This window comes from Oryctolagus cuniculus, chromosome 11 (genome assembly GCF_964237555.1).
Source record: "Oryctolagus cuniculus chromosome 11, mOryCun1.1, whole genome shotgun sequence".
Taxonomy (NCBI): Eukaryota; Metazoa; Chordata; class Mammalia; order Lagomorpha; family Leporidae; genus Oryctolagus; species Oryctolagus cuniculus.
The window spans coordinates 3,362,199-3,501,327 of NC_091442.1; the positions used below are offsets into that span (position 1 = coordinate 3,362,199).

The 139,129-nt window shown below is 57.3% G+C and overlaps 2 protein-coding genes and 2 long non-coding RNA genes across 15 annotated transcripts; 2 read left to right on the top strand and 2 right to left on the bottom strand.

The window, feature by feature from the left end:
* Positions 1-17,973: 17,973 nt before the first annotated feature.
* On the bottom strand, positions 17,974-77,867 carry GNAS (GNAS complex locus). 12 transcript variants are annotated; one of them, XM_051835061.2, is made up of 13 exons: positions 77,736-77,867; positions 31,001-31,073; positions 28,114-28,158; positions 24,035-24,089; positions 23,828-23,947; positions 22,416-22,513; positions 19,645-19,699; positions 19,471-19,544; positions 19,323-19,381; positions 19,101-19,221; positions 18,875-19,005; positions 18,674-18,741; positions 17,974-18,463 (listed from the first exon to the last, which is right to left on the bottom strand). In XM_051835061.2, the coding sequence occupies exons 1-13, from the start codon at positions 77,776-77,778 to the stop codon at positions 18,317-18,319; spliced, it is 1,089 nt and encodes a 362-aa protein (XP_051691021.1). In that variant the 5' UTR covers positions 77,779-77,867; the 3' UTR covers positions 17,974-18,316. The 12 variants fall into 12 exon arrangements, with proteins under 12 accessions (XP_051691021.1, XP_002721850.3, XP_069907751.1 ...); XM_002721804.4 differs by lacking the exon at positions 77,736-77,867 and adding an exon at positions 65,054-66,956; XM_070051650.1 differs by lacking the exon at positions 77,736-77,867 and adding an exon at positions 65,054-66,956 and having other exon boundaries at positions 24,035-24,092.
* Positions 26,682-78,494, bottom strand: LOC100346323 (neuroendocrine secretory protein 55). Its single transcript, XM_002721803.5, has 3 exons — positions 77,736-78,494; positions 31,001-31,073; positions 26,682-27,153 (listed from the first exon to the last, which is right to left on the bottom strand). Exon 1 carries the CDS (start codon positions 78,492-78,494, stop codon positions 77,778-77,780), a length of 717 nt encoding a protein of 238 aa, XP_002721849.2. The 3' UTR covers positions 26,682-27,153; positions 31,001-31,073; positions 77,736-77,777.
* On the top strand, positions 56,283-63,455 carry LOC127487929 (uncharacterized). The gene is made up of 4 exons (XR_007915227.2): positions 56,283-56,482; positions 58,593-58,694; positions 62,369-62,518; positions 63,250-63,455. It is a non-coding gene; the product is annotated as an uncharacterized lncRNA (long non-coding RNA).
* Positions 68,495-85,802, top strand: LOC108175622 (uncharacterized). The gene is made up of 3 exons (XR_001792311.3): positions 68,495-69,409; positions 70,706-70,866; positions 84,531-85,802. It is a non-coding gene; the product is annotated as an uncharacterized lncRNA (long non-coding RNA).
* Positions 85,803-139,129: the final 53,327 nt, after the last annotated feature.

The window sequence follows — 139,129 nt, forward strand, 5'->3', positions numbered from 1 at the left end:
CCTGGGAAGGCAGCAGAGGACGGCCCAAGTGCCGGGGCCCCTGCACCCACAGCTGGGACTTGTATGGAGCACCTGACTTCAGCCTGGCCCAGACCTGGATGTTGCAGTCATTTGGGCAGTGAATAAAAAATATCTCTCACACACTCTGTTTCTCTTACTCTGCCTTTCAGATAAATAAACAGATGTTTAAAAAATAGAAAAAAGGCCGGCACCGCGGCTCACTAGGCTAATCCTCTGCCTGCGGCGCCGGCACCCTGGGTTCTAGTCCCGGTCGGGGCGCCGGATTCTGTCTCCGCTGCTCCTCTTCTAGTCCAGCTCTCTGCTGTGGCCCAGGAGTGCAGTGGAGGATGGCCCAAGTGCTTGGGTCCTGCACCCCATGGGAGACCAGGAGAAGCACCTGGCTCCTGGCTTCGGATCAGCACGGTGCACCGGCCTCAGCGTGCTGACCACAGCGGCCACTGGAGGGTGAACCAACGGAAAAAAGAAGACCTTTCTGTCTCTCTCTCTCTCTAACTCTGTCAAAAAAAAAAAAAAAAAAAAAAAAAAAAAAACTATGGAATAAGAAAATAAAAATGGCATTTTTGCAAAACTGTACCATGTGTTTCTATGGGGGTGCAAACTGTTGAAATCCTTACTTAATGCATACTAAACTGATCCTCTGTAAAAAAAAAAAAAAAAAAAAAAAAAAAGAAATTATCAATTCCCAACTTGACTCTCACTGGGATTAAACATGACAATAGGTCTGCTCTGATTTCATCATCATTTAAAAAAAATCATCTATTATTTTTCACTTTATGTTTCTGTGTGGGAGCAAACTGTTGAAATCCATACTTAATGTATACTAAGCTGATCTTCTGTATATTAAGATAATCGAAAATGAATCTTGATGTGAATGGAAGGGGAGAGGGAGTGGGAAAGGGGAGGGTTGTGGGTGGGAGGGACGGTATGGGGGGGAAGCCATTGTAATCCATAAATCGTACTTTGGAAATTTATATGCATTAAATAAAAGTCTAAAAAAAAAAAACAAAAAAAAACTATGGAATAAGAAAATAAAAATGGCATTTTTGCAAAACTGTACCATGTATTTGCATCCTAAGTGTTACCATATGAGTAAAAAAGTTAAAAATCTTATGACATAAAAGTGTTGCGGTTAACTAGGGTTAATTTATTATTATTTTTATTTATTTATTTGAAAGTCAGAGTTACAGACAATAAGAAGGGGAGAGAGAGAGAGAGAGAGAGAGAGAGAGAGAGAGGTCTTCCATCTGCTGGTTCACTCCCCAGCTGGCCACAACATCCGGAGCTGTGCCGATCCGAAGCCAGGAGCCAGGAGCTTCTTCCAGGTCTCCCACACGGCTGCAGGGGCCCAAGCACGTGGGCCATCTTCTACTGCTTTCCCAGGCCACAGCAGCAGAGAGCTGGATCAGAAGTGGAGCAGCCGGGACTCGAACCAGTGTCCATATGGGATGCTGGCACTGCAGGCGGCAGCTTTACCCACTACGCCACAGTGCCAGCCCCAGGTTAATTTATTATTAAAGGAAGAAAAAACATGCAATAAATGTGGTGCCGCCCGAGTGTGCGGTATTTATGGCCTGTAGCCATGCACGGTCATGGCCAAGTCCTCACGCTCCCTCATCGCTCACCCACGGCTCGTCCAGCCCTGCAAACTCTAGCCGTGTGTCTATATAGGTGCACCATTTCTTGTGTTTTATTTCCTTTTTAAAACTTTTTAATGAAAATTTATTTATTTATTTGAAATGCAGAGTTAGAGAGAGAGAGAATCTTCCACCTGCTGGTTCACTCCCCAAATGGCTGCAAGGACCAGGGCTGGGCCAGGCAAAGCCAGGGGCCAGGAGCTTCCTCCAGGTCTTTCACGTGGGTGCAGGGGCCTAAGCAATTGGGCCTGTTCTGCTGCTTTTTCCAGGCCATTAGCAGGGAGCTGGATCAGAAGAGGAGCAGCCGGGACTCGAACCAGCACCCACATGGGATGCCACGGTCGCAGGTGGAGGCTTAACCTGCTTTGCCACATACCAGCCACTATTTCCTTATTTTCACTCTACCGTTTCTATGTTTTGAAATGTTTTCTGGGAGCCAGCACTGTGGCAGAGCAGATCAAGCTGCTGTCTGTAGTGCTGGCGTCCCACATGGGCGCCGGTTTGAGGGCCGCTGCTCCACTTCTGATCCAGCTCCCTGCTAGTACATCTGGGAAAGCCACAGCGGATGGCCCAAGTCCTTGGGCCCCTGCACCCGTGTGGGAGACCCGGAAGAGGCTCCTGGCTTTGGCCTGGCCCAGCCCTGGTCATTGCAGCCATTTGGGAAGTGAATCCGCAGAGGGACAATCTCTCTCTCCCTCTCCCTCTCCCTCTCCCTCTCCCTCTCCCTCTCCCTCTCCCTCTCCCTCTCCCTCTCCCTCTCTCCTGCTGTGTCTCTCTATCTGTAACAAAGAAATAAATCTTAAGAGAGAGAAATGTTTGTATCTGTAACACCATGTGTGCACACCTGCGACACAGTGCAGCCAGGTGCTCATGGTCTGCAGCCCCCGGCCACCAGCGAGGCCACACAGCCTGGTGCGCAGGGAGCTACGTCACCCAGTGTTCCCGACTGCATTCTAGAATGTCCCACAATGGACCTGCCTGTGACACACTCTCAGAGCACTGTCCTCTCATTAAGTGATGCGGGACTGCACAGAGCAGAGTAATTCACTATGATACACAGATAGTGGATTATAGAGCAGTGTGCATTACGTACAATTAAATAAGCAATATAGCACATCTGTGCCATTATGATATCAACTGTGACGGAATCATGCATGGCAACGTTAATAACATGTATTATGTACAACTTAGGAGGTAACAGACCACGTCTATGTAATTATAATATGAACTCTGCTGTAGAATAACGTGCAGTGATACATTGTTGATAATCTATGATCTCACATAACGGAAGCAGGATTTAGAGCCTCTTACAGTTGCCGTGAGTAGGAAAGTATTTTGACAGGGCCCGGCACATCATAACCACTCGGTGTAAATGTTATTGTTATGGTTGTGTAGGCAATGTACACTGGGGTGCTTGGAACGGTTCTCGGCCCGCGGGAAATTCTCTTCTCCGCCAGCGCTGACTTTCACTGTTTCGTTAGGTGGTGCGTGACTCCTGCAGGAACCCAGAACCCTGCCTGGCGCCAGCGAGCGCCAAGGTTCACTGTCGCAGGACGCGGAGTTCATCTTCTCCCGGGGTCTCCCCCAGCTATGCGACCTTGACCGGCGTCCTGATGCCAGTCTCACTATCTGCTCGCATGTTTTTAACTTCTTTTTTTTTTTTCCTAATTAATTTCTAGAACAACGTTAGCCGTGGTGGGAACGCACACTGTTTTGCTGTCCTTGACTCAAGGGGATGAAGAACACTGCAGCACACACCCAGGACGGTAGCAGGGGGCGGGCATCAGCTCTGGGTCCAGGCCTCTTGGGTGCCTGTATCCCGTGTCAGAGGGCCTGGCTTTGAGTCCTGACCGTGTTTCCGACCGAGCTTCCTACTGGTGCACGCCCTGGGAGGCAGCAGGGGATGGGTCCCTGCCACCCACGGGGGAGACCTGGACGGAGCTCCAGACCCCTGGCTTTGGCCTGGCCTAGCCCTGGCTTTGCAGGCAGTTAGAGAGTAAACCAGCAGGTGAAAGATCTCTCTGCTCTTCAAAGCAAAACAACAACGTAACTAAAAGTCTAAAAACATAGGAGGTAAGCATCCTTTTATTACGATTTTGCCCCAGGCTTTAAAAACAAAACCAGAAAGGGAGCTGATGATCTGTGAAGCCCTTTCAACCCCTAGCAGGCTGCCGCTGTCTTCGTGGGCTCTCTTGGCCCTTAGGATGGACGGTCACGCTGGTGGATTTCGCGTGACTCCCCTGTGGCACATGGTGAAAGCCCCAATCTCCGGCCCTGGCTGTTTAATTCGTCTCCACCTTGTGCAGAAGTGTGTCAAGCATCCCGTGGTGGGAAGGAGCTCCAGGGTCAGCATCGGGCCGGAAGAACCCGAGGGGCACGCACGTAGCGAACCCGGCGCAGCCTCGCTCTTCCAGGCACTGCTGAGCTGCAGGGCCGGCTTGAACGAGTGCCGAGCTGCCCTGAAGTACGAGGGCCGCGGCAGAGACCGACTCTCCCGGCTTAGCCGAGTTAGGCTCTTACAGCGAGGGCTTGAGTGCCCGGAGACTCTGCCCCCGAGTTTTTGCTGGGAAAACCTCTCCTCCTTCAGCCGAGGAGATGGGCGAATTCCGTGTCCGAATGGGAGACTCCTGACGAGAAAGCAAGTCGTGCATTAGTGTTTTTACTCGTGGTGTTCAGGTGTGAAACAAGCCCTGTTTGTGTGTTTATTTTAAAGGACCTTCCATCTAGTGGTTCACTCCTGGAATGTCCACAGCAGCTGGGAGGGGTCAGGCCGTGCCAGGGGCCCGGAGCTCCACCCAGGTGGCCACGTGGCATTTGAGCTGTCACCTGCTGCTTCCAGGCTGCGCGCACAGCGGCAGGAGCTGGGACTGGCAGGAGAGCCAGGTCTTGGACCCAGGCTCCAACACATGGGACGCAGGCCTCTGAAGCTGTCTTGGCCAGTGCCCCAGAGGCTCACCGGGCTTGTGCTTCGACACGTAGACTTCCTGTCTTGGAGGAAACCTGCTTCACGGAGACGAACAGAAGTCAGGTGAACTCGCGTTGTCACAGGCACACCCCAGAGACTCCGGTGCTCGCTCTACTGTTACTGTTTAATAAAAATAAAAGCCTTAAGGCGAGTGATAAGCTTCTATTACGACTTCAAGTTATTGCTGAAACTATTATAAGAATGTTTGAACCTCTATAGTAAGATAATGGGAATGCTTATAGCTGTAGATGGAAGCAGTTATAGAATTCCATATGGGGTAATTTCTCAATTGCTTGTACAGTGAGCTATAATTCTGTGGGTGAAGGCGTAATGATTTGTTATGCACTATCTGACTCTTTGCATTTTACCTGTATCACCTGCGATGTTTAGGTCTCCAGTTACTAATTAAGGGAAGGCCTCTTCTCTTCTGTGAGGTTGAGTCATTTCTGCATTTGATTCTTGTTCCTAGAGACCGATAAGAATTATTCTAACTATTCCACGGATACTAATTCTCTTCTTTGAGAGATGAGTAACTAGAATCCTTCCCTAAAACTGCATTCCAGCAGTCTGCTCTCTCTCTCTCTCTCTGATTTATTTATTTATTTTGAAAGTCAGAGTTGCAGAGAGAGAGAAAGAGAGAGAGAGAGAGAGAGAGAGAGAGAGAGAGAGAGAGATTTTCCGTCTGCTGGTCCACTCTCTAGATGGTTGCCAAAGGCTAGCGCTGGACCAGGAGCTTTGTCCGAGCTTCATGAGTGGCAGGGGTACAAGTACTTGGGCCATCTCTTCCGCTGCTTTTCCTGGGCCATTAGCGAAGACCTGGATCGGACGTGGAGCAGCCAGGACAGGAACCAACACCCACAGGAGTTGCAGGCGGCTTTGCCTGCTGTGCCACAGTGCCAGCCCTGGTTTGGTTTCTCTTACCTCTTAGGTTTTTCTTTAGGAACCTCTGTCTTTGATGAGTGACTTCTCAAGGCTAAGGAAGTTTTCAGTCCAGAACTGAGGAGAAAAGTTTAGTTTCAAGTTAACTGAAGGAAACTAGACTGGAGGGTTCCTCAAACTTTGGGAGGCTAAGGCATTTTGGTCTTAAAATCTGGCAGGGTTCTTGCCGGCGCCATGGTTCAATAGGCTAATCCTCCGCCTGCGGCGCCAGCATACCGGGTTCTAGTCCCGGTCGGGGCGCCGGATTCTGTCCCGGTTGCCCCTCTTCCAGGCAAGCTTTCTGCTGTGGCCCGGGAGTGCAGTGGAGGATGGCCCAAGTGCTTGGGCCCTGCACCTGCATGGGAGACCAGGAGAAGCACCTGGCTCCTGCCATCGGATCAGTGCGGCTTTTAACGGCCCTTCAGGTGCTGGTGAAGCGCTGTGAGATGATAGAATGCCGTCCTGGCTGAGGATGCCCCTGGTCGCTACAGTGTTCAGATTCTGTTTGCTAATGATCCATAAAGCCCCGAGGGCAGCGCCCATCAGCTGAACCTTCACCTTCGCCCTCGGGTTGCTTGGTGATCCCAGCCCCGCACTGCACTTCCCTTTCTCAAAGTCCTTCTTCCCCAGCGCAGCCGACCCCAGCCGGCCGCCGCCTGGGAGGCTCCCTGACCCTGGGGCACGGGACGCCGTGTTTTTTCTTTCTTTCGCACCTCTCTGAAAGCGAAGAACCAATTCCTGTCTCTGGTTCATGGATCCTACCTTCTGGCGGATGATTTCAACTGTTCTCAGACTTGGCATTTTTCTCTGAAGCAGAAAAGTGTGTGTGTGTGTGTGTGTGTGTGTGTATTTTCATGTGCATAGGCAAGCATGTGTGTGTACATATGTGCACATACATACTTGTGTCTGTAATATGTGTGTATATATACATGCACACACACTATGTTACTGCGCATGTGTGTATATGTGCACACGTGAATGTACACATACATGTGCATGTGTGTGTGTGTGTGTGTGTAGATTGCTGTAGGAAGACAGGGCCCTGGCTTCACAGTGACTGAGAGCCACGTGGCCGAGTTCATCAGTTTCGAGAGAAGGGACTGGGACGTCCTCCCTGCTCCCTGGCTGGTTCCTTGCACCCCTCTTGCCTGGCTGTTGACTTTGTGGCAGGCACTGCTCTGGGGAGACAGTAGCACCGTTCATTCCAGACCTGGCCTCTGAGCCTGGGCTTCTCCACTCCCTCCCCACCTCCAGCCTCAAGTCCTAATGCTGCCCGGGCACACGCGTCTCTAACCTTGAAGGAAGGACTCTGCAAAGCAAGGCTGGAGCTCTCTAAGCAGCAAGATAGAGAAGTCCTTAATGGGAGCATGCCTGTGTGTGCAAACATGAGCTGTAGCATGCGGGGTATACCCTGCACCCTGTAGTATGTGGGTGCACCCTGTAGTATGTGGGTGCACCCTGTAGTATGTGGGGTACACCCTGTAGTATGTGGGGTGTACCCTGTAGCATGTGGGTACACCCTGTAGTATGTGGGTGCACCCTGTAGTATGTGGGTGCACCCTGTAGTATGTGGGGTACACCCTGTAGTATGTGGGTGCACCCTGTAGTATATGGGTGCACCCTGTAGTTTGTTTGGTATACCCTGTAGCATGTGGGGTGCACCCTGTAGAATGTGGGGTGCACCCTGTAGCATGTGGGGTGCACCACCTGGAGCTCCTGCCTCAGACCCTCCGACTCCCAGTGCACAAGTCACCTCCTACATAAATCCAGAACTAATCCCAAACCAGCCCACTCATGCTGGACACAGGCACCAAGAGAACACAGTGGGGGAGAAGAGGCGGCCTCTTCCATGCGTGGTGCTGGCAACACTGGATATCCACAGACGGCATGAAGCTAGACCTTCCCAACCTCTCCTGTGGATCAAGGATCCAAAGGTGAGACTCAAAACAACAAAACCACCAGAAGAAAACATAGAGGAACCATGTCAAGACGTTGGGACCAAGATTTTTGAGATCTGACCTTGAACGTGCAGGTGACGAAAGCAAAAATGGATAGATGGGATGGCGCAAAACTACTGAGCAGAGCCAAGTGACGACTCCAGGATGGCAGGGAGTAGCCCCGCACCGTGCATCTGACGGGGTTAATGGCCGGAATGCGTAAGCAGCTCAAACAGCACCAAAAAACAAGTCCCAACAAGCAAACGAAAGATCCAATTAAAAAACGAGCAAATCATCGGAATAGATTCTTCCCAAAAGAAGTACAAATGATAATAAGTAAATGAAGAAATGCCGACGTCACTAGTCACCAAAGAAATGCGAACCAAAGCCACTGAGGTATGAACTCTCCCCGGTTAGCGTGGCCACTACCAAAGAGACGTAAACATAACAGACGCTGGCATGCACATTGTAACACGGCAGGTTAAGCTGCACTTGGGTTGTCTCGTCTCCTATCAGAGTCCCGCCTCTGCCTTCTGATTCAGCTCCCTGCTAACGCGCTTAGGAGGCAGCAGACGATGGCTCCTGGGCTTAGATTCCCGCTACCCTCATGGGAAACTCAGATGCAGTTCCTGGCTCCTGGCTACAGTCTGCCTTAGCCCTAGCTGTGGGTATTTGGAGAGTGAATTAGTAGATAGAATATTTCTCCCTCCCTCTCTCTCTCTCTCTCTCTCTCTCTCTGTGTGTGTGTGTGTGTGTGTGTGTATGTGTCTGCCCCTCTTTCTTCTGAATAAATGAATAAATAAGCATTAAACAAATAAATTCCAGGACCAGTGTTATGGCGTAGCAGGGTGCTGCCTGCAACACTGGCACCCTTTATCAGCGTTGGTTTGTGTCCTGGCTGCTCCACTTCTGATCCAGCTCCTTGCTGGTGACTTGGGAAGGCAGCAGAGGATAGCCCAGGTGTTTGGGCCCCTACAACCCACAAGGGAGACCTGGATGAGGCTCCTGGCTCCTGACTGACCCAGCCCTGGCCATTGCAGCAATTTGGGGAGTGAGCCAGTGGATGGAAGACCTCTTTGTCTCTCCCTCTCTCTGTAGCCCTTTCAAATTAATTTAACACACACACACACACACACATTATATACACATATATACATGTATATAATGTATTATATACACATGTATATAAACATATACACATGTATACACATTATACACATGTGTATGTAATGTGTGTGTGTGTGTATATATATATATATATTCTGGTGAGGATATAGAGAAAGGGGAATTTGTATATGTTGTTGGCAGGAATGTAAACTAATACAGAGCTACAAACAGTATGGAGGTTCCTTAAAGAACTAAAAGAAAGGGGGCAGCATTGTGGTTCCTTGGGCAGGTAAACCTGTCGTCTGCAATGCCGGCTGGTTCGTGTCCCGGCTGCTCCACTTCCGATCCAGCTCTCCGCTATGGCCTGGGGAAGCAGTAGAAGATGACCCAAGTGCTTGGGCCCCTGCACCCATGTGGGAGACCTGGAGGAAACTCCTGGCTTCTGGCTTTGGATTGGCGCAGCCCTGGCCGTCACGGCCGTTTGTGGAATGAACAAGCAGATGGAAGACCTCTCTCTTTCTCTCTTTCTCTCTCTCTCTCTCTCTCTCTCCCCCCCCCCACCTTTCCCTAACTCTGCCTTTCAAATAAATTAAATAAATCTTGAAAACAAATAGTCTGTTCTATGACAAAGGGTGCAAACATTTGTTCTTAAAACATGGAACGTGACGTCTAATGGATTTATGCAAAGAAGGTACCAGAAAACCGGGATGGAGCAAGGTGAACTCGGGAGTGTGTGCCCGTCGGCCCCCTCCTGCTTCCCCAGCCCCACAGAGTGGATTCCTGTTGGGCAGGCGGGGGACTTGCCTCCCAGAGGAGGGCTCCCTTCGGCAGCCCAGGTGGCCCTCAGCGCTGAGCACTGGAGAGGAGACCCTCGGCGAACTCGGGATCGGGAAGGAACATCTCGACGGGTGCCAGTGTCCCGGGGTCAGCGACATCCCCGAGTTGGTTTGCAATCACAGAGTTTTGGTCCATTTTCTTTTCTTTTTATTTTTTAAGATTTACTTATTTGAAAGGCGGAGTTACAGAGAGGCAGAGGCAGAGAGAGACAGAGAGAGAGAGAGAGGTCTTCCACCTGCTGGTTCACTCTCCAGATGGCCACAACGGCTGGAGCTGAGCCGATCTGAAGCCAGGGGCCAGGAGCTTCTTCCCAGTCTCCCATGCGGGTGCTGGGTCCCAAGGACTTGGGCCGTCTTCCACTGCTTTCCCAGGTCATAGCAGAGAGCTGGATCAGAAGTGGAGCAGCCAGGACTCGAACTGGTGCCCATATGGGATGCTGCCGCTGCAGGCAGAGGCTTAGCCCACTGTGCCACAGCGCCAGCCCCAGGTTATGTGATCTTAAACCGAGGAAGTGGTCCAGTGCTGCGCTCCTCGACTTCACAGATGGTGAAATGAGAATAGTGAGAATCCGGGCCATGAGTTATTTCCTGAAAAGCCCTCGGTCCAAGGCCAGGCAGGCAGCGGGGTCTCAATAAGGCAGTTGCTCCGACGTTGTCATCTTAGTTTGCCATGACACTCAGGAACTACCACTGTGATGACATTTCTCCATGGGATGGTGTGCAATGGTGTCCTTAACCCTGGGAGGTTTTCAAAAGTTAACCTTGGCAGTGGCGCTGTGGCCCAGGAAGGTAAGCTGCTGCTAGCAGTGTTGGCACCCCACCTCGGAGCACCAGTTCAAGTCCCGGCTGCTCCGCTTCTGAGTCGGCTCCCTGCTATTGCGCCCGGGAAGGTGGTGGAGGATGGCCCAAGGACTTGGACCCCTGCCACCCACCTGGGAGCCCCAGAGGGAGTCTTTGGGCTCCTGGCTTCAGCTTGGCCCAGCTCCGGTTGTTGTGGAGACTTGGGGAAGGAACCAGCGGATGGAGGATCCCTGCCTGCCTCTGTCTCCCTCTCTTTGCCACTCTGCCTTTCAAACAAAGAAATCTTAATAAATAAATACAAATTCAATCTTGAAATTTTAAGACTTTTCTGTCCTTTTCGATTTTAAGCTTTTGATTAAAATGTCAAAGCTACGCAAAAACAGAATAGAAGATGAGCCCCGTGCGCCCGTCTTCCTCTGAAACAGGCACGACTCACGGATGCGCCTTTCCCACCTCTCGCCCCCACCGGTGCTGCGCCAGCCCCGCTGGCGCTGTCCATCTCCCCACCCCACGTTCAGTGACTTACTGCTGGGGTGTCGAGGTCAGCCACGGCGGGAGTATTTACACCTTGGAGAGTGGTGAGCACTGCCCAGCAAGGCCTGCCCACCTGCTGGAGGGCTGGTTATTAAACATTTGTTGCTGGGGGCCAGTGCTGGGGCGCAGCAGGTAAAGCCGACGCCTGCAGTGTCGGCATCCCACAGGGGCACCGGTTTGAGTCCCAGCTGCTCCACATCTGATCCAGCTCTCTGCTATGACCTGGGAAAGCAGTGGAAGATGGCCCGAGTCCTTGGGCCCCTGCACCCACATGGGAGACCTGGAAGAAGCTCCTGGCCCCTGGCTTCAGATCGGCTCAGCTCCAGCCGTTGTGGCCATCTGAGGAGTGAACCAGCAGATGGAGGACCTCTCTCTCTGTCTCTCCCTCTCTGTGTCTATAAATCTACCTCTCAAATAAATAAATAAAATATTTTAAAACATGTTGAATTTTGAGTTTTAAATAATATAAACTATACTAAGTATATTATATAGAGATATATGTATATAACACATGAATTTATGTAGTTATTAGATTAGGAAAGTATCCATTAATATTTTATTGAATTTTTAAAATATAAATGAGTAGTAAGTTTAGGAAATGTTACTGTATTTGCTGATATTGAACCAACCTTGAATTCCTAGAATGACTCTTACTTGGGCACAGTGTATTATTTTTCTTAATGTAATACGGGATACTATTTGCTTATATTTTAAGATATTTACATTGATAGTCATAAGTGAGATTACTCTATAATTTTATTTTTGCTGTAATATTTTGCATTATAATTTATGTTGTAATTAATAAAAATTTGAAATTTTCTTTTCCCTCTCCTCTGGAATGGGCCAAGGGGTTTGGGATCGCTTGACTTGTTAGCAGGTCTCTCCCCGAAACTGTCTGGGCCTGCTGGCTTTTCCTTCATCTCATTAGAAACACAACACTCAGCCTGAGCAGTGTGCGGCTCTCAGTGCGTTTCCCCGGCTGGAACACGTCTGTTTAGCCAGCCCTGGAGCAAGGCGCACGCTTGCTAGCACCTGGAACGCTGCTCATTTCCTGCTGCCCACGAGCCCCTACCGCACTCGGAGCCTGGAGCCTGTTGGCCACAGAGCTGTAATATGTCCTACATTTTTCCTATGGGAAGCGATTTGCTTAGATTTTTTATGTCTCTTCTGATAAATGGTATTTTTCTAGAAATTATTTCATCTTGGCTTTAAATTATTTAAATAGAACTGCTCATCAGTCTTTTATGAGTTGAACATTTGTTTTTCTTTTTAACCTGTTGCCCTTCCTAAGTCTTAAAACACTGGATACATTTTTCCTAATGTTCCAGCAAGGTGTAGGTCACAGGAAATTGTAAACTGTGGGTGTGTGAGTGTGTGTGAGAGTGTATGTGTGCTACTGTTACTGCAAACACAATCATCTGTCTATCGTCTGTCCGTCTAGCTGTCTACCTGCTCACGTGGGCGTGTATGTGTGTCTCCCAGAGTGAGGAGCGAATGGAAGGTTCTCTACCAAAGAGAGGTCCGGCCGCGCTGTTTCTTCTCTCCCCTCTGCTCGTGCCTATGATGTGACACCATCTTCAGCCATGAAAAGAGAAGTCAAGAGAATTCCGGAAGGGTCAGCCCTGCCACTGCAAGCTGCTGCATCGGCAGCAGGAATCACTGACCTCCAGAGGCCCTGCGAGGGAGACATCGACGTGGGTTCCTGCCGCTCCAACTCGGGCGTCTGCTATTTGCGGATGAACACATTCCTAACAGGTGCAGTGACCAGATAGGTGAAACAGAAAAGTCTAGTTGTTTGTAGTACGTGAGTGTTTAAATGCAGGAAAATTGGGGCTAGTGCTGTGGCACAGTGGATTAAAGCCCTGGCCTACAGTGCTGGCATCCCATATGGGTGTCAGTTCTAATCCCAGTTGCTCCTCTTCTGATCCAGCTCTCTGCTCTGACCTGGGAAAGCAGTAGAAGATGGCCCAAGTCCTTGGGCCCCTGGACCCGTGTGGGACACTAGGAAGAAGCTCCTGGCTCCTGGCTTCGGATTGGCGCAGCTCCAGCCGTTGCGGCCATTTTGGGAGTGAACAAGTGGATGGAAGACCCCTCTCTCTGTCTCTACCTCTCTCTGTAACTCTGTCTTTCAAATAAATAAAAATAAATCTTAAAAAAAAAAAATAAATGCAGGAAAATCATCCTAGACACAAAGTTTCTCAACTCTTTTTTTTTTTTTTTTTTTTGACAGGCAGAGTGGACAGTGAGAGAGACAGAGAGAAAGGTCTTCCTTTTCCCTTGGTTCACCCCCAATGGCCGCTGCAGCCGGCGCACCACACTGATCCGAAACCAGGAGCCAGGTGCCTCTCCTGGTCTCCCATGCGGGTGCAGGGCCCAAGCACTTGGGCCATCCTCCACTGCACTCCCTGGCCACAGCAGAGAGCTGGCCTGGAAGAGGAGCAACCGGGACAGAATCCGGTGCCCCAACCGGGACTAGAACTTGGGGTTCCGGCGCCGCAGGCAGAGGATTAGCCAAGTGAGCCACGGCACCTGCGAATTAGTGCTTATTGCAATGGCATTTTTAGGGTAACCCTTAATGAAAAGCATAACTGGCATACATTATTTGCAAGGGTTTAGACACGATTTGCCTTTTTCATATTTGAACTAATGTCTGCACGATGGGAAAGGGCCTGCTAGGCAAGTGGTGGGGTATGTCCTCCCAGGGCAAGACAGCATTAAATGAGGTAAGCCATCTACAGCAGCTAGGACAGTGCCTGGAACATGGTACAGGGTCCCCAAGTGCCAGCTATGTTTTAATAATCAACAGTCAGAAATAATGGTGTTGGGGCCGGCACTGTGGTGTAGTGGGTAAAGCTGCCGCCTGCAGTGCTGGCATCCCATATGGGTGCTGGTTTGAGTCCCGGCTGCTCCACTTCCGATCCAGCTCTCTGCTGTGGCCTGGGAAAGCAGTGGAAGATGCCCAAGTCCTTGGGCCCCTGCATCTGTGTAGGGGATGAGGAAGAAGCTCCTGGCTCCTGGCTTCAGGTTGGCTCAGCTCCGGCCACTGAGACCAGTTGGGGAGTGAACCAGCGTTTGGAAGCTCGCTCTCTTTCTCTCTCTCTCTGCCTCTCCTTCTCTCTCTGTGTAACTTTGACATTCAAATAAATAAATAAATAAATCTTTTTTTTTAAAGAAGTAATATTAGCACTTGGCTGGCTCGTTCTGTGTCACTCTGTATACTTATTTATTTTTATTATTTTTGAAAGATTTACTTACTTTGAAAGGCAGAGTTACACAGAGAGGGAGAGACAGAGAGAGATCCTCCACATGCTGGCTTACTCCCCAGACAGCTGCAAGGGCTGGGGCTGGGCCTGGTGGAAGTCAGGAGCCCAGAGCTCCACCTTGGTCTCCCATGCCGATGGCAGGGGCTCAAGCACCTGGGCCATCTTCCATTGCTGTCCCAGGTGTGTTAGCAGGAGCTGGCTGGGAAGTGCAGCAGCCGGGACTTGAACCAGCACCCGTATGGGATGCCAGTGTCGCGGGTGGCTTAACCCTGTGCCACAATGCTCCCCCACCGAATTCTGTGAAACAGTTTGGGGAGGCTTTGACTCAGCAGGAGAGATGATGTTTGGGATGCCCACAGCCCCTGGGGGAGTGTCTGGGTTCAGGCCCCAGCTCTGCTTCCAATTCCAGCTTCCTGCTAGCGCGCACCCTGGGAGGCAGCAGGCGAGGGCTCAGTTCCCTGAGTCCCTGCCACCTGCGTGGAAGACACGGCGGGGGAGGGGGGACTCCTGGCTTTGGCCTGGCCTAGCCCTGGCTGTTGCCATGGAGGTGCCCCCTCCCACGTCTCTCTGACTCCCCCAACCATAAAACTCATAAAGCAAAAACTGTCCTCAGGGAGGCCTGGCCCAGCGACTCCACGCAAGGTGGAATTCCTCCCAAACGCCTCCGGGTCCCCAATCCCCACCCCATCCCTGCTGTCTCAGAGACCTCGTCCCCTTCGTAATTCTTCTGATTGTCTGCTTGGTAAACATCTGTGTTCTCACTTGAACATGAACCGCGGGAGAGCGAAGTCCCACTGGCTGGCACTGATTCTAGACTGTATTTGTTGGATGAATGATGGTAAAAACCATCCAAAAAACATTGTACGAGAACACCATTGGCATCGGCAGGTATGCTGAGGCGGCCGTTTCTTTTGGTATAATTTTGCTTCGATTTAAATAAAAGTGGAGGTGGATTACAAATTCTGCTTGATTCTAGCCCCTGATACTGTGAGGGGCTGGGCCTGGTGATTTAAAATTATTATTATTTTTTAGTCCCAAGAAGGTCAATTTATGTCGTATTTGGCTTACATCTTTATAAAATGTGGCACAAATTGTACCTTTAGAAAAATGTGTTGTTTTGCATTTGAATAGACTTAAAATTCAGCTTAAAATTGTTTAAACAAGCGCTTTGTAATCAGAGATTTAGGTGAAACTCTTCATAATCCTTTTTGCTTTCTGAAGATCCTAGAATTTATTTTTTTAAGATTTATTTATTTATGTGAAAGGCAGAGTTACAGAGAAGGAGGGAGAGAGAGAGAGAGAGAGAGAGATCTTCCATCCGCTGGTTCACTCTCCAGATGGCTGCAATGGCCGGAGCTGTGCCAATCAGGAGCCAGGAGCCAGGAGCTTCTTCTGGGTCTCCCATGTGGGTGCAGGGGCCCAAGGACTTGGACCATCTTCTACTGCTTTCCCAGGCCACAGCAGAGAGCCAGATCGGAAGTGGAGCAGTCGGTCTTGAACCAGCACCCATAAGGGATGCCGGTGCTGCAGGTGGCGGCTTTACCCACCACGCCACAGCACCGCCCCCAGAAATTAAATTTTAAAATAGCACCATAAAAGTTACATTTCATACCAGGGTCCCAGGGAAAATGGAACAAAAATGTTAGAAAGAGAAGAGTCAATCTAAGGCTGCCCGCAGGTCTCAAACACTGCTGCAGGACCCAGGGCCTCTGAGGGGCACCGCCACACACGCTCCAAGGCGTGGACTCTCACAGAAACCCTGCAGCAGCTCCCCAAGGCCCCAGGCCGGGGGCTCCTGCCAACGGGAGCCGCAGAATGCCATGAGACCCCTCCTGCTTCCCCCCATGTCTTCCAGGATAACAGGGTCACACAGTGGTCCAGCAGTGGGCCTTGGCCATCTGAGTCTGCAGCCTGTCCCATGACTCACTGGCAGGATGGTGGTGACAGCTGAACCTCTCTCCCTGGACACATGGGTACCTGGTGAACTGTGACGTCAGCTGTCCTCCTAGAAAACCCCACAGAGATCGCTGTCAGTGAGGACCCACGAGGTGGGATTCTGGGGTGTGCTCTCCCTTGCATAACCGCTCCTCAGCCTGGGAATGTGGCTTCCACTTTTGATGGATATGTGGCCGGTGCTGTGCCAGCCTTTATAGATGATCTGGACGGGGGTCCAGGATTTCTGGGGGAGGGGCAGGCAAGTGGCCATCTGGGCAGAGGGCCGGGCACAGGGCTCAGTCTTGGTTTTCTGCTGGACACAGCATTGCTTGGAAGGGGATTTGCGTGGGGCACAGGGCTTCCAGGTACAGCTATCTGCTGCCTGGAGTGCAGCCTGGGCCTTGGAGGATCATGGGAACCACTGGGGGCTTCTGGCTGTATTTGCACAGTAAACCTCAACTCTTGCCTGGGTTGTGTCTATTTGGGGAGCCTTGGACGATTGTGGCTACAGCTCCTTAGCAAACCCTGATTTTTGCTTGGATTGTGTGTTTATTTGAGAGGACTTGAAGGATTATGGGAACTGGTAGGGGGCTTCTGGCAGTATTTGCATAGCAAACCTCAACTTTTCCTTGGACTGTGTCTATCTGGAGGGCCTTGGAGGATTATGGGCATTTGTGGGGAGTCTTCCGGCTATGGCTCTATAGCAAACCCTGATTTTTGCTTGTATTGTATTTACTTGGGGGGGCCTTGGAGGATTACGGGTATTTGTGGGGGGTCTCTGGCTACGGCTCTATAGCAAACCCTGATTTTTACTTAGACGGGGTTCATTTGGGGCATTTGAGGGCTGCCTCACACTTAAATCTGCACAGCCAACGGCTGCCACATGCAGTGTTTTACTGATGCCTTTGGAGAGTGTGCGGAGATGGGGGCACCCGCCCGCTCCGGTTGCCTGCTCACCTCCGGTGAGTTCTACGGGATGAGTGAATCGCTCTGTAAGTTGAATAAGAAGTGGATTTGGGACCTGGATTACAGAACGATCCCGATCGACCCCCTCTTGGCCACCTTCAGAGGCTGCAGGGCTGGACGCTGTGAGGGTGGGCAGTGCTGACCGCTTCCTCCCACCCTTCCAGGGAGCCAGCACAGGGGACCGGAGTGAGCAGGACACACTGGGGGTGAGCCCGTGTGGAGGTCAGGGCCGAGCCACACTCCCGCCGGGCTCTGTGGTGCTGGAGTGCGTCACCACCCCACCGCCATCTGCTCCTTCTCCAGTGTTGGCCCACATTTCCCACTGTTTACTCGTTATTCATCTTTTTATGAAGAGGGTTGTATGTTCTTGTCCTCTGCCCGATTTTCTGATGGCTTTGCTTATTGAATCCTTAAGAACTCTTTACTTACTGAGGAACCTGCCTTGTTACGGTGTCACCAATGCCCTCCCCCATCCCTTCCACCAGAGGTTGACTGTTGCGTAGGCGCTGCCCCCACCCCCGTTATGGCTTGGGGGTCTTGGTCAAGGTTAGAGATCTGCAAGTGAGGGCCTCAGTTGTGAAGCCACCTCTATGTTCTAAGTGTCCTTAGACAGTCACATTCCGTTGCCCCCAGTGTGCAGAATGAGGTAGGGATCCAGTGTTTCGGTTCCTTGAATCACCCGGTCTGTCCCACCACTGCCTTCCTAACCCCCACCCCAGTTTAGTCTGTATTTTCTCATAAAAACCTAACACTCGGGGTGGGGGAAGAAGTAAACGGACACACTGTGTGACTGCATCGCCACCTGGGTCGTAAGAGCATGTCAGACATGACACACCCTTGATGGGACTTTCTGTATCATCTACCATGTGTTTAAGAAACCCAAGATCAGGTCACCCCCCAAAGACACCCGGTGTCAAGGTTTTATACCCCTCTAACCAGCCTTCAGGCCCGGGCCTCAGCACGGACCTCCCAGGTTCTTGGTGCCAGGACCAAGGGGACCGTGGCGGAGGGGAACTGTCCCCTGGGAACCCCAGACAGCTCACAGGAGTCGCATCATCCTTTGCTCAATTTAATTTTTATTTTGATTTTTTAATGCTGCACGATACAATATTCATTTCATTTGCTTCATTTGCTTCATTTAATTCTTTATTTCTGCTGCTATTAATTTTTTTAATGAAAGAGAGGGAACTTTTGTGGCCTTTTTTTCTGCAGGCCGCCTTAAGCTTTCTAAATTTGGAATATCTGAGCAAGCGGAAGGGAAGGGGGTTTTCAGAATCACTCGGGGGAAAGGAAAGGCTGCGTTGTTAATCATGCCCTATGGTGGGTGATTAACTGCTGTACAACTACATTTAATTTTTAATAATTGTGCTTAAGGCTGTGTTAAATCTGGGGTTCCCTCTTAGAGCAGCTCGTACTGACGCAGGTGCATGCGCTGGATGATGTCACGGCAGTCGTTGAACACGCGGCGGATGTTCTCCGTGTCCACAGCGCAGGTGAAGTGAGGGTAGCAGTAGTGGCGCCCATCTCCACTAGCGGTGCTGATTCTCTGTGGGCGCAGACACGGGCTGTCAGCCGCACCTGCTCGGGAGCGCCCCCCACCCCCACCCCATCGGGCCCCCGGGGCCAAGCGCCAAGGCTGGGTGCTGGCCGGCTCCACCGCAAGGCCGGGGTGCGAGAGCCCCAGTGAGAGACAAAGTGGAGGCACTGGATGGTTTAATCCCCGCAGCCGGAAGTGCTCCGGACAGCTGCCACTCACCAGGAACTCGTCGCGGATGAAGTACTTGGCCCGGGTCACGCGTGGGTCCTCTCCGGGCTCGGGAGTAGCTGCAAAGACAGACAGACATTTTCTCACTTGAGGAGATGCGAGGGCAGAGCGGAGGGAGGCACAGACCTGCTCGGAGCTCAGTCCTCCCGCCCGGTCCCCTGGGCCCTCTGCGTCCGCCGGACCCGCACGCACCATCCTCAGGAGTAGTGTAGCGAGCGAATTCTGGAAAGTAGTCCTCAATCTTGGATTTCCCAGCCAGCACCTTCTCAGCCAGCAGGTCTTGCTTGTTGAGGAACAGAATCACGGAGATGGTGCGCAGCCATCTGGGGAGGGGACGCAGGTGTGAGGCCGGCGAGAACGCGCGCTGCCCGCGGGGGCGCCGGCCCGGAGCCCCCCAGAGCAGCGGCCGCACACCCACCTGTTGTTCCAGATGCTCTTGAAGAGGTTCAGCGCCTCCTGCAGACGGTTGGTCTGGTTGTCCTCGCGGATGACCATGTTGTAGCTGCTGCTGGCCACCACGAAGATGATGGCAGTCACGTCTTCCCCGCGAGAAGGCAAAGGCAGGAGTCAGACACGGGAAGGGGCCCGGGCGTGAGCAAAGCCGGCGCCCCCACCCAGGCCGCACAGCCCCCCCGCCTACCGTTGAAGCACTGGATCCACTTGCGGCGCTCGTCGCGCTGGCCGCCCACATCGAACATGCTGCAGGGGCGGGGACAGAGGGCCACCCGGTCACGCCACAGCCCCCCGCGGCCTCGGGCTGCCCTCCCCAGGGCGGACCGCTCACTTACTGGAAGTTGACTTTGTCCACCTGGAACTTGGTCTCAAAGATTCCAGAGGTCAGGACACGGCAGCGCAGCAGGTCCTGAAACAAAACGCGGGTCAGGGGGTGGCCCAGCATGGCCCCCCACCACGGGGACAGCCCGCCCGAGGCCGGCTCTCAGGCCCGGGGCCTCTGCGCCTACCTGGTCGCTGGGCACGTAGTCGGCCTGCTTGATGACATCAATCTTGTCCAGGAAGCTGGGAGAGGAGAGACACAGGGCAGTGTTCACGGGCTCCCAGCCGGGTCTGTCTCCCTTACATCGACTCAAGGGCGCTGGGGCCCGGGTCGCTACGGCAAAGCTTAGGCCTTACAGAGGCTGGCGCGCGCACAGTGTAAGACCAGTGCCTTCCAGGGGCCAGGGGGCTAGAAATGTGTCTAGTGGCACCACGGGCGCTACGACGCAGCACAGGACAGTGGTGGGCCTCGGCTCTTGTGACGTGTGCAAGCCGCAGAGCCACAGACCCCCCCCCCCCCACCAGGCCCGCCGCAGGCTTTGCCATGTGAGCACGGCTGACCCAAAGCTTACACCAGACTACAACACGGCAGAGGTCTGCAACGCGAGGCTGCGGCTCTCCGTCCAGGCGCCTGAACTCACAACCTGCCTCGCTTCCTTTCCACTTTTTAAGAATCCCATTGATCACAAAGAACAAAGGCGGCTGGCACAGAGGAGGCCCCTTCTGCCCGGGCTGCGCAGCACAGGAAACACACGCAAACTTCCCTTCCGTTCTGCTTGCTCCCGAGACAGAGCGCCGGCCGCGCACTCCGCTTCTCGGTTTAAAGGGCGGCTTGCTTGAGCTACTTGACCAGACTGAACTTGCGAGAAAATGGGGGGGGGGGGCTGTCGTTAATATGCAAAAAAAATAATGTGCAGATCGGGTTTTGTTTGTTGTTTGTTTATTTCCTTTTGGGGAGGGGCTGGGGACGGTTTTAAGGTGGGCTAATCCCAAAGATCACACGGGGAGAGAAGCCTGTGTCAAGCAGCCCGGTAAGACGGCCCCTTCCCTGCCTACCAGGTAGGAGTGCGTCTGGACTGGAGGAGGCACTGCCTTGCCCAATCAATCTTACATCACAGCGCGAGGCCAGGAATAGCTCCCCAGCCACCCTGGCCGCCAGCACGTTGCCATGGCAACAGAACCACAGTTCTATAAATAGATCCTCAGCACCAAATCTTGTGAGAGAGACCTGGGGGGGGGGGGAGGCCACTCCAGCTCAACAAATAAAAATAGGCAGCTTAAGAAACAGGCACGGCACCAGTGTCTCCCCTGGAACCAAACGGCGGTGCAGCCAGAGCCGCGCTGGCCGCCACAAACTCGGGGCTGTGTAACCCATCCGGGGAGGAAGACGCCGAGAGTTCTGAGCTGCTTGCTTCTCTTTTTTTTTTTTTTTTTTTTCTGAGTTTCCTTAAAACTTTTCACCATCTGTGTCAGTGGCGCTGTTTGCAGATAAGTTTCAAGCGCCGTGGCAATCTGGCTTAAGAAAAAAAAAACTACCACACTTTTTAAAGCAGTATGACAACGCCAAGGGCACCTGGAGAAACTTTGTTAATTACGAAATGGCCGCGGCGCCCCGCCCAGCGCTCACAACCACGAAGGCTAAGCCCTCCTCATCTGGTACCTGTACTTGACTTCTGACTTGGTTCCAAAACACAAATTGCAAACAATTCCAGGATTTCCATTTGTTTTGCGTTACTATAATTAGCGCTTCCAGCTTTCAGTTCAAACTTTTGAGAAAAATCAGGGACTTTGCTGGAGCTGGGGTGGGGGTGGGGGTCACAGGCGCTGGAGGAGATGGACTTGAGAAACAGACACATTTGCTTGTGTGTTCAGATACGTGGGGGAGAGCTTGCGACGGGACAGAGGGAACAGCTCCTGGAGACCCTGACGTGAGCGCATGTGTGATCTGCAGGTGGGAGCCCCACAGTGCATCCCTCCTTGGCCAAGGCAGTCGCCAGGGCTTCCTAGGACCTGCACGGCGACTGCTTTGTGCAGCATCAGCAAGTGAAACCTCTCTCGCTTCTTGTAGGACCCGGACGACCATATGCTTGCCACACTGTGTGTATGGGACGCGGGAAGCCATAAGCTATTTAAAAGGCAACCTCTCAGACGTGCAGGCAAGGTGACAGGGACAGAGCGCAGCTCCTGGAGGGGAAGGTGGGTTGGGTCTATGGCCGCAGGTCAAGGCCGTGTCACTGTCACTGTCACCGCTGGGTTGCATACTGGTGTGCATGGTGACTTTGCAGGACGCCTGTTGCTACCCTCCCTTCACCTGTCACCCTCCCCGGTCATTCCCACCACTGTGCTGTGCTGCGGAGGTGCACGGCTTGGGGTTGGAAACCCACGACCACTACGACCACTTACCATCCTCGAACCAAGACCCGACGGGAAGGGATAGAGAACAACATGAAACAGAGCTCAGAAGTCAAGGTTAACACAACACTCGGCTCTACCTAGGTGAAGGGGACGTAACACGAGGGCCACGGCCACTGCTGCTGGCACTCACCTGGCGGTAGGTGCAGCCACGCAATTAAGGACCAACAAGGAACAGGGGAAGCGCGCCGGCCCCCACCGTTCCCGTTAGGGCTTTGAATCGCAGCCATAAAACAGCGTCTTTCCTTTCTCCAAAGTGCGAGAGCTGCCCCCCTTCCCTAACGCTTGGAAGTGCTTTCCATTAATTACCTCGAGCTAATTAACTGCAAACATCCCGTTACTGCAAGCAGTAATCACTGTGTGTATGCAAAATAATGTCACTGCGCTAAAAAGTACAATGGAGGGCATTGTAAAACCAGCGAATGGGACTAGAACTTTCCACCTGCCGGTGGCACACGGGTGGGCTTCTGGGATGAGAACCCCCCCGGTCGATGACTCTAAAGGCAGGCGCGCGGGTTGTGTGTGTGGACTGGTGGGTGGGACTTACTACTGGGCGCAGTCAATCAGCTGGTACTCGTTGGAGCGCTCGTAGCAGGCCCGCACTCCTTCGTCCTCCCACAGAGCCTTGGCGTGCTCGTAGAACTCCTGCAAGCAAACACAGGGGCTTAGAGACGAAGGGCGAGGCCGGGCCGGGGCTGGGGCTGCTGCTCGGACCATGGGCCCACCGCCCACCGGGACCCAGGCTCGGGAGGAGCGGCCCGTTCCTCGAACGGCCGAGTTTAATTCCAAGTGTTAAACACCTCTGGAGCTGCCCGATGACCTCCCGCGCGTCTCCTGACGGTGGAATACTGGTTGTGGGCCATGTCCCCCATGGGGAGGGGCAGAATCAGCCACTGAATAATTTTTTCTTGACAAAAACTTCATTTGTAAGATGTGCTGGGGCTTAAGTGTCCTTCCAGGATGATGTGAATTTGATAAAAAATAAATAAGTAAAACAGCTTCAGATGGGGGACGGTTAGCAGGAACAGGAAGGTCCGGTATCAGCGGGAGGACAGAAGGTTACTGTTGCGATGCATGTGTAACCGGCTGAGGTTGTAAAATTAGAATCTGGAGAAAGCCAGCGGTGTGTATGGTACACGCTGCAGTTACTGCCTGGATTGTTTGTTCAAGTGAATGTTATTTTCAAAACTTTACCCACCCATCCTAATTCATACGACTTCCCTGGTAGTGGAAGTCTGCGGTGAAACCCATCGAAAACACGCAGATTCCCACGAAGGCTCAACAAAAGCCAACAATAACTCATTGTCCTCAGGGCAGACAAGTGTCTTCCTTCTGGGCCCCATAAACTTGTCCATCTTTCCATCTGGTTTCCGTCCCCCTCACAGCGTCCTGAGCTGTCACGGACCCCTCGAAATAGACCTCTGCCAACGGCGCCGAGCGCCAAGGCCCGCGGGAAGGCGGCAGAGGATCTTTTTTCTCTGTTACGGTTTTGCTCTGATAACGTGGGAGGGTTTTGTTACTTGCCACGTGGCAAGGACAGATTTTTTTTTTTTAATAAAAACCTTACTAAATGCTAAAAGGCAATCTGCTTACAACGAGAGCATCTCGCACCTGGCACTTCGCTTCTACACCGCGCAGCGCCCGGAGGCGCTAACCGGCCAGTGGCGTTGGTGTGCCATATTGAGTGTCCACTTCTGTTTGTGCCGAGACGCAGACAAGGGAATAACTAAGGCTGCCTTGACCCAGGGTTCTTTCCCCCATAAAAATGTGCAGTCTACTAAAATGAGGATTGTAGGACTCAAGGCTGCGGTTTGTCCGCGGGGCCCCAAGACCCGGGGTCTCTAGGGGCAGATCCTGCCCATGGATCACGGCCCCAACGACGCCCAGTGTTCTCAGAGTGAGGGGCTGCGAGGCAGGAGCCCTGTGCTAAGTCCCGAGGGGTGGCGGGACGCGGCTTACGGGAGGGAAATCAAAGTCGGGCACGTTCATCACGCTCAGAATGTAGTCCACTCTGAACTGGTTCTCAGGGTTGGCCAGCTCCACCGGAGGCACCAGGTTGCTCATGGCGGCCACGATGGTCTGCAAAGGATTTAGCAAAGTGGTCAGGGGCACGGCCTGCCTGAGGGCGGGGCCAGAGGACAAAGGGCAACGGGAGTGGGCACGTACTTCGATGGCCTCCTTCAGGTTGTTTTTGATGTCCTGCACCTTCGTTGCCTTCTCACTACAGTGGGATTGAAAGAGAGAGACAATCATATTGCGCAATGTCGACGAAGCGCGCTGCTTCGAGTCTAAAAAGCATAGTATTCTGTTCTTCAAGGAGGTGTGGGTTCAGATCCGAGCAAAGATCGGGGGAGCCTGAGTAGAAGTGCTTTGAAGTTATGAGCTCCTGACCGTGTGCTCAGGACACGCCCAGAGGGAGCAGATTAGCAAAGTGGCATCGAGGTCACGAGAGGCTACTGTACCAGAAGTCGCACTTGCTCTCTTACTAGGCCCATGCGTTCCGCAGGCCGGGACACCCTCCCCCCACAGCATGCACGGGGGGTGGGGAGCGACAGACATGACGGGGACAGGATTTGGGGTTCACCAGCTGCCAGATTCACACACCCAGAAGCCAGGGTGCGTGTGGTGACGATGCTGGTTAATTACAGACCCCAGGGCATTGTGGGCCATCATTCACTGAGTGGCCCCTGTGAGTTCTGGGCACTGCAGCTAGTGGGGATCACCCGTCGTGCCCACTACGATGCTTCACACCTGGGCCCTCAATGCGAGCAGAAGGAAGGGGGTGAAGACGGTGCATGCCGGGGTGGGGCGGGCAGGGGGCAGGGGGCAGGACCCTCTGTTACGAGGGTTTGGTTGCTTTTCATTTTAATGTGTGGGATGGCCCGGGTGGTCTCTGTGGAACAATCTATACCAGTCCTCAGGCCCACAGGTAAAGGTCACCCCCTTTGGCCTATGGGGTCCTGACAAGTGTGGAGCTTCATACGAGGCCGTGCCCACCCTGGTGCTATGCATCCTTGGAGAGTGGCTTCCAGCAGAGGCTTAGCCACGCAGCTCCTGGGTTGCTTTTTTTTGGGGGGGGAGGGAGGACAGGGACAGACATCTCACTGGGGGTCTCTCTCGCCATGTCGTGGCCCAAATCTTGCCTTCTCCATTTCAGTGGGGGGTTTACAGGTGCAGCACCTTTCTAAGGCCTCAGACAGGACAGCGCTCTCACCCCACCCCCACCAGTGGGGAAACTGAGGGAAAGGCCCAGCCATGGAGGCAGGTCGGGAGGGGCAATTTCTCTGGCTCTCGAGGTAAAAACCTCTTTCCAGAGATTCCCATTTGTTGAAGCTCTGACTTGCTGATTGGCAGCAGTCACAGAAGGGAGACAGGAATTAAACAAATCCCGCCCCCCACCCCCCACCAGGACAGAACTCAGGAGGGGCACATGCCGGGGGCTCAGAGTTGCTGCAGGGAGTGCGGGAGGGGCGAGGCAGGGGGGGTCTCAGGGTGCAGGCAGGGGGAGGGGCGTCATGGGCTTGGCTGCCACCAGGGCCCCTGGCCGTGAACCCAGCCTCCCCCTCTTCACAGAATTCTAACAGCTAATATTTCATGCTTCGGAATGCGTATGTGACTCTGCTATTTATCTGAGGAGTGGGTCTCATTTTCCACTGCACCCTTTCCTACCATCGAGCCTCCTCAGGCAGGTCTTCGAGACACTGCTCCCTACGTCAGGGCCAGAGTCCTCGGCAGTGGGGATGTGTGTGCTGGGGGTGGGGGTGGAGTACCAGCAGCCCCTGGGACCATTCAGGTGCCCCCCAGAGAGAAGTAGGACCTGAGGAGCCGCAGGCCCAGCATGGAACTGGTGCCCAAACCCAAGCCTCACTCTGGCCCCTGGAGCCTTCTGGAAGGAGCTGGAGCCCTGCGGGCCTGCAGGACCACCCTCCGCTCTGTACCTGCCGGATCGAGGTGGATTTCTGAACGATGCGCCGCCAGGCCTGGGGTCGGTGTCCAGTCGGCTACTTTCAAGTTGGAGATGGAAAGGGAGTGTGTTGGATGGGCCCTGACACTAGCCACTCCCTAGCCCAGGTCCAATCCAACCCCGTTCATCAGAAACTGGCTCCACTTCACGGGCAAGGAAAGCCATTAGCCTCTGGTTCCGCGGCACCACGGCAGTCAAGGCAGACCCGTGAGGGCACTGAACACCCAAGTCTGCACAGAGCCAGAGCAGAGTATTTCTAGAAACGAGATTCCTTCATTCAGTTTGATATTTTGGTCTAAGTTGTAGTATGATAATTGGAAAACTTCCAGTCTTAAAATACGGATATTTTGAGAACGTGTTCAGCAGTCATCTACGTATGTGAATAGGTGTGGGAGTATATCAAGTATAAAACAGCTAAAATAGAAATCTAAAATCTAATTCGGGTGTGTAATACTCAAACATAAAATTCTTCCATTGAAGCAATTACTATGTAGATGGAGATATTACACTGGAGGTTGGCAGGTGTATCATCATTTTTACTGTCGCTTAATGAATTTAACGTTCTGAAATTCTGAAAAAATCCCTCGGATGTCACTGAACTACTTAACAAAGGCAAACGTATGCCAGTTGCTAGAATTCTGATTGACGGGAAAATGGGGGCTGGAAGATTCACCTTAGGGCTGCCCCTCCCCACCCCCGCACAGGGTGGCCTGGCGGGGAAGGTCAGCTTTTCAGGGCTCCTCGCCCACCCCCTCCACCTAAGCTGAGCAGCGGGGAAGGGGCCAAGGTGTCCCACACCTCTTGTAGGAAAGACAGGCAAAAGAAGACAGACAGCAGACAGACGCAAGATACAGGGATTGCTGAGACATGCAGAGAGTTTTATTTATCACGAATGTTAATACTGGTGTTCGCTTGAGAAGAGTCGCAGAGGGGCGTGCAGGCAGGCTATTAGTAGGCTCGGGGGTTAGCGGGTCTAGAACACAGGAGTTGCTCAAGAAGGACTTATCACGCTTCTCAAATGCCAACTTTTGGTACAGCAGATTGTCAGTCACTGAGAGATGCCAGTCTGGGCTGTCGCACACTACACTTTGGCCAATCAGGAATTGCACTCCACTTTTTGGTGGTGGTGGTGGTTTCAGGAATCTTGAAAGGACAGGTGGTGGGGCCCCCTCCCTTCCCCCCTCCCCCTCCCCCTCCCTGCAGGCAACAGAATAGTATTCTTATTAGAAGTTCCTAAGGACGAGCAATTGCAGCATGCAAATGTGATAGGACATGGCCGGGAGGATGAGAGACTGTAGCCACCATCTAGGGATAATACATTCTAAAAGAAACAGATGAACAAACATGTGTCAGTTACTTTGTCCCCAACCCCGGATCCTTTGCCCCGCCCCTCCATCACAGAAGCCAGCTCGTTGAAGCACCCTAGGCTAAGTCGATCGGCTCTGTGTGTCGTCCTAAGACTCGGCTGCTCCCCCACTGCATGGCCAGCACGCAGAGCTGGAGCCGGGTGCCTGGCACGCGTGTGTGTGCGCGTGTCTGTGCGTGTGATGGGTGTGCGGATGTAGGAAGCAAAAGAAAACCATTTGCAGTGATGGATGGAAAAAAACTGGAAGCCATCATGGACTTCCTGATCCGCTAGCTCACGTGAAGCACCTTGGATAAAAATAAATTTGATCATTTTCTAACAGGCCAGAGGCTTCCCGAGGCGACTATGACCAAGGCAGGCCGCAAGTGGCCAAGGCGCTTTTCAAAATTACGGCCGGTCCGGCACTGGGGATTTCAGGAAGACAGCCAGCTTCCCCCCACTACCCTGCCCTGCTTTTTTTGAAATGTAAAAAAATCAGACAAAATTCAGACCAACCACTGGGTGGATGGAATTTAGTAGATACTTCTAAAAACAAGTAGCCGATTCAAATGGAGAACTGGGGGAAAGATAGAAACCATATGGAAAAACATCATTCCCCAAATCCTAACCTGATTGTTTAAAAGCTGAAATCTATAACTTTCCCCCAGCTGGCTCTAATTATACTTTAGGCACGGCCAAAAAAATGATGTTTTGCGCTTCAATTGCTCGAAGACATTGAATTGTTTGTGTGTCATCTGCAACTGTCCACCAAGATGGCTGATGGCCCACGGATGGTTTGTAGCTCCTTCCCGGTGTGTGTGTCCTGGGTTCCCCGTATGTTCTCCGTGTCTGGCGTGTGCGTGTGTGTGCGCTTGTGTGTGTGTGTGTGTGGTGTGTGTGTGAGTGACAACATTTTCTGGTTTTGCATGTGCCTACCCATCGCTGTTGCTCCTGGCAGCCTGCGCGTCCTCTTCGCCGCCCCTTTTAAAGAGAGATTGAGAGCTCACCTAATCTGCAAGGCACGGCAATTTCACACAAACCCCACACAGCCTCTGCACATTCCAACACAACCGGCCAAGAGCAAATGCAACACTCGGCGCCATCCTCCCCCTCGTGCCCCGGTGCCTCCGGCTGCGCCGCCGGCAGTCTGCTGAGACGCCGGCCGTCGGGGAGCGCCCGGCCTCGGTGCGAACGCGGCTCTCTGGAGGCTGCGGTCGGGCACAGGAGGGCCGGATAATTATTTTCTTGTGCTCTCACTAAATGCACATGCACTAGGGAGCTAAAGCAGCGAATTCTTTGGAGACTAGGGCAGCGCGTACGCCTTCCTGGGTCCGAATCTTCACGGCCTGGACACACACAAAGGCGTCACATGGGCCAAGAGTTCCTGGTGCAAAATTAACGGGCTGCTTCTTGCACCGGGGAAAAGTGACTGGAAGATGCTTTAATATACGGGCACTCATTTCCCCTAACTCCTCATCAGCTGCAACCGTGTCTGGACCGTGAGGCAGCAAAAGAAAACATTTAAAAGACCAAAACCCCACTAACGCTCACCCCACCCCCACTCCACCCCCAAAACACCACAAAACCTTGAAACCCAATCTTCATAAACAGAAATTGCTCCTTGTAGGTGGCAGGGCAGGGTGGCTGAGCCTGGGTGGTGGTGGTGGGGGTGTTTGTGATTGATTAGCTTAGCCAATGTTAATGGTGCTTTTTTTTCCCCCTGGCACTAAATATAAGGAAGAAAGTTAGCCTGGAGTTAGGAAAACGGACGTTCGACCTCTGTATCTATGAAGGTCAAATTTTATGTTACTGTTAAAAATGTAATCACAAGGCAGCCTGCGGACAGCTGCGGGAGATTTTCACAGTTGAGCCAGGCCCCAAGGAAGAGCGGCGGCCGGGGGGAGGGCCGGCCCCACATCCTGCCCGCAGCCCACTCCGGGCCTGGATGTCACGGTCACAGAAGAGAATTCCCAGCGCCGGGAGCCAGGCGGCTTTCTCTGCAACACTGCAGTGAGGGAAAGGAGAGCGAGGAGGCGCAGCAGACCCCCAGGAAGGAGACCCCCGTGTCCTGTCACGGGCTAAATTTAACTCACAGGAGACACTACCTAGGGCCGCGGCTGCCCAGGCGGCCAACTGGGCAAAGAGAAAATAGGAAAGAGGAGCTCCAACTTGAATAAAAGGAAGGAAAATCCTCTTGGTAACAATTTCAGAACCTGATGGCGGTCGGCGGAGTAATAATTTTTTCCGAGGGTGACTTATCTTCCATCCGACTCGGGCTAACGTAAACAGTGGCTGCTACATCTTTTTAAAAACGCTAGCCATGTCCAGTTTTAATCAAAAATATTTATCCAGAGGGTGCACGGTCAAATTTTTATTTCTGCTTAACCAGCTTCATAAAGAAGCCCACCCTGGGAGGTGGGGGGGGGGGCTTTTATTCGAGATTTTCCTTTAAATGACAAGTTCAGGGCCCTAGCCCGTTTCCTGCCAGGGTGGCCACCTCTGTTGGCTGGGCGTCCCTTGAGCAGGAGTTCAGGATTTCAGAATTTTTCAATCTGTGGCAATTCAAAGTGCCTCAGTAGCACCTACGTGCACACCGATGACTCACAGGGTCACCTAAATAGGGTTAAATCAGCCGGTCCTTCGAAACTCAAGATTAAAACATAAACCTGAAACGGCCACTTGTATGGGTGATGTCATCCTTTTCTATTTGATTATTTATTTGATCTAACCAATTCTAGAATTTTCCAGAGCTGCCCTGGGTGCTCTGAAAGGCAATAAAATGCACTTTGTCTCCCCGGTGCTTAGTAGGGCGACAATGGAGCCATCTGTGCAGTTCAGAGTTGGAGCGAGCCATCCTGATTTAATCTCCTTTTCTGGAATGGAGGTAACTGCAACTTAGGGGCCGAGTTTTCCACTGAACTCGGGTTTAGGCGCAGGCGGGGGCTGCTAAGCAGCTGGCGAACACAGACCCGGGCCTTCAGCTGCCCGTGTCCAGCAAGGCTGACCCTCGCGAAGACGTGGACTTCTGCAGGGAGGAAAAGCGAATTTCCTGACCGACTGCCCCTCCCCATTGTCCGCATTCTTTATGACAAGCGGGGGCCCTGACATATGTGCGCTCCCTCGAAAACCTTTCTTCTCACTGCAGCATTGTGCTATCCCGCTGGAGGCCTGCGATTTTCAAAGGCAAAAATGCCCCTTGACCCCCAGGCTTTCCATCATTTAAAAGCTTCATTTTTTCAGGTACAAGTATTGATTTTTAACAAAGGCAAACAACGATTTGCCCTTAATGTTCAAAAGTAGGCAAAAAAAAAAAAAAAAAAAATGAGGACCTGTTAACAAGGCTGCCACTTCCAAGTTGAGGTGCACACATTCCTGCAACCATGTTCCCAATATCCTGGTGCACCATGCTGCAATCCGCTGGGGGGGGGGGGCACTGCAGTGGTCAGCAGGGTGGGAAAGGGGGCGGCCAAGGCGGGTGCCAGCCACCCTGGGGACCGCGCAGAAGACCTGGCCTCTGCGGCGCTGTCTCGGGGCCAAGTGCTGTTAGCAGCCCTCTGCGACCAGGCATTATTTTCCTGGGGCGGGGAGAGGTTTTCAGTGGAAAGGGGCACCTTACTATTATTTTTATTTGTCGCACCAATGATTCAAGGTGAGGGTGGTGGTGGGGAGATGCCCTAAGGAGCTCCCCCAGGATCTTCTAACATGTACAGGCTAAGGTTAAGTGCAAACTGGCTGCCTAGCACCTCACGCCCACCTATACTTCCTCAAGGTCAGTAACAAACGTGTTTAACTCTTAGAGCCCTGGCACAGATTCGACACTTACTCTCCATTAAACCCATTAACATGCAGGATCCTCATCTGCTTCACGATGGTGCTTTTACCAGACTCTCCAGCACCTGGAAAATCAAAGTAAGCCTCAGGTTACGGGGGAGGCCAGCAGCGCTCTGGCCGGGACAGGCCGCCGCCGCTGCCGCCGCCGCCGCTTGTTTTCTCCATAGAAGCAACACGCACAAAAAAATACATAAATTACAGAACAACAGACTTGCCATTTTCCTTGACATTTCGACGCAGAGAAAGTGATTTAATGTCCACCTGCAGTATTTCACCATCAGAGTAACAAACAAGAATTAAAGCTGCTGCTGCTTTCGCGTGATTGTGGCTGTTTTTTCTTTTTCTTTTGGTTGTTTTAAAAATTGTGGGGTGGCAGAGAGAAGGAATGACGCAATTCTGTCATGGGGGGGGGGACTGAAGACTGAAGCAGATTCCTTGAAATATAAGTATTTACCGGCAAAATGTGTACATGGGTGTAGACAGCCACCTAATTCATTGTTTGTCAGATGTTTCATGGTCAAAATACCCAGGATTTACAAACAATGCCCCACACCGCAGGCTCCCGCACACACGCAGCTGGGCAGGTTTCCCACCCCTTGGGCCACTGGAAAACCCACCCCTAAAGCCACAGTAATGCATTTTTATTCACTTATCACCCCCCTCCCTGCTCCCCCCACCCCCCACCATCTCTCTAAAGTCAAGTTCTCTCTGGATACAACCATGTTGCAGAGAAAAATGGAAGACCATCAATTATCTGTCATTTTCTCCACAAAGCCCCAAACGCATTAGCGTGAAACCCGGGGCTGGAGACCGCATCAGCACAGGCAAGCTGCCGCAGCGCCACTCAGCTGGGTGGACGAGGCGCCCCTCGCAAGGAAGAACATTCCTGAAGCTCTCCGCACCTCAGCATCCCAGCCCTGCCCCCCGGAGCAGGGCACACGCTCCCATCTCAAACCACCTTTAGCTTGTTGAGAAAATACCACGTTTGAAGGAAAAACACACATTTCCATGAAGCTAGACGGAGGGCTGCTGCTATCCTGCATTTTGATTTTTGCAAATGTACACAAATAATCCTCCTGGAGATCTTGCGTGTGTGTGCGCGCGCGCGCCCGTCCCCTTGGCTCCTCCCATTCCATTTTCTTACTTTTTACTTCTAATTGTTTTAATTGTTTTGTTTCATGCCCACATAGCAAGGCATTCCTCCTCTCTTGCATTTCCATAGCTCTATGACCAGGTTTGTAAAAGTTAAAAATTAGTTCCTTCAGAAATACTGACTTCAAAGCACACTCTTAATGAGCCTAAGTCACAAATCAAAATATAAGAAGCACCGTTAGGAGATTCTACAGAGAACACATATCGATCAGGATCTCCCACTTTTTAATTTCAGAAGAGCTCAAACCTGCGACCCCGATCATGTGCGGGCACGAGCACCCGTGCCTCAGTTTCCACACTGATGACGCTAAGAGGCGAAGTGTTGACTGGGAGAGCTCTTGTGGTTCTGTAATTCATTTAATTTTTACATCATTAAATTAACATGGGCCAAAAAGAGGATCTGGGGCATCACCACGTTTTCTCTTTTTTTTTTTTTTTTTTTGGGGGGGGGGAGGCATTATTTGGGCAACATTGGCCACTTAAAAATGCAAAGTGGTGTGTCACTGGCCTGGGCTGCAGATTCCTGTGCCAGAGGCTATCAATAAATGGTGATACAATGCAGCCATGGAGGCCGGGCACTTCAGGAAGGTGAGTCCATCAGCCCGCAGTGATGCGACTGTGTCTGAGACACACAGAAGGGCTGGCACCCTTAGGCATCACCAGCGTCTCACCTCAATTAGTATGCAGATAACGTGCAGAGTCTAGACTTTTCCACGTTAATACTTTGAAGTCAAATCATACGCACATTAATATTCACATAGCACAATCCCACCTTCAGAAATCTGACCTCAACATATGCACCATTTAGTGGCCGAAATTGCAAATGCACACACGCTGCAGAGACTGCTTTGCACTTAATGAATAATTTCCTGCTTCCATCAACCTGGACCCAGGAGAACAAAGACGTGACCCATCCGAAAAGAACGGAGCTCAGGGAGAGAGCAGCTTTGCACGCTTCCTCTTTCTAATCAAGCTGCCCTGTGGAAAAGGGACCATGAACTAGGTGTTCTGGCAAATTCACGAATTCATCCAGACAGCTAAATCACCTAGGAAGTGGAAAACTTCCATGTTAATGAAGGTCGTGTGATTTTTCTGGTCATTTCAACCTTTTTTTTTTATACTTCTTTTGCACCCCTCCCACCTCCCTGCAAAGCAGCGTTATAGGAGGAAAAGCCGTCTCCTTAGCTAAGCACCTTTCTTTTTCATTTTTTTTTTAAATTTTGCCAAAGAGGAAAACCCGCAATCAGAAGAAAAGCCCAAAACCAACCAGCCAAATGTCACTTGACAAACAACCAATTAACGTCTCTCCTCTCCTCCCACCTGAGGAGAGTGGGCTCCTGAGCGCTCGGCCCCCTCCCCTTGAAAAGGACAATTTACAAAAACAACAACAGAAAAACCACGCCATTTCCAGACCCAGAAGCCATTTACAGACAAATGTCATTTTCCAGCGTTATCTGATTTGTGAACGTCTTTTTTTTTTTTTTTCTTCCTTTTTCACAAAGCACTCCCAAGGTGCTCCACTAACAGGGAAATGAGTGCGTTTTTAATGGTTTATGGCGGGGGGGGGGGGAGCAGCTGCTACAATTAATTCTCTTCTTTGCTTTTTCAAAAAGCCTGCAAGTCTGGAAGGGGAAAAAAAGGTCATACTGTAAAATGACGTGTCATCTGGCTTCAGTGGGCACTGCGCGCACTGCCGCGATGGGGGGGGGGGGTCTCGCGCCCGGCCCCGCGCGCCCCGCACGGCGGCGCGCCCTCCTCTCCCACGGCGCCGCGGCACCCCCCCCGCCCCGCCGCGCCGCGCCGCGCCCCACACCACCTTCGCGTTCCACGCCACGGCGAAGAGCTGATGTCACCGCCCCCCGCCCCGCGGCCCCTTCGCCCGGCAAAAGACACCCCCGGCGGAGGCGGGTCCCCCCCCCCGCGCCGCCCGCCACCCCATTTCCTGTCCCCGAAACCCTCTTTCTGCCGCAGTCCCGGGAGCCCCGCGGGCCTCCCCCTCCCCCTCCGCAGCACGCACCCAAGCCCCTGGCGTCGTGTAGGCCGCGCGGACAGGGAGAGCGAGCGGGCGAGCGCGCGCGAGCCGGACAGACGGACTTCGGGGCGGGCGCGCCGGCCGGGGAGGGCCCCCGCGCGCTCGCGGCCGCGCCCGGGGGGTCCCCGCGCCGGCCTCGGCCCGCGAGGGTCCGCGCGCCCGGGGCGGGGGGCGGGCTCGGCGCGCGCGGCCTGCGGGGCGCCCCTGGGCCCCGGGCCCGGCCGGCGCCCCCGCCCCGCCCTTACCCAGCAGCAGCAGGCGGTGCGTGGCCCGGTAGACCTGCTTGTCCTTCTGCAGCTGCTTCTCGATCTTCTTGTTGGCCTCGCGCTGCGCCTTCTCCTCGTTGCGCTGGTCCTCGGTCTTACTGTTCCCGAGACAGCCCATGGCGGCGGCGGGGCGCGGCCGGGCTGCGGCGGCGGCGGCGGCGGCGGCGGCGGGGCAGCGCCGGGCGGGCGGGCCGGGCGCGGACTCGGCTCCGTGCAGGAGCGCGCGGGGCGGACTGCGGGGCGCGGGCCGCGGGGCGCGCGGAGGGAAGGGCAGCGAGACGTCGGCCGGACCGAGGGGCGCGCGCTGCTCCCCGCCCCTCTAGCCGGAGCTGAGGGGTGATGGCCGCCGCCGAGGCGAGGCGGAGCAGAGCAGGAGCTGCGGGAGCTGCTGCCGCCGCTGCCGCCGCCGCCGTTCTTATTGCCTCGGCCGGGGCCCCGCGCCGCCCCGACCCAAAAGCGCCGCGGCGGGCGGGGGGAGGCGGGGGGAGGAGGAGGAGGCGGCGGCGGCGGCGAGGGGGGTGGAAGGAGGAGGAGGAGGAGGAGGAGGAGGAGGAGGGGGGATGAGGAGCGGCGGCGGGGAGGGCGGGCGCCGGCGGAGGGAGGTGGCCCCGGGAATCCGGGCAGGGGGGTCCCTCCGCCCGCGTCCGGCCGGGCCTCTGCGGGCCGGGGAGCCGCCCCCCACCCCCGGGCCGGGGCCCCATGCGGGCCGGGCCGAGGCGGGGAGAGGGGGCGTCTCCGCGCCAGGGACGACCCCTCGCACGACGCCAGCGCTCCACCCCCCGGGCCGCCGCTCCCCCCCGCTCCCGCGGGCGCCGCCGAGGGGCCGGGGTGGGCGGAAGGGGAGGGAGCGAGAGCCCGAGCCCGGACTTAGGAAAATTTTCGAAAAGAGAGAGAGCGAGCGAGCGAGAGAGCCCGAGAGCAGGGAGTGTGGAAAAAAAGCGAGGCGGGCACGAAGCGAAGGACAGGGCAACCGAAAAGGAAAATGTGTCCACACACACACACGACATACAGCGGTGATGGAAACCCACGCTGCGCACGCTGGGGGGGCTGGCGGCAGCGGGGCAGGGGCTGGCTAGATGAGCCGCTCCTCGCGCCCCCGGCGCCGGGCGCCCTGGCCGGGGCCGAAGACGCCCCCGGCCCCCGCGCGCCCGCGGCCCCTGCGCCTGGCGCGGCCGCCCAAGTAGGAGAAGAAGGCGCAGCCCAGGAACACTCGGAAGCAGCAGGTCGCCCCGAACACGAAGCCGCAGCCGCGGCCCTGCTCGGTGCGCCTCTGCAGCAGGAAGTTGAGCACCCACGAGGGGCTGCGCACCGAGAACACCAGGAACACCACCAGGGGCAGGTGGGCGCTCAGCGCCCCGGCCTTGAGCGGCCCGGGCCGCCACACGACGCCCCCGACACGCGGCGCCGCGTAGTAGGCGTCGTCCTCGCCGCCCGAGTCCGCGTCCCACTCGGCCCAGGCCCTACTCGTGCCCCCGCCGGCGGCGCCCTCGCCGCCCCCGGCGACGCCCCGCGCGGCGCCCTCGTCGCCGTCGCCGTCGCCGTCGGCGGCGCCCACCTCGGGGCCTCTGGCCGCCTCCGGGGCTTCGGGCGCCGCCTGCTGCTGCTGCTGCTTCGCCAGCATCTTCTGCAGCCTCTTCGTCTCCTTCGCCCTCCTCTTCTCCTGCTTCTTCATCTGCTCCAGCAGCTTCTTCTCCACCTTCCTGCGCGCCTTTTCGCGCGGGAGCTTCTCCGAAGGCGCCTCGCGCGCCGGGCTCTTCGGGGGCTTCTCGGCGTCCCCGCTCCCGCGCGGCTCTCTCGGCTCGGCCAGCGCCGCAGCCGCCGCCGCAGCTTCGGCAGCCACCTCTGCAGCCGCCGCGGCCGTCTTGCTCTGCCTCTCCGCCGCGCGGGCTTTCAGCTTCAGGGCCATCTTCAGCATGGTCGCTCGGCCAGCTCGGCTCGCGCCTGGCCCGAGCGCCCCGCTTGCCCCCGGCCTCGGGCTGTCCGGCCCCCGTGCGCCCCGTGTCGGGGCCGGGTACGGGGGGTTGCTCCGCCGCCGCTGCGGTCTTCGCCGCGCTGTCCCGGGGCTTCGGGCTGCTGGGCTGGCTGCCTAAGAGTTAGCGCCAAAAACTGGATGAGCAAACGAAAAAGGGGGGCGAGAACAAACCAAAAAGCACCCAACAACAGCGAGAAACCAAAAAGCACCAAGAGATGTCAAACAACTCAAAAAAAGGAGAGCGCGAAGGCGCGATGGCACCAGTTGCTGTTACCCTCAGGCGCTCCTGGGTTTGGCTCTTGGGCACGCCAATGGAGAAGAGAAAAGAGAAAAGAGAGAGAATTGGGGGGTGCCCGGGAGGCGCGGGGCAGGACAGCGGCGCCCGGCGCCCCTGCCCTGTCCCGGCCCCGGCGGCTGGCTGGTGCCCGCGCCGGGCGACTCGCACTTCCGCGGGAGGCCCCTGCGCTCCCCGACTTACATGTGAGTGAGGTGCACTCACACGCAAGGCAGCGCCTGCCGGCCGCCCGCCGCTGCCCCACGCCGGGACGGGGTCGCTCCAGCCGCGGTGCCGCAGCCCGAGCCGGAGAGCGGGCGAACGCGCGAGCGAACGCCGGAGAACGAGCGCGCCGCGCCGGGCCAGCCACCTGACGCAGCCCGCTCCGCGGTGCCGACGCGACTGAGTGTCCCCGCCGGGGCCGGGGTTTTCTACCCGGGCCCGATGACGCCCCAGCCTCTTCAGAGGACCGACCCATAGCGGTGGCCCCTATAAAGCGAAGGGGAAGCGCGAAAAATAGGCCCACCGAGGACGCGCCCAAACGGGCCGCAGCGCACCCCGGGGGTGCAGGCCGGAGCGGGGGGGTGGCGCGGGTGTAAGTGGGGGGCGCCGGCGGTGCGAGGGCGGGGGGCACGGGCGCCCCCAAGGCGGTGGGCGCCCGACCCCGCCTCCCAGACCTGCCTCCCAATTTTCGGTGAGTGGTGTAGCCCTGGGCGGCGTGCAAAGTGTGCGACGCGCGGCGGCGGCAGCGGCGGCGCTTACCCCTGCTGCGCGCCTCCTCACCTCCTGCTTCCCGGTTAGCGCGCGCGGGAGCAGCCCAGTGCCGCCCGCCCGCCCGCCTGCCCGCCTGCCCGCGGCGCGCGCCCGCCGAGGTGGGCGCCCGCAAGCCCAGTGCGTGGCGACGCCCGCACGAGGCTTCTTCGGCTCTTGGCGTGAAGCTGGCGGAGCTGCTGGCGGAAGCTGGCAGGGGCCGAGCGGCCGAGGCAGTTGGTGCAGCCCGCGTGCTCCCAGGCGGCCCTGGAACAAAGGGAGAAGTCGATTAGTGAACTTGAACTTGTGTCAAAGCTCTCCCAAGTGCCCCGTTTCCAATCACTGGGCCCCTGCCCACTCATCCTGGGACCTTGGTTGGGCCACCTGCTGCCAAGATGTCTGCTTGGGTGCCGGTGCCGTTCATTCATTCATTCACTCGATAAACGTGTGGTCCACATGCCCGCTGTGTGTCCGGGGCATGGCCTCCGGCTACACGCCTGCCGCCGACGGGGCCCAGGCCTCCAGGCGGCTAACCTAGACCTGCAAGGAAGTCTTGACCTCTCCTTCCAACTTTCTCAGACACCCAAAAAAAAAAAAAAAAAAAAAAAAAGGAAGTCCCCCTAGAACTGGAAACGCAGCTAGGAGTGAGGGGCGACTGGCGGAAGCTTCCAGAAGCCCCGGCCAGTTTGTCTCACAGGACCACCGAAGCCCCCCTCCCACCCTCTACCCAACTCAAAAGCAAGAAACAGATGCCTGGGGCCAGGCCGCTAGGTCCCGGCAGCCACCATGCTGCAAGGCCTCCTTTTTTAGTCTGAGTGGACAACAGAGGGCAGTTCAGAGTCACCATAGAACTTTCTGGAATTAAGAGCAGGAGACAGAGCTTGGCTGCCTGGGCGGCCCTCCCCAGCCCTACTGCGGATCCCAGCTCAGCCTCTGCCGAAAAGCGGCTTCCTGCACCCCAAGCACAGGGTGCAGGACCCACTACTCTAGGCGATGCCTTTCTGGATAAAAACATCGGGCCAGCACTCCCGAGTGTGCTTAGGTGAGGATTCCACGGCCAGGCCCTGTGACAATTTCCAAGGCTGCCGGAAGCGATCGGGACTGTCTCCTTCCCCACCGAGATTACAGCTTCCTTGAAGATAGGGCCTAATTTCTATATCTCTAGATATTAAAAAAAATTTCTTGGATGACATCTGGTTCATCAATTATCATTTTTAAAAAATGGGTCCAAGACTTCAAAGAGGGAAGAACAGGCCAGAAATTTTTGTTTCGCTCCATTTGTTCAAAATCTCCCTTCCTGTTTGTACTGTAGCAAAGCACAAATACATTGTATTTTGGAGGTATAGGGTAAACAGTAGCCGCACAACCTCGATCCTTATGCTAGTCACTGCACAGTTATGAAGATAATGAAGTCCCTTATTTGCAAATCCCAGTCCTTACTACTTTCCCCTTTTAGAGAACTGAGCCTAGGAGGAGGGACACTGTCCCACGTCTTACACTGACCACGTTCTAGCTGCAGGCAAGGCACAATCGAGACTTTTGTCCTAGAAAGAAGTGGAACAAGTGCAGGTTTTACTCCTCAACCCGAACCTAGCAAAGCCATCCTTGGAAAAAAGTGTCTTCAGTGTAGGGTTCACTTGCATTTTATGATGACTGACCCCTGATGGACAAAGCACGGACTTTGTAAATAAATGGCAGCAGGTGCAATCCAGGGTTTACAGGTAAGCAACTGGCTCAGGAGCTCTGAAACTCAGGCGGTGTGTGGTCTGGTCGCTTTCTGTTTTCATTGGATACAAAGTAGAAGAAGAGACTTTTACTTAATTCCCCTGGGGAGAGAGCTAACACCATCTACAGTTTCCTGCTCAGCAATGGACCTACCCCCGGGCCCTAAAACTTATCTTTGTAAGAGATTTTCACATTGGGAGGCCACTAGATGTGCCCTTCTCATGTGAGTTGTTAATTTATTTTAACAGATCATTACCGTTTTAAGTACCTAGGGTATGCTCTGAACGTAGAGCAATCCGTTAGCATAATTCTTGAACAGTCCAGACCAGCGTTGCCCTCGTCTGGGCTCCGGGTGAGGTGAAGTTAGAGAAATGTCTGGCTCCTGAGACAGATAAGGCCAGGACATCCTGGGTACAAAACGCCCAGAGAGGGGACAGGTCTCGTCCTAGCACAGGTGACTCACTGCATGCCAATGACAGCAAGTGGAGATAATAGCGTGTCCCTAAGCTGAAACGCTAGGTCACCTTGTGGTACAGCTGGCTTAAACAGACGCAGTCACATGCTACACGTAGAGATGGCCTAGCCACATTCTCTCCGACATTCCGAGTTTCACAACAGCGGAAGAGCCCGCACGAGGTGGTCCGGGTCTCCCAGGCATGGTGATCAGAGATGTGGGCTGTGTCCCTTGGTCGCATGCCTCTTCCTGAGTAAGGAACGCCTCACCTGCCCCCAGACACAGCAAGAGGCTCGTTCCCACTTGGAATCCTGAGCGTGATGTAATTCGGTTTGGGGATGGCAGTGTTCTCCGTGGCCTTTCATTAGCTGGGGTCATTGTAAGTTATTTTCCAAGAGCTCACAGAAAATACAATTATAATATTATTTTAATAGCCTTGGAAACAATAGATGGTTTCCAGTGAAACAGAAACTTGCGCTGTCAGGCTTTAATGATAGTATTTAGCGCTTCCACAGTGCTCTGTCTTCAAAGCACGCTCTGCACTTTAATTAAACTGCTACTGCCAATGCATGCGGCCACAGGGAAGGTGGAAGTGGCTGTTGCCCACAGTGCTCTTCTCTGGTCCCAGCATCCCTGTCTGAGCTCAGGCTCTGCCCCGCGAGACCACGCAGGGTCTCCAAAACCTAATGCAGTGATGATCAGGGACTTTTTTTTTCTTGTCATATTCACTAGTTTAGCAACCTAAGTTACAAAGTAACCCTAAACTCACAGAACGCCACAGCAGACTAAAGCCAGCGACTGAAGAATGGATTCCATGGCCACAGATGTATCATTTCCCTATTTAACATCCATCAGCTAATTTTCAAACTATCTGTCTTTGATCCCGAACACACTCTGGTTCAAACAGCGGGTAGGGGTGCCCGAGTGCCCACGTCTGGTTCGCCAGTGGCTTTGTGTTGCCAATGAGGCATCTACGTCAAACCAGGGCATGTGAGATGCGGGCAGCAGGGACTTCTGCTTGCCTCTGATGGGCAGGCACCACCCAGGAGAGGAGCTTCCTGGCTCTCATGGGTGCCCAGTTTCCAAGGCAGAGGAGTCTTTCTTACAACTCCCCCAGGTGCCCCAGCGAGGGTGGGGACAGGTTTTTACCAAACCTAGTGACTACTTTAAAAGGGGTGGGAAGTCTCCTTGCTCCTTTTATAACGCATGACGTGGTGTGACGCGCATGGTAGCCTTGGTACAAGATACAAGAGGGACAGGCAATTTGGACGTCAAGAAGAGGAAATAAACCCAGCAGCAGCAGCCAGAGGGAGCCCCATCTACGGGACGCAGGCAGCAGCGTCAACAGTTCATCACAGAACCAGATGTGAAATCCAGGAGGCCTGCGCACGCCCCGCGCCCGGATGATGACGGACTAACAGACCTACTTACTAGAGACCCGAGGAGGGTGAAAACACAGGGAATAGTCTCACACCTTCCAGCAGGAAAGTCAATGTTCCCGAACCAAAAGACCCTCAGCTTCCCTTAAGGGAGAAATTCCACGAGGACGAAAGGCAATGGGAAAACTGTTGCTTAGAATTTTGAACTTGGCCTTGAAGATGGAAACTCATCCAGGCTGGGGAATACCGCAGGGAGAGGAGTTAAGCACAGGCTGGGGCTGGCTACCTTCTGCTCTTATGTGCAGGGTGCCTTATTTAAACCACCCGGGCTCCAGGGACACTGCCTTGGAGAAAGATGCCCTTTAACAGCTCTTAAGATTTTAGCATCCCTCCCACCCCCCGATTATATTCAATCTTCCAGTGTAACCCCATGAGGGTTTAGACAATTAACAAATGCAGGCTCAGTTAAAAACCTGTTAGACAATGCATCTCTTTCAGTTACAGGCTGCTGGTGGCCAAGCCTGGTGTCTTCACTGTGGTTTTATTCACCGGCCAGCCAGATGCAGGTGAGTGTTCTCATCAGCCATGCAAGCAGTGAGTGGCCCTAGTTTGGGGCGACTGAGACTCTGTGCCACCTGCCCTGGTGACCAAAAGCCCCTCTCTCTCTGGCCCCACTCCTATATGCCATGGGTAGACCCTGAAGGAAGACATTAACACGACCTTAGTGGGCCCATCTAGAAATGTGGGTACCTTCTCCTTGTTTGGGGTTTGCCCACACACATTTGCTCTCGACTTGAAAACCAGAGAACTGTAGCCAAGCGCCCCCTGCCCCGCCCCTTCCCAGGGTTTGGTCTGGAAGAGAACTGAACTGCAGTAGTGAGCCCAGGTGCCTTCTCCTCGCAGGAATGCCCTTCAGCCTCCAAGTCAGTGCGTGGCTGCAGGGCCCAGAGGCCTGTGCACACCGCCCTCCCTGGCCTGTCGGGACCCTGCTCCAGGGTAGCAGGGTGTAGATGGCACTCTCTTGGCCGTTCTCTGGAAGGTTCTAAGGAGGAGTGGGGGATTAAGCCAGAGAGCACGGGGCATTTGCAGCCCGTCTGGGGATCAGATGGAAAGGATATGTTTCGACAAGCTGCCGACCTTAGCTCTACCCACTGCCACGTCCCGGGGTCTCCCTCTGCAGCCACCCAGTGCTGGGAAGGATTCCCCTGCCCACTTGAGGTTCCTGTCTCTGGGTTTGCTTTACTCTCTTCTACCTTCTCAGATTACTGTTCCTTTTGTGCTAATTACACTGAAAAAATTGAAAGAATGTTGCTGACTTTACAAAGAAGGCAAAGCAGACTTGCTTAAAAAACTAAATATAGCCCACTTCTCTCGGAGGGCAGATTGGGCCTCTGAGTCGGGGGATTCTAGATGGCCAATTCATGTATTAGGGCCTAGGTGACAGGATGGATTACAACGCGTGTTGTTTTAGGGGCCACTGACGTAAAATGACAAGTTCTGATTAAGAATGAACACCCCCCCCACACACACACACACTTAATTGTAAATTAAGATTTGCCGACGAGGACTGACTAATTGAAGCTACGGTGGAAGGGTGAAAGAAGTGGAAACTGCCGAAAGCAGACAGTAGTACCCGCTGTATACAGGTAAAAATAAAACAAACGAGAGGAAACTAAACCTAACTGCTCATTCTGGAAGGTGACGGCTGCAAGAGGCCGGGAGGATGCTGTCTTTGTAGGCCCTGCTCTCACTGGGTAAGCAATGACCTTTTAGCGGAATTGGGAAGGGTCCCGTATCCCTGCTGGCCAAGCAAAGTGTGAATTATTCCCCACGTCCCGGGTAGCCCCTCAAGGGGTTAACGCCTGAACGGTAGCAGCTTAGGATAATTTATTTTTTCTAAGGAACATTAAATACTGAATTGCTCATGCTGAAATAATGCTACAGCTGTGATCCATGGGGCTGCATTTTGGACACTGGCTCAAGCGACAGGTGTACTTGTTGTGTGCCCAGCTCGGCTGCAGTTGCGATGCCGAACTCACATTTTTCCCCAATTAACTGGTAGCAGCTCCAGCACCAGCCAGCAAAGAGCCTCTTGCCACAGGCATGGAAGACCATGTGTGCCCAGGCTTCACCAGAAATGTCAGCCCTGTGGGAGAATGGAGCCTTGGCTTTCTGGTCCGAAAAAAAAAAAAAAAAAAAAAAACAAAAAAAACAAAAAAAAAAAAAACCACCACAACCACCCACAACCAGGAAAATCAAGCCAGACCTTCGATGTCTGAAGGCAGGGAAGAAAACGAGGATCCAACAGGACTCGGCCCTTTTAGGTTCTAAAGCAAATGGGTCTGTCCTACAGTTGGCTCTTGGAGGCTTCCAGCGATGGAGGCAAGCCCAGGATTCTAGGAAATTGGTCTTATTAGAGGGAGTGGCACGAAACTCGGAATGCAGGCTCCAATCTGTAACGTGCTCATTATACCTATTTTTATCCCGGGGTTGCAGTGACCTAACGCTGAGAAATCAAAACTCTGGCAAAGCAGTGCTCCACACAGGGAAGCGATGGCCACCTTGGAGGGGGAGGCCACCCCACCACGCTTTCCCTGGCTCCCTGCATCCAACCTGTGGCAGGAAGGCCACAGCCACCCATGCAGGTAGCCCACTTCGTAGGGAACGTGGCGACCAAGCCTTGTGGTTCTGGAGTGAGGCCAGTGTGCTGGTAGGAGGCGACTTGGAAGTGTCTAGGACCAGCCACAGCAAGCCACGCTACTCCCTCGGGGTGCCTGGGCTAGGTCCTGGGGAGCCTCCTCACAGTCCATTGCACTGACAGCAAAGGCCCAGGATCCCTGTCTTCATTCCAGGTGGTGCCACATGGGTGACCCACACAAAGGAAGTTGATTAAAAAAACAAAAAACACTGACTAGTGTGATACCAGGTAGACTTAATATCTTAACCTTATGTGTAAATCACCTCCTATTTAATTTCCTTTACACATTCTTCATTGTGGTAAAGAAATCCCCCTACTTGTCATAACTACATAGCCATCAGATTTATGGGGGTGGGGGTTGGAGTAGAGCAGGCAGAGGGTTGAAAGGAAGGAAAACAAGATTGAGCACAGAACAAACATGATGCCAGCGATAGGCGAGGCTTTGAGAAAAACAGACCCGTATCTCTGAGCTATGTGAGGCAGGACAGAAATCTGCAAGGAGGGACAAACACTGCCAGCAGCATGAAACCCTCAGGGAAGCAAACAAGCAGAAAACCTCCAAGACTGATAGCAACTGAACCCTGCTGACCCTTCCTCCCATACCTGAGCGCTCTGTGAAGTCACCCGGCTGTCACTCGACATTGATTTGCCTAGCAGAGACCCACTCTTAGAATTCTCAGGTCTGCTTCATGGGCTACTGATACATCCAAGCCACCAGCCCTTGACCCATCTTCCCCGGGTTCTCTGTGTGCGGGAAGCTGCCACAAACACGCGTCCCCGGCTCCACGAATGCAACACGAAATAAAGGACCAAGGCTGGGCTTTGGCAGTCTGGGCACATCTGGGCCCTGCCCTGCCTGCACCCCAGAGGGAGCGTGAGCGATGAGGGGCAGCATCTGGGGGGCTTCCACGTGCTCTTCAGGGCTGAGCGATTTGCGAATAGAAATGAACGGCACGAGACCAAAGCACACGGGGAAGGTTCACCAGGGAGCCGTCCTGCCTTGCCTTGCCCCCGGCCCAGACTCTATCCGCCTGCTTTTCACTGCATTGAGAGATTAGGAGAAATTCCAGCCAAGAGAATCTAAATTGGCTATGCATGAGAGAGAGGGTGAGAGAGAGAAGAGAAGAGAATTACCTACTCTCAATTTTAGGGACTTAAAGATAAGGAGGAGGAGGAAGTCCGATTTTTTAAGACACAAAATCATGGTCCTTTCCCCTCTGTCTACAAAGCCAAGTCTCACCCCTGTCTTCTGCTTGCTGGCTTGAGCTGGCTGTAACCTAGGACAGACTGGGGGCAGGCAGCTTCGGCTGCCTCTAAATTCTAAGATGGCTGTGGGCTGTAGCCCCATCCTGGCTGACAGCGATGTGGCTGACGGTCTCCCCCATGGGTGCCTAGGGGGACCAGCCTGTTTCCTCCTCCCCTCTACAGCACCACGCCTTGCTCCTGCAAAGCCCCTCTGCTGGCCCCTGGGAGCACGGGCTGGCTCCGAGTCCTCACAAGGCTTTTAGCCCGGGCATTTGGGCTCCGAGTGGCTCCGATGTCCAGGCAAGCTGCTGTTAGTGGACAAAGCCCCCAGCTGCTTTTTCACCATTGAACTTTTGACCAAATGCATTGGATACTTTGGTGTCGAGAAGACAAAAACCGATGTCAAAAGGGAGTTTGTGGATGGCAAAAAGCCGTAGGAATGGGAGCAAGCGTCACGTATTCCTAGCGATGCGAATCTGAGTTTTTAGTTTGTGCTAAACGACTCAGAATTTCCCAGAGCAGAGCAACGACCGGAAGAATGGATCCTCTTAGGGTTACATTGTTCCTATTGACTCGGCTCTGCTGAGGCCAGGAAGCAGCTGGCAATCCTCCACAAAGTGTAAATGGTCCACATGGAGAAGCCCCTCATCTCAGCCTAGGTGAATTCTAACATGAAAACAAGACCAGTTCTCCAGACGGGATTGCGATGGCCGCCACCTCCCCTTCACCCACCACCTCGTGATAGTTCTCAAGAAGCATAAACATTTTCATTTTCCCAAATGCCTACTTATTTTTCCGAGGGGACAAAAACCTCAAAGGCTTTGCTTATCCTGACACTGCACACGCACAATCTGGAGAAGGTGCCCTCTGACCCCCAAGCCTGGTAAACCTCTGGATCTAAATTATCTGCTGTTGTTTCCCTCTCCTCCAAATTATGCTCATGGTACAAAGGGACACGCAAGCAGTCCGCATGAGCCCTTGTGTCTTCCCCCTCCAAGTGGAACTGCTCCTAATACTGCTTTCTACATGGGAGACGGGAAAAACCAGTTTTAACCTATTTTTTCTATTTTTTCAAGTGTTTTTTCCCCTCTACATTGATCCATTAAAAAAAAAATCAGCTAGATCCCTGTTCCCCCTGCAGCAGCACGGCCGCCGTGCAGAGTTCGGAGCCAATCCGCATTTGGACTCAGCTCCGACACGGAGACGGCAGTAGCCCTGGGCGATGTCAGACCATCGCCGGCTCCCACAAGATTCTGCAGATGTTGCATTTCGCTTGAATCCTCTTACTAAGTGTAAGAAATTAAGTGGTTTCACTCGACAATGCCCAGGATTCGCCTGCCACAAAGCTCCTTGTCCCTGCTGTTTCATTATCAGCTGCCCGTTAATAAGCATCAAAACGAGAAGTGTCTCCCTCGGCACGACTATATAGAGAGGGGAACGAGGGACCCCAGGAAAAAATCAGATTGTCGGGGAAGTGCTTCCCAGGGTGGGGTGCAGAGTGCCCCCTCGGCGTTCAATCCGGGGCCGCGGGGCTCTCTCAGCTGTGCCACCGCTGCCCACACAGACACCAAGCTTGGCGGGTGCAGAAAAGCAGCCGCGATGAGTAGGCTCAGCCCCTCTCTGCTCTCGGCGACGCTGCACGAGAGGCTCTGTGTGCAGCCTGCGCTTGGTGTCGCCTGCCTTGTAAGAGCTGAGGAAGGAGGCGAGAGGAGTACAGAAAAATGTACCTTATGTCTCCTTTCCTCTCTGCTCTCGGCAGCTCTGGGGCCCCACAGCTGGTCTGGATGCATTTTGCTCCTTTTTCTTTCCTACATTGCCACTCCCAGAAGCTGAGGCTCTTTCTGGCTCCAAGAATGAATCCAGGAGTTACTTTTTCCTTTTTCCCCCTTTCTAAACAAATGCTGCCAGCCTGGCACTGCTGGGCCAGCAGTAGCTCGGTGGGGGTCAATGCCTAAGGTTAGGGCAAGAATCACAGACAAGGCCAGGGAGCAGGGCCCTTCCCTCTCTGGTTCTCCAATCGCAGCCTCTGCTGATTGACACATCAGTGCCTGTACCTGCTGCGCTCCGTCTCCTTCTCTCTCCACTTCCCAGGCCCTCGAATGTCCGTTTGAACCATGCATCCGACTTAGCACCTGACTCCACAGAAACACATCATTTCAAAAACGGGGCACTCCGCCGGGGAAGCAGAGCCCAAGCTCGGAGGACCAGCCTCTGAGCTGCAATCCCGTCTCCCCGTGAAGGGAAAGAGAAAGGCAGCCGGCTAGGTTCTGCCCTTCCGGTCCTGGCTGGTGGCGCACAGGAAAGACTCTGCTCCCTCGCCCCCGCGAGCAGCCCCTCACGGCTGCTGCTCCTGCACTCTGCACTCCGGTAGTCTGCAGCCCTTTCGGAGGCTCCTTCTCCCCAGAATCTCATTCTTTCATCCTAATTAAAGAGCTACAGGGAAATGGAACGGCTGATTTTTGCTGCCATTGGTATAACCTCTTCTGCATCCCTCTGCCCGCTCCCTGCATTTGCTAAAGTGGTCCTTTCTCTGCCTGAAATCAAGCCCCTGGTGATGGAAGTGTCAGCAGGAAGCAGAGGGTCTAAGCAGAATCCTAACCTTGGGAGGCTGCTGAGAAAAACAATCAACGCTTTGAGCCGGCCTGTGTCTGCGGCAAGGTGCCGGCGGGGCCGCTTCTCGTCGGCAGGGATGGCGGCGGCGGCTACCTCTGGGCTCTCGATCCGCACCGGCGCCCCTAATTACAAGTCATTGTCAGGGCACACGATTTAGTGAGCCTCGGAGGCTGGGCCCCCCCACCCCCCACCCTCGACTGAGCTAAGGGATAAGGGGAAGCTACTTGCAAGGCAGTGGAGAGGTTCTGGACCTAAGAAGGTAAAATCCAAGCGCGAGTGTGTGGGTCACATCGCCGCCAGTCTGTGCATGCGCGTGCATGTGTGTGTGTGTCTGAAACAAAGCCGGGACTTCCACGCAGAAGAGTGCCCTCCTCCCGGCTCGGTGTCACGGACCCGCAGGGTGGGGCGGGGTGGGGGCATCTCCCCTGGACACTGCAGTATTTAGGGACTCTTCTAAAGTCTCCTGCTCATTCTGTGACAAGGTCATTCTCATCCTGTCCCCAGCTCACAACTTTCTGAAAAGAATAGTTCAGGTGGGTAACACTTAAAAAACAAAGAGCTCAGGACCCTGAGTAATTCTGCCCTCGGACACGTCCCGACGCACAGGAGGGGAGGCGTCCGTAACATCTACTCCCGGCCCAGTGAGAACTGCCCGCCAGAGGCTGCCACTCTTAGCCTTACTCCTCTTCCTCAAGACCCTGCACCTTGGACAGGGCCCTTTGGGAGCTGACCTGGCAGCTCCGGGGGTTTCTAGACGCACACACGCCCATCTGGCAGGTCCAAGGGCGGCCGAGGCCTCCCTGGAGTGCATCGTGAGTTGTTAATACACCTGCGAGTAACTCTAGCTAAGGTGTGAAGCCAGACGGAGCGCCACTAAGCCCCGGTTCTCCTCCAGCTGGGCCTCAGGGCAGCTGGGGGCTGCTTATGTAACACGCAGGCCGGGGCTTGCTGCTTGGTTGGTCTGGCTCCGTGCTCCCCATGCCCCCCACTTTCTATCTTGTTTTCAAAGGCTGCAAAGTGACCACAGGGTCTTCCTGCTTCTTTTATTTTTTGCTGGCTCTGTGTGTCACTACTGTGGATGCTGGCGGACACAGGGGCTTCGCAGCATCGACCTGCTACCGAAGGGTCCCAGGCCCGTGGAAGGCTGCGCCTCGCTTGCCGGGCCCCAGCCTGGGCTCACAGGGGAGGAGGGGCCCCCAGGTCCTGGGCTCACACCGGGGGAAGCCAAGCTACTGCACTGAGCCCTGCTGGAGAGTCAGGGCCCCAGGCAGGGGGGGACAAGAGGAGGCGAGCAGGGATGAGAGGTGGAGAGGGAAGGCGGTGGCCTGAAAGCCCCCTTCCCCATGCCTCCTTTCTGGATTCTACCTTAAGGAACCCACTGTTAAAGATGTGACTCTCTGCTCTTTGGCTGCATGGAGCGCTTTATTAAAATGCAAATGTCCATAAGAGCAGCCCGTAAGCCTCTGCCAGCTAATGGGATTAACTGAACAGAACACAGCCACCTGCAGGGAGGTGAGTGGGCTCAGCGCCAAATCGCCACTTCTCCCATTTGCCACGGGCCCCTCCCTACACGCCCAGCACACAGAATCCAGGCATCCCCGCTCCAGTTCTCTTTGAGGGGTGGCGACATCTAAGGAGACAAAACTTAATAATTCTGTCAACCTCAGTCTTGCTCATCACGGGAAGAGAATGTGTCTGAGCCCCTCGGGTTCCACAGCACGCAGGAACTCTTGCCTCACCTGGTTTCCAACCCAGGGAGATCTACCGAGCTGTACACATAAGTCTCTTTCCAGAAAAACACCCAGGCCACGTAGCATGTTGAACTGGCACAGACCCAGGGGCGAGAGGCACCATTCCGAGGGTGGCACGCGGGTAACTCACGAGCAATGGTGAAAGGAGCCCTGGAAATAAGATTCTGTGCTCTGCCACAGTCAAGGGATTTGAACAGACAGTATCTCTACCCGCATCGGAAATGGGACACAGAGGCCCCGGATCGGGGGCTAAGGTGGGGATGGGGAGCTGAGACCGGGGGCTGGCTCCTGCCATGCGACATCCAACCAAAGACCCTCGACACAGACGGAAGAGTCTAGGGGTAGATGGAAGAACCCGGGGTCACCCTCTAGCAGGGTTTCAGTCCCGGAAGATTCTGGAAGGCACACTTTGGCTCCAGACGGAGCACGGATGAAAAGAAGGGAGCTGTTAAAGCAGAAAGGGCTCAACAAGAGATCAATACCAGGTCCACTCTGGGCCCAGAGAGCGGTCCATCACTGCTCTGCACGGAGCAAATGGCGGCCTTGGGCTGCACGGGGAGCTGGCCAGTGGGTCGTCCCCGCCGGAGATCTAGACACGGTATCTGTCCTGACCACATCAGACCCTAGGGCCCCCGCGCTGGAATCACGCGCTCTGCCTCGGTTTGCACAGCTGGCCTGGACATCTCCCAGGAGGTTGCTCAAGTCTAGGGTTTGGCCATCGCCCCCTCGTCTCTGCATGGCGCCATCCAGTCCCTCCTTAATCCCTTCTTGTAGATTTCTGCTTGGACCGTAAGCTCTCCCAGGGGACTGGCACCGCCGGAGGCCCTGGTGCTCCATGTGTGGAGGGCAACACACAAGGCACTGGAGATTGCAAACACTGAATGAATGAATGAAGGAAGGAAGGAAGATGCCCACATGAGGGCAGACTCACCGACCCAGCCACGATCCGTCCTCCTGCCGGGCGTGGCAGACGTGCAAGCAGAGGCGCTACTTGAGAGGCAAAAAGGCTCGTTTGAGGCACAAGTGAACCCCCAAATTAGGAACCCACCCCATCAGTGTCCCACAGCCAGGTCGGTATTCCATGTGCTTTGCCAAGCTGAACGCAACCAACATGTGGCATAAACCTCGGGTCTGTCATGGTCAAAAGCCCAAAACTTTAGTGACCCCTGTGTCCACCATGGTGTTCTGATGCAGGTGTGCGATTCTACCCTTGGTCCCTAGCCATCCCTGCTCTTGGCCACTGGGGCAGCCAATGCTCCCACCCCTCCCCTGGCTCCTTGTCAGCCATTTTGCTTTGTCTCAAAGTGCTACAAAACTTCACCCAGATCGGTTAGCAGCACGTCCTATGTCCTGGCGCCCACAAGCTGCGGGGAGAGCGTGGGCTTTTCTGGGTAGAGAGGGGCTGACTCTGGCACCAGCAGCTGCAGCCCCTCTGCCTTGGTGTTTTTTTCTTTTTTCTTTTTTTTTTTTAACAAAAAGGCAAAAACTTGGGGGAATACGGTCGTCCATGGTAAATTAGGACAGGATTTTGATTTTTCTGTTTTTTGTTTTTTTTCTCTTGCACTCGAGCTGATGAAAAGAGCACAGGACACAGAGAGACAGCCGACAATGTCCTCTCCCCCAACACCAGGAAGCCACGGGTCTGGCCTGGGGTTTGCCTCTGGCCCTGGCGGCCCCCACCCCCAGCCATCCATCTTGTCCCTGCTCGGCCTCTCCCTTCCGCACAGAGTGGAATTGTCCCCCACCCCCAATGAAGGACCCCAGGAGAATTCAACTTGTTTTTCAAAGGGGGAGGGGGTGAGAGGAGGAAAGGAAGGAAGGGGAAAAAAACAGAAGACAATGCCTGTGCTGGGGTAGCTGCAGCCTGCAAAGCTCCAGGGACCCGTGCACACCCGAGGTACACGTAGCGCACACGGTGTGTGCTGGGCACAACCGCTTTGTTTTATTCTGGGAAATTATCGAATCCAAGGACTCCTGATTTGTTTAAGGACACAAAGGTGCCCGGTGCGCCAGCTTTCCTGAGACAGCACCAAGTGGGCCCCGGCGTTGTGAAAACACTCGGACAGGCAGACCGTGCTGGGGCGTGCACAGCGCTCATTTCCAGATAAAATGGACAATCGTTTTCCGTTAGAAGATTAACAGCCGGGGAAGCAGACAGGGCCCGCTGTGGCGACAGGACAAGCCTGGGGCTGGGGTCTGTGCTGGCTCTGTCCTGCCCCCCAGCCGACAGGACAAGCCTGGGGCTGGGGTCCGTGCTGGCTCTGTCCTGCCCCCCAGCCGACAGGACAAGCCTGGGGCTGGGGTCCGTGCTGGCTCTGTCCTGCCCCCCAGCCGACAGGACAAGCCTGGGGCTGGGGTCCGTGCTGGCTCTGTCCTGCCCCCCAGCCGACAGGACAAGCCTGGGGCTGGGGTCCGTGCTGGCTCTGTCCTGCCCCCCAGCCGACAGGACAAGCCTGGGGCTGGGGTCCGTGCTGGCTCTGTCCTGCCCCCCAGCCGACAGGACAAGCCTGGGGCTGGGGTCCGTGCTGGCTCTGTCCTGCCCCCCAGCCCCCCCCCCCCGACACCCTCAAAGCCGCTGCTGTCTGTGTGACTCTTATGACCTCATGGGGCAGTGGGACCGAGATGGACGGCGTCCGTGGCAAACTGCGCCCCCCCCCCCCCCCCGCCGGGCCCAACCGGGGCCCTCGGCTGTGCTGGCCGCCCCCTGCCTGGCAGCTGGCCGCCCCTGCCTGTGCAACCTGACCGCTTCCTGTTTGGAAGTTTCTTGAAGGCAGGGAGCTCATCTGGTGCTGAACTTGGCAAGACGCCCACTTCCCTCGGCTTCCTCTCTGCCGCCTTCTTCCTTTCTCGTCCCCCCTCCCCGTGTCCTTTTGAAACCGTCAAGGGAACCCACATCCACCTCTGCTTCCATCTGGACGTTTCTTTCAACAGCCACAAAGGGCGGGCTGAGGGGACCCAGTCTGAGGACCCTGGGATGACAAAAGTCCAGAGAAGGAGAGCAAAGGAAGGAACTCAGCCTCCCACCCGACGGGCGTGCGAGTGTGCGAGTGTGCGAGTGAGTGTGTGCACGGCACTGCTTGCGCCCTCTGGGTAAAGAAATACCAGAGCAGGCAAGGAAGGGCAGGGTCAGGGGACGTGGTGGGACGGCATCGTGTCGTCTTCACTAACTACAACTTCTAGAAGGACAAGGGCAGGGCGTGGAGTCCTGCGGCCTCGCCAGTGGGCAGTGTGGCCTCTCAGGGACAGCTCCGAGGGCGTGGGCCTGTCAGGGAAGGCGTGGGCTGTTTTGGCGGGGGGGGGGGTGGGGTGGGCTGGCAAATAAACCCACCCAGTAACCAGACCAGAGTCCCCTATCCCCCCCGACCCCAAGAAGCACAGAACGGCAGCTCTGCTGTTAAAAATGAGCCCCACGGGGTACAAGACAGGACGGACGCCCCCAACCACAGACTCCCCAGAAAACGGGCCTTTTCCCGCTCCTGCTTGCTGCTCAGCATCTAGAGAATTCTTTGCACTACTACTTCCTGCTGGGGACGACGCCATTCTAGGCTCTCTGCTGACCCCTGGTGGGGAGGAACTCTACCAGCCCAGGAAAGGTGTTGGAGGGGGCCGCCCACCTGCGCCTGACACGGGGTGACCTCTGCCCTTGCTGTGCCTGCCTGTCCCAGGTCAGAGGTCAGGGCCTACGTCTGGGGCCGTGGGGAGGGAAAAACAGCGAGAAAGCGTCCAAAGAATGCTTGGGACGACAGCGGTGGGGGACGGGGCGCTGTGGTGAGGCTGACTTGGGGGGCAATTTGAGGTGGCGGAGTGGGGAGACATTTACTTCACCTGTTTCAGGCAGCTCCTTCAATTTCTTGCTATTAGAGGAGCTAAGAGAAAGGGCAAGAGAGGCGAGCGAGGGCCGGGCTCCCTGGAGAGGAACAATCCCTGCTCCGGGCGCCGGGGGGCTCCACGTGGGAAGCCCACGTGGCCCCTCTCCCACCCATCACCCCGTGATTTCCCAGCGGCTGCAGGGCGCCAGGCTATGGCAGCGCCTGCTGTTGGGACGGGGGGATCTGGCCCTAGACAGCCAGACCCGGCTTCCCTGGGCTGGAAACAAGTCCTCCAGAAGCCCCCACCCCAGCCCGGTGCTGGGCCGGACACCGAGGGGCCCGTCCTCAGAGAGGGCAGATGCATTGGGGCCAGAATGTGTGCATTGGCCTCTACGGTCCCCAGTGCTCGTCCCTCCAGGAAGGCTCCTGGTCTCCCGGTGGAAATCGGATCTCTGCTCACCTCTGGGTCTCTTTCCCAGCCGTGACTGGGGGGGAGGGGGGGGGGATGGACCTCTGCTGACCTCTGCTCCCAGCAGGGGATACCCACGCATGATTAATCATTCACCCCAGGACAAAACATGGCCATAAAACTTGTTTTCCTATGCAACCTGCATTTTGGAACAGAAATGCTGAAAGGTGTGTGTGTGTTTAGGGGCTGGGTGGCAGCGGGGTCCAGACTCTTCCTTTTTAAATTTTTCACGAGAGAATTAACCATGTTTTAAAGTGGGAGAGCCTCCCTCCCCCATCTCAGTTTCAGAAACCCAGGACCCAGGAGATAAAGGGATTTGCCCAAAGTCTCAGACCACGGAGCGCGAGAAGTCTCCACAGCAGAGCCACAGGTTAAAAGTGACCTGTGTGTCTCCAGACGTCCGTTGCTCATCCCTGGGCCTGGGGCCGAGGGCCTCGGCCTTGTGAGGAGGGAGGGGTGGGGGTGGAGAGCTCTGCTTCCGGCATGCACAGCTGCAGGTCTAACGCCAGGCCCCCAACTGCAAAAGCCGAGCGCCACCTGCCAGCGGTTGTGAGCAGCCTCTCTGGATTTTTTTGTTTCTACTTCCCAGCCCTGAACAGTGGGTGTTCTCCTCTCTTTCCCTTAAATAAAAGGTATTTCCTGCTCAGAAAGCCCCCTGGAATTAGAACCCTATTTTTAAAAGGGTCTCTGGAGAGAAAGAAGTGGTGGGGGGTGAAACAAGAAATTAGCAGATCGGCAGGAGGCCGATTGCTATGCCTCCCCCTAAGTCTGAGCTGTGCCGACCTCTGGGGCAAATCCCAAGGGGCCTCTGCTGGGTCTCCAGGCTCCCCTCCTCAGCATCGGGGTCAGAGCCTGGCTCTGGGCCACGGGTAGGAGAGCCCCTCACACCGCCCGTCCACTCTGTCTTGGGCTGGGGGGTCCGCCTGGGTTTTGCCTAGGTCTCCTCTGGTCGACTGCAGGTCTGTGCCTGTTCCCAGGTCCCACCTGTCCAGACCCTGCCTTGTCTTTACTTCTTTAGACCTGAAGTCAAACACAGAACCACCCCCGCTGCCCCTGTACAACTCATCAACCCCACCACTCTCTTGGCCATGACAAGACCCCAGGAGTACGGCACACTCATCACAGAATGGAAACTGGCCCTTTCTGGGCGTCACCTGGCAAGCACATGGAATCCCAGAAGAAAGTTCTAGAAGCAACCAAGGTCACAGGAATGAGGACCCTCCCCCTTCTAAGCAAAGGCTGTCTTCCCACTACCCTGGGACCCTCCCAAACACTGGGGCTCCTGTGCCCCCCACGATTCCCCCAGTGATCAGACCCTCTGCCCCATCAGGGCAATCCCTGGAAACCAACAGCCAAACCAGCCCGGGAGAAGCGAGTCCCGAGGAACTGCCCGGAACGTGGGTCCCGCCACGAGCCCTCTTCCAAGTGTCCACCTTAAAACCAGCGCCGGCCATTTGTTTTGCAAAAACAAAATGATCTGACCCGCTTCCCTTTTAGCAGCTCAGAAGAAAGAAAGAAATGAAATCACATCAGTGCTTCGCTGTGAATAGCTGCAACTTTCCTGGCAATGCAACTTCGAAAAAAAATTCCCTCCAAGTCTGGCATTTGTTGCTCACTTCTGCTCTGAGTCTTCCAAGCATTTTCTTGGAAAGACGCTGCACTCGGTCCCAGGCACAATGTCAAAACCAGCACCGAGAACGCCGGCCCCGAGGGATTTCTAGGACTCTGCGGTGAGGGGCGCTGCAGCCAGGGGCGCTTGGCCCGGCCACGCCAGGCGAGCCTGGGTTCCAGGTGATAGTTCTAATTTTACGGGTCTGAGACATAACCTAGCAAGTGATCAGCCCATTTCTCCTCCTCACCCTAAAGTAACCCTAATAGTAAAAGCTGAAAGTGTTTATTAAACACATGTGCGTGTCCGGAGTGGAGCGCGGCCATTGTCTGCCTGTCTTTATTTTTTCTGGCCTCGGCCATGAACTTGTAGGCCCAAATTCCAGACTCCACGGGAGGAGGGGAAAACCCTTTGTTTAAAAAGAAATGAGATTCCTGATGAACCTGTAACAACTGAAACTCCACTGAAATACCACACACGCGGGCAAAAAGACACGTTCTTCAGTCAAAGAAGCCATGAAACTCCTTCCCAGAGTGGTTACTTGGGAGTGGGGCTGGACAGACACAGGCCGTGGGGGTAGGGCGCGTTGTTTTATCCCAAGAGACACTGAACCTGCCCCAGGATGGTCTCACTGAACACCGAGGGCAAGGCTCTTCCAGGAAATGTCTTGTTCCTGCCATTGGCACGAATGCACGGCGGCTTTATTTCTGGAAGATTCTATTCTGCCTTTCCCAGTGTGCAGTTATCCGCAGCCGTGGCAATATAGCTTTCTGCCTCGAAATGTCGATGTTAAGGGTCATAGGTCACCTCTGGGCCACAGGCATGGGCTACCCGCAGCCTGGGACTCAGGCGGTCCACAGCCACAGCCACAGCCCGGGCTGGCGGGCGCACATCACCGGTTAAAGGCTCGGAGAATGTTTTCCAGCACCTGGGCCGGGCGGCCGCCACCCAGGGCTGGGCCCGCCTCGCCGCCTGCATTCTTCCCAGGATCTGGCAGACGGCAGACGGGACGAGGGTGAGTGCAGAGCCCTGGGGGGAGATGCGATCACCTCAGCCCGCAGGCCAGGAGGCTCTGGTGTAGCCTGGCCCTGGTTTAGCCGAGGGGCTGCTCTGGGTCACTGTGTCCCGAGACTTCCCTTTCCTGTCCTTGGAGGGCCAGCGGGCTCACCGCCTCCTCCGCGGTTGCTGAGGCTACATCGACCCAAGAACACAGGGGACATTTAATGCGACGGTTACCCCAGCTCGAAGGAGCCCACCTTCCCCTAAAGATGTGCAGGTAAGGGCAAACAGGAAGGCGAGGTGAGTAAGGCCAGGCCCCAGCAGCACTGAACCAGGGGCACACTCAGCATGTGCGGGGAGCTGTGTGTGTGTGTGTGTGTGTGTGTGGTAGTAGGGGGTCCTCGTTGTGTGCGCGTGTGTGTGTGTGTGTGTGATGAGGTGGTAGACGTATTTTTGAGTATGGTGGTAGGGGGCGCTGTGTGTCTATGCTATGGTGGGAGGCGGTATGTGTATGTGTGTGTGTATGGTGGGAGGTGCATGAATGTGGTTGAAGGGGCAGTGTGTGTGTGTGTGTGTGTGCTGGGAGGTACAAGGTGTGTGTGTGGTGTTGCTGTGTGTGTGACAGTGGAGCACAGGTGCTATGTGTGCAGGTCTATGTGTGTTGGGTGGTGGTGTGTGTGCAGTGTGTACAGTGGTGTGGGGTGGTGTGTACATGCGTACACGCGTGTGTGTGGTGAGCAATGTGTGAGTAATGAAGGTACTGTGGTGGTAGTGTGTGTGTACAGAGGTACAGAGGGGGGTGTGTGCACACAGGAGTGTGTGTGTATAGTGAGGGGGTGGTGTGTGTATGCAGGGGTCTGTGTATGTACTGGTGTGAGAGGTGGTGTGTGTGTATGTGTGTGTGTGTGTGTGTACACAGTGCAGGGGGTGGAGTGTGCACACCGGTGTGTGTGTAGTCATGTAAAAGGTGGTGTGTGTGTGTGTACTTTGCAGGGGGTGGTGTGTGTATGCAGAGGTCTGTGTAGGTACTGGTGTGAGAGGTGGTGTGTGTGTGTGTACAGTGCAGGGGGTGGAGTGTGCACACTGGTGTGTGTGTAGTCGTGTAAAAGGTGGTGTGTGTGTGTGTAGTGTAGAGGGTGGTGTGTGCACGCAGGGGTATGTGTGTGTACGTACGGTGCAGGGGGTGGTATGGTGTGTGCACACTGGCGTGTATGTGTGTGTAGTACAGGGGATGGTGTGTGCACACTGGCGTGTATGTGTGTGTAGTATAGGGGATGGTGTGTGCACGCAGGGGTGTGTATGTGTGTGTAGTATAGGGGATGGTGTGTGCACACTGGCGTGTATGTGTGTGTAGTATAGGGGATGGTGTGTGCACACTGGCGTGTATGTGTGTGTAGTATAGGGGATGGTGTGTGCACACTGGCGTGTATGTGTGTGTAGTATAGGGGATGGTGTGTGCACGCAGGGGTGTATGTGTGTGTAGTATAGGGGATGGTGTGTGCACGCAGGGGTGTGTATGTACTGGTGTGAGTGTATGAGACCGTGCAGGGCATGGTGTGTGCACGCATGTGCATATGTAGGTGTGTTGCTGGTGTCTAGAGGTCAGGACTGATGCTGAGCCCCCTGCGGGGCACGGGCCAGCCTCCTGTAACCAACGTCCATGCAACTTCTCAGAGAACCCCTCTCTGAAGACAGAGCCCCTAAAATGCTCCTAAAATCAGCACATAGTGAACAGCAAAAAGTCAGCTTAAAAACGAAAGACTGGCTCTGTTTAAAGCTTTGGGGCCTACTGACATCCAGCCTGCGCCCTGGGTGGGGGTGGGGGTCCCAGAGGAGCGGGACCTTGCCCACTCTTGCAAGCTCTTCCTGTCCCCTCCTGTGTCTCAGATGCGACACTGTCCCTCTGCTTATACTGTCTCACCATCTAGTGGCCACCGGGCAAAGCAGCCCACCGCACTCCGGGCCCTTCTGAAACCAGCCATTCAAAACCGCTCTGGTGGGGGGCAGTGGGCAGAGGAGAGCCGAATGATGCACACGACCTCATCACTAAGCTAGCGAAGCACCTTATAGGCCTGCTAGGGCTCCTTGGAGAGCAGCCACGAGGAATTAAGGTGGACACTTGCTAAGAGTTCCCAGGTCTGCAGAGCACTGGATCCTGACTAAGAGGGACCCACAGGCGGTCCCCAGGGACAGGCACAGGGCTTTTACAAAGTGGCATCTGCCAAAGAGGACATATTCAAGGGGTCCCAGTGACTTCAGTGTCCTTCCGCTGGCTCCATCCCGGGCTACTGTTGCAGCTATAGAAACTGAGGCCCAAACACGTGGCCCCAGAGGCCCAGGACACACTGGCTGGACACTGGCAGGACACCTGCTATTTCCTTTGGCAGAGGCCTCTTGGGTCCTGGACTACAACCCGATCCTGACTCGTGTGTGCCATCGTAAGCATTAGCCTTTCTTCTAAAACCCCACAGCCGCAAACTTACCTGAAGGTGAGTCTCTGTAAAGAAATGGTTATGGCATTGTACATAAGCAACCAGTCGGATAAAGGGCCCAGCGGTTCAGCCGGGGCGGAGGAGAGAGGTAAGTGGGCTCTTGGCTATAGGAGGAGGTGAGGACAGAGAGGCGGCAGCCAGAGACTCTTGCCACCATGTTCCCATCTCCTTGTGAGAACCAACACTGAGCTCGACAAAGCTCCGCTGTGGCACTCCTTAGCGAGTGGGCACCTGAGTTTTCCTTCTTCCCATTATCAGCTCATTAGAGGAAGTTCAAAGTACTCACTGTGTCCCACACACAGAGTGTGTGTGACAACCTCAGAAGCGCTGCCTGACTCATAATACGTTGCAGTTCGGATATCAATTTATAGCACCTTGATACCTCTCTCCTCCCCTCAAATTGCATCATTAAAACATTTAGCAAGATCCAACGTTCAAGTTCTGTGGGCAGAACTCCATGAGTCAAAATACGCGTGAATCCTCTTGAGATTCAACAGATGACTCGGCGGTGCACTTTGGGATTTTACCTCCAAGCGAGTGCCACACGGGCGCACGCCCCGCGTCCCACTGCTGAAACACAGCAGCTACAGAGCACACGTTCCCGACCTGGCTTCCAGCTGTCGTGTGCGCGCAGCTGCTCCAAGTCTAACTTCCCAGGCGTGCGCCTAGCTGGAGACCCAAGCACCCTGTCTCAGCGCAGCACGTGACATCAACAGCCAATAAAAGTCGAACGTGTCTCTGTGGTTCCCTACCTCTTCCTCGGAGAGCTGCTCAGCTTCCGTCCTCGCTGGCCAGCCTGCTCCACCACGCAGCTCCTGGGAAGGAAACTGAAGACACTTTTTTCTTTTTTGCATGTGTTAACCGTGAATGAGCCCAGCACAACTACGGTCATTGAGCTGTTTTACAGACAGTGGCTGATCTAAGGCAGGAGGGTACCCTGCTGGTGGGGCTGATGGGAGACCCTTCTTTGCAGGACAAATAGACAAAGGTGTCTTCTCATCTGAGCGTCACTTCCCAATCATCAGGTGTCGTGCACCTGCTGCTCAGCCTGGCCTTGATTGACTAAAAGAACATTCTGGAATGCAGAGCCAGACACACAGTACGTTTAGACCTTCCCAGTCCACAATCACATGAGAAATACAGAAGATGGACAAACAAACAACCCAAAAAGTCTCACTCAGAGCAGGGAGACCAAAAGTCCAGGATGAAAATTTCTAAAAATAGCAGTTGGGGGGAGGGGACAGGCACTCAGATGTGCCAGGGCCCTGGGCCTTCTCCAGGTTTCTCGAATCTGACTTTACTTCTAGTAACTGGCCCCTTTTTAGGGGAATTAATAAAACAGTGTCCCTCCTCTGACTCCTTGGAGAAACATCTCTTCCCTCCCTCGCTCCTGAGCCAGCAGCGTTGTCAGTGTCTCCCTGCGGCTGCCCACTGGTCTTCCTCAGTTGTTTAAAGGCCACTTAGGACTTGGCAGATTCTCCAGCCAAACCCCAGGCACAGGCCCGGGCCCATTTTCTCTGGAGCCTACTCAGAGCTTGACCCTGCTCTCGGGGCGACCGCAGGCCAGGCCAGGAATTCGGTGAGAACAAAGCTCCCATTCAGTCTGAGTCACTGAACTCTGTTAAGGTAGGGCCAGAGCCTCAGAGCCCCCGTTCCTGGAGGGCCAGCAGGGGCCGAGACAGTAAGCTGCACTGACCAGCGCTTCAGCACCTCCTCCCACCGGGGGAGGGGGGCACGGTGGAGACCTCATCACTGCCATTTCAAAAGCGGCTACTCTTCCTGAGAACTTTGATTTTAAAAACGGGCAAAGGACACGTTAATTCTGCACTTCACTAGCAACTCAGGGGAGGAAGAGGTGGGTGTGGAAGAACCCCACATGTGCCACAGGTAAAAGAAACCAACTTTCATTTGCTCTCCGTGTATCTCCGGAAGCCACAGTCCTGCTGGGGCAAGGGGTTTGGTTTAATCTGGAGGGGAAATTGATGGTAAAAAGAAGGCATGGCTGGCACTGGGAACCTCAAATCTAACCAATGAGGTCGCCTTCTCTAAAAATATGCATTTTTCACTTAACGTCAACATTTCTGCATAAAAGTCAAAGGTGATTCCTAAGATCATGCACCGACTCTTGCTAAATGAGGATCAGCTTTACCACGATCACGGTGGGGCGCACGGAGCAGGGTTATTTTAATACGCTCCGTAGAGCTGGGCCAGGGTCTAAATGCCAGGCATCTACAAAAGCAACAGTGTTATAATAATAATTATTATAACGATGATGATAATGACGATGCTGATAGAAACCAGAGTAAGGACAAAAGTTTTTAGACTGTACTACAGAAAATTACTTGGGGATTAAAAAATAAAATAAAAAAACTCAGAAAACAAAACAAAGAAATCCCAGCAAACAAACAAAGTGCTGGCAGAGGAGTTAAAGCAAATGTGGAAACTGAATGTCACCATAGCAATGGCAGGTATCTCAGAAACGGGGCAAGCTCACAGGTCACGCACACGCGATGGCGTTCACAACCAGGGATCTGTGGGGGCTTGGCTCCGACTCAGAAGCAGAGGCCGCTAGGCACCTGTCATCTGACAGAGGATTTTGAGAGTCCAGAGTATACCCACATCATCCTGCTTTATGCTGAAACACTGATAGCTTATTACTCTATTTTTGGTCAGCATTAAATCTTATCTGAATTAGAAAACAGATCCTTTTCTTACCTGTGGTTTTTTTTTTTGGGGGGGGAGGGGGGACAGTCTCTAACATTTAATCTCTGAGTTTTTGGCCTTTTTGCCTGTGAAATAGGTCCTATTATGGTTTTTATTGCCTAGAGCTGTTTCAAAGGACAGATGTGAGTAGATGTTAAAAAATATTCCGACTGTCTTGCTGTTATTATTACAGGTTACTAATACTCTAATACTACCGAGAGCACGGGGGTTCCCTCTCAGATCAGGAGAGGAAATACGAGGAGGCACCCTCCCTTCTCTGCTTACTTTTAGTTTACTTTTAAACAACGCAGGTAAACTAAAAAAGTTACCCTACCCAACAGAAAAAGTTTGTGAGAACTCTATGCTATCGGATTCTAAATGGCGGGGCAGAACTTTGGCCTTTGGAAGCGTGACTACCGCTGGGAGACAGAGGGAAAGTGCCAGAAGCCTCTCTCTTAACTTCAAAATGTGGTCTGATGAGTGCCCCTCCCCCTCCACTGCACCAAATGGCTCAGGGAGGAATCCTGAATGCAGAAAAATGGCTGCATCAAAAAAAAAAAAAAAAAAAAAAAAAAAAAAAAAAAAAAAAGTACTGCTGCAAAATGGGATGCAGTGCATCACGGTTGCACTTGGCGGCTTAAATTAATTATCATAAAATTAATTGTGATTCACTGTATAAATGAAGTGTCATGGCAGAACGGCCATTATTGTATATAGCATTTGCCTGCACAATTTTAATAAATGAAGCAGACGCTAAGAAATTCTGATCAACAAGGAGGGACTCACACCTAAATGAGGTCCCCCCCTCCCCAAAAAGTGTAAGCCATTGGAATGATTTGAGAGGGCAACAGAAATGTGGAAATGGCCCATTACTAGACAGTGTTAGGAAGAAAAAGGCTTCAACTCTTTAGATTTTCTAGAATTTTCATCAGGTTCTTAATATTTATCTATCTGTCTTCCTTTTTAAGGTTCCTGGAATGCAGTTAAGCTGTTTGGCCATGAACACAGAGAACACACACACACACACAGCGTGAAAGCAACACATGAAGCCGCAGCACATCACACCTAAGGACGGACGCGAGAGCCACATGGGTGCCGTGGCGTGGCTTCTGGGACTTGTAAGTCAGCAAAGGCCTCATCCTCCCTGCGGTAAAGTCCTCAGCTTTCCTCCTTGCCCTCCCTAGTCAGGGGCTCAGACCCAGACGAGCCGCTCTCTCACACCTCAGCAGAACCAAGCTGGTCAGAGACCACAGCCTGACTGGACGAGCCCCGGGGTGACAGCTGCGGCCAGCCTGGCACATTTGTTTTGCTTCTGCTAGACACAGGCCCAGCTTCACCAGCCTGTTTGCTGAATTACCAGTACCCAGGGTAGTTCCATCCAAGGCAGGACAATGGCAGGCGACCCCCAACACACTGCCTTAAGATTAATTTTTCCTCTTGGAGGGAACACAAGGAAGTGGGGGTGGGGCTCAACTGCTAATTTTAGGGAGACCTGGCCTCGGACTTGGGCAGCTGGGTGCAGGATCGCTGGCTACCAGAATCTACGGTATCAACCTCCAGTCCTGATTTAAATGGACTGTGCTCACCCTCAGGGGCAGAGCAGAGGCCCCAAGTCCTGGGGGCAAAACTCCTTATAGGAGTTCTGCTAGGAAAGCTTCCTTTCACAAATGAACACGCAAGGGGATCCGCCAAGCTGCCACCCAGGGACAGGGTGTGCATTGTCACTGGGGTCCCCTGTCTGCACCCAGCTGTGTCCACCCCCCCACCCTGCCCCCATCACAGCTTGGCACCCCAGAGCTATGCTAGGATTACTGGGATGGTCTGTTATGGTGGGATCATTTGTCTGCAGGAAAAACATTGAACGCTTCAGTGTGGCTGGGAAGTCTGAAATGGAACCTGCCTCCCTGTGCTGTGTTCTGGGGTCAGTGACAACGCTGTTATCTCCTGGGTGGCCGTCACACGGGAGACTGTGGGACACGCATTGCATTATGAAGACATTTAACACACACACGCAGCACAGCCTTAGAAATTCTTGAAAGGCCTTAAGAGAATAAAGAAGTGCACATCATTTCTTTATCATGCACGCTCAAAATTCTCATTTGAGCCACAGATGCACACCCTGGCTAACTGCTGCTTTTGATTAACTGTGGCAAAAAGGGTAACACCCCAGACTGAGCGAAGTCTTGGGGGCTGGGGGTACCAATTAGAGATAGAGCCCTGGAGAAGGAGGACTTGGAGAGGGGAGGGGTCCCTAACAGATGGGGAAAGGTGAAAATGGGGGGCAGGGAGGGTCCCCAAAGATCTGGTTAGAAGAGCATTGCTTCATTACTTTGACTTTAATCATGACACCTCTGAAAATTATTTTTTTGTACCCAAAGCCAACCTGTGGAGGACCTTACCTTTGAGCCTCTTTGCCCCGGGCTAAAGCTGTTTGAAAAAAAAATTCACATGCAAACATTTACATGGTTCACAAGTCAGATTGACAGTTTTAACACCCTTCGTCCACACATTCAAAATACACTTGGAGCATTTTGAAAACGTTTTTATTTCATCACATTGGAAACACAAAGATGACACCCCACTTCCCGGCACATAACCCCCGTCTTGTGCGCCAGAGCCCTCATACCTTAAATGTAGTAAATGTAGAAAAAGCTTACCTCGGGCTCCTCGCTGGGGAAAAAAAAAATTTTTTAAGCACAACCACGCCCACCCCCTTGGCATCAGCCCTGTGTGATTTTGGATCCAGACTTGGCGACAGCAGGCTAGATGTCCTCCATCCCCCACCCCAGCCACTTCCCATCCCCCTCCAGGTGAGTGTGCTTGTGCGCAATGCTGAAATCCAGTGTGCAGCCCCAATGCCCCAGATACCTGTGCTGCGTGTCTGGTTTTTCAACTGTAAAGGCGGGAGGGTTTGGCGAACGAATGAGAAGTGAGGAAACACTTAGCGCACAGGGAGAAAGAGAGAAAGACACAGAGGAACAAGGTTACCGAGGCGCCCCCCCGGGCCGGTGGCCCAGCCGGGTTCCGCCGCGGAGTGCCGGCGCACAGGTGTCATACGAGTGTGCAGACGCGCAAAGTTTCAGCCCGCGCCATGGCGCGCATCACGACAGCCCGTCCCCAAGTACAAGTACACGGTCGGCGGGTAATCCGGGGATGGGGGGGTTGCCGGGGATGGGGAACACTTGAGCGTGTCATGCACAGGCGGACACAGAGAATACGCACACCGACACACACCAACGACAAGCTGGCCGAGAACAAGCCGTGCCAGGCGAGGCGGGGGCGCGCCTTCCCCGATGGCCCTAGCCCACCGCGGCCCCAACAAACCTAAGCCGGCGGAGAGTGGGCGCCCCTTTCCGGCAGTTCCCGGCTCACCTGAAGCCCCCGCCTGTCCAGCTTACGGTCGCTGGCGCTGGCCTGTCCAGCCGGAAACGACCCTCAGTGTCGCTCGGCACCACTTTTCTCCCTGGAGGGCACACACCTCGGCCACCCGAACCCGCCCCAGCTCCCCTCCCGCGCCCGGGGCAAAGTTAGGGTCCCTCCGTGGAACTTCCTGGCCGTGCCCCCTCCTCCCGCGGCCGAGCCCCGCGCCCCGCGCCCCCTCCCCGGTCCCCGGCGGGGCTGCTGCCCCTGGGCAGAGTCCGCCGCCGCGTTACCTAGAAGCAGCAGGCGGTGAGTGCACATGTAGCCCATCTTCTCGGCCTGCAGCTGCTTGTCGATGAGCCTGCTGCGTTTCTTCTCGGCGCGCTTCTGGGCGCGCTTCTCCATGGCCTCCCTGCGCATCTGTCGGCGCTTCTCTGCCAGAGAAACCTTCTTGGCCTTGCTGGGGCTCGCGGGCTTGGGCTGGGGGCTCTCAGATCGACCACCGAAGCAGCCCCCGAAAGCCTGCACGAGGAAGTTGCGGAGCAAGTTGCGCCGGGGCTTGCGGCGGCGGCGTGTGCGGCGCTGGAACCAGTGGAAGCAGCCGGCGGCCCGCTCTTCGGACTCGTCCCCGCTGGAGGAGTCGGCGTCGCCGCTGGTCGACCCCTCGTCGTCGTAGCGGCGGCGGCTTCGGCCGCGCTCAGCTCTGCCCCGCCAGGCAGCCGCGCGAGCAGGCCGCGGAGTAGGCGGGTCAGCAGCCTGGATCTCGGGGCTGGGGGGTCTGAGCAGATGGAGCCTGCGTCTGGCCCCGGAGGCAGGCGCGGCGGGGGCTGCCTGGGGGGCCCCGGCGGCTGCGGCGTGCTCGGCCGGGGCACCAGGGGCTCCACCGGCGGCAGGGGCTGCCCCGGCATCAGGAGCGGCTGCGGCGCCGGGGGCTGCGCGGGTGTCGGCGTCGGCTTCGGCATCGGCCGGGGCTGCCCCGGCGGCCGCAGTGCCAGGAGCGGCCGGGGCTCCCCCGGCTTCGGGCTCCGCCGGGGCGGCGGGAGCGGCTCCGGCGGCGGGAGCGGCCCCAGCTGGGGCGCCCGAGGCTCCGTCCCCCGGAGAGGGGACTTCTCCTTTCTCCGCAGAGGCGCTGACCGAGCCTCCTTCCATCTCGGCTGCTTCACCCTCAACTGGGGGTCTCTCGCCGCGCTCCCTCTTATCTGGGGCTCCGGAGACCTTGATGGGCGGGCCATCACTCGCGATTGGGGGGCTGTCCATGCTGACGGGAGCGTCGTCGACCCCGACGGGGGCGCTGCGCATCTCGAGCGGGGGTCCGGCGATCTCCATCGGGGGGCTGGCGCCCGCGAAGTTAGCAGCAGCTCTGACAGCCTCTGGGACCCAGAGGGGTGGCGCGTCGGTGGCGGGAGCGAGGCAGACCGCACTCGGGACCGCGATTGCCGCGCTGCTGCCACCGTCGCCGTTGGCAACTTGTGGGAGCGCTCGGGGGAGCCCGGGGGGTGGGCTGTCGTCCCCAAAGGCCTCTCCATCAAGCTGAAATGGCATAGCCTCCTCGGGGGGAGGGCTATAGCCTCCTCCAAGGCCAGCGCTGGCAGGCCTGAGCGCCCCGGACTTCCCGGGAGGAGCTCCAGGGACCCCCAGGTCTGTGCCACCGGGAGCGAGGTCGGGGACCCCCGATGCTGGCTGGCTGCAGCCTCCCTGGCCAGCAGGCTCCTCGAACTCAAAGGGCATGGCTTCTTCTGGTGGGGGGCTGTAGCCTCCCAGGCCAGGCCCGGCACTGCCCGAGACTCCGGGATCCACAGAGGCCTCGAGGCCTGCGATGGGCCCTGGGGTGGGCCAGAAGCCTCCCACGCTGGGCTGCTGGACCTCAAAAGGCATGGCTTCCTCGGGAGGTGGGCTGTAGCCTCCATCGCCTCCGAATTCCTGGTCAGCTGCCACGGCGAGGCCCTCCAGGGTGCCCCCGGAGACCTCAGGGGGTTCACAGGCCTCGGCGCCAGCCTGTGCGGGGACGGGCTCGCTGGCAGGCGGCTGGGTCTCCATCTCTTCGGCTGGGCCAGGCCCAGCACCGGGGGCAGCTGGCCCTGGGGCCTCCAAGGCTGGCTGTGGAGGCTGCTCCCCGACTTCAGGGGGGAGATGGCGTTGTCCTGACATATTATTGCCGTCGAGGCAGTAGCGCAGGCCCATAACACGGTGGCGGCCTCTTACAATGATGTGGGGGCTCCGTGAGACGGAGCACCCAACCGAACTAGGGTGAAAAAAATTATTTGAAAGGAAGAAAGAAAAAAGTACCAGCTGGGAAGTTCTGCGGCCTCACTTCCCGAGCGCACTCAGGGCCTAGAACCCCAGACCATGGCCAAGGCAGTGCAGTTCTGGCTGGTGAAGTCTTGGCTCCTTCCTGGCCACTGGTGATTCCCTCAGGCCCCCACCCGGCCTGCTCGGCCTTCGTCCCCTCCTCTCTCTCTCTCTCTCTCTCTCTCTCTCTCTGCTCCAGGCCAACACAGACTGCTTGGATTTGAGGAGCGTGCCGATTCGGTCCGAAAATCGCCAGTCGCGCGCTCTCTCTGCCACCAGAGGACGCAGGTCCCGGTGCCAAGCTGGTTCCCTGCACCGCCGGCCCGGCTTTGGGTAAGGGGCTGGCGAGCGCAGGCCTCGCAGGGACGTTTGGGCTCCTTCCACGCCTCTCCCTGACTGATTTGGAGCCTTTCTCCTCGCTTCTCCCCTTGGCCACACAAAGCTCTCCTGCGTTGCGAGCGAGACACGTGACACAAGACGTGGGCCTCGGGATGCTGGAGAACAGGAGCAGAATCGCTCCCTCCCCGCCCGCGCCGACTCTCCTCGGGGGGCGGGGGACTGCAGAGGGCTTTCTTTTTCTTCCTTCACCCCAGGATACCCCTGCACCCCTGCGCCGAAGCCCCTAGCCCCAGATCTCGAGCCAAGCGTAAGGCTCTAGATGCCCGGGGACAGTGGCGTGCGCGCGCGGGAATGCGACAGGTGGTCGTGAGCCCACCGGAAGGGCAGGGAGGAGGATGAGGAGCGAGGGGGGCTGTCGAGAGCGAGCGCACAGTTTGTTTTGTAAAACGCCTTGGGTACACTTGCCGCGGTCCGCCGTGGCGAGGCACTTTAGCATCGCCCACCCCCGTGGCTCCTGGGGTCTCCGCAGTGGCCGTGGGCGGCGCAGTAAGGGGTCCCTCTGTTTTTGTGGACAATGATGCGACGCAATATGGGGGTCTCCTGACTGCACCATGGAGAACCAAGCCAAGCCCCCCGCCTCCCCGCAGTGTAGCGGCCGCGGCGGCACGGAATGGGGGTCGCGGGACACGCTGGGGAGCCGAGCCCCACGGGGCGCAGGTCTCAGAGCGCCACACATCCTTCCGCTCTGGGGAAGATTTCGGCTGCGGGGTTTATGGCTGGTTTGGGGGTGGTCTCGGAGACCGCACAACCCCGTGCGCGCGGAACCCGCAAACACCGCACCAACAGCAGCCGAGGCGCGCGGCATCTGCCTCCGGCCCCGGCCGCAGGGCGGGTCCGTCATCCCGCAGCCCCCAGCGCCACGCCAGGACCGTCCCCAGGCAGTCGCTTTACTTTTCCGCTGCTAGCCCGCAGAAGCTGCGGCAAGCGCAGCCACCAAGCCCGGCGGCTGCTCGCTCGGCTGCGCCCCGCTGGCTGGGACTGAAACGGCCGCACCACCCGGTGGGCTCCAGTGTGCATGCGCACTGCTTTGGGTCTGGGGTCTGCGGAAGGATTTGCGCCTAGCGGCGATGTTGCCGCGCTGCGGTCGCTGGGAACCCGGCAAGGACGCACGGCGGTCCACGCGCGGATGACGGACCACGGCTCGCGACACACCTGCAGGGGTCGCGGCCAGCTGGCTGCCCGCACGGGTGCCCACCTCGAGCCGCAGCGGGCAGAGCGCCGCGGGCCAGATGCGACCGGCGGGGTCCAGCGCCCTGCCTCAGCACCAGGCACGGCGGCGCCCACACGCCAAGCCCTCGAATGCGCCAACCCCGCGGCGGGAAAGCGGACACAGCCGACCCCGGTACCGCGGGCGGCCGATCACCTCCGCTCGGCGGGTCCACACCCTCCCCAGAGCCAACGCCGAACTTTGGTTCAAACTTTGGCCACCTGCTCCTACGTGCAGGGGCTGCACCATCAGACCACCACGCACTCAAGGGGCCCCAACACCAGACTCACTGCCCTCTGACCCCGGCGCCGGGTCACCATTGGGTTGGGGTCACGCCAATCAAGGCTGCCTGGCAAATGAGCAGGGGCGTGGGACCGGAAACCGGATATGGGTGGGAGGTCCGATAGGGGGCGCCGCGTTGGAACGTCCAAAGAGGTCGTGCTCCGGGATGCCATCGGTAGGCGCGTGCATCGCGGCCAGGCCTGGCAGGCCCCAGCACCGCTCTCGCGGTGGGGTCACTCATGATGACTCCCCAGGTTGCGTAGGCGGAGAGAGGAGGCCAAGGGCTCCCAGGCGCCAACCCCTGGGCCAACCTGTGCAACAGAGGGGGCCGCCGCTGGCCGAGGCGAGGAGCGTGGCTTCCAGGCAGGGCCAGGACCCGAGGAGAGGGTTGGCTCCTCGGGTGCAGAGGGTCACCCAGGATGGAGAAAGAGCTAAGGCCCCGGGATGCTGAGTCCACACAGCTGGAAGGAAGGTCAGTGACGCTGGGGCCGCGCCCTGCCCCCGGGCCTGAGCTCACTCCCCCCGCCCAGCTCCGAAGGGTCCCACGATCTCGCTGTTGGACATTCTCGTGGGACCCCGCTGGTCCGTGTGCTTTCTAGTCTCATGGTTCTTGGCCGGGAGACCACGCATCGAGAGGATACGGTGTGGGCAGACACCAGTCCCCTCCTAAAAAGATGAAAAGGACCACCTCCCAGTGGGCGCGACCTTGAAAGTCTTGGTAGGGAAGATGGCGTTCCAATGGGCCGCCGTGGAGAACATGGCCGTGCATGGGGGTGGGGGCGGGGGAACAAAGCACCGCGCAGGTGCAAGGTGGGGCATGGCTGGGGAGCCGAACTGGCCACCTCAGCTGGCTCTGGGAGGCAGAGCAGGCAGAAGTGGACAGAGTCTCCTGGGAGATGCCATGGTGCTACAAGTGAGTAGCTACCTCTAGGAGAGGTACCAGCAGCTTGCAGGAGGTTCAGGGAGAGGGGTTGTATCCACAGGAGGCTGTGGCTGGCCATGACCTTCAAGGGAGAGCCACAGATGCAGAATGGAGTGAGGCTGGGGAGGGAGCGGCAGGGTACCCGAGGACCCGCCAGCAGTTCCGCGCCCCAGGGGCTTACGTCGGGACGGGGAGCCGAGGGGGCTGGCGTCACAGCACAGCTGGAGGAAGCAGGGCGGTTGGAATGGAGGTTTACAACTCATCTGCAAGGAAGGGTCTGGGGTTGAAAAGGCAGATAAAAGATCATCGATCCAAACTGGCTTTCATGCCCGTGCAGATGCAAGACCGCTGGATCGCTGGATTTTGGGTGAAACGCCCCGAGAGAGGAATCTACCTGGTGGTAGACTCCCACAGTTGGAGCGCTGGACAGCAAACAGGGAGACAGTCCAGGAGAGAGCAGGGAAGTTGGGAAGAGGAGAGGTGGGGGTGCCCCAGGGGAAGGGAGCCCCAGACCCGGTGCATGCAGCCAGGCTAGCCTGAGCTGGCGACATCTGGGGCCAGGTCACTGAGGCGTGTGTGTCTGCATCGTGGGATGCACGGTGGCACCCGTAGCATCTACCCACTAGATGCCAGCAGCATGCCCTCAGTTGAAACAACCAAAGACGGTCTCTAGCCTTTGCCAGCTGTGCTCTGGGGGTGGTCACCCCCACTTGAAAATTGCCACTAGAAGCCAAGAGTGGACCCTCGGGCTCGCTAGGAACTGCGTTAAAGGTAAATTGGCATCAGGAAGAATAAATCCCCGTATTTAAGCCTGATGTTTTCTTTCTGTTTTTTGTTTTTCTGTAGCAGCCGGCTACCAGAATGTGAAGACCCCAAGCCACTCAGGTGAGCAGGCCAAGAGTGGAAACCTCCTCCGTGCAGCAGCGGTGTGGCCAGATGTTGGAGGAGCCGACTCACTCCAGAGGTAGCCAGATGGCCTGGCCACAGGGACCTGAGGGACCTGCAGGGTAAGATCTGGGGCTGAGCAGCTCAGGGGTGGACGTAGGGGCTGCTTGGATGGGTTGCTGAGGGTTGGCCTTGACCTACAGAGGAGGGACACTGCTAGGAAACGCCATTACAACTGTGCGGCAGCAAAGGACCTCACCCCGGATTTCCAGTTCTGGGTGGGCTTCTATTGGAGGACACAGTCAACGTTTGACAGGAACGAGGGAGGGAAGTCAGTGAACTAACTGGTCCGTGTAGCTGGGGAGGAGGAAGTCAGGGGGCTAGTGTCTGAAAAGGCCGAATCAGGATGAAGGACCAAGACCCTGGCACACAGCCTGTCTTGCCAGGTCCGGCTGCAGGAGGCCATCTGGCCATCAGAGGAGAAGGGACGCTGTCAGCACGCAGCCAGTGGCTTCCTTAAAAAGAAGGGACTTCGTACACTTGCTGGACTTAGGAAGGGAAAGGGAATGGCTGCCCAGGTCTCGTGCACTGTGCAGCTCAGACCACGCGGCCTTCGTGTTCCAGGCAGTGAGCGGGGGCTTCTGTGAAGAAGTGATGCCCCGGGGGAAGGGGATTCTCCTGTTGACTCCCGCCTCTCCCACCCGCAGGGTGCTCCTTGGCAGCCCCCGTGCCCTGGGCCCCCCAGCTTACTCTCGGTACCGGCCGTGTGGACACCCCACAAGGCACACATCAGAGGCGGCACGGACTGTTTGTCCACTTGGATTTGGGGATTCTGATCTGCAGCTTGAGCACAGGGCGCATCCGAGTGTGAAGCAACTGCCTGGCAGCTTCCTAGGTTGGTCCCTGTAGCCCAGGCAGAGAGAGCAGGGTAGGCGGGGGTCTCGGAGGGAGCGGGCCGAGGCCAGCAAAGGCCACCCTTTTCTCTTCTCCTTTCCTGGTGGCGCTGTGAGCGTGAGTGTTGTGTTTCTGTGCATGTGTGTGGATGTATGTGAATGTGAGAGTGAATATGTGAGTATATGTGTGCGTGTGTTTCTGTGTGAATTGTGTGTGAGAGTGTGAACGTGTCAGTATGTGTGTGAATGTGTTTCTGTGTGAACTGTGAGTGAATGTGTGTGAATATGTGAGTGTATGTGCATGTGTGAGTGAATGCGTGTATGTGAGAGTATGTGTGTGCATGTGTTTCTGTGAACTGTGAGTGTGAATGTGTGAGTATGCGTCTGTTTCTGTGTGGATTGTGTGAGTGTAAATGTATGTGAGTTTATGTGTGTGTTTGTGAATGTATGTAAGTTTCTGTGTGAATTGTGTGTGTGACTGTGTGCTTTGTGTGTGAATGTGTGGGTGTATGTGTGCATGAGTGTATGGGTGTGGGTGTGTATGTGTGCATGTGAGTGTGCGTGTATGTGAGGGGAGGGCGCAGTCTGCACAGTTAGCCTCTCTGCAGCTTGTTCGTGTCATTAGTTGATTAGTTGTCAGTGAGTTTCTTTCAAATGAGGAAAGCGGGGGTCTTTTCGGCAGTGGTGAGGAGAGGCAGAGGCAGAAAGAACACAGAGGAGCTCAGACACCCCTGGGTCTCCGCCTCCCGGGGACAGCGTTTTCTGTGCTGACCGGGCAGCAAATAAGACCTTGCGGCTGTTGGGTGAATTCCTGCTCAGGGAGGCTGGCTGTGGCCGTCCTCCTCCTCCCGCACCTCTGCCAGGCTCGGCGGGTGGGGGCAGCAGCAGCCTACACCGTCTGCAGGGGGCTGCATAACCAGGCTGTTAGAGGCTAACGCCAGCCGAAGGACCGGGGCCTCCAAGGGATGCAGTGAGACACTGGCTTGGGGGCAGATGTGGGGCTGCTGTTCAAGATGCCAGGATCTATGCTTATGGAAATAACCTGCCTGCCTGGATTGACAAGCCCTCGCCATGAATTGAGACCCCCTCACTCCCCTCACTAGCCGTAGCTCTGCAGGTCTCTGCTCGGAACAGCCAGCACATCCCGTTTCAGCCGGGCAGGCTGCTGGCCGGGGGCGGGGGGCCCGTGTGTTCCCGACAGCAGCCTGAGTGTGCTGTGGGTTCCTTCTGCAGCCGAGCGTTTCCAGGGAAGTGGCCATTCCAGAACAGGTGCACAGCAGTGGGAAAGGGCCAGGGTGGGGGCTGGGGGGGAGGGGAGCAGGGAGTCCTGGAAGAGAAATTGGGCTTTAGGGGGAAGCTGTTAAGTGTCTGTCATCTGGTGGACCTTCCACCACTCGGGGGGCTTCTGGGCCACGCTGAATCCGAGGGGAGTGGTATATTCCACCTTACCCACAGCTGCACTTACCCAGAACACATTTTGCTAATGAAATCTAATTGAGACTGCAACATAAGCCAGGCCACTCAGGCCAGGTCTGGCCTGGGGGAGGCTGGCCGCCCATCGCTGCCCCTCATACTCCTAAGGTTTCAGAGTGGGGGTCTCAAAGACCAGCCTTTCCCTGAACAGACATCTAAGGCTTAGGATTTGGGTTCTAGAAGATTCCTAGGTTTTAAATCTTGAGGTTTGGTCGAAGCAGTTGAGGTACTTGTATGAAAACCGCACGGTACCTGTTCATCGCAGTTTCTGGGCCAGGTCCACTAGGAGACCCTGAAGGCGGAGGGGAGACCCTCAGTGGTGGCCTTCCAGTGCCTGCCAGGCTGGAACCCAGAATTCACTGCTCCCGTATCTGGGCATTCTCTTGCCTGCCCACAGCTTCCTGGCTTTTGCCATGTAATTCCCCAGAACCTTCTTTTTGTCTTCCTGAACCTGTCCCTACCCTCTGCCCACCCTGGCCTTTCTGATAGCCATGTCTGTGCCCGTCTGCACCACGCTCCCCCTAAAGGAAGCCCACAGGCTGTGTCTGAGCTTGAGGCTGGGAAAGCAGCCTCCCAGGTCCACCGGGGGACAGTTTGCAGGCAGAAGCTGCTGCGGCACCAGCCTCTCTCGGGTGTCCTGCCTGTGCTGGCCGAGCGACGGTGACACTTGGCCTTGGAGAATGAAGCCCCCGGGCTGTTTCCTCCAGCCTGTCTGCCTGGGGAATTGAAGTAGCTACTGGGGGGCTTTTGAAAAACCAAACCTGAGAGCTTTGGGGTGGAAAAAACAAAAGAACAAACACCACAAAAATTCACTGTATAAGGCAAAATTTGGATACCAACTTAATTTGACGGATGCAGTATGTTTTTGTTTTTTAAATGTTGTTTATCCCGTGCATTTGCACTGAAGGTAAAACTGCTCTGGGTATGTGTTTAAAAAAAAAGAACAAATGGGCTTTCCCAGGTGCTGCAGATACCTGTGGCCCAGCCGTGGCAGGGGCCAGGGAACAACCAGGGAGATAAAAATGTCTGAAAAAGCTCCCTGGCGGAGTGACAGTGGGGGCAGGGGGTGGGAGAACAGTTTCTGTAATAGCCGCTCCCTCGGCTCCCACCCCTGTCCCACAGCAGCCTCAACCACGCCCCCCGCTGGGGCTGGGGCCCTGAGATGCCGGCAGGGGTGCGTTCCCTACCAGCCTCACACCACCCAGAACACACTCCTCGCGGCGCTGCCTTCTGTCTGGTCAGTTTCTGAGATCTGGGCTCCATGAGTGTTTAGATCATGGATGGAGTCCACTCCAGGCTCCCTAAGTGAATGGCCTGTGTCCACTGGCACCAACAGCGGTCCCAGGCACATCTACTTCAGCTAGTTCCCTGTAGGGGAGACCCGGGCAGAGGCGGCGAGGCCGGCCCAGGGCTAGCTGCAGCCGGGCTGGCACACTGACCGCTGTCTCAGACGCCCCAGTGCCCCGCGTGTGGGGCATCCAGATCTAGGAAATGGGCATTCGTGTCAAGACCCCGCAGGACGAGAAACTCCCTCCCTCTTCTGGAACGAGGGGATTAAAGATGTAACTGGAGAATCTCGTCCCCTGTCCTGGGCCGCGTGGAGACACGTGGGCTGGCGCGTGACGTCACTGGCCTCTGGCGCGTCATCTGCTTTTATGATTGGTTTTGTTACGGGTCACCTTCCTGTTCAGACGCGCTTTGCCCACACCGTGGTTTCTGCTCGGTTTCCTCTCCATGGCTGCCCCTCTGCTTAGAGAGCAGTGGTACAGATAAATTCAGTAAAATTCAGCAGGTCATTAAAAACAAAGAGCAGCCCACTCCTAGCGCACTGAAGTTCCGGCTTTCTTGCTCCGTAAACCTCACAGCTGCTGACAGTGAAGGCTGACGGGATAGAGCGGGAGAGCAGGCTGGAGGCCCTTACAGAACCCTCTCAGAGACACAGGTTAAGTGGTTTGCAGAGCTGTAGGAGCCAGCTGCTGTCCGCTTGTTGACATCACACAACATCTGAACACTGCCATGTAATTTTCCAGCTCAGACTCGGTTACAAGTGCACCTCTGGCATGATGAACGCAGTCAGGGAGAATTCTACGTGCGCGGGCACCCCTGCCTGTCGCCCGCTGTGTCCTCCTCGCCCTCTCTATTGGAAATTTTATACCTTTGGTCTGTTACCTCTGTGGCCAGCTCTAAGATCTGCATTTTTGGAGCCCCACACTCCCTATGGGACTCCACCTCCGGGAAGGGGGCGAGCGAGCCCATTCAGATGCTAACTGCAGCCTAGCAGGGCGAGACAAAGAAGCCTGGGAGACCCGTCGGGTGACTCGGGAATGTTTGGAGACCTTGGTAGAAAAGTCTGCTAAAGGAAGGTGGCCGGAATAGGAGGGTCTGGGGCAGAAAGAGGGTCCCAGGCGTCTGCACAGCGAGCCCCTCTCCCGGGTGGGGGTGGGTCCTTTCTTGGGGGTGGTCAGTATTCCCATCGGTGGCTCTGTGTGGTCTCTAATGGCTTCTCACCCTGAGTCAGGGTGGGGGAAGGGAGCCGGGTGGGGGAGGGAGTTGCTGCCGCTGGGTAGCAGGTTTTCTCAATTGGGCTGTAAAGTGAGTATCCTCCCCTCTGACTCAGGTAATTTATGGAAGTCAGGTTTGAAAAACTTGGTTTATTCCCAGGTTGGGGCACCCCCTCCCCCCAGCTTACGGGCCTGGGGTGGGGAGCCTAAGCACCGAGCACTGTTAAACTTGCAGGACAAAGCTCACCTGGCCATGAAAACCAGGCCCGGGGAGACCGCTCCCCCACTGCAAAGCACTCCAGAAACGGGCAGGCCTCTCGCCCTGCTCCCTGGAAACCTGCTACCAGACATTCCCCAAGGCGAGACAGAAAACGGCACAGAAAGGAACGCGCCAGTGCCGACCTGAACAGAGCCCAGCTCGCGGGGCTCCGTTTCACTCGGGCAGGTTCCCTCTTTTAGCCCCAAACAGCTCCACCATCCCCTGGGCCTCCAGCCCTCTGACCCCATCAGCAGGCTGCCTACCCCAGGTTTACTGGGGAAGACCAGACGCGGCCGGCCCCGAGGCTCGGCCCCGCAGCCCACCCCAGGGAGGTCTGGGGTGCCGCGACCCCCGAAACACGGCGTAGTGCTGGCCTTCCGGCACGGCGCTTGTACCGGGAGCCTAAGGACTCCACCTTGCATTTCCAGCCACCAGGACACTTCAGTTTCCCCCTCCAAATCACTTTTATCAGAATAGCGTCAGCCGGCGCACAGCGAGACACACGCGCTCCAACAGTAACCCCAACTTCCAAATCGGCGAGATTCGTGTAAACACATTTCACTTACTAGTCTTTCCCCCCAGGACCGGCGAGAGACGCACCCTTCCCGCGCCCAAAGTGCGCCGCCGAATTGCAGCCGATTTTGTGCTGGGTCACGGAGCGGCTTCTCCTCCAGGTTACGATTCCAAACTTAGCTCCACCCGAGCTGAAAATGGCCGGAACGCGCGCGCCTCCCCTCTCCCCTCTCCCCTCCAGCCCCGGCCCCCTCTCGGCCGCCCTAGGACTGGCGCCAGATCCAACACCTTCCCCCAGCTCAGCGGGTGCTACGCTCCTTGGGGACGAATCGTGCCGCGTCCTGATGACGCGACCCCCACTCCAGCCAGTCAAGCCGGTACCTTGTTCTGCGTTCTCTGCGACCTCGCTGTCCTCTTAGCCCTCTCTCCCGGCTCCAGGCTTTGCGCAAACAGCCCTGGCTGGACCTCCCCACTGGAGCTGCATCCGGCCCCGCCGCCTTACCGGCTGCGCCAAAAGGTTGGCGATACCCCGAAGTGATCAAACCCTCGCAGTCAACCCAGGTAGCCCGGAGGGGCACCTCCGAAGGTCCCTGTCCCTCCTCCGCCTGTCCTCCAAGCACCAGTGGCTCCCGGGGAGCCGCCGGCTCTGGGGCGCACGAGCAGGTGCGCGCGCTTTTACGGCCGTCTCCAGCCCTGTGAGCGCCCAGAGGTGGACTGTGGTGGGTAACACTGCCGCGCCTCAGCCAGGGGCGCTGGCGCCTAAGTCCCGCAGCTCCAAATTGGCGCCGCCGGGACCTAGGCTCCAGGCTCCGAGCCGCTCAGGCACGGCGCGCGCCTGCGACTTCCCTGCCGAGCCGGCAGGCTCCGGAGTTCTCGCCCAATCGCGTTCCGGTTACTTTTCGCACATTGCAACAGTGTCGCTACAGCGCGGCTGCTCGCGAATCGGGAAAGTTGGCGCGCGCGCATCTCCGAACCACAGTTCGGGCAGCCGCCAAAGCCAACTCGTTTGAGACTCACATTTCTAGGAGTGAAAAAGCGTAAAACAGTGACTTACCGTGCCGTTTGGGCGTGCAGGTCTAAACCTGGGACGCGCTCGGCGTCGGTCGCACGTCGGAGGGGCGCCCGCTCAGAGACCACAGGTTGTCTCCAGCCAGGCGCAAGGAGCGCCTCGCCGTCCGACAAGCCCTCGGCCTCCGGGGCGCCCCCGGTGCGCTGGGGAGGTCTGGGGAGCCCTTGCCACCCCGCCCAGACTCCGCTCGGGGGAGTGGAGCCCGCTCTTGCCACCTTGCTCCCGCCCCCTCCCGAGCTCCCACGGCGCATGCAGGCTCCCGGGTTAGCGGTGGGCAGCTAACCTGAATCCATGAAAAGAAGGAGAATCTGGACGGCGTCCTCCATTAGTGACGCCGGATGGGGATGGACCCCTTTCTGGAAGGGGACTCCGGGGACTGGTCGCGGCGGGTGGGCTTCTTGGGTCGGCAGCGGCGCTGCTGCTTCTTCTCTTTGGGCTCCTGTGGTTCTGCGGGGTCGCTCCGACTCTCGGCCGCGCGCCCGGGCTCCTCCCCCTCCCTGGGGTTGGGGGGCTGCTGAGCGCTGGGGCTCCGCAGCTTCAGAGCCTGCAGGCGCTGGGTGAGAGACTGGTTGAAGGCGGAGCCCTTGGGCACCGCGGGGCCGCGCTCGTCTTCCGGCTCGGTCTCGGGCTCGGTGGCGGGGGCGGTCTCGGGCTCGGTCTCGAAGTCGGTCTCGGACTCGATTTCCGACTCGGACTCGGTCTCGCTCTCGCTCTCGTAGTCGAACTCTTCTCCCTCGAACTCCAGGCACTCGGGGAGGGACAGGTCGACGTGTGCCTCCTCGTGCTCGTGGTCGGATTCGGACTCGGGGGACTCAGGGAATACCTGGGCAGCGGTGCGGTGATGGGCGTTCAGGAAGCTGCGGCGCTGGGCGGCCGCGCGCTGCTGGGCGCGGGCGCTGGAGGTGGCGAGGGCGCGGAGGAGCGCGATGGAGCAGGACAGCCAGAGGAGTGCCGTGGCCGCCCGGCGGCCTATGGGCGGGCACAGGTCGTTGTAGTTATGGCGAGCTCGGCGCCACTGCTGAGCCCGGGACCTCCGATCCATTCTCTTAGGCGCACACCGGGAAGCCGACCCGCTCTCTGGCTCTGCAGAAAGCGGCGCCGAGGCGCGAGGGCTGCTGAAGCGGAAAAAAGGTACACCTTGGGAGGTGAGGACCCGAGCCCGGGGTCCCGGTCCCCCCTCGGCTCGGGGAGAATCAGGGAATACCTACCGTCCTGAGCGCTTGGGAACTTTCGAGAGCTCCGCGCCTCCGCTTGCCTGTGGGAGCAGAAAGCAGGAGTGAGAAAGGGGAGCGAAGGGCCGTCTGCCCGGGCTCCTCTCGCTGTCTCAGACTCTGCAGTCTGAGGCTAGAGAGAGGCGCCTCCGCCAGTCCTCTCGCCGGGAGAGGGAAGAGCAGACTGAGGCGAGACGCGGCTGGGCGCTGAGGTCCTAAAGAAGTTGCGCGCCGGACTTGCGCCGGGCATGTGCAGTAGCGAGGTGGGGGCCGCCTCCCTGGGAGCTGCGCGGTGGCGCAGACCCTAGCGGGCCGGCAGGTGGCAGGAGGGAACCTTGTTTGGAAGGGTTTGGGCGAAGCGACGGGCGAGGGGCCCAGCGGGTGCCGAGAGGCGAGCCGGCGCGCCACAAGTCAGGGTACGTGGGCAGCCGCGCGCGTGTTCCCCGCGGCTCGGTACCCTCCCCGGCTTCTCCGGGTTGTCCGTGAAATGAGCCCCGTCTCGGAGCGGCAGAAAACCAGACCGCAAAATTGTCCAGGATTCGGGGGAGTGGGGGTCTACCCAGCAGGGTTAATGAGCCGGCCCCCCAAGCGGTTTCCAAGGGCGGAATGGTTTGGGCATGGCAACCTCGGGCAGTCATTAATCAGATCCATTGCACTGACTAATTAGAGATGCTTCCAAAAAAAAAATGCCCGGTGCAGCCTCAGCTGGCTGGTTCCCTCACCCACGGCTGGGCATCTCGCCTGAGAAGGGTCCTGGCGATCTTCTGGTGGTCGGTCCTGAGCTCCATGTGCCAGGCACACACCTGAGGCCAGCGGACAAGGAGAGATTTTCTCAGCTGTTAGCCCACACAACCACATCTGTGCCCCTGGGGGCTCTGATCTGCTATCCTAGGACCCTCACTGGGTACCCCCGAAAGCTGTGTCTTAGGTAGGAGTCCAGTCAAGGTAGTTCATTCAGCTGATGCCCAGTAACGCCTGGCACAGGCCAAGCTCTGTTCTAGGTGCTGAAGCTAGAGTAGTGAACTGAAGAAGATACTTAGGATGGATGTGTGGTTCTTGGAAGCACGGAGTCCTCCCGAGTGCCCCCTTGCCGGCCAGCGTGAGTTCTGCATGAGAGGGTGGTTGGCTCAACCAGAGCGCTCAGGCTAGGGGGCAGCCGGGTACCAGTAGATCCGCCGTGCGACCCTGAAGTCCTGCGAGGTGGAGTCAGCCTTCCCCGGGGGCTGGCGGGGAGCCAGGGAGGCTGGGGAGGAAGACCTGAGTGCGTCTCCTCCGGCTTGCCCTCGCTCTGGGTGAGGCGTGAGCCTCTGGCCACCGTGCCAAGTCCCTAGGTGGGAGGCTCAGGACAGTGCCTTCTTCCTGGGCGCGTGGAGCACCCCACGCTCGCTTCACTCCGTGCACGGCTCAGACGGGGCTCGCCCTTCGGAAGTGCTTTGCAGACTTTCCCACCTGGAGCTCTTTCCTGGTGGCCAGCTAGCCGTCCTGTGCCCGGTGGAGCCTGTCCTCACACCTCAGTCAGGCCCTCACTGGCGCCCACGTGGAGGGCTCAGCCCTCAGCCGCCTGCCGCCCTGCTTCTGGCTTTGCTTGGCTGCAGCTGCCTCGCGTCTGTGTTCTGCGGGGTCGCCTGCAGTGTGGAAACACTGATTGGTCTAATGGAGTGGGATTGATCTGACATCCCCGTGAAGGAGCGAGCGCTGTGTTCCAGAGGCCTGGTGGACACTTCCCAGGGCAGCGGACAAGCACCTGCGTGGTTCTGACCGCTGTGCGGGACCCTGGACAGGGCGTGGGAGATGTGTATGTCAAATCCCAGCCCTGACTAGCAGTGTTGTAAGGGCGTCTGCTAGCTTGACTGCCCATGTTCTTCCTTTCAGGCACCCAGTTCCACCGACAGAGCGTGGAGCTGATTTCAGGACACGGCGGGGGGATCTGGGAGGTGGGCGCTGGTGCCCGCTGCCAGCAGCGGGGGGGATTCTGAGCCTTCCGTGTGCCTGGGGAAGTGCCTGCGTTTCAGGTGCAGTGCTTTCTGCCTGGGACGGAGATGGCAGCCCAGAGCCACTCCAGTGTAGCTCACAGAGATTGCCTGCGTTATTAAAAATGTACATTACATAATGCATATTTTTGGACTAGAATCTGCATTAGCAATGCTCTTTCTTTGCAAGATGCATTTTAATTTTAATCAGCAAATGAACATTTAGCCAAGCACTGCGTTCTCAAGCCCCACTGATGTAGAGTTACAAAGACGTCTTGGTGTGCATGCGACGCGGGCTCCAGGAGGGGCGGGGGCACCGCACTGCGATGCTGTTCCATCTCACACTCAGTGCCGAGGTCGAGCCAGTGGATCTGTGCAGGAAATGCTCTTTCAGATGCATGACGTGCATGACTTTGAACAGTGCTTGCTGCAGAGTGAATTTCAAAAAGGAGCAAGCGCGTGATGAACGACCTCAGTTGTTACCAGGGGCTCGCTCTGCCCGCTGTCACAAAGTGTGCGCACGTGTCACCTTCGGGGCCGTGTCGGAGGAGGGCTGCTAGACCAGCCGGACGGCGAAGAGCGGCTTCCCGTCCACTACAGTGTCGCACAGTAAACTGGACGAGTTGTGAAGAATACTGTCTTCAACCGTGTGGGCTGACTTCATGCGGCCCAGAGAGCAGCGTCAGAGCCTATGGCGGTAGCGACCACAGGCAGATCTCAGCTCACCCCAGGGCAGAAGAGCGTCACGGTTAGAGCTGTGAAATGGATAGGCCGTCGGGAGACTGTTGGCTCCTCGTCAGAAGCAGTGTTAAATCACAGGACAGATGACCACACGTTGGAGATGTTTTCCATGGTACTCAGGAGCTGCTTCGAGCTGGGACTTGATGCCTGCCAAAGTTCTTTTCAGCCCCATTCTGATTCCATGAAAGGCATCCAGAGACTGTGGGAAGGGGCTGGGGGGCCGAGCTGCCGCACACGATCTCTGGACCCTGCTTCTATTCTGGAAGCACTTGAACGTGCGAGGGGCTTGGTGACAGAAAGGAATGTTTAGTGGCTGTGTCAGGACATGGACCAACACGGACCAACAGGTGCGCGGGCTGTCTGTAGAGCTTTCATAACCGGGGCAGGGGCTGGAGGCCCCGGGCTCCACAACTTGTGGGAGCAAAAAAATTAGATTCCTCGAGTAATTACAGCGGCCCTCTCCCCCTCCCCTCCAGAGCCACCTCGGAAGTTGGCCACTGAGCAGTCACAGACCGCGTCCCTGCCGTGACCAAGACTTCCCGCACCGGGCAGAGCCGGAGCTGACGGAGGCTGAGCGGTGCCCGCCCTCCAGCAGCACGCGCCTCGGTAGCCATTTCCCCACCAGACAGACAGACAGAGGAGGGAGGCCGCATCACAGGGTCCGAGGGGCAGTGCATCTGAGAGAGATGTGCGTCTGATCTGGCCTGACACTGGGGTTTTTCACTGGGTTTTTCAAAGCCCACGAGAGGATCGCTTTTGGTGTACCCACCCCTGTGCGCCTTCTTTGTGTGAAGCCACGTGCTGGTGGCTTGGGGGAGATGGAAGGTGGACATGGGCCACGGTCACGGTCCCGGGACACCAGCGGTGTTCCAAGATGAGACTCAGGATGAAGGTGGGTGCTGCTGCCCGTCGCTCTTGAATCTGCTGTCTGGGTGATCACTGGGAAAGACTGTTTCTGGGAGACGGAGAGCTTTTCAAAGTTTCCTTTGAACAGAAATGAATTCAGGGAGCTCGAAGTGTCCCCCGCCGCTCACTGTGACAATCAGCCAGAAAGGCCCACCCCACTGAGAGCGCGGCGCTGCCCCTGCCGCCTGCCGCCCAGCAGGACCGGGTGCGGGGCGGGCACGTTCGGCCCCTTTCCCGGGTGCTATTTTGCTGGTATTCAGGCCGCCTCTCCCCCGCCGCAGCGGTGAAAACCGGAGCCTTGATTCTGTGGTTCGGGGGAATGCTCTCTGGAGCTAAAAGCGCACAATAGGAGGGAAGTAATCATCTCCTTTGACCTGGCTGGGTTGCGTCCAGGCCATCACTGAGACACAGGCCCTTATTTGTGCCATTCTTTTCGAAAGGGAGACAGGATCAGAAGTGAGCCGTGCTCCCGTGCGCAGAGAGTGTCGGGAGTGGTCCAGGGGTGCCTGTCCTCGCTTCGCTGCGCTCTGGAGGGGCTCCTCAGTCCTGGTGCCCCTCCCTCCCCCACCCTGGCCTCTCTCCGCCATGGAAGGAGTGACTTCTGGACTCCTGAGCCAACAGGAACGGTGTGGAAGCTTCCTCACACAGATGTAGCCATGAATGGGTCCACCTGGGACGTGGTGTCTCCGAGCCTAGCTCCCCTGGGGTTCCTGGGGTGGTCCCCTCCCCAGCCTTGCTTTGCCCTGTACAAGTGGGGCCTGGGTTCTGCCTGCCCACCCTTGACTCGCAGCTGCCTTGGTTCTTTGCCACGGTCGTCTGAGACGTCGATGCCCAAAGATGTCTCCAGGACAGGTGATGCTGGGCTCAGGTGTCCCCCGACCCTGCACACGAGCTCACACGAGCTTCGGCCTGTAGCCGGCGGGCCGTAGGTGGAACCCTGCTGACTGCTGGGAGCAGCCTCGGCTCGGGCCCTGTCCTCGATTCACCTCTCCCAGACATCCCACCTCCTCCCAGCCACCAGCACGGCCGAACCGAGAGCAAGTCCAGGTTGTTTTCCTGTGCTCTGCTGAGGATCCGACTCAGCCCCTGGGCCTGGGGGAGGGCGCGAGCCCAGAGGGGCCAAAGCCTCAGTGGTGTCGTGGTCCAGGCGCACGCTCGCAGCAAAGCTTCCAGCTCAGGCTCTTCAAACTGTGATTAGACCAATTGTAGATGTCTAGTCACTGCAGCTCCGTAGATGGGGACCATTTCTATATGTGCAGAGTGAAGTGGAGAATTGAGGCAATTATCTTCAGGCAAATGAGTCTGTAATCAGTCCATCCTGATAACGGGGGAGCCGCCTCCGCCGCAGCGCTGCCCCTACGGAACATTCCAGGGTGTTTGTTATTTTCACTTGGCTTTGTTTTCCCCAGAAGGCAGTCCGGGGACTGCGTGGTCCTGGCCGGTGCAGGCATCAGGGCGTGTGGCTCAGCACTGTAGCCAACCCCGGGCCTGGCCTGGCGTCGTGGTGCAGGGGGTTTGGCCCCATTTGAGCACCGTTTCCAGTCCTGGCTGCTCTGCTTCCACCCCGTCCAGCTCCCTGCTAATGGCCTGGAAGGCAGCAGAAGACGGCCCAGGAGCTTAGGCAAACCCTGCCACCCGGGTGGAGCTCCCGGCTCCTGACTTCGGCCTGGACCAGACCCAGCTGGTGTGACCATTTGGGGAGTGAACCAGTGGATGGAAGAGTTCTCTACCCGCCCATATTTCAAAAAAATACATGTCTTTTTTTTTTTTTTTTTTGAGATTTATTTTATTTGAAAGGCAGAGTTACAGAGAGAGGTTTCCTATCTGCTGGTTCACTCTCCAGATGGCCACAATGGCCAGAGCTGTGCCAATCTGAAGCCAGGAGCCAGGAGCTTCTTCTGGGTCTCCCATGTGGGTGCAGGGACCCAAGGCCTTGGGCATCTTCCACTGTTTTCCCAGGCCATAGCAGAGAGCTGCATCAGAAGTGGAGTGGCCGGGACTTGAACTGGCACCCATATAGGATGCCAGCACTGCAGATGGTGGCTTTACCTGCTATGCCACAGCTGTGGCCCCAAAATAAACAAATGTTTAACAACAGCAAAGAACGCTGTCAACCAGTCAGGAGTATGAGGGTTGATCTGGACCGGTTTGTAGTGAGGTCGGGATGCATCCCACTGGCCTGCCCTCTGCTTCCCTCTGGTGAACACTTGGTGTCCCCTCCAACCTTGTCTTTTTGGCCTCTTTTCTTAGGCATAAGAACCCTAGTGTGAAGGGGCCTGCACTGTGACGCAGTGGGTTAACGCCCTGGCCTGCAGCGCTGGCATCCCTTATGGGCGCAGGTTCGAGACCCGGCTGCTCCACTTCCGATCCAGCTCCCTGCTATGGCCTGGGAAAGCAGTGGAAGATGGCCCAAGTCCTTGGACCCTTGCACCCACGTGGGAGACCGGGAAGAAGCTCCTGGCTCCTGGCTTCAGATTGGCCCAGCTCCAGCTGTTGCGGCCATCTGGGGAGTGAACCAGCGGATGGAAGACCTCTCTCTCTCTGTCTCTCTCTCTCTGCCTGCCTCTCCTTCTCTTTCTGTGTAACTCTTGACTTTCAAATAAATAAATAAATCTTAAAAAAAAGAACCCTAGTGTGGGCCAGGTGACCCCGAGTTTCCTCTGATGCTAATGATTCCTAGCAGGGCCCGTGATGGACAGACAGGCCACGTGAGGAGACACCACGGAATTCAGGGAAACTGCAAGAAAGGCCTCAGAACCAGGGCCTTCCTCCTCCTCCTCCTCCTCTGCTGTTCCGGTAAAAATCACCAGAAGCTGGGCGCTGTCCCCGTTGTCGTCAGTCCCTTCATCAGGCAGCTGTCTGCCCCTCCTCAGCTCCTCACCCAGGACGAGGAAGGAAGGGCAGGAGGAGGCGTTGCCTTCCTCCCCACGCAGGCGTGGGGGTGAGATCTCCCCTCAGCCAGCACCCTTGGGCGGTACCCTGTGCAGGGCGCCCAGGCGCCCGCAGGAAGTCCAGATGGTGCCCCCTGGCACAGGTGGCGCAGGACCCCTGGTGCAGGAGCGGCACCCTCACGCTTCCCTCTACCTCCCAGCAGGACGGGAGAATGCAGTTAACTCCACACTGGGCTCTGGGCCCTCCGTACTCCAGGAGTGAGGTGGGGTGGGGAGCTCGAGGTGAGCCCTGGAAAATACGCAGAAATCCGAGAGGCTGTCGTCTGTCCCACCCGGAAGCCTTCGTCTTCCTCTAAATGTTTTTGACAGTGCTCGGTCCGTTAGAGACGCAGAGCAAAGCACCACCCCTCCTGCCCTAGGACCGTCTCACCGGCAGTGGACAGGGGGCTCGGATGGGCCCCTCTCCATCCTTAGAGCCAGGCACCCTCGAAATTCTGAGCTCGCCTGTCTGCTGTTTGTGGGGTGACGGCTCCCCCAGGGCCTCGCCGCAGCGGGTGCGCAGCCTTCATGTGACGACCGCTGTTTTCGACTGTGTTTCGGCTCTGCTGGGTCAGTGCCTCCCTCGTGTGCATTGTCTCAGAATTCTCTGGTAGTTTTGCCCATTTGTTTTTCTGTGTGAATTTAAGAACCATTTTTATCAAGTTTCAGACATGACCTTGGTGGTACTTTGACTGGAATTGCATTCAATCTGAAAATTAAGTTGAGAAATATTGTTGTCTTGTCTTTTCTGCATTTAGTCTTCAGCCAAAAGTGTGACACCTCTCTCATTTTTTCATGTTCCTGTTTTTTCCCATTAAGAGTTTAGTGTTTTCCTTATATAATTTTAGTATATACCGTATGTGGAGTTTGATATGGAATGCGCTGTGGTGGAGCGGGTTAAAGCCCCAACCTTCAGCACCGGCATCCCATGTGGGCGTCCGTTCGAGTCCTGGCTGCTCCTCTCCCGATCCAGCTCTCTGCTGTGGCCTGGGAAAGCAGCAGAAGATGGCCCAAGTCCTTGGGCCCCTGCACCCGCGTGGGAGACCTGGAAGAAGCTCCTGGCTTCGGATCGGCTCAGCTCTGGCCGTTGCAGTCATTTGAGGAGTGAACCAGCAGAATGGAAGATTCTCCCTCCCTCTCTGCCTCTTTCTCTCTCTTAACTCTTTCAAATAAATAATTCTTTTAAAAAAAGACACTGTTTCTAATTTAAAAAAAAAAAAAAAAACCTTATTGTTTGTTTGCCAGGTGGGAGGGGTGTCTCCCACCTGTTAGCTCACCCCAGAGTACCTGCAGCAGCCAGGCAGTGCCAGGAGCCTGGAACTCCGTGCAGGGTTGCCGTGTCGGTGTCAGGAGCCCAGGTGCTCGAGCCGTTACCTGCTGCTTCCCAGGTGCACGTTAGTAGGGAGCTGCGTCGGGAGCAGAGCAGGAACTTGAACCCCCACTTCTGGGCACCCCGGAAGGCATCCCACTGCCTGCCTGCCGGCTGTCCCCGCCCTCACCCACATTTCTTCTGAAATCTCGCTTGGGCTTGCAGTGGTGATGTTGGATACAGGTTTTAGCTTGACTCTTGAAGTCTAGGTAGGCCTGTCATCTGGTTGGATTACTAATTACTGCTCCTTCATTTTCAGCTACTTTCTTCTTCCTTTGTGTGTGTCTCTTCTGTGGAAGAGAAAGGAATCACTGATAGTTTGCATTTGTGACGGGTTTGGTTCTGTTTATAAAGCAATTGTCCCTAATGGCTTTTTCGCCCAGAGTATTTAGGTACATTTTGAAAGGAAACAAGATGGGCCGGCGCCGCGGCTCACTAGGCTAATCCTCTGCCTGCGGTGCCGGCACACCGGGTTCTAGTCCCGGTTGGGGCGCCGGATTCTGTCCCGGTTGCCCCTCTTCCAGGCCAGCTCTCTGCTGTGGCCCGGGAATGCAGTGGAGGATGGTCCAGGTGCTTGGGCCCTGCACCCCATGGGAGACCAGGAGAAGCACCTGGCTCCTGGCTTTGGATTGGTGCAGCACCAGCTGTGGCGGCCATTTGGAGAGTGAACCAACGGAAGGAAGACCTTTCTCTCTGTCTCTCTCTCTCACTGTCTAATTCTGCCTGTCAAAAAAAAAAAAAGAAAGGAAACAAGATGGTACCCGTAAGGGAGACTCAACAGAAAGGTGAGTGGAGACGAGAGGCCCGAAGCAGACAGGGGAGCAGGCTAGCCTCACGGAACTCTGCTTCCTGGCTGGCGGGTGGCTTCCCTGCCGTGGTGGTGATGGGAGAAGCCGAGATGGTGGTGGTGGTGGTGGCGGTGATGGGGATGGTGGAGGTGGGAGAGGAAGAGGAGGATTTCAGAGCCGAGTCCGGCAGGAAGAGCCCAAAATGAAGCCGGGGGGCAGGGAGGGTGACTTTGGATTTTGTCTACGCGAGTTCCCAGCGTTTTTAGCTTTCTTTTAGTGGCCTCTTGATGGGCAGCCTTAGAAGCCGTGAGTTTGACCTGGAAAGCTGCAGCGAGTACCCCGTGGGCCGCGTCCGCTGCGAGGTGTCGGGAGTGTGATGCGAGCTCAGTCACACCCGGCTCTGCTCAGCGTGGGCCTGGAGGATCTGGAAGGAGTGAGTCATCGCAGTCAGGAGGGGCTCGTCGGCGAGCCTGCGGCCGGGGAGCGGCCTGGGTGCGAGCGTGTCACAGTGCTCTCCTGAGAAGTGATAGCGCGCACTTGAACTGAGGACGGGAGGCTGAGTGCGGCAGGCGGTGGCGGGTGTGGTGCAGTTCCAAGTAGGACAGTCACCAGCAGGTGCTTCCAGCTCGGGCAAGAGCGGACTTGAGGCCCTCTGGCGGAAGGGGCCTGGGCGCGTTAGTGAACCAGAGGGCCGCAGTGCTGGGGGACCGAAGGCCACTCTGGGCGGGTGGGCAGCGTCCTCGTCAGCCCAGGGGATGAGATCAGTCCTTGTGTTCGTTATCCTCATGGCCTTAGAACAGTAGGAAGCCCTTGTTCCCGGTGGCCAGGAGGTGCTGTACGCACATTGTTTCAAAGACCTCTCTGGCCATGGGCTGTGGGGAAATAGACTTTGAGGGGGAACTAGAGTTAGTGGGGGTTGGGTCTGGAGGGGCAGCTGATTCTACAAATACATAGAACAGGTGATGGCGAGAGGCTGCACCGGTGACTAGGAGGTCAGCCGACAAGGCTTGGCGACACCATGGCTGTGTCCAGGATGCTGCCCACGTCTGCGGCTTCCACTAGAGAAGGGGGGAGGGGAGGCCATGAGCTCTGGGAGCTGGAGCGGCCTTGGGCTGCACGTGGGAAGGTCTCCAAGTGGCAGAAAGATGTCTACGTCCAGAGCTCTGCGGAGAGACTGTCCTGGAAGCCGGGAGAAAGCGAGCACTGAAGAGGGGACAGAGGCAAATGCTGCCCAACTTGAGTTCTCCGCCCAGAGTCCCAGGGCCGGCAGGGACTGGCGTGGCCACGTCTCGGGGCCTTCATTTTGCAGGGAAGGACAGGAAAGCTGGGAGCTGCTAGTTACTGACCAAACCGACTGCTGGGTGGGATTTTTGTGGCCCTAGCTCTGCCCCTGGATTTCCACCACCCCAAGTGGCGACTGCCTTGCAGGGGCGGGAGCCCCTCTCGCTATCAGATCTATTTTCTGTCAGCGGCCAGATGGAGAGTTCCCAGATTCACATTCTTTTCTTGACGGCTTGAGAACTCACATTCCACCGGCTCCTTATTAGAGAAAGAGCAAGGCGGGGCTGGCCCGAACCGGGCTGGCGGCTAGGAATGGAGCTACTCTGTGCCCGTAATCACCAAGCCGGCCGGTGTCTGCGCGGAGCCAGGAAGGACTTGGCCAGGTGAAAGCTCATGTAATTTAGTGACACCCTCTCCCGCTGCTGGTTGTCAAGGATTCCAGCCAGCTCTTACTACTTAAGACTGACCCCAGAGTGTGCACTCAGTTTGGCCCAGGCCCCTCGGTGGGGTGTCGACTGCGTGAGGCCCGTGACGCCTCAGCAGTGGCTGCAGCTTGAACTTGAAGGCTGGGCTGCGCGCACATTAGGAATATTAAATAGAGCTGAGGCTTGGCCGGCGCCGCGGCTCACTAGGCTAATCCTCCGCCTGCGGCACCAGCACACCGGGTTCTAGTCCCGGTCGGGGCGCCGGATTCTGTCCCGGTTGCCCCTCTTCCAGGCCAGCTCTCTGCTGTGGCCCGGGAGGGCAGTGGAGGATGGCCCAAGTGCTTGGGCCCTGCACCCGCATGGGAGACCAGGAGAAGCACCTGGCTCCGGGCTTCAGATCAGCGGCCATTGGAGGGTGAACCAATGGAAAAGGAAGACCTTTCTCTCTGTCTCTCTCACTGTCCACTCTGCCTGTCAAAAAATAAAAAAGCTGGGGCTAACGTCTGCTCAGAGCAGATGACCGCCTGCCGGCCTCAGTCTCCACCCCCGCGGTTACTGACCTCACCAGCGGTGCGGAGCTGCACAGAGAGCATCAGCCCTAAACACACACGGGCTGTGTGGCTCTGCCGCCTTTGAGACCCCTGTCGGTCCACGTGAGATCTGCCTCCTGCTTGGTGCTTGCCTCATCCTCAAGTCCCAAAGACAGGTGCCCAGAGTCGCCTCCCCACAGGTCTTCTCGCTTCCGTGCACACGGCACAGGTGCCCTCGGGCTGATACGCGCAGGGGAGTTGCTGGTCCCGGGTGGACACAGCTTTGGTACGAGGCCTCCATTCTGCCCGCAGCAGCGGTGCCACGTAGTTGCTGCCCCTCCCCCGCCGTGGGCGCCACCCCGCCCCTTGCCCCCAGCGAGCCCAGACCTCCACGGGTGGGAGAGTGGCTGGCCGCAGTCTCCCTGTTCTGCTTGCGGCTGGGGCTGTGAGGCTGTCACCTCGGCTTCATCACGCTTCAAAGAGGTTGAACCTCAGTGAGATTTCAGAGATTTGCCCCAAAGAGAGGGTGAGAGAAAACCTGAGGGGAAGGCCTAGTGTGTGCCACGTCCAGTGCCAGATCTCCCGTGGTTCTTCCCGGAGGTGGCCGACCCAGCGCAGGCACCGTCGACGGCACTTAGTCCTGCCCCGATGACCATACACCACGCATTCCTCCCCCTCACCGACGATGGGTTTAAACCTCCTCTTCTGGCCCCAGACGCTTTCAACTGGGAATGGTCACAGTTCAAAGGAGGCAGTAAAGCACTCCAGCTTTGGAAGTCGGGGTCCTTGTCGCCTGCTCATCGCAGGCCCTGGCGGGCGAGTCAAGGGGTGTAAACACCTCGTCATGCAGCTGGGGCGTTGTTGAGGGTGAAAAGCAGTGCTGATGGGCATGGTGCTGGGGTGACGGGCACACCAGGACTCTCCCGGCAGACGCTTGGTGGGCACCCTCGCCCCGCTTCTCGGTGATGCTAGTGTCATTGACAGCAGAGTTAGAACACACAGTGCGGCCCGTACATCACAGAGCTTAATTCCAGTGCTACAGTATTCTTTGGAGCACTGTTAAAAGAGGAGCAACTGGTCTTTGTCCACTGGTGGGGCAGTGGGGTCTCCGTGGTGAGAGCACGGTCCCCCACTGGCAGGAAAAGGGACGTGACCTTGACTGCATTTCCTTCCGAAGCCGTGGTCGCAAGCTCGGGACAGCACCAGGCACTTTCTCGGAGACCTTGCGCTGGGCTGTGGTCCGGAGACGTGGGGGTTGCTCAGCAGTCCTCCCCTCCGTACAGCCTGTTCTAGCAGGGGCCTGGGGACCTCGAAGGTGTGTTTGGAGCGGCTGTTGTAGGCAAAGGCTGTAGTCAAAACTGAGCTCGAAAGTACCGTAGACAGTTGAATATTGGGGCCGGCGCTGTGACATAACGGGTAAAGCCCCCATCTGCAGTGCTGGAATCCCATATGGGCACCGGTTCGAGACCCGGCTGCTCCACTTCTGATCCAGCTCCCTGCTGTGGCCTGGGAAAGCAGTGGAGGATGCCCAAGTCCTGGGGCCCCTGCACCTGCGTGGGAGACCCGGAGGAAGCTCCTGGCTGCTGGCTTCTGATCAGCGCATCTCCGGCTGTGCAGCCAGTTGGGGAGTGGACCGGTGGATGGGAGATTCTCTCTCTCTCTCTCTGCCTCTCCTTCTCTCTCTGTGTAACTCCACCTTTCAAATAAATAAATAAATCTTCAAAAGAAAGAAAGTAGAAATGCTCACGGCCCTGAGAGGCGTCGCGGTTGGGTGGGCGCTAGAGATGGCGGTGCCCTTGCTGCGTATGAGCGCGTTCAGGCCTCGCTCTGCCTTCGGTCCCGCGTCCTGCAACACGCACCCAAGGAGGCGGCCAGGGTGGGTTCAGTGGTTGGGTCCCTGCCACCCTCGGAGGAGACCTGGGTGGAGGTCCTGGCTCTGCCTCAGGCGGGCCCCGCCCTAGCTGTTTTGGGCACTTGAGGAATGAACCAGCAGACAGATGGTCTGTGTGTTCGTGTGTGTGTGTGTGTGTGTGTGTGTCTCCATCACTCTGCCTTTCAAATAAATAAGAATAAAAAATACAAAAATAAGCTGCTATGAGAGGCCTTCTTCTGTGGCAACAGGTGTCTCCCGCTGAAGGGAACAAGCTAGGTCCGATGCCGGTGTCTAGCAGGCACCTCTCAGCTGAGAAGTGGGAGGAGGGGTTCTGCTTCCAAGCCGTGGCTGGATTCCTTGGGGCCTCTTTTCTTGACATTGGCCTTCTAATTATAAAGCAGGAGATAGGGCTGTCTTGATCTGCCTGTACCGTGACACTTGCTGTCATTTCACACGTCGGTGTGTGCCGACACGGCCAAGAAGCAGCCTTATCAGTGGAGGGGTTAGCCGTGCCCTGGCCTCAGAGAAGCCGTGCCCCAGGCGACACAGGCACGAGGTCAGGCCGCTTACTTCCCGCTGGCTTGTGCCCACTCAGTGTTCCAGCCCGAACCAGCCCCCTCGCTTCTCCCTGCTTTCCTGAGGTTTTGGGTTGCGGGAGCTGGGGTCTCCTCCCACCCCACCCCTGTTCTCCATGGATGTCAGGAGAGAGGCTGTGTGGCGATGCTCTCCCCAAAGTTCCAGAGTGAGCAGGACAAGCCGTGGTGCTCGATAGGCCCACGAGAGGGACAGGATGCTGCGGGCCCCGTGTTCTCTTGGGCTGGCTGTAGGGTATTTTAAAGTACTAACTTGAACAGGCATGCACTCAGAATGTCTCTATGGGTCACCAGAATGGGACAGCTGCTGTCCACTGAAGGCATTTGGGGAGCAGGGGCCCCGTCACGCCCTGGGGCCAGGGGTTGTTGCCGAGCTGAGCTGTTTCTGACCAGAGTCGCAAATGTGTCTCCCTTGCTGTGCGCATCAGGACGTGTCCAGGAGAGTTCTCAGCACGTGCCAGGCCCTTGCTCAGCGTTTGCCGAGAAACGTCATCCCGTGTGTATTCTTGAACTTGCTGTTAGGGGAAGTTCCAAGCCCTGGAAAGTGGAGTGGAGGCCACAGGGCCTGGGGCGCGGCTGCACCCGCCGCGTCCCTGTCGTGTCCACTCCTCGCTGTCCTCTGTCGTCTGCCCTGGCCCTTCAGACTCTCCACAGCGAGTCTCAGCCATGAAACCGCGGCGCCTGTGGCGTCTGGGGCCCGTGGGGGTGCGCTCTGTTCTGAGTCTCCCGTGTAGCACCTGACAGCCTTCTTCCCGGGTTGTTCTGGGCTCAGCGGAAGCTGCCGTCTTCCTCCCCAGAGAAAGCAGATCAGGAAAAGCCAGACTGACTTCCTGCCCCGAAGTGTCTGAAGAAGAGCGCTTGGCCTAGGGCTCAGAGCAGGGGGAGGCGCGGTGCCTTGGCCTCCACGTGCAGGCTGATGGCCCCGCAAGGGAGGCCACCCTTGCCCCTGTGAACTTCGGGGGATTCCTACTGCTGTCCCCTCTCAGGGACCCCCAGTCGAGCATTGGTTGGTCTTCCCCTTGCCGAGGCGAAGGGGGCCCCTGATCCGCAGGCAGCTCCCGGCTGGTTTCAGGCCTGCCCCTCCTGGAAGAATGCGCATTGGGAACACGCAGAGCCCGAATCAGTGGCTGGCAGTTGAAGCCGTCCCTGTGGAAGGGCTGTGCCCAGCCCAGCTGCTGGGCCTCTCCGCACTATATTAATAGCAGGGCTGTGGGGCCCGCTGGCGATGGAAGCCAGGGGAGGACAGCTGTGGCAGGCGTCACACCACGCGTCAGACGTGTGCTCCGGGTCACGGGCACACAGATGGCTCGCACCTTGTGCTGCCGCTCACTGGCCCCCCGAGCCCCTGCCTGCCTTCTCCTTGTAGGGGCAGGAATGGGCTGGCGCCAATGAGCCCTTTGACGAGGGAGCCAAATTAGGACAGGCGCGGCTAGTATTGGGGGTCCTGGGTCAGCTTGGGCTTTTACTGGAAGCATAGGCATGTGGGGCCGAATGAGGCAGTGGTATTTAAACAGCTGGGGGTATTGGGTTCTATATGCCAAGGCTGGAGAGATATTTTTAAATGTCACAGGCCAAATGGAGGCTCAGTTGACAGGATGGAGGGGCCGGGGGATTTGGAGGAGGCTGCCTCACCCTGGCTAGATATGGTCAGGAGAGCTGGGTAGGATTAGGGCCTGGGAAGACGTCCAGCCTGTGAAGTGCCCAGGAAGGGGTAGCAGGAAGGGTCACGGGAGCAAGTGGTAGGCGCCAGGGACGGCGGGTGGGCGGGAGGGCAGGTGAGGGGTGTGAGCAGGTGCTGGGACCGGAGGCCAAAGGAACCGTGGACAGGCCAAGGACGAAGCTGGAGGGAGGCCAGCCCCGAACCCCTGCTCCGAGAGGCCCGAGTCTGGAGGCCTTGTCCCGGCATCCAAGCGGAGGGTGCACGGCTTCAGGGCTGCTCTGTCCGCTCAGGGCCCTGGGACAGCTCCTGGTGACCGCCTTACTTCAGCGAAGGGGCCAGGTGAAGCTTCAGGAAGACCCGCGGAGCCTGACCCGCAGCAAGGTCCCTAAGTGGGACCCACTGTTAGGGCAGTGAGCATTCAGCTTCGACCCACCGCCACGCTGGGCGGAAGTTGCGAACTGCCCTCCAGGCCGGTTCCACCCAGACAACCACCCGTGTTTAGATACCAGGGCATTTTAGAAAACCCGTGGATATTGACGACTGACCCAGTGGAGCCCCTGGCGCGCTGGGCCTCCGGCCTGCTCGGCTGTGGGCGAGGGGCGGCCGCCCCCTGTCGACCAGCAGCAAAGCTGCCACTGCGCCGGTGGCCGCCTGGCCCCGTCACTCATCCCCGAACAGGGCCTGGCCTCTGTAGGCATTTGCACTTGCTCTCCTGCAGTGAAGTGGAGCTATTATTATCTTAGAAGGAACGGGGGCCATCCGAATTAGGCAGGGACCCAGCAGCTGAGTTGCTGGCTGGGCCTCCTTGACTTTGCTGTGACTTTGGGCCTGGAGACTTGGGCTCATGGGTGAGCTTCAGGTGGCTGGGTGTGCGGAAGGGGCCGCCAGGAGTGGGGGCCACGAGCTTCCCCCAGAGCCTGGGCCAGGCCCGTAGAGCTAGCGTGCCTGCCTGTTCCCCTGTGCGCAGCCCCTTGGTAACCTGAACAGAAACATAAGTTTCGGGCAGTTGCCATGGGAATGCAACATCTGTATGTCCCTGGGCCTCCCTCAGCCCCTGCTGGGCGGAGACTTAGCAAGGAAGGCTCCGAGGAGGCGGGGGCTGCTCTGAACACCCGGCCTTGCTTCTCTGCACCAGGGGCCGAGAGGAGGAGGGGCTGGGTGGGGGACTGTTGTCTTGCGGCTCTTGGTTGAGGGTCAGGCAGCCCCTGAGTTAATCCCTACTCCTATTCCGAATTCCCACCTTTGCCTTGGCAGTTCTGAGTTCCCTCTGGCTCTTCTAAACCTCTAGGCCACAGTAGCTGTGACCGTGGCTAGGCCCTAACTCCCTCCCGCGTCTTGGCTTAGCTGTTCTTGCACAGCCCGCCCGGGACTGGCTGGTTTGTGGTGCCTGCTGTGTCCTAGGCCTAGGGCAATGTGTTAACTCACGTGACATTCACAGCAGCCTTGGACTTGGGTGGAGTGTGAATTGGCCTTCAGGGGGGCAGTTAGCTCCAGAGCCCACCTTCCAGGCCACTGGCCTCCAGTACTGCAGGGGAGGAGAAGGGGTCTGAGCCGGCCACTCAGCAAGCTGGGCTGTTAGTGGAGATGGCTACTCAGAGGTCTTGTCCTCACACAGCAGAAACCTCAGGCGCGGGACGCAGGACAGTGGTGAGCAAGGTAGCTCGGTTCAGTGGGGCAGGGCACCCATCAGGAGGACGGGCACCTCCCTAGATGGTTCTTTCTTTTTTTTTTTGTAAAGATTTATTTATTTATTTGAAAGGCAGAGTTACAGAGAGGCAGAGAGAGAGAGAGAGAGAGAGAGAGAGAGGTCTTCCATCCATTGGCTCACTCTCCAGATGGCTGCAACAGCTGGAGCTGCACCAATCAGGAGCCAAGAGCTTTATCTGGGTCTCCCACGCAGGTGCAGGGGCCCCAGGACTTGGGCCGTCTTCCACTGCTTTCCCAGGTCCTAGCAGAGAGCTGGATCAGAAGTGGAGCAGCTGGGACTCGAACCGGCACCCATATAGGATGCCGGCACTGCTTTACCTGCTACGCCACAACGCCGGCCCCAGACGGTTCTGAGGGAGGGAGGGAGGGAGAGAGAGAGAGCGAGAGAGATTGAGAGAGGAAAGAGAGAGAGAGGAGAGAGAGAGAGAGGGTGCCTGGGCCATTCAAACTGGGTAAGTAAAGCTACAAAATTTGATGGAGAGAATACACCTGACAGTCCGGGCGTGCACCTCGGCGAAGCATTGGGCACTGAGAGAAGCACAGCCTGGGAGCCAGGCGGGGAAGAGCCGAGCACAGTCTGCGTTCAGACTGGGGCTCGCGAGGGGAGGGGACCCAGCCCTTCTGGAGACGAAGGGTTTGCTGGGTGTGGAGCAGGTGGACCTGCTCCCCAGGCTGCGCGGCCCTCTGCAGGTGCCGCGTTTTCCCTGGCTGATTTTTATCTGCCTGCCCGACAGGGTGAGAGCCGGTGGGAAGAGGGGCGGCTGGTGGGAGGAAGCATGGGGAAGCAGGAAGTGGGGTGGGCCAGGAGGTGGCAGGGCGTGGCTTCCAGCAGCGTGGGGTTGATTCTGAGTGCAGTCAGAACCAGGGAGGGCTCCGAGCAGGCTCCCAGTCCATGAGGGCTGGGGGTCTGTGCCGGGGTGGGAGGGGGCGCGGAGGCTTTTCCTCCAGCAGCATAGTCAAAGCCTTGACTTTGAGAGAAAGGCGGTCCCTGGTTCTTCTGGTATCTTGTCATGTCTCTGAGGCTCAGCCGGTTCCTTCAGCCGGGAGAGCAGACATGGCCTTGGGGTAGGGCAGCCCTGGAGAGCTGTCTGGGGCTGTGGGGAGACCTCGGAGCCACTGTGGGCTGGAGCGGACACCACAGGAGGGACACCACGCCTCGGGCATGGACCTGGGCGGCGCCTCTGACAGCTCCCTCCTCCCTCCCTGCCTTCCCCACTGCTGCCGGCTCACCCTGGGGCTTTTGTAGGTCTTGCCTCTTTGTTGATAGGTGAGGAAATTGAGCCTTGGGGGCGATCAATGCCCAAGGTCACATCTCCAATGCCATGATGTCGCCAGGGCATCATGGGTGGCTGGGACTTACCAAAGGGACACCACGAAGGGGTCTCCTTGACTTTCTTGGGGTTCCCACTAGAGCAGTGGTCTTACCTGAGTGGTTGACATCCTTATGGGCCCCCGTGGGGCAGGAAGTGCCCAAGCCCCTCACCACTAGATGGCGCAGATGCAGTTACCATGCCAACGTGGCTGCCAAGGGCCCCTTCTCAGGAGAACCACCTGGGGTGGGCTGCCCAGGGCCCCTTTGTTCTTGCACCTCTTGGACCCGATACCCAGTCCCCATGGGTCCATCTTGCTCTGGGGTCACAGGCGAGTCACGTCGCCCATGTGAGCGAAGGACCAGGGGCACATGGTGTCCGCCAGCCCTGCCTGTCGTGGCAAACTCAGGGCTCCCCAGCCATAGTCCACCATCTTTCTCTGGTCAAGCGGAGGGTTTCGGAAAGGGAATCCCCCTGCTGGACGTCTTGTGCTCAGAAAGAAGGGAGCTCTGGGGGGGCCGTGCACGTAGGTCCTGAAGATCAGGCCGCCATGTCCGTGTCACTAACACCCTGCTCTCCCTCGTCAGCAAAGCGGCCACTCTCGAAACTACGGCCGTTCTCTCTGCAGTCCGCAGGCAACAGCCTGAAGGTTGCCCACGCGTGGACGTCCACTGGCTGCAGAGCTTTCCGAGTGTGACCTTGGGGAGTGGCAGTGTCTGTGTCTGGTTCCCTTGACCTTGGTAACCCCGTGTGTCCATTTTCCTGTCTACTGCAGCCCTCTGCTCTTGAGTGTCCTTGGCTGCCCTCTGACCCCGCCTGCCCTCTGACCCTAGGGTGCCATCACCTCCTGGATGGGACACTGGGCAAAGAGAATTGTGGAGGTGATGGCAGCTTCACCCTCCCCATCCATGGTCGTGGGCAGGTGACACTCAGTGCTGGCCCAGCAAGGCCGTGCCTGAGAAGCCCATGACAGAACTACTGGATGCCTTAGCCATGACTTGACTAATACATGGTGGCCGCCTGAATGAGAGGATTTGCTGTGCCAGGTTGCCGCCACGCCACGCCACGCCACGCCACGCCACGCCACGGCAGGCATAAGTGGGAAACTCTGGACCGGCTGCCCTGAACACGATCAACAGGGCGCACTCAGACGCTTTGTGCTGCTGTGTAATGACGAGGCGCTGACGCGGGAGCCGTGGCTCCGTCCACCCACTCTGGCTGGCTGTGGGGCCGCTGAGACCTGTAGTCTTCCTCCCCCAAGGAGAACCCGGGAGACCCAGGGACGACCCAAGGCCTCCCATTGCTCCTTGGGCAGCCACACTTGCTCTGAGTGTCGCCTCCCTGGACGTCCTCCTCCAGCCCGGGCTGACCTGTGGGTCTCTGTCGTCTTCAGGTGTGCCCAGCAAGCGTCCTGAGGCACTGCCAGGCTCACGCTGATGTTCTCACCAGCCCATCGGCCTCACCTCTCCAGAGTCCACGCTGGCCCTGAACACAGAGGTCTGTCCATGGTGGAGGCCACAGGAGAAGCAGCCCTGGCCTGTGACCAGGGGAAGGCTGTTTTCTAAGGGCTGCCTGTGACCAGGAAGAACTACCCTGTTGCCTTTTATTTAACAAATATATATATATGTATTTATAAATATATATAAGTATATATTTATAAATATATATATTTGAAAGAGCAGAAGAGTGATCTTTTTTATTATTATTATTTTTTATTTAATAAATGTGAATTTACAAAGTGCAACTTTTGTATTGTTGTGGCTTCCCCCGCGCCACCTCCCTCCCTCCCGTAGCCCTCCCCTCTCCCACTCCCTCTCCCATCCCGCCCTTCATCGAGTTTCATTTTCAATTACCTTCATATACTGAAGATCAACTTAGTATACACTAAGCAAGGATTTCAACAGGCTGCACTCACACAACCGCACAAGGTATAGGGCATTGTTCGACTAGTAGTGTTGTTTTTAAGTTTCATAGTAGAACACATTAAGGACAGAGATCCTACGTGGGGAGCCTGTACTCAGTGACTCCCATTGCTGATTTAACAATTGGCACTCTTATTTATGATGTCAGCAATCACCCGAGACTCTTGCTATGAGCTGTCTAGGCTATGGAAGCCCCTTGAGTTCACCGACTCTGAACTTGTTTAGTCAAGGCCATATCACAGTGGAGGTTCCTTCCTCCCTTCAGAGAAAGGCGCCTCTCTCCTTGATGGCCTGTTCCTTCTGCTGGGGTCTTGTTCACCAGGATCTTTCATTTAGATCATTTTTTGCCACCGTGTCATGGCTTTCCACGCCTTGAGACTCTCATGGACTTTTTAGCCAGATCCGAATGTCCCAAGGGTTGATTCTGAGGCAGGAGTGCTGTTTAGGGCATTTGCCATTCTATGAGTCTGCTGTGTGTCCCGCTTCCCCCGCAGGATCATTCTCTCCCTTTTAATTCTATCCTTCATTATTTGCAGACACTGGTCTTATTTGTGAAATCTCATCGACACATACCCTATCTTTTTGATCGGTTGTGTATTTATACTTATCACTTTACCAAGTGCGCTGGCATTGGTACCTGCCTCCTTGGTAAGACTGAGCTGAAATCCCCTGGCACATTTCTAGTTCCACCATTGGAGGTGAGTCCGAGTGAGCATGTGCCAACCTACATATCTCCTCCTTGAGCAGAAGGGTGATCTCCTGCTCACTGGTTTAGTCCCCAAATGGCCACAGGAGCCAGGTCTGAGCCAGGCTGAATCCAGGAGCCCGGAAGTCTGTCCCAGTCTCTCACGTGGGTGACAGGGCCCAGGTACTTGGGCCAAGTTCCACTACCTTCCTGGGTGCGTTAGCAGGGAGCTGGATCAGAAGCAGAGTAGTGGGGCCGGCACTGTGGCATAGTAGGCTCAGCCCCTGCCTGCAAAGCCAGCATCCCATATGGGCGCTGATTCGGGTCCCAGCTGTACTTCTTCCAGTCCAGCTCTCTGCTAATGGCCTGGGAAAGCAGTGGGAGACGGCCCAAGTGCTTGGGCCCCTGCACCCACATAGGAAATCTAGAAGAAGCTCCCGGCTCCTGGCTTCGGTGGAGCCCAGCCCTGGCTGATGCGGTCATTTGGGGAGTGAATCAGCGGATGGAAAGCCTTTCTCCCTGTCTGTCCCTCTCTCCGTCTCTAATTCTGCCTCCCAATCAAGTAAATAAAATCTTAAAAAAAAAAAAAAAAGGCAGCAGAGTAGTAGGGACTGAAACCAGCACTCCGATACGAGACGCCGGCATTGTGAGTGGTGGCTCAACCCACTGTGCCACGCCGGCCCTGGCCCGTGCTCTGCTCAGGAGCCAGCTGGTAGCTCCTTGCCGGTTGGTGCCTTGGTTCAGAAGCCAGCAGGGGACATGCCCTGTGATGACACGGGAGTGGGGCTGGTGCTCCCTGTCCCCGGCCCCACCCAGGACATTATCAGCACATACGCACCGCTCCGACCCGGGCAGCTGGAGGGACTGCCCGAGGACAGCCCGCAGAGGGCTGGGTGTGGAGGCCACAGCGGGGCTGTGACGGAGTTCTTTCCCAAAGCGCCCCGAGCCTGCTGGCGGGGCCCCGGCGCACCCACGTCAGAGGCTGTCCCTTCTGAGTGCGCCTGTGCCTTTGAACAGGGCGGGGGAGCAGGCAGCCGGCGGGCAGGTGTGGACGTGCGTCATGGAGTGGGAGCGGGAAGGGGCCGCAGGCCTCAGCTGATGATCCTGTCAGACCTCATGCCCGGGGCCACAGACCCACATCAAAGGCCACTGCCCAGGTGCCTTTGAGCCGGGCCAGGAGGAGCCGCAGCGGGAGGCAGGTGCAGATGGACGTGTGCGGGAGGGCAGAGCTCAAGGGCGGCGCTGGCAGGGCCAGGGTCTTGAGCTGGTGATGGCGGAGGCCTTGAGCAGAGAGGGGCGGCTGTGCGTCTGGACCAGGGCAGGGGAGCTGGGGAGAAGGTGCTGGGTTACACCGCTCCCTTGCGCGCGGCCTCTCGTGGAGGCCCCTCAGTCCCGTTGTGCCGGATTCAGGGGGCCGGGGGCGGGGGCCGCTCCTCAAGGGCTCTGAGGACCTGTGCACCGTGGGGCAGTGGGAGCCTGGCCAGGCCCCGGCTCTGCTCGCCCCGATGCCCTGCGCTCCACCCACCATGCTGACCTCATCTGGGCCCCTGCTCCCCCAGTTCAGGGTCCTCCTGGCCTCCTTGCTGCTGCCCCAGCGAAGCCCTCGACCGTCCCTCGGCTTCTCCCAGCTCCTGGGGCCCAGGCGTTGGCAGGCTGATCCGCAGGGGCGATGCCTTCCCCGCTCTGTGGATTGTCACGTTGTCCAGCCTTTCTCCATTTACAGCATGCAGTAGGTGCCTAATAAATGTGTTTGAAAGAGTGGTGGTGTCTTCGTCCTTGATGTCTTCTCATCAGGGCCCAGCTCTGTTTGGCGCCTCCTAGAAAGCCGGTGCTCAGGCCGTCCACCCTCCTGGCTCAGCCTAGCGACCTCCCTGGGTAGCCTGGAGCCCCACCCACTCCAGATGAGCTCTGACTTCAGAGCGCCTGTCTCCCCACTGAGCTAAACCCCAACGGGGCAGAGGCGACACACATGCTTAAGGATCTCACATGCTGAGCCAGGAGGCATTCTGGTATTGGATGGATGGGTAGATGGATGAAGGGGTGGATGGATGATGGATGATGGATGGATGATGGATGATGGATGGGTGGGTGGATGGATGGATGATGGATGGATAGATAGATACAACAAAAATGATCCAAGGTGTGAAGAAAGATGAGAGGTGTCCCAAAAGCAGGAGTGGCCTCCAGATGACCTGTGTGTGTGAGGGCCAAGTGGGAGGCCCTGGGCCGGCCAGGAGGAGGTGGGCTGAGGGCCTCCCTGTGGCCATGCTGACTGCAGAAGCAAGGACAAGGCCCTGACCATTAGAGCAAATGCATTCTCGGAAATAGCAAGAGGAGGGCTTTCACCCCCAGCAAGGGCCCCCCCAGAGCAGACGGGGTCCCCTGAAATCCGTTTATGTTCTGTGGCAGTGGCCTCTCCGTGGGCTGAGGAAGGAGGCCAGGACGCCGTCACCAGCCCCGTCTTACCGTGAACCAGACATCGGCCAGTCCGTGCTGAGGGGCCTTGCACTAAGTGCCCGTCCAGGACTCCTGAAAGCGAGAACAAGGAGAATGGAGGAACCACCCCGCCAAGAGGAGCCGGGGACACGTGGCGGCTGGGTGCCGTGTGGGGTGCCGTGTGGGTCCTGCACCAGGGCCAGGGCCTTAGGAGAAACCGTGAGGTCTGGGGCACACGTGGAGTCCAGCAGGCTGGTATTCATTCGTTAGCTGTGACCATCTGCAGTGCAACGGGGGAGAGGCACATGGAAGCCAGGCTTACGTTTTACGGTCAGAAAACGTACGTGTGTCGGTACGGCACATGTGCTCCCGCCCTGGTGCACCAGCATTGGGGCAGGAAGACTAAACAGATGAGGGCACCCACCTTCCCGGTGGAGACACTGTGGCAGGTCTGCATGTGGCCTGTGGAGCAGGACAGGAGCCGGGGTCGCTTGTGGGCCATGGCAAGGCACAGACGGAGGCCCCTCTGTGCACATGGTGGGGACCCTCGGGCACAGGGGTCGGGGAACGCAGCCACGTGTGCACGTACACCCAGTTCTGTATTCCCGTGCACGGATGCGTGGTGGGGTCTGTGGGCACAGGCAGGACTTGCCTGCAGTGAGCGCACGTCTAGTGCGTACACGTGTGTGGCGTCTCAGCTCACATTTGCGTGCGTGCACACGTGTGCTCCCTGCACACGCAATGGGCTCCCTGTGACTACACCTGTGACGAGTGCAGAGGTCCCCTTGCAAGGTGAGACAAGAGTCTCTTATGTGGGGGAAGACACGGGTTGAGAGGGGACAGCAGGGCTGGCTGGGCCCGCAGGGGCACAAAGAGCCGTGTCCAGGACGCACCCGAGGCTGTGGCTGGAACCAGGATGCATAGAGGGCAAGTGCAAGAGGAGGAGTGTGATGGGGGTGGCCTGGGGGCTGCTGCGTGCCCCTTTCTGGCGCACTGGGGGCGCCGTAGGGGAGGTCCAGGCCTCCTAACGGAAAACCGTGAGTTCAGCTGTGGCCATTCCAGCAGCCAGAGGCCTGTGTGGGCCCAGCCGTGCTGGCTGCTGGCAGCAGCTCACGAGTTGGAGAACACCCAGAGCACGCTTGGCAGAAGGAGGTCGGGGGAGGCCCTGTCCCCCCCACACTTCCCAGAAGTTCACTCTCTCCAGGGGCAAGGTGTTCCATAACCCGGGCTGGATCGGGGCTGAGGCCCGTGTGCCAGGCGCGCTCTGGCAGCCACCTGTGAAGCTGGCCCGGCTGTTCCTTCACACCTAGGTGGGATGTCTGGGTCTGTGGCCGCTGGGGCCGGGAGTGTCCAGGCCCTGCCACCACGGGCCAGAGTGGCTGCGGAAGTGGGGAGGAGGTGGTGCGAGTGAGGGCAGGGGTCCACAAAGGTCAGGCCGGGGAGGAGGGCGAGACACAGGGGTCCCCAGGGCCATCGGCAGCTCCCGGTGACGGCAGCAGTCCCTTCCTGCTGGCCACCCCCTGCTCGCCAGGACCCATGGGAGGGTAAGGTGGACGTGGGCCTGCCCTGGTGGATCATGGACTTCGGGCCTCAGATGGTCCCTAACCTGTGGAACTTCGGGGGCTTGGCAGGGAGGCACAGGGAAGGCTTTCTGGAGGAGGGGAAATGAACAGCAGGTCACAGGTGTCGAGGCAGCAGGGCGGTGAGTCCATGGTGGGAGCCCGGCCCGACCCTGTGCCAGGCCCCTTGCTGGCTGGGGCCCCTCCAAGAGGAGGGCAAAATGCGTTGTGTGGCCACCCGCCCCGCTGCCCAAACCCTAGAAACCAGGTGATGCTGCGGGCCGGTCTCCCTGGGTTGACCAGTTAGTCGTCCTCTGCCACAGCCACCAGGCGCCCGTTCTGCACGGGTGACTCCCGAGAATTAATGTTCATTTGATTTTTCCTGTAAATTGTAGCTCACATGATTTCTCCATCACAGGTGAGGAAGGCTTGGGAGAGGCCGGAGGGCTCCCAGGTGGGGAGTGCTGAGCCATCACTTCTCCTCCGCGCAGCCGCCATCGGCAGGTGTCTTGATGGACAAGGCCCCCCGCGCCACTTCTGGGAGAGTGGGGGGCAGGCAGAGCTTGTGTTCGGGTCCCCCTTGAACAGGTAAGAGGGTGGTGTTGACAGTAGGAACAGGACAAGGTCTGAAAGGCGGAAGGCTCTCCCTCCTACCCCACTTCCTTCTCTCAAAACTACCCATGATGCTCACAGTCAGGACATGGGCGTCCACGGGGGACAGGGCCCCAGCCCCTCATGGTGCTCACGGCCTAGCAGCCGGCACAGGCCGGCCAGACGATCCTGGAGGTACCCGTGGAGCTGCAGCCAGCAAGGGTGTATCGCTGGTCAGGATCCCAAAGGCCGGGGGCAGCTGTGCACAGGCCATGTACAGACAACCTGGGAAGGCCAGGCCACCTGCCTGGAGGGGAGCAGTGGGCAGGAACCAGCCCTGGGGACGCAGGCCCCCAGGGAGAGCTGCGCTCGTCATGGGTGCTGCAAGGGCAAGGGCGGGCGCTGAGACCCTGGAGGAGAGGCCGGGGCTCGAAGACCAGCGCCGAGGGAGGGTCTCCCTGGGAGAGGACCTGGTCCCAGAAGGCCGTGCGGCCAGGAAAGGGAGGAGGTCGCCAGGCCCGCTTGCTACTTCTCACCGGCAGCGAAGCCTGAGGGCTGCCATTTGTCTTGTTTTTGTTTTGTTTTCTGCTTGTTTGTTTGTTTTGTTTTGTTTTTGTAATATCTGAAGCTCAAAAGAAACAAAGAAACCCAAGCTTATAGAAAAACAAGAAAAAAGAAGGACCTCCCCCTCTCCCAAACCTGGCATCTGAGATTGAGACAGGCTGGAGCGTGGCTGAAGAACTGAATTAAAAACCAAAGCCCACGAACAAACCTCACTGCTTTCTGGGCCAGCCCCCCAGTGCTTCCGTCTCCACCCCCACCGGCGCCCTGGGTCCCCACGGACAGCTGGGCACCCAAGGGCTCCCCCCTCTGCGCAGCGTTCCTGGAACAGGGCTCATCAGCCTACCTTGTCCATTTGCAGGTATGGAAACGGAGGCGCAGCAAGTCCAGGAAGTTCCCAAAGCTCACACCCTGCACGTACCGCAGTGACCCTGCCCCTGACGGTGACCCTGAAAACCAAAGGAAGCCAAACTTCCAGGCTTCGTCTGTCCGTCCAGACCTCCAGGTCACACAGCACTGTGGCCCAGTGCTTCCCTCTGAGCGGTTGTCACGTGGGGCAATTTTGGTGACCCCCCCAAGGGAGAGTTCCGGTTGTCACACCTGGGGGCTGGGTCCCCCCTAGCTGGAGTGGCTGAGCCGGGCTCAGTAAAGCAGCGAGGGTACATACACAGGCACCGAAATATCTGCACTTGTTTATTGGGGTGAAACGGATTTGGGAAATTTTTTATTTTTCTTTCTTATGTTTTTCTGTGCTGTTTGAATTTTTTAAAGAAAAAATGTGCATGCATCATTTTTATAATCAGAGAGAGAAGAGCTGTTTTCATTGTGTAAAAATAAAAAAGGCCTGAGGACTTAGCAGCGATTCCGATGGAGCCCTCGCTGACCGTTGGGAACAGCTGTCCAGGGAGCAGCTGTGTGCAGAGTTCGAGGAGCTGGCCGGGGCACGCGGGGCCGCACTGCCCGGGACGAGCTCTCTGAGTCCCGGGGAGGAAGCGTGTTGCGACCGAGCCACTTCCTCGCTCCTGCACCGGCCCTCTGACATGGTGTGTGTGCCCTGGAAGCTTCCAGACGGAGGGGACCTGGGCTCTGTGGGGGCCCCAGGACTCCCTGCAGACACAGCCCGTGGGCAGGTGTTGGGCTCCCAGTGTGGGACTGCCTGGCTAACTTCCTACGACTCGACTTCGGAGTCAGCCTCCTGCTAAAGGCAGCAGACAGCGGCTCAAGTGTCTGGGTCCCTGCCACCGTGTGGAAGCCCTGGCTGGAGCTCCAGGCTCCTGGCTTTGGCCTGGCCCAGCCCTGGCTATTGTAGGCTTTTGGGGGAGTGAACCAGCGAATCTGCCTCTCTCCTGGTAACTCTGCCTTTCAACAAAATAAATCCTAAGAAAAGGAAAACCAGCATTGAGTTCTGGGATACTTTGGATTCCTCCTTGAGGCTGGAGCCGGTTTCCCAGCAGGGCTCTGTTGACCTTCTGGGCGGGCTGGTTTTTCCCTGCGGGCGCCCTGGGCCTCACCCGCTGGATGCTAGGAATGCCTTTGCTACCAGGTCAGGAGTCACAGCAACTAGGGCAAATGACGGTGGCCCTGGCCCCCTTGGTGTCTCCGCCAGAGGACCTGGTGGAGGTGACACAGCCTTCCTTGTCCACTTTGCCAAGTGTCCCATTGGTGTCTACCCTCCCCACACTCCAACAGGGTCCCTCGGGGTCCGAGAGCCCCGAGTCCTCCCCCCAAGGCCCCCTGGACCACGTAAGGCCTGGGCTGGGCTGGCTCTGTGCCAGCAGCGTGGCCAGGCCCGGGGACACTGGGACACAAGCCCTTCGCTTCCTCGGATTGCATAAATAAACCCGTGAACTAATTGCAAGTGGGCCCTGGGAGATGCGACCCGCGGCCGCCTCTCAGGATGGTGGCGCCTACATCGGGATGAGCAGGTGAACTTTGGCCTGAGTCAGATAGAAGCAGTTTGGGAAGCTGAGTATCTCACCTCACTTTGTGTCTTTTTAAAAATCCACAGCCTAGGTGTGCAGCACAAATTGGATGATCCTGTATCTCCTGCTGGCCAAGGCTGGGAGAGGCACCTCTCTGGCTCTCGTGCCCTGGTCGCGACCTGCTTGCCACAGACCCGGCTGGCCCCGGGGGACAGCAGCATCCTCAAATGCATGCCAATAACCCTGCCCTTGTCCACATGGGCCCCACTGATGGACACACGTGTTTGTTCAGTGCAGGGCGGTTGGCAGCCGCCTCACGGGCAGCAACACAGGTGCCCATGGTCTAGGGCTGGTGCAATACTCCCCTGTCCCCCCGTCGCAGGTGGGTCACCACGAGAGGGCCGACAGCCGCACTGCTTTGTGGCCACAGCCAGGTGCAATGCAGTGTTTACAGCCCTCACAGGGGGTAAAGCCACTGCCTGCAGTGCCGGCATCCCATATGGGCACCGGTTCGAATCCTGGCTGCTCCTCTTCCGATCCAGCTCTCTGTTATGGCCTGGGAAAGCAGTGGAAGACGGCCCAATTCCTTGGGCCTCTGTACCACATGGGAGACCCAGAAGAGGCTCCTGGCTCTTGGCTTCAGATTGGCTTAGCTCTGGCCATTGCAGCCATCTGGGGAGTGAACCAGTGGATGGAAAACCTCTCTCTCTCTCTGCCTCTGCCTCTCTCTAGCCCTGCCTTTCAAATAAATAAATAAATCTTTAAAAAGAAAAAAAAATTGAAAAAACATGCATCTGTGCCGGGGCACGTGCCTCGGGCACCCCAGGGCTGGCCGGCCCCTGGGAGGGGTGCAGGTGGCGCGAGGGACTGCCATGGCACCCTCCCCACCCCCGCACACCCCCTTTTACACTTCGGTATTTTGGTTTTTGAACTGGAGATAAATGCTCAGAAACCCATGTATAAAATTAAACTCCTCTCAAACCAAACCAAACCTCCTCGTGCTAACTCTGTTACGAAAAACAGACGACGGAGACTGGAAGACAAAGTCCCCGGGAACAAGCCGCGGGGTGCTGCTCTGGGGAGACCGAGGCCCTCACCGGCTCCTGGAAGATTTCACGTTTGGCTGCTTTCCAAGGCACCTTCGCTGTGCTGCTCTTCCGGGATGCTTTGCGTCTTTTCTCTTGGGTCAGCGGCCAAAGCTGGCCCCACAGCCCCGTGCTTCCCGGAGCGCAACGGACTCCTGGGTGGCCACATGCTCCACAGGGCAGCTCCTGGTCACCGAGGTCTCCTGGCGGAGCGGGGAGACAGACGCTTCCCCTCTCCCTGCCGGCCAGCGCACCAAGTCCTTTCCAAGTCACGGACGTGGGTAACGCGAGGGCAAAACAGCATCAAGGGGTAGGCCCGCCGCTGCGCTGTGGCGGCCGGAATCGGGGGACCCGGCTCTGCACACAGCACCCGTCCCGCCAGCAGAGAGGCTCTGCGGGACGTTCCCGGATCAAGAGAGGAGAGAAAGAGGCATTTGCCGGGAGCTCCCCGTTACTCTGCCTTGTGGCAAATCCAGGCGTCCGGTGCTCGGGCCGGTCGGGGGCGGCCTGTCCGTCAGCCCGCTGTGCTTTTGCCGGGTCCACCCTCCTCTGCTTCCCGTTAGGGTTCAGAGCGTGCTTTCCCTTCGGTCCTGGAAACTCCCAGCATCCTCCGTCCTCCGAGGTCTGTTACGCTCTAAGGGAGGCCTTAAGGAGCTCCAGGGTTGGGCTGGATCCACACTTGCCTGAAACCCTTTTCCACAGGTTCTGCAGGCAGACAGCACCGGCAATGGGTCCAGGGACAAAGCTGCCCCCAGCAGAGCTGCTGCCTCTGAGAACGGCTGTCAGGCGGGGTGGCAGGGCTGCTTTGTGGGGCACTGGGGCGCTCGGGGGTCCCGGCCAGCAGGTGTGTCTCTGCTAGAGGCGGAGCAGGCCGCAGGCGGCACCTGCAGAGTCGCCATCCCGGGCTCTCCCGTTTGCCCTGCAGGCAGCGCGGTGCCTATGCGGCTGGAGCGGGCCACGGGGCGCTCGCCGACGTTTCTCCGTGAGGAAGCCTGGCCTTCCTTCTTAGGAAGGAGGAACTTGCACTGAGGCTGTGGACAGGCAGCGGAGAGGCCAAGCCCCTGGCTGGTCCGTGGAGATGTTTCTGGAAGGTCGGGGTCCGCCATCTTTTCAGGATTTTAAGACAACTGTGAAAGTGGTGCCGGAACAGGCAGAAACGCCCACGGCAGCCCCAAGGGCGATTGACGGAGCAGCAGGCTTTGGCAGGGCCTGACCCCTGGTTGCGCGGGTCACCTCGCTGGGGCTCGGTGGACAGTGTGGGCGCCGTCCCCACCCATGGGCAGGCAGAGGCTCCGAGAGGCTGGGCCGCTTTGGCCATGGTCTCACAGGCTGAGCGGCGGGGATGGGAAGGGAATCCTGGTGCGACCGCAGGGCCCAGGGCCGCCCTGGGAGGGTGATGAGGGACAGCGGCCAACGCACTCTGGGATGCCTGGGGCTGGGGAGGCCCTGCACCGCGGCCACCGGTCCCAACTGCGCAGCCACCTCCCTGAGCATCTCTCAGGCCCCCCCACCCTGGGCGGGGGGGCTGTCCACACCGTCTCGCCCCTCCCTGGTCTCGGCTCAGACGCCGCCTGTGGGCTTGTGTCTTTGCACTCACACCGTCGACGTTCCTGGCCTTCGTTTAGTGTCTCTCTTGGCCGGCACAGCATTGGGTTGGACAAGGGAAACTGCGGCTCTTGGGGGTCAGAGAGCGCTGGGCGTGGCGACCACCTGTATCTTTCCCCGATGGGTTCTCTGGGGACGGGGCTTTCTTTGGCGAGGCACCACGGCCACGCCCATGCTGGTGCTCCTTGAACACTGTCGAAGGCAAGCCGTGCTGGGGGCCTGCAGCACCAACTTAGGACGTCAGCTCCAGATGCGGGACAGTCTGGGCGCTCACGGGAAGACGTGAGACCTGCAGGCTCCGGTGCTGCAGCTGCCCTGGTGTGACTGCGTCATCCTGCCCCCATCCTCCCAGTCCCAGGCAAAGGAAGACGGCAGTTGTCAAGCCAGGCTGCTGGGTTTAGGGAGCTGGGGTAGGGGTGGGGTGAAGCCAGGCCGTTTGCCCCAGGGCCCTGAGGACACCTCCCTCCGGGACGCAGACCCGGGCGGCACGGTGGACCCAGGCGGCCGTGTGTACCGAGAGACGAGTGTTTTATACACCGTTGTCTAATGAAGGTTGCAGGTGAATGTGAATGGAACTAATGACAAAATAATAACCTGAGTTGGGAAGCTGCCTGGGCTCTGGAGGCCCGGGTCTCTGTGCTAATGGAAACGTGGTGGGAGGGGGCGGAGGGGGGGCTGGAAGGAGCGGCTGCTTGTGCTGTGCCGAACTTGAAGCTGCTGGCCCCTGGAAAGTTCTTGGGTGGGAGAGGCTAGAGCCAGCCAAGGTAATCCAGCCCAGCCTGTCTTGGAAGCTGTCCCCTGCCCTGCTCCAGCGCTGGGGGGAAGGGCAGGGAGAGGGGGTAGAATCGGAAGGCCAGACCCCGGCTTCTGAGAAGGGCCCGGTCAGTGGAGGACAGGCGGGAGACCCCGAGGCGTGGCCCTGGGGGTGCCTCTGAGCCCCGAGGGGTCTCCTTGCTTTCAGGTGGTGGGGAGGGAAGGGGCATCCCCGTGTCTCTTCCCAGAGCTTTCTGACAGCCACGGGCCTCCTGGAGGCGTCCACCTGTGTGTTGGGCAACTTGGCCATCATTCGGATAAAGCCGCACGGGGCAGTGGAGGGGGGGCGTAAGGCTGCAGGTCGGGAGCTGGGAGTCCTGCTCAGCCAGTCCCCGGCCCTCTCCCTGGACCCTGGGGTCCACCTGGTGATGGGTGGAGCATCACCCATCAGGGTCCCCATCAGGGCCCTCCCACAGTGCCCACACGTCCCTTGGGGATCTTAGTTGCTACCGAGCTTCGCTGTGCGAGAGGAAAATCCATCTTCTCGCTGTGCGCTCTCAGCTCAAGGGTTCAGCCTTGAATCTACAAATGGCTGTTGTAAGGCGCAGATATGTTAATTTGCCTAATTTAGCATTTCATGCTGCCCTGCCCCCACCACACACACACAGGAGCCAGCTTGGCTGTTTGCTGGCACGGACCTTGGAAAACACAGGTTCCCAGGCCCTGCACCAGACCTGCGGGCTGCGACTGCCCGGGAGGGGGGCCCAGGCAACTGTATGCAGATTTAAGCACCCCCCCCAGCATGGGAGACAGACACTGGCCCAAGGATAACTCCACAGCGGATTCTTGACTGGGAGGGATTCAGGCGAGACTTGAGGTGGCGTGGCGAGCAGCAGGGGTGATTTGCATGAAGGTGGGAGTGCGGGAAGTTTTCCCCTGCCCTGAGACTTGCTCTCCCACCGACTGGAGGCTGTAATTATACATGCAAAGTGAATCTAAAATTTCAGAGAAGTACCTGGAGAATTCAAGTCAGGAGAAACACGTTCCTCTGAAATACCTAGATAATGAAAGAAAAAATATTCATTGCATAAATTGCTCATTAATTCTCTCCTCCGCGGGGGTCACTCGGCTTAGAAGCAGGCCCTCTGCTGACTGTAGCCATCGCGAATCTTCCAGATGGCTTTTCAGGGTGCCTGGATCTTCAAACTTCTTTCCTTAAGAAAATAAAAATCATAAATAGAGGCGTTGTCCTTTTGGAAAAAAAATGCATTTCCGATTTGGCTGTGCAGACCGAGCCTGGTAGTGGATAGAATCAATTTGGGTGCACTTTTTCTTTTTTAAGTACACATTTTGAAATCAGATGTATTCTTTCCAGTTCACTGGAAATGCTAATTTTTTTCGCATCACATTTCAAAGTTACATTACGGCGGCTAAGCGAGTCCCACCCGGCACAATGGCACGTCAGTGCGCCAGAGAAGGGCTTGATCCCAATCAGAGCGAGTCAGGGAATGGTTAATTTCAAAGGCAGCCGACTGATTGGGGAAGAGAATCTATAGAATTATTTATTTCCTTTAAAAAAACTCCTGCAAATTCAAAAACCACTTGGAAAGAACAAGAGTCTAACCCAGACAGGTTGATTTCTCAAGACCCTCAATGAAATGTCTGCATCCCTGTTCCTCCCTCACCGCCTGGGGGGCCGCCTGTGGGAAGTCGGAGCCAGCCCTGGTGTTTCTGCGGCTCCCCAGACCTCGGCTAGACCGGCCCCACACAGAAAGCCCCCTCCAGGTGAGTGAAATCCTACACTCACCCAAGCGGTGGCCACCCTGCTGCCTGGCCCTTACACAAAGCACCTGTACCTCCGCTGGCCTGAAGCGGGAAGAATCCCCTCGGCACCTTCCAAGGGGTCAGAATCAACCTGCTTTTGGTGGGGCGCAGGCGGGTGGTGCCATGGGTTAAGCCGCCACTTGGGACGCCTGCATCTCACAGCAGAGAGCTGATTCAAGTCCAGCTAGTCCACTTCTGATCCGGCTCCCCACCAATGCCCCTGGAAGGTGGCAGATGATGGCTCAAGTACTCGGGCCCCTGCCACCGACCTGGGAGAGCGAGACGGAGTTCTGGGCTCCTAGCTTCAGGCTGGCCCAGTCCTGGATGTTGGCAGGCTTTTGGCAAGTGAACCAGTGGTTGGAATCTCTCTCTCTCTCCCCCTGCCTTTTGAGTAAATGTAAGTAAATAAATAAAACATTAAAAAAGACGGACTTGCTTTGTGCCGGCTTATTTCACAGAAGCCCCCGAGGAACTGGACACGCTGCCTAAGAACAACATGTGAACACGGGACACAGATGAGCAGGAGTGTGAACACGGGACACGGATGAGCAGGAGCTGTTAGCAGGCGCCGTGGGGCGGCTCCTTCCCATTCGCTTGCTCTGTTCCTTTCAGAAATTGGTCCTCAGATTCGGGGTTTTCTAGAACGGTAAGTAAGCTACAAGCTTGTAGCGGGAGAGACGGCCACACTTCATCGAGAACAGGTGTCACAGAGCTCCTGCCCGCTAAGGCCACCGTCCCCTGAGCAGAAGCGAGCATGAGCTCCCCAGGAGCCACACGGGCGAGACAGAGCGCTGTCTGGGCGTTCAGGGCAGGGCGCCTGCTGCGTGCAGCCCCCGTCGCCATCGCGCGGCAGTGGGTGGCCAGGGGCCGCAGCCTTGGGGGAGGTCTTGCTCCGCGTGATGGAGCTGCACCCGCGACGTGTGCACTCACACACGCTCTCCCGGCCACAGGTCCAGCATGGCTCCCGCCATTGGGTTTCACCCGACAGCAGCTGGGTGGCAAGTTGGCAGAATTTGAGGCAAGTCGTGGGAAGCAAGACAGCCCGTGCCACGTCTTCTCTGAAACGCCCCAAGGCAGCCACTACCCCAGCTGCGAACAGCAGACTCAGCGACCTCACTGGTGGCCGCAGCAGGGCACCAGGAGCCCCAGCCACGCTGCGTGGGCCCCGACCCCTCACCCCCGCCTCCTTTCCAGGAAGCACCAGGCACTTCCTGCTCACTTTCTGGGAGCACGCTGCTTCCTCCTGCTGCAAATATGGCTGTTTGCTCCGTGCCACTCAGGGCCACAGCCCACTTTCACCAGCACCTCTGGCAGCATCCGTGCATGGACAGAGACCATGGGCCGAACGCTGACCCGACTGCCAATCAGAGAAGGACCAGCGTCTGCCTTCCACGGCTGATGTCTTGAAATCACATCGCTTCCCTCCTCTGATGCCCCTGGGTCCTCGGGAGGCACTCACAAATCCTTTCCAAGCAGGCTCGGGGCTGTCACAGCCACGCTGGGTGAGCACCGTGTGAGCTGTAACTCTCAGAGGCTGCAGAGATGCGTTCTAGGCCACGGGCAGGCCAGCGGGGACCTGCGGGTCAAATCCAGCCAGCTCAGAATGGTGGTCGTGCTTTTGAATGGTTGGGGAGAAAAATCAAGAGCAGGTCTTTCCTGATACATCGACATTATTCATAGGAATCAGAATCTGAATTTCCTGTGAGGTTTCACTGGTGCCCAGCCATGCCCACCTGTGTCTGTGTTATCCGTGACCGCTTTTTTTTTTTTTATTTTTAATTTTTTTGACAGGCAGAGTTAGACAGTGAGAGAGACAGAGAGAAAGGTCTTCCTTCCGTTGGTTCACCCCCCAAATGGCCACTACGGCCGGCGCACCGCGCTGATCTGAAGCCAGGAGCCAGGTGCTTCTCTTGGTCTCCCATGGGGTACAGGGCCCAAGGACCTGGGCCATCCTCCACTGCACTCCCGGGCCACAGCAGAGAGCTGGCCTGGAAAAGGAGCAACCGGGACAGAATCCGGCACCCTAACCGGGACTAGAACCCGGGGTGCTGCCTAGTGAGCCGCGGCGCCGGCCGATCCGTGACCACTTTTGCGAAAGACATTCACAACCACCAGGTGCTCCGCCGAACCAGTTTGCCGGGACCTGGAGCCGGGACCGCAGAGCTCCCGGAATTCCCCGGGGCGTTTTTCAGAAACCAGAGTTCCCATCAAGCTCTCCAAGGGGCCCAGGTCCCCGGAACACGGGGCTGCAAACGCACCTCAGGACGCCCGGTTACACTGGCGTTGCAGAGAAGTGACAGGTGCTTCCCAGGGGACACGTGTCTCAGATGTGACCGCTGTAGCTGCGGGACCATGACCTGCAATCTGAGGGGCCACAGAGACCGTGCCCTCCCTCCAAGGGAGCAAAGAGCCCCTTCTTCCTTTCTCCAACTCCTCCCGGGTCCCTCCCACCCGTGTTTCTGCGCCGTGTGGTGGTCCAACCAAGAACGTGGAGTTGCATCGATTTCCTCTAAATTTGCAATTATACAGATTTTTATGGCACAAGTTCTTTTCTGATTACAATGGAAATCCATGCAGATTCTAAAACACTGGCTTCGGGATGAAGGGTAGGAGGACTGGAGGGGCCAGCGGCTCCCCGCGGGCCAGCGGTGTGGGATCCGGCCGGCGCCTGGCGCCTCTGGGGCTGTGTTTGGGGGTGGAGTCTTTCTGAGCAGGGTCACTCTGCCCGCTCTTCCCTGCGAAGGCGCTTTCCCCGGCGGCTCCTGAGGTCCCGGCTCTTCGTGGCTCCGCCCGCCGAGCACCCAGGATCGGTTCAGCAGTGGACGCGCCCCATGCGCTGGATCTCGGGACCTCTTAGGGTCGGAGATGAGTGAAGGACCTCCTGCATTGCCTCTTGTCCCAGGGGTGCGTGCAGCTGAGCTGGCAGCCGGGGTGCTCTGTCCCCCGCGGGCCCCTGTCCCCCTGGGGTCCCCCTCGCTGCTCTTCCAGCTGCGGGCCTCGAGAACGTTCTCCAGTGGCTGTTTCTGGTTCTTTCACAAAAATATTTATTCATTTATTTATTTGAAAGATAGAGTGGCAGAGGGAGAGAGGTCTTCCATCCTCTGGTCCACCCCCAAAGGACCACCATGGCCAGAGCCAGAGCCAGGAGCTCCCTCAGGGTCTCCCAGGTGGGTCCGTCCTGAACTTCACCCACTGACCCCTGCCCTGAGGGTGACCTGGGGGCCCCTCTCTTCTCCCTCAACCTGCTTGTTCCGAGACTCCCAGCCTCCCTGGGCTCCAGTTCCCACTCCCTCACTTCCGCTCGCTTGCTGTCCACGCTTGGGGCCGTCTTCCTGGCCAGGGCCTGCGGGCTCCAGCACCTGACCTTGGAGCCTCACAGCGTGGACTCAGCCCCCAGTGAGACTCTGAGGATGCTGAGAAAGCGGGCGGCGGCAGTGAGGGCAGAGCGCCAGGCTGCAGGGGGCCGTGGCCAAGGCCTTTCCCAGCCTCCTACAGAGAGCAGGCCCTCTGACAGCCCAGCCCATGGCTCGCTCTCCGCTGCTTGATCCTGCCCAGGCTGGCACACAAGATCCCGCCAGGGTGTGCTGCGGGTAGAGTGGCGCTGGGGCCAGGATGCGGGAGACAGTCCCTGCTCTCAGCCACGGCCTCATCCTGTCGCTCACAAACAGCTATGGGGTGGGAGTCTGTTGTGGGACCACTTGGGAGAAGATTCTAGAACGTCCCGGGAACTTCAGACAGAGTGGCCCCAGGAGCTGACCTGCAGCAGCTTTGTCTGCTTGGGTCCCTGACGCCTGAACCCTGCCAGGCCTACAGCAGCCACCTGCTAGGTCCCCTGGAAGAGAAACCGGCTACTGACAGGCAGGGATGGTGCCCGCTCTCTGGGCCACCGCCCTGGACCAGGCCCTGGGGAAGGGCCCCTGCTCTGCTGCCCCCAACACCAGCGTATGTGAGGCTCCACCGTCCAGGAGCCCTCCCTCAGCTGGACACACACAGCACGCACTGTGGACGCAGACATCCCCCGAGGGACCAAGGACAGAAGCCTGGGACCCGCACTGTGGCGTAGTGGGTTAAGCCACCGCCTGCTATGCTGCCGTCCCACATAGGTGCTGGTTGGAGTCCTGGCTGCTCCACTTCCGATCCAGCTCTCTGCTGTGGCCTGGGACAGCAGTAGAAGATGCCCAAGTCCTTGGGCCCCTGCACCCATGTGGGAGACCCGGAAGAAGCTCCTGGCTCCTGGCTTTGGATCAGCCCAGCTCCAGCTATTGTGGCCATTTGGAGGGTGAACCAGTGGATAGAAGACCCTGCGCCCTGGCCGCCTCTGCCTCTCTGTAACTCTGCCTTTCAAATAAATAAAAAAGAAAGAGAGAAAGAAAGAGAGAAAGAAAGAGAGAAAGAAAGAGAGAAAGAAAGAGAGAAAGAAAGAAAGAAAGAAAGAAAGAAAGAAAGAAAGAAAGAAAGAAAGAAAGAAAGAGAGAGAAAGAAAGAAAGGAAGGAAGGAAGGAATCAGGGCCCAGACAGAGGTCAGGCCTGTTTGCCCTGGGGCAGGAATCTGGGATGGAGATGTGGGACACGGAGGCTCCCAACAGGAAAACAGCTTTTATCCTGGCCGGCAGGCCCGGGGCGAGTGTGTCCACATTCCGGGTGCTGGCCTACTGACTCTGCACAAACCACTGTTAAGTTTCCTTTGACATACTTGACTGCACATATTTGGACAGTGGAAAGCTACAGCATGACAGCACCTGCGTTAGATTTGCCGTAGCAGCAGTTGCGGGATGGCTCAGAAAGCCCCCGCAGCCCCCGCTCCCAGGAAGCCCCGTGGAGCAGCCTCCACCGTTTCTGCCTAAGGGGGGAGGGGGTCCCTGCCACACGGCCCAGGGTCCCTGCCACAATCCCAGTGTCCCCAAGCCCACCCTCAGGGTCAGGGGTTTAGCACAGGAGGAGCCAGAGCAGGCCCAGGAGGGCTCCAGGGTTTGTGTCCTGGGGAGTCGGAAGGACAATGCTCACGTCTCCAGCCGTGATGTGACCGCCCGCGTGGATTGTCACCATCCAGGAGCACTCACCCCAGCCTGGCTGTCCAGAGGTGCTGGGACGCCCCCTCGAGCCCAAATCAGTGTCCAGCGCCTCTCAAGGTTGGACCCGAAACGCCCACCGGGAAGCATGAGGTCCACCTGGGCTGCTGGGTGTGGCCCAGGGAGCACACAGGACATACCCCCCGCCTGGAGGCGACTCCACAGAGCAAGGCCAAGGCCGGCCTCCCACCGGGCAAGCTGACCGCTCATTGCACAGCCACCGACTCAGCCTGAGTTTCGGATCTTGTGACCCCAATGGCTGGCCCTGTGGACGAGTGTCTGATGGCTACCGGGGCAGCAGTTGGCAGAAGGCAGGGCAGCAGTGCCAGCCCAGGGAAACCCGAGCTTGGGGCCCGCTGAGCCATCCTGTCCCGTGGCCCCGGGGTGCCTCTGCACTCTCAGATGCGTGTCTGTGGGGGCAGCGCGCGGAGCGGGCTCTTTCGGCTGGGTCTCAGGGAGTGGGCAGGGGGCGGGGCAGGGTTACTGGTCCTGAAGGTCAGGCCTGTCCCTTCCGTGACTTCGGCGGTTTCTCCGGGGTCTCGCAGGCTTTTGTCCTGGCAGGTGAGCTTTGGCCCCGAGCGCTCTGTGTCTTCACGGCCGCCCAGGCCCTTGCGATCCTGACAACCTCTATACCAGGTGAAGGCCCCGTTGTGCCCACCAAGTGCAGGTGGAGGGAGGCCAGGGTCAGCCCTCAACTGTCCCCGCAGGGCCAGCAAAGCCCTGCCCTGCTGAAAACACCCGAGCAGCTGGGGATGGATGACCGCTGTCTGCCCCTCCCCGCGTCCCAGACGGCTCAGGAAGAGGCCCGGTGGGGCTGGGAGCCCTGGGCCCCCAGTCACTTCCTGCCGGAGGCGGAGAGGCCCTGTTCACACCATTCACTCGTTTTTCAGCTCGGATCATTTGACTGTTTTTTTTGCTCCCCCTGTTGAGTTCTAGAGTTCCTTGAAGTTCTGGAAATTAATCCCCTACTGGGTAAACAGCTTGCAGGTCTGTCCTCCCGTTCCGCAGGTCGTCTCTTCCCGTGGCCACTGGCTTCCTTTGATGTCGAGAAGCTTTGCAGGCTGCCGTAATCTCATTTTTCAATTTTTGCTTTTGGGGTCATGTCCAAAAAAGGAAAAAAATTGCTCAGTTCAACCTCCAGCTGCATTTCCCCTGTGTTTTCTTGTAGTAGTTTCTTAGTTTCAGGACTTAAATTAAATCTTTTATCCATTTTGAGTTGATTAAAAAAATTTATTTATTTGAAAAGCAGGGTGAGAACAAGTGTGTGTGTGTGTGTGTGTGTGTGTGAGAGAGAGAGAGAGAGAGAGAGAGAGAGTGCTTCCATTCACTGGTTTACTCCCCAAATTTCTGCAACAGCCAGGTCTGGGCCAGGCCGAAGCTGGGAGCCAGGAACTGCATCCTGGTCTCTCACATGGGTGGCAGGGGCCCAGGTAGCGAGCCAACATTTGCCGCTTTTCCAGGCACCCAGCAGGAAGCTGGCTCAGAGGCGGAGTGGCCGGGACTCTAACTGGCCCTGGACGTGACTGCAAGCAGCAGCTTTATAAGGCCGGCTCCTGAGTGAATGTTGGTGTGTATGGCGAGAGGTGGGGGTCCAGCTTCTTCCTCCCGTGTGCGGATAGCCTGTTTCACCGGCACCATTTGCTGAAGAGCCTGATGTTCTCTTATGTTCTTGCTGACTTTGTCGACTATCAGTCAGCTATAAATATACCGATTGGTTTATGGGTTCTTCATGCTGCTCCAGGTCTAAAGTACTGTAGTACTGTAGTTGTGTTGACTATCGCGGATGTTACAGTGTCTCCAGCTTCGCCGAGGACTGCTTTGGCTGTTCATGGCCTTTTTGCAGATCCACATAAGTTTCAGGAGCATTTTTTGTATTTCTGTGAAGAATGTGATTGGTATCTGACAGGGATTGCGTTGAATCTATAGATCACTTTGGGTAGCATGGACGTCTGGCGAGATTAATTCTTCCACTCCATGAACATGGGATGTCTTCCCATCTGTGGTGTCCTCTTCAACGCCTACCATCAGTGTTTTCTCATTTTCATTGTAGCTTCTTCACTTCCCTGATGAAATGTACGCCTAGGCTTTTACTTTTTGGAAGCTACTGTGGATGAGATGGCTTTTCTCACTTCTTTCCCGGCAATCTCCTTATTGGTGTATTGAAAAGCTGCTGGTTTTGTGTGTTGGCCTCAGAGGCAGGAGGGCTCTGAAACCACGCTTTCCTCCAGAAACAAGAAGAGGCAAGGGGCTCCCCACGACGAAGACCTGGGGCGGTGCTGCTTGCCAAGGGCCTCGGGAGGGACAGGAAGCACAAACGGACGTCTTCAGGCGGGCTTGGGAGCCCACGTGCCACAGCCACTGCACATTCTATTTTTAAAGACTTATTTATTTATCTGAAAGGCAGAGTTACAGAGAGGCAGAGGCAGAGAGAAAGGTCTTGCATCTGTTGGTTCACTCCCCAAATGGCTGCAATGGCCAGAGCTGGGCTGATCCAAAGCCAGGAGCCAGGAGCCTCTTCTGGGTCTCCCATGTGGGTGCAGGGGCCCAAGGACTTGGGTCATCTTCCTCTGCTTTCCCAGGCCACAGCAGAGAGCTGGATCAGAAGTGGAGCAGCCAGGACTCAAACCAGCACCCATATGGAATGCCAGCACTGCAGGCGGTGGCTTTACCCACTATGCCACAGCGCCGGCCCCTGCACTTTAGTGTCAGTTTGCTAAGTAACGGTGACCAGCAGAGGTCAGTTTATGGAGGCCCCTCCTGCCAGGCTCTGTTTCAGCTGCTTTATGCCAGCCCCTCCTCACACAGGCAAGGACCGGGGGGGCACAGGGCTATTGCCCTCCCAAACTACGACAGTGCTAAAACTGGTGTTTGCACCCCAGAGCTCTTGCCTCTGCAGCATTCTCAGTGGACAGAGTTGGGAAACCTGCCGAAAGACTACAGCCGGAGTCAAGTGCAAACAAAACACCACTGGAACTCCCAGCCGAACTAGCAGGCAGGGGAGCGTACCTGCAGACCCACACTGGGGCCAGCGAGCGGGCACTCAGTGCACACTTGCCTAGTGGAGACTGGCCCTGGGGAGCTGAGCGGGCTCCGGCTGGTGCACGGAGAAGCCTGGTGCCCATGCATCACTCGCGGCTCCATGTAATCCATGCCGATTGGAATATGGAAGTGTTGGGGGAGGTGCCGGCTCACAGAGGCACCCTGGGGACTGGCTGGCAGGCACTGCTCACCCATAGACGGAGGGGCTGGGGTTTCCTGAAGCAGGTAACTTGCCCAAGGTCACAAAGCCAGGTCCCCCCAGCCCTGACGAGTTGCGTTCTGTCCTGGGAGAAGAGTAATGGTCCACACCGTTGGCTCCAGGGGGATTTTAGACCTGCCCGCCTTGCAGGGAACGGATGCCGTTATCAAACGTCTGCGCCTGTGCAGAGCCGTGACCACACCGGCGCCCAGGCCCAGAGGCGCCCCGTGACAGGGATGGGAACTCTGCCGACAGCAGCCGTGCTCCCCACAGTGCCAGCGTGCCGCAGCCGGGCGCAGCCGGGCACCTGCCCAGCACTCGGCAGTGGGTGATTCCGTCACAGCCCTGGAGCTGCCTGCATCTGGGCACCCGCAATCTCTCCCTGTGGCGCCTGAGCCAGTGCCACACACACTGTGCAGGCTCCCTCACGGCTTGTTCCAGTTTCAACTTTGCAGGGAGCTCCAGGAACGGGTAATTACTACACCATAAACGGACTCCACTAACTTCTCCCGCCACCAAGCTGGGCTGGCTACAAACTAGCTCCTGGTGCTGCCCCGGTCGGAAAAGCCCAGTCCCGAGACCCATTAATGAAAATACCCTAATTAGCAACAGTCACAGCTGCTTGTCCCTGCCCCATGGTAGCGCCCTGGTGAGCAGTCTGCAGAGACACCGTCACATCTGGGCACAACCCAGTGGAACCGTGACCCTGAGGCCCCAGCCTCCAGCATGGCCAGGGCGCTCCCTCCCCCAGGTGTGGCTCTTTCCACATTTCCTCCAAGTAGAAACCTTGTTGCGTGAGATTCTGATGAGCGGAGAACAGCTCGCTCCTGCCGATGGGGTTGGGAGCTGGCCCCCCCTCCCCCCTCCCCCGGCACTGCCGGGTCGGTGATGGATGTCCACACTTTATTTACCGTCCAGCACACAGAACCCCTTGTTCCTTAGCCTGCTAACAACCTGAGGTTGTTCATCACCGGCTTGCTCCTTTTTGAAATTCACCGAGCAGCAGGCGTCTCTTTAAACTCCCGCACATAATACATTTTAAGGAGCGCTTGCTGCACAGATCCATTTGCTCGACCTCAGCCCTGGCGTGCGCTGGAACGCTGTCAGCCCGTTTGGAATGCATATCCCGAGAGCTGAACGTGGCCGTGCACCCCCCGCCTCAGACAGGAGGCTGCCTGCCCATGCCGGGCGCGGGGCCAGAGCTCGGGGCAAGACCCGCGCATGTGTGGGGTGGAGGAGGCGACAGAGACCTCACTGCGGGGGTCCCCACCCTCCACACACGTGCTGCTTCCGTGTGGGGTCCCGGGCCAGAGCTGGTGGATTCGGAGGGGCAGCTGGCTGGAGGCTGGACTGGCTCTCTGGAGCGGGAGGTGGGGCCGGCTCCGTCCTGGCTGGGGGAGTCCCCAGGGTGGAACCTGCGCCTGTGCTACAGGGTGAAGTCAGTCGCTCTCAGTTACAGAGGAGCAAGGGCCCCAGAGGGGCGTGGGCCCGGATGTCCTCGGCACCACCCTCCCCCCCCCCCCCCCCCCCCCGCCCAAACCTGGCCTTCCCCCCAGGGAACATAGACCCCCGCCCCTCCCCCACGTCTGCTCCCTGGGGAGGACGCTTGTGTGTTGTCCTTGATTTCCCTGGCAAACCCCCCCCTTCAGCTGAGCGTCCGATCCCACGCGTGCTCCCACGCTCCCTGTTCCCCCACGGCACCCGCGCTGGCCTGTGCACGCCCCCATGACCCCTCCAGTTTGTCTAGTCTGGACACATCCCTTCCCATGGAGCTAATCTCATCCCTCCTCGACAGCACCCCCTGCTGTGACCTACGGGGAACCCCCCCCCCTTGCGCCATGAGCACCGTCTCTGTCTCGCTCTTCCTCGCTTTCCCCAGCAGACGCCCTCCGTGGGAGCCCAGCTCGCTGTGGCAGATTCACCTGGGCTCCCCCCGGGTTCAGCATCCTCACCTCCTCCAGGAAGCCTCCCGGCTTCTCTGACAAGTGCCCTGATTCTGGGCTCCATCGCTACTCTGCACCTCTGCTACACGCGCGTCTGTGCTGTGCCCCAGCGCTTCCTGCTCCCAGGCCGCAAGCAGTGTAGACGCCTGAACTGAGGGTCTCTTGAGTGATGGCCGTGGGAGAGCCAGCAGTGCCCTGGAGTTGTTATTTTTTTTAGATTTTTAAATATTTATTGTATTTATTTGAAAGGCAGAGTTAGAGAAAGAGAGAGAGAGAGAGAGAGAGAGATCTTCCATGCACGGTTCACTCCCCACATGGCCGCCGCACTGGCCAGGGAGGGGCCAGGCCAAAGTCAGGAACCAGGAGCTTCTTCCAGGTCTCCCACATGGGTGCGCTCGAGCGTCCTCCACTGCTTTCCCAGGCCATTAGCAGGGAGCTGGATTGGAAGTGGAGCAGCCGGGCCTCGAACCAGCACTCACGTGGCGTCACAGGCAGCGGCTGTACCCGCTACACCATAGCGCCGGCCCCAGGAGTTTCAGCAGCATTTTCGGGACCCCTGTGGGGGCTGTTGCTGAGGGCCCTGGCGTGGGAAAAGGGGCACAAACACCCCGGATGGCTCCTTAAGAAGCGCTGTGGAGGTGGGTGGGGGGGAGGTGAGGGTCAGCCCTGCAGCCGGTCGCCGCCTGCCTTCTGCTACAGGCTCCGTGGGTTCCCGACGCTGGGGTTTCCCAGCAACATCTCGTCCTGCTCGCGCTTCCGACTTTCTCTAAGGGGAGCGCGTTTGGAATCCCGTCTTCCAGCTACTCCGGGGTACGCGACGTCGCTGTTCCCCACGTCCACCCCTGTGCCCTGAAGCGCTGCACCCCGGCCTCTGTGCCCACAGCCCTGGTGGCCACCCTTCTACTCTGGGCCTGTGTGAGGGCAAGGATGCTGGTCCCACCCGTGAGTGCGACCGTGACGGTCCGGCTTCGTTCACCTCACACAGCGCCCTCCGGGACCATGCACGTTGCCACAGATGACAGAATTCGTGCTTCTGGGGCTTGCTGGGGGCCATGTGTGTTTCTGCCACGCTCTGCTTACCAACTTGTTGGGATGCACGTGCGGGCTTGTTCCGGGTTCCGGGTTCCGGGTTCCGGGTTGGGCTGGTTGCAGTGAGCGTGGCTTCTCTGTGTTGGGACCTCATTTCCTCGGGGGTCCCCAGCAGTGGGGCTGCCGCGTCCCCCGTGGGCCTGTTTTTCGTCTTTTCTGTGCTGTTTTCCTCTGTGCTGCACTGACTCTCATTCCCACCAGTGCAGGTGATCCTTGTCTTTGCGGCCTCACCAGCACGTGTGTTTTTGGCTTTTTGGTGCTGGCCGTTCGAGCTGGGCTGAGGTGGCGGCTCAGGTGCCTGGTGGTTAGGGGAGCGCTGGCCGTCCCTTGGTGGATTTGTCGGCCACTCTGTACCTCCTTTTGTCTACTCATCGCTTTCGCACTGGGCCGTTCGCTTTTGCTGTTGATCCGATGGAGTCTCTGATGCAGCCTGGCACGTGCCGCTTCTCGGGCGATGTTTGCAAGCCTCTTCTCTTCCTCCGAGCCTCCTCCCTCCACTCTGCTGCTGGCTGGCTTTGCGGGTGCTGTTATCTTCGTGTGTTCCCAGTGGTCAGTGTTTGCTTTTGCTGGGCTCCATCCTTTGCAACTTGGGAACTCCACGGCCATAGCAGGACCCGAGCCCCGCCCTTCTCCCTGCGGGAATGGTGGGGGGGTATCTGCAGACGAGGCCTCCGTGACCCCTTAGCTCCGTAGCCCTGCGTGTCATCTCCCTGAGAGGGTGAGGAGCCGTGGGGAGGGCGGAGTGCGGAGCAGAGAGCAGAACCTGGAGCTCAGCACAGCCTCATGGTCCCTGCTTCTTCCTCCCCAGCATGAGCCTGGGGGCCGCTCTGGGTTCCCGGCTCAGGGGCCTCCTGGCCGTGCGGCAGGTACACCTGGGTGGCCGTGTCCTTTGTGTCAGAACAGAGACGGGTGTTTGCACGCTGCTTCTCTTACGTCCGACTCCGCTCCGGCCAGCCCCAGCAGTTCCCCTTTGGGACTCACTGCGACCCACCGAGAAGGTTCCTGAAGGATGCGGGCACGGTCACAGCCTGGGCTCTGCGGCCGTCCACTCTGACCGGTGGCTGCCTTTTCCACAGCCTGGGCCCTGGTAGCTCCTGGGGGCCGCCCCCGCGGCTCTGTTCTCTCACGGGCCCCCAGCCAGGCCAGAGTGCACCTGCTGTAAGGTGGTCAGCAGGTCCGGTGTTGGACAAGCCAGCCCCACGGCGCTGTGGGTAGAAACTTATGGAGCAGACAAAGCAGCGGCCCGCCAGGCCCTGTGCCTGTCGGAGGGGTGTGGCCTGCTCGGGGAGCCCGTGGGGCCGCCCTCAGCAGTGAACGGGATGTGAGGGGACGTGGCTCATACGGTTGGCTCCATCCTGGCTGGGCTGTCTTCGCAAAACTCCCCAACTTGTCCAGAAGCATCACCCCGAGGCTGGAGCCCTGGAGAACGGGGGTGGGGGTGCCTCCTGTGAACCCAACAGGACTTTGCCTCCAGGGCACTCCCGCTCTGTCGGGGTCCCTGAGCCCACAGGCTGGATCTCCATGGCGCTCTCGTCCCTACCTTCGCCAGGTCCCACCCCTCAACGTGTGCCCCTCGACCCGGGCTGAGTGTGAGTTGATGCCCGTAGTGCAGGTCCCAGATGTTTCTCTGAGAACGCTGGGCTTCTTCAGCTCCCAGGAGCACCCCAAGCCCCTGGGCACCCCTCATCGTCAAGCGCCACTGGGTCAGCAAGGGCCTGTGGGGGCAGCTCCGACGGCGAACAGGCCCCGGGCGCAGGCCCCCTCTCAGTCCTCAAGGCTCTGTGGCGGTGGTGCGAGGCTGGCCGCCTGCAGCTTTTCTGCTCGCGAGTGTCTCTCAGCCCCGTCACTTTATTTATTTATTTTTAAAAGATTTATTTTATTGACTTGAAAGACAGAGTTACAGAGAGAGGTAGAGCCAGAGAGAGAGAGAGAGAGAGAGAGGTCTTCCACCTGCTGGTTCACTCCCCAGATGGCTGCTAACGGCCAGTGCTGTGCTAATCTGAAGCCAGGAGCCAGGAGCTTCTTCCGGGTCTCCCACGTGGGTTCAGGGGCCCAGGATTTGGGCCATCTTCTACTGCTTTCCCAGGCCACAGCAGAGAGCTGGATCGGAAGAGGAGCAGCCGGGACTAGAACTGGTGCCCATGTGGGATGTGGGTGCTGTAGGCTGGGGCTTTTACCCACTGCACCGCAGCGCCAGCCCCTGTCCCATCACTTTAATGCAGACTCCCAGAGATGGGCGGCCTGCGTAACAGACCCATTCCACGGAGAGGCGCACCTGACAGGGACTGCCGGCCCCGTAGAATTCGGCGATTCTGCTACCAGACGCAGAGAGTGGGCTCAGCCTGGGAGGAGGGAGTCAGATTTGCTGTCCACTCGCTGAGTCATCCATTCGAAAGGGGATGTCAGAGTCCCACTGCCGGCTGTCTGCAGGGCTGGCAGACGGCGCAGGGCCCCCTCCCCCCCGTGGGGAGGGAGCTCCAGCAGCAGGCAGGTCCCGGGGCGCTGGCCCCCGGCTTCGGGGCCTCCTCCACTTGGAAGTCCCCAGAGTCACTGAGGCCAGGGCTCTGCCGGTGGCTGTCCCCTCAGCCCAAGGCTTGGTGTTATTTTGATTTTTACCATTCCGTACTTTAACTAAATTAAGACGCCGACTGTGAAACTTGGCTTTTAAAGGGATCTTAATTTGCAGACTGAGTCACTCATATGTTAGAGTGTTTCGCAGAATTCTTATTTTAAAAGGCGGTGTGTTGCCAAAGCAATTCATTTTCCTACTCAGAAGAAGCGAGCGGGAGTCTACGGGCTTTTTAATACCCGAATTTGTTTTCCCCATCGAACTATACAGCCATCCCACTACCTTCCACGAAAAGTACACAGCATCCCGCAATTTGATTATCCTCCCTCTCCCTCAGGGATTATAAAATATGCTTTTTTTTTTTTTTGGCAGCCTCCACAGGTTTCATTTTGGTTTCTGCCCTGCTTTGTTCCTTTCCAAGGTAGGAGCTGAGAGCGGCAAAGCAAACGTAGAAGGGTGCGGGTGAGACCCGGGGTGGGGGCGGGGGTCTCCTGGGAGCAGGAAGGCACCGCCGAGCCACGCCGAGCCAAGTGCTCTTTCTCCTACTCTCTGAGCCCCAAACCAGGGGCGCAGAAACGTGGACTCACGTGGAGCCGTGCTGCAGAGCCAGGAGCGTGTCTTCTGGGGCTCCCATGCCCCTCAGGGTCAACTCATCGAGAGGGGTGAGGGGTGGCAGTGTTGGCGGGCACACTGATGCTTTCTCTCCGGATCAGAAGGGGAGCAGCCATGCCTCGAACTGGCGCCCACGTGGGATGCTGGCGCTGCAGGCCTGGTCTGGAGACCAGGTTGCTATGGAAGTGTAGTAGGAGGGGGCCCCTGAAAACCGCATGGAGGGGCCGGCGCTGCGGCACAGGGGGGAGTCACACTTGCGGCACCAGCATCCCATAGGAGAGCACTGGTTCGAATCCTGGCTGCTCCACTTCCATTCTAGCTCCCTGCCGATGCTCCTGGCAAAGCAGTGGAGGATGGCCCAAGTACCTGGGCCCCTGCCACCCACGTGGGAGACCCGGATGGAGCTCTTGGCTCCTGGCTTTGGCCTGGAGCAGGCTTGGATGTTACTGCCATTTTGGGGGTGAACCAGCAGATGGAAGATCTCTCTCTCTCTCTCTCTCTTCATCTTTTAAATACATAAAAAATCTTTTTAGAAAAGTTCATGGAAAATGCATGTTATAACAATACCATGCGTGGATTTCAGTCCTCTCTTGGTGCCAAGATAAAGTGGATCTCCCGAGTGCATTTTCCCCGGCATCTGGAAGCTGCTTGGATGAGCACCAGCTCCTGCTGTGTGTCTCTGGTCTCTGGTCCTTGCTTTGTGCTGCAAATCCCCCTGCAAAGCAGGGGTGGGAAGTGACGGCCCCCAGGGGAGCCCTGCTCCTCTGAGTTGCCCTCACCCTCGCCCCTGCACAGCCTCACCCAGTTCAGTCGCTGGGTTCTGGCTCGTCGAGTGTTACTCTCATTCTTTAAAAAACTCCAGTGGGGAATGAATGCCCCTCACGAGTGGACTGGTTAAACAAATCACGGTGTGTCTCTGCGGCACAGCCTAATGCTATGCAGCCGTTGGAGAGAACGAGGCGGCTCTCCATACACTGATGTGAAATCAGCGTCAAGATATACTGCCAAGGGAAGAAGCACCGCGCAGAACACCGTGTGTACAATGCGCTCCTGTCTGGTTAAGCAGAAGATCTATGCACACATGCCTGCGCAGACACGCGCGTCTGCAGAAGCCTACAGAAGCAGCCCGCGCGGTGCTTGCCTTGGGGGAGGGAGGGTGGGAAGGGGCCGCTCTGCTCCGTACCCTGCTGCGCCGCTCGCATTCGCGTTTAAGCTGTGTGCGTGCATTGCTGGGGTAACCTGATGAGTGCGGCAAACACTAAAACTCTGTTAGGGAGTTTGCTGCTTATATACATGTGTGGAGAAGGAACACTTTTATAACAGACTCCGACTCTCCCTCCCTCCTTCCTCTTTTTCTTTTTCCTTCTTTTCTTCCTTTTTTTTCCTAAAAGATTATTTATTTCTTTGTAAGGTAGAGTTACAGAGAGAGAGAGAGAGAGAGAGAGATCTTCCCTCTGCTGGTTCACTCCCCAAATGGCCATAACGGCCAGAGCTGGGCAGCTCCAAAGCCAGGAGCCAGGAGCTTTCCCTGGGTTTCCCACGTTGGTTCAGGGGCCCAGGCCATTAGCAGCGAGCTGGATCAGAAGTGGAGCAGCCAGGACTTGAACCAGCGCCCATATTTGATGCTGGTCCACAGGCGGCAGCCTTACCCGCTATGCCACAGCGCCAACCCCTCCCCTCCTTTTCCTCCTCCCCCTCTTTCTTCTTCTTCTTCTTCTTCTTCTTCTTCTTCTTCTTCTTCTCTCTCTCTCTCTCTCTCTCTCTCTCTCTCTCTCTGCCTGAAGGCGACAACCTGGACACTCAGGAAGAGCGAAGCCCTAATTGTGGAGGCACTAGATTGCACGGTGCGCTGAGGAGGTAAGGGAAGCGCCCACAACGCTCTCCCGCGGTGCACGATGAACAAGGCCACGGACTTCCTATCCCCCAGTGACCAAGTCCATGAGTCCGTCCGCTTCCCCTGTTTCTGAGTGGCTCGGACCCATGTCACCTGCAGACTTCAATAAGACGGGCGAGCCAGTCGGTGCCCTCGTCCCCACGTTCCAGTGCCTACCACTGCCCAGTCTCGGGTCCAGCAGGGCAAAGGACACAACTCAGAACGCTGTGGACAGGGCAGACAGCATGTGCAGGATGAGTGGTGGGGACAGCAGGAGGGGCGAGGGCTTGGCGAAGACGCTGGCGACGCTGCTTCCCTCTCACCATCCCGCACGGCGCCGCCGAGGGCTGCTCCCAGCGTGCCGTGAACCTTTGGTGTTCAGGCAGACCGTTGATTCATTTAAAAAAATTCAACAAGACCACTGGCTGATTCAGCACAGCCTGCTCTCCCGTTTTCTGTCAGGGGCATGCGTAGAAGGGGCGGCTCCCTGGCCCAGGTGTGGTGGGCAGCGCGCTCCTTCCAATGCCGTCTCCCCTGCGCAGCCGGACGGGGGCCGCTGCGTGTTAGCTGGACTTGTAGATCCCAGATTTCGTGGGCTGACGGCTGCTGCACATCCAGCGAAGACACACTCTGCGAGTTCAGAGCGATGGGGCCGGAGCTGTGGCACAGGGAGTTAATCCCTCACCCACGATGCCGCCATTCCATGTGGGCGCCAGCTCCAGTCCCGGCTGCCCCACTTCCGATCCAGCTCTCTGCTGTGGCCTGGGAAAGCAATAGAAGATGGCCCAAGTGCTGGGGCTCCTGCACCTGCAGGGAGACCCGGAAGAAGCTCCTGGCTCCTGGCTTTGGATCAGCTCAGCTCTGGCCGTTGCGACCATTTGGGGAGTGAACCAGCGGATGGAAGACCTCTCTCTCTCTCTCTCCCCCGATGGGCGCCGGATGCTTGATCGGCTGTTTGTGTTTGTTTCACCGCTCATCGTCCTACTTGACTGTGAAGAGCAGCAAGTGTGGGCAGACTTCTGGGCGCTGGTGAGCTTTGGCTCCTCTTGGGCAGTTCGTCTGGTGTTTAGTGAGTGCCTTCTGTGTGCCAGGCACTGGGCTCAGCCCTGAAGGAACTCGAGGGGTCAGCAGACCTGGTGCCGGTGTAGCCCTGTACCTATGGCCTGGGGCTGCCTTTGGGCTCCTGAGTGGTGGCGGAGACCGGCCACGCGAGCCACAGAGTCGAAAACACTGACTGTGCCCCGTACAGGAACGAGTCTGGAGGGGAAGCCGGAATCCCAGCAGGTGTTTGGAAAATGGGCAGGATTTTGTTAGGACGGGGTGGGGTGGGGGGTGGCAAATACAGAGTGGGGAGGAGGAGCCAGGCTGCGGGCAGGGGACCTTGCTCCGGGGGCGTGGCCACACCTGCAGCCTCAGCCAGCTCCGGTTGCCCCTGCTTTGCTCTGGTTTGCAGAGGCGGTGGTCCCCGCGCACCTGCAGTCCCCGAAGGCTTCTCCACCCCTCCGAGCGGAAATGAGGGATGGAGACCGCCGGTGACAAGCTGACTCCGGCTCTCTGATGCTTCCGGAAATGCCTGGTGGCACGGTCTGGGAACGCACCTCGCGACACGTGCACCCCTGGCGGCCCCTGGGCTCCCGGCACAGGTCAACCGACGGCCTTGCGCGAGGACTCGTGCTGCTGCGTTTTGTGGACTCAGAGTCAGGCTCTGAGAACTTCTCCTCTTTTGCACAAGGCTGACCTCCATGAAGGTCCCAGTGAGTGGATTTTTAATTCGCATTTTCCCCTCCCTTGAAATGCTGTGAGCACAGCCAAGGAATGAAAACCCCGACTCAGGCAGCTGGGACTTCAACGCCTTTCCCGCAGGATTCTCCCACGTGTCCCTGCCCAGTTCATTTCCGCTGCGCGGCTGGTGTGGCCGTGAGACCCCCACCCTGAATTCTTCAGAGTGCTCAGAGCTGAGCTCTGTTCCAGGCCCTTGCAGCCCCCAGCTGAACGGGGGACCCTGGGGTGGGGGGTGGGAGTCAGGCCTCGGTCGGTACCTACCCCCACCCCACCCCGGTCTGAGAGCCTTCTCTAAGGAGAGGTTAAAACGCGAGTGATCTGGAAAAAGCCACCAGGTACAACCTTTGCCCTTTTAAAGACGAGACAATGGAGGTCCCCACGGGAGGGCATAGGACAGCGCAGACTCTGCGTTCATCAGTGCGTTCAATGGTCGGAGTGGCCGTTCTGTGTCAGGCGTGGTGCAGACGCGATTCGGGGGGCAGACAGGCGAGTGCGAGGGAACAGAGACCGCGGTGCCCACTGCAGGTGCAGGGAGGTCTGTGCAGAAGGGCAGGAGCCCAGGACGGGCGCCCTGGGAGCCGGGGGAGACCACGAGTGACACCGGGTACAGAGCCACGAGGTGAGGTGCGGTGGGAAGACCCTGCAGGAAGAGGGGACCGGAACCTCCGGGCTGGAGGGCGGGAGGGAGCTGGGAGGCAGGGCCCCCCCCACCAATGCTGACCTTCCATGGCGCCTGGCCTGTTGAACTCCGCGCAAGAGAAGCTGTTGTTGGTTCTCACAGCAGGGGGCCCTGGGAGGGATGGTGAGTGGAAGCCCAGCTCCCTGCTGGGGCCGGCCTCTGGGGACGGAGCACAGGCCCAGGGCCCCGCAGCTGCCCCGCCCCCAGCTACTCTGAGTCCCAGGAGCGGCTCTGAGGGACGGGAAAGGCCGCCTCACCCTCAGGAAGCGGCCGGCTGAGCCGGGGGAGGGACACTATGCTGGGCTTCAAGGCCTTGCAAAGAAGAAGCGGCGTGGAAGGACCTTCCTGTGGTCCAGACCGGCCTCTCACAGACGGGGATGCCGACCTTCAGCGAGAACCGGAGCCTGCCTGGGAGGTCCAGCCTCCCTGCCTTCATCCGCAGGTCCTCATGGGCAGCCCAGGAGCCAAGGTCACGTCTGTGGCCTCAGATGGGGCAGGCCCACTACCAGTGCCCCCTGGTGTCATCCCGCGTCCCCCACAAGGTGTGGCATGGAAACAGAGTGTGCCCACTGGCCGGGCTGGCTGGGGACCTGTCCTCCACCTCCCGCCCATGGGCCCGGCGCAGTGTGCAGTGCCTCCCTGTCTGAGGCGGGGGACAGCCCTGATTGGCAGGGTCAGGTGGGTGGGGGTGTCCGTCAGGTGCCCGTTTCCGGGGCCCGTGTACCAGGAGGGACTGAAGGAGATGAAGTGGCCGGCTCGGGGCCTGGCACACAGTTGGCACCTGCTGCACAAGTTCAGCCTCCCTTCCCTCCCCTGCCCGGGAACATTACATTAAGTAATTGCTTTAGTGGCCAAGTTATATATTACTGAGAATGAACCTGGCCCCGACTTATCATTCACTTTTACTGTTTTGCCTAGAGAGGTTTCCGTGGCAGCTTGGAAAGCCAGAAATGAATAAGGAGAGAGGTGACATTAAAGGCAGGCTGTTAGCAGAAGTGAAAATTAAACAGCTCAGCCAAAATCGAAGCCTGGTAGCGCCTTGCTGTGCGGATGGGGGCGCTGACTGCTCCCCTCGGAGCCCGTCCAGGTGTGGGAGTGTGCAAGGGACCTGGCTCTTGATTCTCACTCTTTCATTCAACCCCGCAGCTCAAGGGTCCTAACCCCATCTCCCAGGGGAAGACGCTAGGACTCAGAGAGGTGCAGCGTCTTGTCCAAGGTCACACAGAGAAGGAAGTGGGCTGGAATGAGGCTCTGTCTCGGGACCACCGTGTGGGTTGTGACCATCTAATCTTGCCAGACCACACCCAAGGAGGGCGAGGCAAGCGAAGACCCCCTCCCCTCCTTGAGCAGGCAGGAAGGAAGGTGGTAGGGCGGGGGTGGGGTTGTGGGGTAGGGACACACAGGGTGAGTGGCTCCATCCCCGGTAAGCACAGTCCACGCAGGCTGCTAAGATGTCCCCGAGGCGGAGACCAGGGTGTGGGGCAGCAGGTTGAGCCACCACTTGGCAACGACAGCGCTCCATGTTGGGGTGCAGGTTGGAGTCCCGGCTGCTCTGCTTCACATCCAGCTCCCTGCTAATGCGCCTGGGAAAACAGCAGAAGATGGCCCAAGTGCTCGGACCCCTGCACCCACGTGGGAGAGCAGGATAGAGTTCTTGGCTCCTAGCTTTGACCTGGCCAGGTCCTGGCCATTGCAGCCACTTGAGGAGTGAACCAGCAGATGGGAGACCTCTCTCTCTCCTTCCCCCACTTCTCTCTGCCTAGTCCAGGTCACCCGGCGCATTCCAGCGCTGCCATCCGGGCACATGCTCGCTGAATTCATGCTCTTCTGGGATGAGGGCTGTAAGGTGCAGGGGGCTTGGGTCACTCAGACCCCATCACACAGCAAGAGGCAGGACTGGGCTGTGTGTGTCGTGAGCCCCAGGCTCGCCCTACTGAGGTCGCACAGACGGGAGCCCAGCCCTGGAAGGCAAGGACGGCTCAGCCATGCTCAATGCACACTGTTAAGAAGACAGGAAAGAACAGGGGCCTTTTAAAAAAAGTTACCCCAAAAATATGGACAACAGAGCTCTGCCCCCCACCCCCTGCTGTGTGGCCAATGCTCCGCTGTGTCTCAGGCTGGCAGGGGCTCCCGTGATGTTTCCAGGGAAGCTTGGAGAGCTGGGCTTGCCCTGTGCGATGTTTTCCTTAGAGACGCACCGACCGCTGTTGGTTACCACTCAGCTTGGGGACCCCGGAAGCCGGTGCAGAGGTGGGGCCGGCCCTCGGAGCCCTCATACACCGGTGCTGTGTAGCAGGGGGAAGATACACAGGGGGGAGTCTCGGCACAGCCCCCAGAGGCCACGCAGGACACAGCGTCTCCATGAAGTCCACCAAAGGCAGCGTGGGAAGAGCAATGGGGTTGTACAGACCCCGGTCTACACCGCAGATCACTGGTGAGCTCCTGGCCAGTGCCCCCAGCTGGCCACACGGGGCCACCTGATGCCTACATATGACCTAATTAAGTAATGCTTTCCACTGAGGCGTCACAAAATCAATCAGAAAAAGGCGCATTTATGCCCAACAATTAGTCTTTCTCTGCCTCTCCCACCCTCATCGCTCATCCACAAACACCCTCTATAAACCCTGCCCCCAAATCTGAGTCACGCTCGCGCCATCCATCAAGTCATCCGGCGTCGGAAGATTCCATAGCGTGGCTACGGCATGAAAAACACACACGCAGGCCCACGAAAGATGGCTTCAAAACCCACCCATCAAGACGGATCTCTGCATTAACCAGCAGCCCCGGCGAGATTCCTTGGGAGGGGGCGCCAATGTGCACATTGTGTTACAAAGTAACACAATCACGCAAAGTAAATGAACTCATTATGATCGGCTTCTTATTCCCGGCTTGTCAGGAGCCATACCCGTAGGAAGCATTTTCCACCTCGATCAATTGGAAAATCAATACCTTGGTATTTGCGGAGAGCACCTCTTGTAGGAAGAAGTGAGAGGTGTTTGGGGACCTTCAGGAGACTGCGTTGCCCTCTCCCAGCCGGCTTTAAAGCAGGCGCCCTCAGCCGCTCCTCCGGGAAGAAGCTCGATGGCCCGGCTCACCCCAGCCCCAGCCGGGCTGGGAACTCAGGACGGCCGACGCGGTGGACGCACCCCTCCCCCCACCTTTGCTGAATGGCATCCTGTACACGGGCTTCCGTCCTGGGGCAGCCAGCCCGCCCTCCTGGTCCTCGTGACCTTGGAGGCGATGTGGAGCAGGTGCCGGGGGTTCTGTCAGCTTTGGCACCAGCTGCAGCTGCCGAGCTCTCGCCAGCACCGAGGCTGACCCCTCCCCAGACTGCACAGCGACGTCGCGCTGCTGACAACAACGCCTTGGGCAAGCCTGGCCCGGGTGCACCCCACTTCCTGGACTGCTGATCGTTCCTCTGTAAAGGAGGAGAGAGAGAAGGGGTTGGAGAGAGAGAGAGAGAGAGAGAGAAGAGAGACAGAGAGAGAGAGAGGTACCTTCTGCCTAGTGGCTCACTCCCCCAATGTCTGCAACAACCGGCTCTAGGCAGGAACTCTATTCAGGTCTCCCATGTGGGTGGGGGGCGGCAGGGGCCCGAGCATTTGGACCACCTCACGCGATCTCCCCAGGTGCATTAGCAGGAAGCTGGCTCAGAAGAGAGCAGCTGGGATTTGAACGGGCCCTCCCACGTGGAATGCGGGCATCGCGAGCTCCACAACCCCGGGCTTGCACACATCGGAGAGGACAGTGTCACGCACTCCACCCACGCCTCGCCACCCTCCACTGCCCCCCACTCAGGGGTTATTTTAAAGAAAAGGCCAAACACCGTGAGTGTTTCTATATACGGACTCAGAGAATATCACGCAGTACCGTTATCACAGCCCCAAACCAGCGATTCCGCAATACCAGGCGTCACACCCGGTGCAGACTTCCCGGGGGGCTCTCGACGGAGGCTGCCGCGGACCCCGCAGCGTGGTGGTGGGAGGCAGCCCACGGAAGCCCCAGGAGCTTTCGGAGCCAGATTCTGCCGCCTGCCCCCGGTGGCGGTGGTGGCCGTGTCCCGGTGCCATGGGACCTGCTTTCTTCCCTGAAACCTCTCTGCCAAGAACCAGTAAGGAGCCGGATCCCAGGGTGACTGCCTCGCAAGCTGTCGGAGAGCCCGGCCCCGCGGCCGCCGTCCTGCTGCGGCCCCAGCTGCCCCATTCCTGGCCTGCGGGAGCCTCTTGCCTCCCCCTGACGGCTCCACCCTGGCCTTGCTTCTGTCCACGTCTCGAAATCACCGAGAGCCCCAGAGGGCGCAGAGAGCCATCCTTGCCTTGGGTAGAATTCGGCTCTGACAGTCTTTAGCAATTTGGGTCTTGTTATTTCTCCAATTTGCTCATACATCAAGGGGTTGCAATGAATTTCTGGGCTATGAGGGTGCTTTTAAAGCCAAAGCAAGTCAACAGGCTCAGCAACCCCACCCCCTTCCCATGTCCCAGCCGTCTTCTCGCTCTGGGGCCGGGGCTGCCTTCTCCGCCTTTGCCTTGGACTTGCTGATGTGGGTGGGCGCTCGTCGCTCACCGCTCTCCTGCATTGCAGATGTGCCATGGCTGCCTCAATGCCACAGGGCAGCGCTGGATCCCAGCTCACGCAGCCGTGCCATCTGCTTGATTTATTGGCTGTATCTTCCGTGGAGAAAAGCAATCGCTCAGTACTGTGGTTTTCTTGTCAGTCTCGGGAGCTCTCGGGATTTTCTGGGCCTTGGGCTCTCTGCAGAGGTGAACCAGACGTGCTAGTGCCTACCTAACCATTCCGGGGAAAGGCCAGGCTTGGGCAAGCGCCGACCCTGCTGTGGACATGTTGGGCGCCCTTGGGTGGGGGTGCCAGGGTCCCTGCGCCTCAGCTTCCTTTTAGCCAAATTGTTGCTCTGAGAAATTGTGGGAGCTCAGAGACTGATTTTTTTTTTAAATATTTATTTGACAGGTAGAGTTATAGACAGTGTGAGAGAGAGACAGAGAGAAAGGTCTTCCTTCCATTGGTTCACTCCCCAAATGGCCGCTATGGCCGGCGCTGTGCCAATCCGAAGCCAGGAGCTGGGTACTTCCTCCTGGTCTCCCATTCTGGTGCAGGGGCCCAAGCACTTGGGCCATCCTCCACTGCCTTCCCGGGCCACAGCAGAGAGCTGGACTGGAAGAGGGGCAACTGGGACAGAATCCGGTGCCCCAACAGGGACTAGAACCCAGCACTCATATGGGATGCCGGCGCTGCAGGCGGAGGATTAACCAAGTGAGCCACAGCGCCGGCCCTGAGACTGCTTTATCCGACATCAGGGTCACCTTGTTCTAGGGAACAGCTGACCACTACGGACACCATCAAATGCTGAGTCAAACCCACCCTCCAGACAGGCCTGCCTGGGGCAGGGTTGGTCCAGATCTGCCCCACACGTGCTAAGACACAAGGCATGCTGGGAGACTGGCACTCCCTGCCCCCACAGACACGGTTGACCCACCTTGCTCCTAACCGTCAGGCTAAGCTGCTGCTTGGGTGGTCCACAGCCCACATCAGTGCCTGGGACCAATCCCTGCCTTTGCTTCCAACCCGCCTGCCTGCCAACGCACCTGGGAGACAGCAGATGACGGCTCAAGCGCTTGGGAGACCCAGGTGGAGCTCCTGGCTCCTGGCTACAGCCTGGCCCAGCCCCAGCTGCTGTGAATCAGTGGATGGACGCTCTCTCTCTGTTGCTCTGCCTTTCAAATGAATAATAATGAATAAATAATCGTTATTTTTTTTTTTACAAATAAACACCGACATTGTCACTGTGCAGGTGAGGAAGCCGAGGCTGCCCGGGGCAGGAGTGCCAGCCGAACGCCGGGCTCTGGCAACGTGCTGGGTCCTTGCGGCCTCGTGGCTAAGGTGAAGTGGTTCTTGGTGACTCCAGCCAAAGAGGGAGATGGACTGCGGACTGACCTGGGTCATCTTTTCCTGGGACCCTCTTAGCACAGTAAAGATTCAGGAAACTCTGTCCTGAGTCAGGTCTGAAAGCTCTGGTCTGGGGCCGGCGCCGCCGCGTAGCGGGGAAAGCGGGTCCTCTGATGCTCCTAGCATCCTTTCAACTTAAGAGTCCTTCCACTGACCTTGACGTCGTGGCTGACATCTTCGTCATTCCACGTAATTTGCAAGGAGCATTAACGGATGTAGACGCAACGATCTTGGGGAAAATACTGAGACAACAGGAACATCGCTCTCCCCTGGTGAGCACCCGCAGAGGACCGAAGCCCAGCAGCCCCAGCTCGTGTGCTTGCTCCGGTCTCAGCGGGGGGCGGCAGCTCCCGGGCTCCGTGCCAGTCGGCAGCCCTGTGTGCCCCGAGGTCGTCTGAGAGCCTGTCCACTTGGGGGACTTCAGATTGGGCCGGCCACCGAGAGCTTGGGACTTGCCAAGTGCCGTCTCAGCCTTCTCCCTGCCAATCTTCTTTCCGATATTTCTCCATTTCATCTTCTTGTAATCACCCAGACAGTGCTCAGCGAAGAAATATAGTCACCGGGTTCCAAGGTCTCCATCTAATTAAAAACTGCTTGCGTTGGGGAGAATTCTAATTCATAAGCATTATTCTGATGGGGCGGGGGGTGGGGGGGGGTAGGACTTCCAACAGAGGATTTGGAAGCCAGAGATTTAGTAAGACACTAAATAAAAAGTGGATGGCTGATTTGCAAATAAGATTTCCAAATGTTGTCTCCTGAAATAAAGGCCTTCTGAAATTCGGATTTGAGAAGTGAGCCCTTAACCCTTGGTGTTCCGTTGGGGATCTGCCCCCCTCGGTCTAGAAAACACCCGTCTTTGAGGGAGCAGACGGAGCTGTGGAACCGTGAGTGGGGACAGTCAAGGGCTTCGGTTCCTTCATCCACTTCTCGCCTCCTCCCGGAATTCTGTTGCATGCAACGTGCATTGCACCCGCGCGTGCACGCGTGCATCAAGTGCTGTTGGACCGAGCACGGCTCTGGGGGTGCAGAGGCAGCAGCGAGAAGGGAAAGTGTGCGCTCGACCTCTCACCCAGCCGCGGTCTGCAGAGGGTGGGCGGGGGAAGCGCGTGCCCACCGCACCCTCGGGAGCCCGCGTCCGAGAGGCAAGCTCCCTGTGCAGAGCCTGGCAGTTGCACTTGGAGCCAGGCGAGGGAACGCAGGCGACAGAGCGCCCGTGGTGACGTTCTGGGGCAGACGCCATGTCCACGCACCCCATCCCCCACCAAGGAGATGCACACCGGGCAGGCTCCCCAGCGCCGCGAGAGGATGGGCTCTCGGCCTTCCTGGCCGCAGGGGCGCCTCATGGCGTCCGCACCACGGGAGGTTAGTGTTCCGGTGCCCGAGGCAGCCGATGCCAAGCCCACGGACCCTCGCTATGCCTTTTCAGGTGACTTTCCGCTTCTCCTTGTGCCCCCCTGGGGGGGCCAGGTGTCGACAGATGGAAGAGGGCATTGGTGACCATGGGCAGTGGGCAGGGGGATGAGCAGAGCCAAGGCTGGGAGACCCCGCCAGCGTGCAGCGAGGTGGCCAGGGCCCGTGCTTGGCATTGCCACGGTGGGCAGCCGTCACTCCCTCAGCGTAGTGGGCCCGGCACCTGCTTCCTGGAAGAAGACATTTCCGTGGTTCTCTTTGTAGGAAGCAGTTTGGAGTTGAGGTGTGATCCATCCTAATCAGGACATCCAGGCGCCTGGAAGGAAGCATCAGGCACAGACCACAGTCCTCATCCCAGAGACTCCGCTCACTCCCCCTCGGGCTGCCTTCTCCCCCAGCCACCCACTGCTGGGTCGCTGCCATCGCAGACCCGTGCTGCCTATCCCAGGATGCAGTGCGGGGGAATTACGGGGCACAGGCTTTTCTGGGTCTGGTTCCCCGCTCGCTACCCTTGAGATTCATGCTTTTTGTGGTCTCAGTAAGTCATTTCTTTTTTGTTGGAAAGATTTACTTATTTATTTGAAAGGCAGAGTTACAGAGAGAGAGAAGGAGAGACAGAGAGAGATTCTCCATCCGCTGATTCACTCCCCAAGTGGAAACAACAGCCAGGGCTGGGCCAGGCTGAAGCCAGGAGCCAGGAGCTTCTTCCGGGCCTCCTATGTGAGTTTAGAGACCCGGGGACTTGGGCATCTTCTGCTGTTCTCCCAGGCGATTAGCAGGGAGCTGGATCGGAAGTGGAGCCGCTGGGACTTGAAGCGGCACCCGTAAGGGGCTGGCACTGCAGGCCATGGCTTAACCTGGCATGCCACGCTACCGGCCCAGGTTGCTCCTTTATAGAGCTGAGTAATATTCCGCCGTATGGGTTCACCCCATTTGGCCCACCCGTTCACGAGTCGCTGGACTTCTGATTGTCTGTACTTTTGAACTGACGGAAGCTTCAGTGAACATTTCTGCGTGGTGTTTTTATGAACAAGCATTTTCGTTTCTCTGGAGAAACACCAGGAACGGAACAGGTGGGCCACTGAACGAGCACAGAGCCAGGGTTTTAAGAATCTGGCAATTTTCTCAGGCAGCTGTACCATCTTCTGTGCGCTTCTTTTTGAAAGGCTATATATTATTTGTTTGAAAGGCAGAGCATCAGAGAGAGCAGGAGAA

Coding starts and splice junctions, on each gene's coding strand:
- GNAS (XM_070051650.1), bottom strand. CDS start 66,941: ATGGGCCTGCGCTACTGCCTCGACGGCAATAATATGTCAGGACAACGC. Junction 24,093..28,113: donor GCCAGGAGCAACAGCGATGG/GTAGGCACATGC, acceptor TCAATCCCACTG/TAGTGAGAAGGCAACGAAGG. Junction 19,222..19,322: donor GTGGATCCAGTGCTTCAACG/GTAGGCGGGGGG, acceptor CTCGCGGGGAAG/ACGTGACTGCCATCATCTTC.
- LOC100346323 (XM_002721803.5), bottom strand. CDS start 78,494: ATGGATCGGAGGTCCCGGGCTCAGCAGTGGCGCCGAGCTCGCCATAAC.